This window comes from Portunus trituberculatus, chromosome 23, assembly GCF_017591435.1.
Source record: "Portunus trituberculatus isolate SZX2019 chromosome 23, ASM1759143v1, whole genome shotgun sequence".
Taxonomy (NCBI): domain Eukaryota; kingdom Metazoa; phylum Arthropoda; class Malacostraca; order Decapoda; family Portunidae; genus Portunus; species Portunus trituberculatus.
In genome coordinates this window covers 16019172-16158597 of record NC_059277.1, presented here as the reverse complement: position 1 = coordinate 16158597, position 139426 = coordinate 16019172, and the positions used below count along the sequence as shown (strand labels likewise).

The 139426-nt window shown below is 39.1% G+C and overlaps 3 protein-coding genes and 1 pseudogene across 4 annotated transcripts in view; 3 read left to right on the top strand and 1 right to left on the bottom strand.

Annotated features, from left to right (window-relative positions):
- Nucleotides 1-17799: 17799 nt before the first annotated feature.
- Nucleotides 17800-98370, top strand: LOC123507961. Of its 2 annotated transcripts, XR_006675843.1 has the most exons (4): nucleotides 17800-19586; nucleotides 31324-31411; nucleotides 96387-96465; nucleotides 97602-98370. XR_006675843.1 is itself a non-coding variant. In XM_045261325.1 (2 exons), exon 2 carries the CDS (start codon nucleotides 24813-24815, stop codon nucleotides 25410-25412), a length of 600 nt encoding a protein of 199 aa, XP_045117260.1. In that variant the 5' UTR covers nucleotides 17803-19586; nucleotides 24637-24812; the 3' UTR covers nucleotides 25413-25427. The 2 variants fall into 2 exon arrangements, 1 of the variants encoding a protein (XP_045117260.1); XM_045261325.1 differs by lacking the exons at nucleotides 31324-31411; nucleotides 96387-96465; nucleotides 97602-98370 and adding an exon at nucleotides 24637-25427 and having other exon boundaries at nucleotides 17803-19586.
- Nucleotides 25774-31353, top strand: LOC123507960 (annotated as a pseudogene).
- Nucleotides 98371-111435: 13065 nt separating the features above from the next.
- On the top strand, nucleotides 111436-112707 carry LOC123507729. The gene has a single exon (XM_045260890.1). It carries the CDS (start codon nucleotides 111436-111438, stop codon nucleotides 112705-112707), a length of 1272 nt encoding a protein of 423 aa, XP_045116825.1.
- A 23758-nt stretch (nucleotides 112708-136465) lies between these two features.
- The window catches only part of LOC123507728, a 4704-nt gene continuing 1743 nt past the window's right edge, over nucleotides 136466-139426 (bottom strand). The window contains exons 5-7 of the mRNA XM_045260889.1: nucleotides 138699-138742; nucleotides 137989-138183; nucleotides 136466-137159 (exon numbers count right to left, since the gene is read on the bottom strand). Coding sequence (XP_045116824.1) covers nucleotides 136753-137159; nucleotides 137989-138183; nucleotides 138699-138742 — 646 coding nt within the window. The 3' untranslated portion in view covers nucleotides 136466-136752. The remainder of the gene's footprint in view (nucleotides 137160-137988; nucleotides 138184-138698; nucleotides 138743-139426) is intronic.

Here is a 139426-nt window from a genome sequence, read left to right as displayed (position 1 = left end):
TTATCCATTGCTTCCATCTCTCTCCAGTTTACTTTTTTGCTGTTAAAGTCTCCAACTAAAAGTATTCTTCTATCTCTTCTTATCATGTTATCTAGGCACTTAATCGCCTCTCTTTTTGTATATCTTTATCTTCTTCAGTTCCCTATGTATTAGTCTTAGGTGGCACATATGTAACTATAATTTTTCTTTTCTTCAATTCCTCTGTTTTGATTGTTACTCCCATTACTTCCACTTTATCCTCTCCATATTGCACATCCTACACACATATATTATCACAAACCAATATTAGCACTCCTCCCCTTTATTCTTCCTGTCTCTCCTCCAGCTATTATATCCCTCCTCTTTAAAATAAACATGGATCTGCTCTCTTAGTTTTGTTTCCACAATGCACATTACATCTGGCTTTTTCTCTTTCAAATAATCCCTAACCTCCAACATGCTTGATAACAACCCACCTATATTAGTATAAGTCACTTTTAACTTCTTGCCTTCTCCACGACCTACTCTTTCTTCTGTATGTACCACTTCTTTAGTCTCGTATCCAGAACCCTCCAGTAAAGATTCTTCTTTTCTATCTTTGTCCTTTTCTCGTTTTTTTCCTTAGCTTCACATGATAGCACTTTTTCTTTTTCCTTCTCCTCTAGGTTCATATCTTTTTTTATCCATATATCCTTGTGTTCAGTATCATCGGCCAGCTTCCCTTTCCTAGCTATAGTTTCCTCTACTGCCACTTGGGATCTCATTCTCACCTACATTGGTCTCCTACCCCCTTCACTGTATCTTCCTAGCCAGATCACTTCCTCCTCCTCCTGGTCTAGTTCTTGTGTGCTGTCTTCAACTTGTTTGATAACAGTTTTGGCCATTTCTCTCTCTCCATGTTCTCTTGTGAATTTATTTGGATTTTTCTTTTCCTTCATCCCAAAAATCATGAAGCTTTTTCTCTTATCCACTGTATCCCACACCAGGTCTTCTTCTTCCTCTTTAACCCCTTCAATACGGTGACGCCTATGTGGGCGTCATGAAGCCCCAGTAGCAAATACGGTGACGCCTATGTAGGCGTCATATTTCTTTTCTGAGCTTTCTTCAGTTCAATTGTCCCGTATAGTGTGTTGGATACCAACTACACACGCCGTATGCTGTCCTTGAAATCCTAGTGCTCCTCCCACCATCCTTGTCTCCACCAATCACTAAAGATAAACTACATGCGTCCTGCCTTGTGTCTAAAATTACCCAATGGCATAGACTGTTCCCATCTCTCTCTCTCTCTCTCTCTCTCTCTCTCTCTCTCTCTCTCTCTCTCTCTCTCTCTCTCTCTCTCTCTCTCTCTCTCTCTCTCTCTCTCTCTTCTCCTCCCTCCCATCTCCCTTTCCTCCCTCCATCTACCTTCCTCCCTCTCTCTTGAAAGATAAGTTACATGTGTCCCGCCTTGCAACATTCATGAAAACACACACACACACACACACACACACACACACACACACACACAAAATGAAGAGAGGACAGAAGAAGAGAAGAAAGAGTTTTTCTGGAGAATCTTGGATATGAGACTGAGGAAGTGGTTCATAACCCAGAAAAGTACAGCAAGAAAGGACTAAAGAAACTTACATATGAGCGAAATGTAATGTATTCCAACATAAATGGAGTGATATCGGGGATTTTAGAACTCAACGATTACTTGAGGGACAAGAACCCAGATATTGTGGGTCTTACTGAAACAAAACTGAGAGAGGAGAAGACCTGATGAAGGTTGGAGAAGGAAATATAACGTTTGGAAAAGAAATAGAGTAGGTAAGATGGGAGGAGGAGTGATGTTGCTGGTTAAAAAGATATAAAGGTGGATCAAGTGAAAAAGGTATGGGAAAGGCAGAAGTGCTAAAGATCAGAGCAGAAACTAATGAAGGAAAAAGAGGCACTACATAGTGGTGTACGTACCACCTAAGACAAATGCATGGTCAGTACAGGAATATGAAGAAATGATAAGTGATACAGGAACATGTCTGGAAGAAATGTTGGGTGGCTGTGAACGAACTATAATGATGGGAGATTTTAATTGTAAAGAGGTGTGTTGGGAGGACTGGTCAATGGAAGGATCAGAGACAACATGGGAAATACACTATTGACACTGGCAATGGAAAATGTGTTAACTCAGTGGGTCAAAGAAGATACTAGGTTTGGAGGAGAGGGAGCATCGTCAAGACTGGACTTGGTCTTTAGTACAGAGCCAATGGTCATTGAGGAGATGAGGGTGGAGTGCCCTTTAGCAAAGAGTGATCATGCAGTTTTGGAGTTCAAGGTGATAGACGAAGAGAAATCTAGAAGAAATGAAGAATATAAAGTGGGAAGATGGAATTATGCCAAGACAGATTTTGGAAACCTAAAGAAATTCTTTCAAGAGACAAATTGGATGAAATTCAAGAGTGCTAAGGAGCAAATGAAAAGTGGAAGGAATTTATAAAATATACAAAGAAGGTGAGAAAAATTTGTACCAATAAGACAACATAGAGAAGTTGGAAAGCAGGACTGGTTTAACGATAGATGTGAAAAGGCTAGAACAAGAAAAGAGGATGCATGGAAGAGGTGGAGAAGGAAAAGACGGATTAAGCAGTGGAAAGTTACAAAAGAGCAAGAAATGAATATGTGTTGATTAGAAGAGAAGAAAGAAAGAAACAAGAAAAGGATATAATTGATAAATGTAAAGACCAACCAAGGCTTTTTTACAGACATGTGAACAACAACATCAAAAATAGAGAAAGTATTGAAAGTTTAGAAGTAAATGGAGTATACAGTGAAGATCCCAGGAAATGGCAGAGGCTATGAATGGATGCTTTCGGAAGGTATTCACAAAGGAGACTGCTTTTGACAAACCACTGGTAATGGAACAGAAAGGGATTATGAAGGAGTTTCAAGTAACGGTGGAGGAGATCAAGAACATGATGGGGAGTTTAGAAGTGAGAAAAGCTGTGGGACCTGATGGGGTATCAGGATGGATTTTAAGAGAATGCAGGAGCAATTGGCAGAAAAAGTTTGTGAAGTAATTGATGCCTCATTAAGGGAAGGCGTAGTGCCCCAAGACTGGAAAAGAGCTAACATTGTCCCAATCTATAAATCAGGTAACAAGAGAGACCCATTGAACTATAGACCAGTGTCACTTACAAGTGTGGTAGCTAAGATGTGTGAGAGGGTGGTGAAGACTAGATGGACAGACTTCTTGGAGAAAAATGACATACTTTGTGAGTGTCAATTTGGTTTTAGGAAAGGGCGTTCATGCACGACAAACCTGATATGTTACTATTCGAGGGTGATAGATGTAATACAGGAAAGAGATGGTTGGGCTGATGGAATATATCTGGATTTAAAAAAGGCCTTTGATAAGGTACCACACCAGAGACTGATCTGGAAACTTGAAATGGTAGGAGGAGTGCATGGCAGTTTACTAAAATGGATGGAAGACTTTTGGTAGGAAGAGAAATGAGAACAATAATTAAGGACAGACCATCAGAATGGGGATTGGTGGAGAGTGGAGTTCCACAGGGATCAGTGTTGGCACCAGTAATGTTCGCAGTCTACATAAATGACATGGTGGATGGGGTGTCCAGTTATGTGAGCCTATTTGCAGACGATGCAAAATTGTTAAGAAAAGTGAGATGTGACAAAGATTGCGAACTACTCCAGGAAGACTTGGACAGAATATGGAAATGGAGCTGTACATGGCAAATGGAGTTCAACACGACAAAATGCAAGAAAATAGAGTTTGGCAAGAGTGAAAGAAGAATCAGGAGTATGTACAAGATAGGAAATGAAGACATAAAACCAGTCATGAAGAAAAAGACCTTGGGGTGACAATTACCAATGACCTATCGCCAGAGAGACATATAAACAAAATAATTGGAGAAGTATTGAACTTATTGAGGAACATAAGAGTGGCGTTCGATATCTAGATGAAGAAATGATGAAGAAAATAATTACTGCAATGATAAGACCGAGGCTTGAATATGCAACAATACAGTGGGCTCCGAACTTAAAGAAACACATAAGGAAACTAGAGAAAGTACAGAGGGCTGCAACGAAAATGGTGCCTGACTTAAGAGATTTGACTTATGAAGACAGACTGAAAAGAATGCAACTTCCAACCCTGGAAAACAGAAGAGAAAGGGGAGACCTGATAGCAATATACAGAGTGATGATTGGCATGGAAAAATGGATAGGGAAGATCTGTGTATGTGGAATGGAAGAATGTCGAGAGGGCATGGGAAAAACTAAAATGGCCACTTATAGGAGAGATGTGAAAAATATAGCTTCCTCATAGAAGGGTGGAAGCATGGAATAGTTTAGACGTGGAAGTGGTCAACGCAAGGAATATTCATGATTTTAAGAAAAGCTGGACATTAATAGATATGGAGACGGGACAACACGAGCATAGCTCTTTTCCGTATGTTACAATTAGGTAAATACAATTAGGTAAATACACACACACACGCACGAATATGCTAAGGTGAGAAAGGAAGAAGAAAAGAACTATGAAAAGGACATTGTCGAAAAATGTAAGGAACAACCAAAATTGTTCTACAGATTTATAAATGGAAAAATAAGACAAAAAGAAACAATAGAAAGGTTAAAAGGAGAAAACGGAATGGTGGAAGACCCAAAAAGTATGGCAGAACTGTTAAATAGTAAATTTCATGAGGTCTTTACTAAGGAATCCAAATTTGAAAGACCACAGGGTAATATAGAGACTGTCTATATGAAAGAGATTAAAGTAACCAAGCCTGAAATAAAAAAGTTGATGACGGAATTGGATGAGGAAAAGGCAATGGGACCGGATGAAGTCTCAGACAGAATACTGAAAGAATGTAGGGAAGAACTAGCAAGTCCAATATACAACATCATAAAATGCTCAATAGAAAATGGAACAGTGCTAGTGGAGTGAAAAAGAGCTGAGGTGGTTCCCATATATAAGAGCGGAGAAACCTTTAAATTACAGACTGGTATCACTAACTAGTGTAATATGCAAGATGTGTGAAAAAGTAATAAAGAAGCAATGGATTGAGTTTCTTGACAACAAAATATTATCAAATAGCCAATTTGGTTTTAGAAAAGGTCGGTCATGTGTGACAAATTTATTGAATTTCTACTCTAGAATAGTTGATAAAGTACAAGAGAGAGAGGGATGGGTTGACTGTATTTATTTAGATCTAAAAAAGGCTTTTGATAAAGTGCCACATGAAAGATTACTATGGAAGTTAGAGGAGAAGGGTGGCTTAAAAGGAAGCACATTGAGATGGATGAAGAATTACTTAAGGGGGAGAGAAATAAAGACGATAGTTAAAGATATGAAGTCCAAGTGGAGAACAGTAGACAGCGGAGTGCCACAGGGGTCAGTATTGGCACCAATACTTTTTCTCGTATATATAAATGACATGCCAGAGGGGAGTGAACAGCTACATAAATCTGTTTGCGGATGATGCGAAACTGTGCAGAGTCATTAAACAAAAAGAGGATTGTGAAATACTACAGGAAGACTTAAACAAGATCTGGAAATGGAGCAAAAAATGGGAGATGGAATTCAATGTGGACAAAAGCCATGTCATGGAAATGGGAAAAGGTGAAAGACGACCTGTGGGAATCTAAGATGGGAGATGGAGTAGAACTAGAAAAAGGAAAAAAGGAAAAGGACTTGGGAGTGACAATGGAAGAAAATAATCAACCGGTAAGCCATATTGATAGAATTTTCAGAGAGACGTATAATTTGCTAAGGAATATTAGAGTAGCATTTCACTATATGGACAAGGAAATGATGAAGAAATTGATAAGTACTAAAATAAGACCTAGATTGGAATATGCAGGAGTTGTGTGGACTCCCATAAAAAGAAACACATAAGAAAATTAGAGAGACTACAAAAATGGCTACAAGAATGGTTCCAGAATTTAAAGGGATGACATATGAGGAGAGACTAAAGGCTATGGATCTACCAACCTTGGAGTAGAGAAGAGAGAGAGGGGATCTGATACAAGTTTATAAATTGATTAACGGAATGGATGAAGTGGATAATGAGAAACTGATCCTGAGAGAAGAATATGACATTAGAAGCACAAGATCGCATAGTAAGAAACTAAGGAAGGGACGATGTCTGAGAGATGTTAAAAAATTTAGTTTCCCGCAAAGATGTGTTGAGACTGGGAACAGTTTGAGTGAGGAAGTGGTGTCAGCAAAGAGTGTACATAGTTTTAAAGAAAAATTGGATAAGTGTAGATATGGAGATGGGACCACACGAGCATAAAGCCCAGGCCCTGTAAAACTACTGCTAGGTACAACTAGGTAAATACACACACACACACACACAGACGAGACGCGGCAGAGGAAGGACGTGATACCGTCGCTCCCGAGAATCAGCTGATCTTCACTACCTTTGTTTGGGTTTACAGTGGCCTGGGCGATAAGTGTGGACTCATTTTTCCTTTCATGAATACAGTGTTAAATAATAATGAGTGAGAAAGATATTCCATCTAAATGCAGGTATGTGACAAGGGAAAGAATGAAAGCTGATGATGACAATGTTGGTGAGGGAGGAGGAGAATTTGAAGGCTTTGATACGGCGCAAACTTCACTATTTGATAGAGTCTTAACTATCGAACGTAAATTAGATAAATTGATAAAGGAGAGTATGGGAATGAAAGAGAATGAAGAACAGGATAAAGAGCTCCAGAAATTGAAAGAAAGGATAAAAGAGTGGAAGAAAACGAAACTAGGCTAAGAACCGAAAATGAAGAATTAAAAGTCCAAATAGCGAACTATAAGAAATTGATGGAAGAAGGACTCGGTAAAGCCGAGAAAGAAAAAGAAAAGCTAAAAGATCTAGTTAACAAAGAAGAAGAAAGAGTACAAGACGTGATTAAAAAGAAGTACAAGCATGGAGAATCCAAGATAAGAAAGACAAGGAATCATTTCAAGAAGTATTTCAAGAACAGTTAAAAGAAAGAGATGAAAATATGACAAGCAAAATGATAGGAGTCCTCAAGAAAAAGAAAATTTAGTAAGAGAAATTGCAGAAAAAAGAAGAGTGTAATTATTTTTGGACTGAAAGAAAAAATGTTAAATATAGACCAAGAAGGGAAAAAGACGAAATGAAATCAGTAAAAGACCTACTAAAACATCTGAATGACGAGGATAGACAGAACTTAGAAGAGGAAGTAGAAGAAATCCATAGAATGGGACCATATCAAGAAGGAACAGTGAGACCAATTAAGATATTACTAAAATCACAAGCAGCAGCAGAAGAAGTACTATATAGAAAAACGAAACTCAGAGAAACAGAAGGTTGCAAAGATATATATATAAAGAAAAATAGAAACGAGGAGGAAAGGAAGAGACACAATGAACTGGTGGCAGAAGCAAGAGAAAAAAATAATGAAAGGTCAGAGGAGGAGAAGAAGGCATTTTTTTGGAGAATTATAGGAGACAGGATAAGGAAATGGTATATAAAAGAGAAAGAAGAGAAAAGAATGGAGCAAGTTTAACTAAAAATGATAAGAACAAGAGATTAAAAATGATGTATACAAACATAGATGGGATTTTATCTAGTAAATTAGAATTAAGAGATTACATAAAGAAAGAAGAACCAGATATTGTATGCCTGGTGGAAACAAAGTTAAATGAGGCAATAAAATAGACATAGATAAAAGGTATAATATATGGAGGAGAGACAGAGTGGGTAAAGGAGGAGGAGGAGTCATGATGATGTTAAGGAAGGAGATAGTGGTAAATCAAGTGGAGTTTGGGAAGGAAAATCAGAAATACTGTATGTTAAGATGCATATTAACAAAAGGAGTTAACAATCATTGGAACATATGTGCCACCAAAACAAACTCATGGACTAACCAAGAATATAGAGACATGATAGATGACACAATAAGGAGTCTTACAAGAATCATTAAGGAAAGGAGAAAAGTGATATTGGTAGGAGATTTCAACTGTAAGGAGGTAGACTGGGAAAATTATGAAAGTGGTATGGGGAAGATGCCTGGGAGATAGATTCCTGAACCTAATGATAGATAATTTGATGGTCCAAAGAGTAAAGGAAAACACAAGATTCAGAGGAAACGATGAGCCGGCAAGATTAGACCTAGTTTTACAAGGGATATACCAATTAACGATGATATAAGATACAAGTGCCCATTGGGAAAGAGTGACCATGTAATATTAGAGATGGATATAGAAGAAGGAAAGGAAGATAGAGATGAATCATACAAAGGAGACCGATTAAATTACAGAAAGGCTGATATTGAGAATCTCAAGAACTATTTTAAAACGTAAACTGGGAGGAGATGGAAAACTCATTAACGGTTCAAGAGAAATATAACTTATTTTTGGAAATATACAAAACTGGGGTCAGGAATATGTTCCGAAATATAGACCTAAAGAAGAAGGAAAGAAAGATTGGTTTAATGCAAGATGTGCTAGGGCAAAGGAGAAACGAGATGGAGCATGGAAAAGGTGGAGAAGAAACAGAAATCCAGAAAATAAGGAAAACTTCAAAACAGCAAGAAATGAATATGCTAAGGTGAGAAAGGAAGAAGAAAAGAACTATGAAAAGGACATTGTCGAAAAATGTAAGGAACAACCAAAATTGTTCTACAGATTCATAAATGGAAAAATAAGACAAAAAGAAACAATAGAAAGGTTAAAAGGAGAAAACGGAATGGTGGAAGACCCAAAAGTATGGCAGAACTGTTAAATAGTAAATTTCATGAGGTCTTTACTAAGGAATCCAAATTTGAAAGACCACAGGGTAATAGAGAGACTGTCTATATGAAAGAGATTAAAGTAACCAAGCTTGAAATAAAAAGTTGATGACGGAATTGGATGAGGAAAAGGCAATGGGACCGGATGAAGTCTCAGGCAGAATACTGAAAGAATGTAGGGAAGAACTAGCAAGTCCAATATACAACATCATAAAATGCTCAATAGAAAATGGAACAGTGCCAGTGGAGTGGAAAAGAGCTGAGGTGGTTCCCATATATAAGAGCGGAAGGAAGGAAGAACCTTTAAATTACAGGCCGGTATCACTAACTAGTGTAATATGCAAGATGTGTGAAAAAGTAATAAAGAAGCAATGGATCGAGTTTCTTGAAGACAACAAAATATTATCAAATAGCCAATTTGGTTTTAGAAAAGGTCGGTCATGTGTGACAAATTTATTGAGTTTCTACTCTAGAATAGTTGATAAAGTACAAGAGAGAGAGGATGGGTTGACTGTATTTATTTAGATCTAAAAAAGGCTTTTGATAAAGTGCCACATGAAAGATTACTATGGAAGTTAGAGGAGAAGGGTGGCTTAAAAGGAAGCACATTGAGATGGATGAAGAATTACTTAAGGGGGAGAGAAATAAGGACGATAGTTAAAGATATGAAGTCCAAGTGGAGAACAGTAGACAGCGGAGTGCCACAGGGGTCAGTATTGGCACCAATACTTTTTCTCGTATATATAAATGACATGCCAGAGGGAGTGAACAGCTACATAAATCTGTTTGCGGACGATGCGAAACTGTGCAGAGTCATTAAACAAAAGAGGATTGTGAAATACTACAGGAAGACTTAAACAAGATCTGGAAATGGAGCAAAAATGGGAGATGGAATTCAATGTGGACAAAAGCCATGTCATGGAAATGGGAAAAAGTGAAAGACGACCAGTGGGAATCTATAAGATGGGAGATGGAGTAGAACTAGAAAAAGTAAAAAGGAAAAGGACTTGGGAGTGACAATGGAAGAAAATAATCAACCGGTTAGCCATATTGATAGAATTTTCAGAGAGACGTATAATTTGCTAAGGAATATTGGAGTAGCATTTCACTATATGGACAAGGAAATGATGAAGAAATTGATAAGTACTAAAATAAGACCTAGATTGGAATATGCAGGAGTTGTGTGGACTCCCATAAAAGAAACACATAAGAAAATTAGAGACTACAAAAATGGCTACAAGAATGGTTCCAGAATTTAAAGGGATGGCATATGAGGAGAGACTAAAGGCAATGGATCTACCAACCTTGGAGCAGAGAAGAGAGAGGGATCTGATACAAGTTTATAAATTGATTAACGGAATGGATGAAGTGGATAATGAGAAACTGATCCTGAGAGAAGAATATGACTTTAGAAGCACAAGATCGCATAGTAAGAAACTAAGGAAGGGACGATGTCTGAGAGATGTTAAAAATTTAGTTTCCAAAAAGATGTGTTGAGACTTGGAACAGTTTGAGTGAGGAAGTGGTATCAGCAAAGAGTGTACATAGTTTTAAAGAAAAATTGGATAAGTGTAGATATGGAGACGGGACCACACGAGCATAAAGCCCAGGCCCTGTAAAACTACAACTAGGTAAATACACACACACAGAGACACGGTTGAGGCGGACGACTGGCGCAGTTCCGACGATCAGCTGATCTTCACTACACCTGTTGTATAGTATTTACAGTGGCCTGGGCAGGTAGTGTGGACTCATTTTTTTTTTTTCTCCATGAAATCAATTATTAAGGAATAATGAGTGAAAAAGATATTCCATCCAAATGCAGACATGAGAATAGAGAAGGGACTGATGATGACTATGTCGGTGAGGGAGAACGCGTATTCAAGGGTTCGATACGACGACAACTTCACTACTTAAGAGAGTGTCAAATATTGAATGTAAACTAGATAAACTGATAAAGGAGAAGATGGAAATGAAAGAGAATAAAGAACAGGAAATGGAGTTTATAAGACTGAGAGAAAGGATAAGAAAAGTGGAAGAAAATGAAGCTAGGCTAAGAGCGGAAAACGAAGAACTAAAAAAGGAAGTAGCTAACTACAAGAAGCAGATGGAAGAAGGACTCGGTAAAGCCGAGAAAGAAAAGGAGAAGCTGAAAGATCTAGTAAACAAGGAAGAGGAAAGAGTACAGAACGTGATTAAAAAAGAAGTACAAGCATGGAGAGTCCAAGATAAGAAAGATAAGGCCGATTTTCAGGAGGTGATTCAAGAACAACTTAAAGAAAAGAAGAAAATATGACAAACAAAATGATAGGAGTCCTCAAGACAAAAGAAAATCTAGTTAGAGAAATTGCAGAAAAAAGAAGAGTGTAGTCGTATTTGGAATAAAAGAAAAAATATAAAATATAGACCAAAAAGAGAAAAGAAGAAATGAAATCAGTCAAAGACCTACTGAAGAATCTTAATGACAAAGATAGGCAGAACTTGGAAGAGGAAGTAGAAGAAATAAACAGAATGGGACCATATCAAGAAGGAAAAATGAGAACAATTAAAATACTACTAAAATCACAAGCAGCAACAGAAGAAATATTATATAGAACAACAAAACTTAGAGAAACAGAAGGCTGTAAGGATATCTATATAAAGAAAAATAGAAATGAGGAAGAAAGGAAGAGATACAATGAACTGGCAGCAGCAGTAAGGGAAAAGAATAATGAAAGGTCAGAAGAGGAGAAGGCATTTTTTTGGAGAATTCTAGGAGACAGGATAAGGAAATGGTATATAAACGAGAAGGAAGAGAAAAAGTGGAACAAGTTTAACTAAAATGATAAAGGCAAAAGACTAAAAATGATGTATACGAACACAGACGGGGTTTTATCAAGTAAATTAGAATTAAGAGATTACATAAGGAAAGAAAATCCAGATATTGTATGCCTGGCTGAAACAAAACTAAATGAGGCAATCATAATAGATTTGGATAATAGGTATAATGTATGGAGAAGAGACAGAGTGGGTAAAGGAGGAGGAGGAGTCATGATAATGTTAAGGAAGGAGATAGTGATCAACCAAGTGGAATGTGGGAAGGAAAAGCAGAAGTATTGTATATTAAGATGCATATTAATAAAAAGAGTTAACAATCATTGTAACATATGTGCCACCAAAACAAATTCATGGACCAATCAAGAATATAAAGACATGATAGATGACACAATAAGGAGTCTAATGAGAATCGTTAAAGAAAGGAGAAAAGTGATATTAGTAGGAGATTTCAACTGTAAAGAAGTGGACTGGGAAAATTATGAAAGTGGTATGGGGGAAGAAGCCTGGGAGAAAGATTCTTGAACCTAATGATAGACAATATGATGGACCAGAGAGTAAAGGAATGCACAAGATTCAGAGGAAACGACGAGCCGGCGAGATTGGACCTAGTTTTTACAAGGGGTATACAAATGAATGACGATATAAGATATAAGTGCCCATTGGGAAAGAGTGACCATGCAATATTAGAAATAGATATAGAAGAGGAAAGGAAGATAGAGACGATTCATACAAAGGAGACCGATTAAATTACAGAAAGGCTGATATTGAGAATCTCAAGAACTATTTTAAAACGTAGACTGGGAGGAGATGGAAAACTCAGAGACAATGCAAGACAAATATAACTTATTTTTGGAAATATACAAAACAGGAGTCAGGGAATATGTCCCAAAATATAGACCAAAAGAAGAAGGAAAGAAAGATTGGTTTAATGCAAGGTGTGCTAGGGCAAAGGAGAAAAGAGATGGAGCATGGAAAAGGTGGAGGAGAAATAGGAATCCAACAAACAAGGAAAACTTCAAGGCAGCGAGAAATGAATATGTTAAGGTGAGGAAGGAAGAGGAAAAGAACTTGAAAAGATATTGTCGAAAAATGTAAGGAGCAACCAAAATTGTTCTATAGATTCATAAATGGAAAAATTAGGCAAAAGAAACAATAGAAAGGTTAAAAGGAGAGAACGGGATGGTGGAAGACCCAAAAGTATGGCAGAACTATTAAATAAAAATTCCAGGAGGTCTTTACTAAAGAATCCAAATTTGAGAGGCCACAGGGTAATAGAGAGACAATCTATATGAAAGAGATTAAAGTAACCAAGCTTGAAATAAAAGAGTTAATGAAGGAACTGGATGAAGAGAAGGCAATGGGACCGGATGAAGTCTCAGGCAGAATACTGAAAGAATGTAGGGAAGAACTAGCAAGTCCTATATACAACATCATAAAATGCTCAATAGAAAATGGAACAGTGCCAGTAGAATGGAAAAGAGCTGAGGTGGTTCCCATATATAAGAGTGGAAGGAAAGAAGAACCTTTAAATTACAGACCGGTATCACTAACTAGTGTAATATGCAAGATGTGTGAAAGAATAATAAAGAAACAATGGATCGAGTTCCTTGAAGACAACAAATTAATATCAAATAGCCAATTTGGTTTTAGAAAAGGACGGTCTTGTGTAACTAATTTATTGAGTTTCTATTCTAGAATAGTTGATAGAGTACAAGAGAGAGAGGATGGGTTGACTGCATCTATTTGGATTTAAAAAAGGCGTTTGACAAAGTGCCACATGCAAGATTACTGTGGAAGTTAGAGGAGAAGGGTGGCTTAAAAGGAAGCACATTGAGATGGATAGAAAATTATTTGAGGGGGAGAGAAATAAGGACGGTAGTTAAAGATATGAAGTCCAAGTGGAGAGCAGTAGAAAGCGGAGTGCCACAGGGGTCAGTATTGGCACCAGTACTTTTCCTCATTTATATTAACGACATGCCAGAAGGAGTGAACAGCTACATAAATTTGTTTGGGGATGATACGAAACTGTGCAGAGTTATAAAGCAAAAGGAGGATTGTGAAATACTGCAAGAAGACCTAAATAAGATCTGGGAATGGAGTAAGAAGTGGAAATGGAATTCAATGTGAACAAAAGCCATGTCATGGAAATGGGAAAGAGTGAAAGACGACCTGTGGGAATCTATAAGATGGGAGATGGAGTAGAACTGGAGAAAGTAAAAAGGAAAAGGACTTAGGAGTGACGATGGAAGAAAACAATCAACCAGTAAGCCATATTGATAGAATTTTTAGAGAAACATATAATTTGCTGAGGAATATTGGAGTAGCATTTCACTACATGGACAAAGAAATGATGAAGAAATTGATAAATACTATAATAAGACCCAGATTGGAATATGCAGGAGTAGTGTGGACCCCTCATAAAAAGAAACACATCAGGAAATTGGAGAGGCTACAAAAAATGGCTACAAGAATGGTCCCAGAACTTGAAGGGATGACATATGAGGAGAGACTAAAGGCTATGGATCTACCAACCTTGGAACAAAGAAGGGAGAGAGGAGACCTGATACAAGTCTATAAATTGATCAACGGAATGGACCATGAGAAACTGATCCTGAGAGAAGAATATGACACCCGAAGCACAAGATCGCATAGTAAAAAGCTGAGAAAGGGAAGATGTCTGAGAGATATTAAAAAATATAGTTGCCCGCAGAGATGTATTGAGACGTGGAACAGTTTAGATGAAGAAGTAGTGTCTGCAACGAGTAAATACAACTAGGTAGGTAAATACACACACACACACACAAATACAAAAACAACAAATTTTCTAACCTCTCTCTCTCTCTCTCTCTCTCTCTCTCTCTCTCTCTCTCTCTCTCTCTCTCTCTCTCTCTCTCTCTCTCTCTCTCTCCTTCTCCTTCCCTCCCTCCCTCTTCCTCTCGAAGATAAGCTACATGTCCCCGCTTGTGTCTAAAATATTAGCAAATGTCACATTCTCTCTCTCTCTCTCTCTCTCTCTCTCTCTCTCTCTCTCTCTCTCTCTCTCTCTCTCTCTCTTTTTCTCTGAAGAGAGAAGCGTCCACTTTCCTCTTCGAAGGCGATATAGTGACTAAAAAATTGCAGCATAATACACAAAGACGACAAGTATGACAAGCTTGCATGAGTTTCCCGCACTCGGGCGCGCCGCACTACCACCCGTATATCATATAGGCGGGCTTTTTTAACATCCAGCGCGAAGGGGTTAATTATTTGAATTACAGCGACTTTCATGTTTTCCTTAATTTGTTTCTTTGCAACCTCCGAAAATTTAACTTATCCTCATACTGTTCCTGCTTCCATTCATTTCGTAATTCCATCAGCTTGTTTTCACCCAATCCACCTTCTACCCTGTCCACAATCCCATCCTGCACTTTAACCTGTAAGCTCCTTAAGAGATTTTCATAGTCTTGGCATGTGGCTTTTAGTACGTCATTTTGTTTCTTTATTTTGTGTATCTCTTCTTTTAATTCCTGATTTGATTGCACTCACCTTCTCACATTCTATCAATCTCAATTTCCGCTCTTTGTTTTCCATTGTCAGTCTGTCATGTTTGTCCATTAAGCCCCCCATTCACGCTACAGTCTTTAGCAATGGTAGGGTTATGGTATGGTCAACTGCACAAACCTATGCCCGAGTGGGTAGGCCACTCACGTTACATTCTTTTGCTCAGTTTTCTCAACGTTTTGAATCAGAAAGATGTCTCTCTCTGATTGTTTTTCATCGGACGATTTAGTACATGTAGCGCTGGCACTTTTATTACAAAGAAAAAAGAAAAAAAAAGTCAAGATGGTGCAAGCCATGGCTTTTGAAGAGGGATAGCTTATCGCATGAAGGATTGTTAAATGAACTTCGTTTTGGTCTGCGTTATGGTACAGCCACAAGCCGCGAAAATATCAAACACGTTGGATATTGTTATGTTATGGTTCCGTCCAACTGCGCAAACCAAAAAAGCCCCACTCATGCTACATTAACTGCACAGTTTTACTGAACCATACTTGAACCGTAGCTATTTTACGTAGCGTGAATGGGGGGCTTTAGACTCAACATCACTTCTTTCATGTACCTTAAATCCCTTTCTATGTTGATCAACCTTCTCATACTACTTCGTTTGTCCCTGAATCCAGAAAAATCCTTGTCCATAATATCATCAGTTAGTTTCCTTAATCCAACAGGAGGAGCACAAAGATATGCAAAGAGAGATGACTAAGTGCTTAGATAATATGATAAGAGATAGAAGAATACTATTAGTAGAAGACTTTAACTGTAAAAGAATAAACTGGATAGAGAGATGGGAGTAATGGGTAACACTGGACAATGGAGCAAGGAAGTGTTACAGCTGACCATGGTAAATACAATGGATCAGTAGGTGGAAGAGTCAACAAGGTACTGGGGGAAAGAAGAATCATCATTGCTTGACCTAGTATTCACAAAGAAGCCAGAGACCCCTCCCAGCATACAATACCTTTGTCCAACAGGAAGAAGTGATCATGTGACATTAGAGTTGGAAATGCAGAAGGATGGGATAAGATACAGAGATGACTACAAAAAAGAGATTACATTATGCAAGAGCAGATTTTAAAAAATTAAGAACATTTTTTTCTGATATTGAATGGAAGAACATTATGAACGGAAGGGCAATACAAGGGAAATATGAAATATTCCTACATAAATATAACAAAGGAGTAAAGAAATACGTACTTATCTATAGAGTTAAGAAAAGCATACATGCTTGGTACAATGCCAGATTACATAAGATTGGAAGAAACTCAAAAAGCAGAGAAATGACAATAACAGATGGCAGTATAAGGATGAGACATGAATATATTAGAGTTAGGAGAGAGAAAGAAAGAAACTTTGAAAAAGATGTGGTGCAAAAAAGCAAAGATGAATCCAAGCTTTTCTACAAATTTATAAATGGTAAAATGAAGAATAAGGAAACAATAGAAAAAATTATTCAAGGATGGAAGGCATACCAAATAGCAAAGCAAATGATTGAATTAAGGAATGAAAGCTTCAAAATGTGTTCACTGAAGAAGAGGATTTTGCAGAACCAAATAGGACATTGCATTGCTGAGGATTGCAGGAAATCATAGTGCACATAGAGGATTTTAGAAGATTATTAGATAATTTGGATGTCAGAAAATCAATGGGGCTAGATGGTGTATCAGGCTGGGTGCTAAAAGAATATGTTGATAAAATTTGGGAAATGATTACAAGTTCATTAAATGAAGGGAGAGTATCACCAAAGTGGAAGAGAGCCAACATAATACTGAAATTTATTGGAGAAAAGGCAACTGAGCCATTAAATTACAGAAAGGTGACACTTACAAGTGTTGTGGGGAAGTTGTGTGAAATAGTTAACTATCTGGAAGAAGAACAAGTCATATCAAACAGACAGTTTGGGTTCAGGACAGGACAGTCATGTGTGTTGAACTTATTAAGTTTCTACTCAAGAGTAATAAAAGGACTGGGAAGCAGAGATGGATGGGTGTACACAGTATACCTGGACATAAAGGCTTTTGATAAAGTCCCTCATGGCAGACTACTTTGGTAACTAGAGAACATAGGAGGACTACGGGGAACTTTGTTAGACTGGATAAGGGATTACAGGCAAGCCCCGCTTAACGAAGGTTCACACAGCAAAATTTCGCTACAAAGAAGGTTTCATTTTACTACCGTCTGCTCGTTTAACGAACACCAAGATTGCTTTAACGAAGTTTTATCCAGGTAATTTTTTCCAAGTTTGAAAGCACCACCGTATCATGCAAGCCAACAGGCTTTTGAATACACCAGCGCCTCTCGTGGACAACACGCGCACCACTCACTCCCCCTGTTCAAAACAATAACAGTGTCAGCAGCAGCTCGTCTTTCCTTGCTCAACTTACTACCAAAACACCCTGGAACGTCGCCTAGCATTGCTAAGAAGACCAGGAAGTCTCTTACTCTCAAAGTGAAGCTGGATATTTTTTACAGACACGAGAGAGGCAAGAAAACTAATAGCACTGCTCGCCACCATCTTGACTCTATCTACTGTCTCTGCTATTTTCAAGTCAGCAGACTCTATTAAGAAGGCTGGTTAGACCGTATCTTCCTTGCAAGCTAAAAGAACCCCCTGAACTCATGATTCTACAATGGATAAAATGAAAAGCCTTGTGGAAATGTGGTACATGAGTTTTGTATGTGATACAATGATGCGCCCTTTGTTTACATTCCATAGTTTGCCGGTTAGTGTCTTTCCCACTACACTCTCCCTCCCTTCATAAATTTAAGATCATCAACATTTTAAAGTTACGTATATACGTACATAGAAGCTCAACAGAATTGTAACACGGAAGAAGTAACAAATCTGTTAAGGGGAATTAAAATGGCCTTTTCATATTTGGATGCTAATATGATGAAAAAGTTAATTAGTTCTATGATAAGACCAAGAAGACTGGAGTATGCAGCGATTGTGTGGCCCCCACATACTAAGAAGAATATTAGAAAATTGGAGAGGGTACAAAGGGCAGCCACCAAGTTAGTACTGAAGGATTTGACTTACGAGGAGCGGTTGAGAAAACTGGAATTTCCAACACTTGAAAGTAGGAGAGAAAGGGGAGACTTGACAGGTATTTATAGAATGGTGAATAACCTGGATAAAGTGGATGGAGACTTTTTAAACTTGGAAACATGGACTACAAGGGGACATGGGAAGAAATTGAAGAAGGTGCAGTGTATAAGAAACATTAAGAAGTACAGTTTCCCTCATAGAACTGTGGACACCTGGAATGGATTAGATATAGACATCGTAAATGCAGTCAGTGTTAACAGTTTCAAAGCTAAGTTGGACGAAACAAGGTATAAAGACAGGTCAATATGAGCTTACTCCCCTCCCGTAAATTATAACTAGGTAAATATATGATCTTTGTCTAAATCTGTTACCTGTATTTACCTCATATTCATGCAGATATTGCACCCAAATATTTTTGTTATAGTTTTATAGGATATTTCCAAAATGTTAGTTAATGATACTGGCCTGTAGTTTAGAAGGCCCATTTTGTTATTGCTTTTGTAAGTATGCATTACATTAGCATTACATTATTTATGGACATACTTTCTTCTTTCATTGAAATATTTATGACTTTCTAATCTAGAAACACCAGTTGATCTCTATATTCTGACACATCATCTGGTCATATTGCTTTTCTAGCATCTAAATCACAGGAGATTTTTTATATCATATTTCGCCATCTTAATTTCATTTAATCCTTCATTAGATATTCCACCTGTAGGCACTACAAAATCTGCTTTCTTTTTAAATGCAAATTTAAAATTCTCATTCATAATCTTGTTCATCTCCTTATCAGCTTCATATGTCCTTCTGCCTCTTTTTAACTTTACAATGCATACTATCTTTACATTTCTTTTTGCTATCTATGTATCTGTAGGAAAGTTTAAGTTCCTCAACTTTTTTCTCATTATATCCTCAATTTTCCTCTCTCATATTCCAAGGTATTACTGTAAATTCTGGCTTTTTAATTTTCTTTTCTACATATTTTCTTATTTTCTCTGCTTCCTCACCTTTTTCCACATGTTGTTCTTCACACACCTGGCATTATATCAACTACACTTGGTTATTTTCACTTTGTGCATTAATAAAGATTTAAATCCTCCATCATGCTGTTTATCTAATTGTTTCTTATTTTTCTATACTTCTTTGTCTTTCAACACCTTATTCCACTTTATAAGTCCTTAAATTTTTCTAGGTTCTTTAAAATTTTTCTTTCCATAGTACATATATGTGTATGTGGGTTTGTATTTGTATATCTTTCATCTTTGTAGTGTGGCAAGACTACTTTGACCAACTTCCTGAGTGAAGCAGGAGAAGTTGGGGGTGGAGGATATCGTCCAACCAAAGGATGTCGTATTGTGGAGTTTGAGATCCCCAATCTGAATGTTAATAATATGACCACCAAGGTAGAGGTTGAGTTGTGGGATGTCAGTGGAGACAGAAGGTGAGATATGGAATGGTTGTAAGTTTTGCACTAAGTTTTTGTTTCACCAATCAAGGGTCACTAAGGCCAAAATGTTGCAATGAAGTTTATTCAGTAATATTTCAACCTGTAGAGTCACACAAATACAGGCAACCTCCACTTAACAAAGCGGTTACGTTCCTAAAAAACCCTTCGTTAAGCGAATTTTCGTTAAGTGAACCAATTATAACAAGTTTAATCCTTTACTTGAGCTTCCATTGAGAGTAAGCAAAGCGAGAGTGCATCAAAGTATAGTAAAAGGTTTAATGAAAGTAAAAATTATGAAGTTAAACATTTAAGCAGTTTAATTTAAGACTAAGTCATTATAATGTACACTAATGTATGTATGTAAGTAACTTTATAATGTCAATTATCTTAGATTTATGAAGGGAGGGAGAGTGGAGCAGGAAATATGCTAGCTGACAACCTGTGGAATGTAAACAAAGGGCACATCATTGTACCGCATTCAAAACTCATGTACCACATTTTCACCAGGCTTTCCATTTTATCCATTGCAGAGTCACGAGTTCAGGTGGTTCTTTTAGCTTGCAAGGAAGATATGATCTCACCAACCTTCTTAATAGAGTCTGCTGACTTGAAAATGGTAGACAGTAGAGGGAGTCAAGCCATGGTGGGAAGCAATGCTATTAGTTTTCTCGCCTCTCTCGTGTCTGTGAATGATATCCAACTTCACTTCGAGAGTAAGAGACTTCCTGGTCTTCTTAGCAACGCTAGGTGACATTGCAGGGTGTTTTGGAGGGAAGACGAGCTGCTGCTGACGCTGTTATTGTTTTGAACTAGGTGCACGTGTTGTCCATGAGAGGCGCTGCTGTATTCAAAAAGCTTGCGTGATACGGCGAAGCTTTCAAACTCAGAAAGATTTACCTGGATAGAATTTTGTTAAAACGAGTTTGGTGTTCGTTAAATAAGCAGATGGTAGTAAAAGGAAACCTTTGTTGTGTGAACCTTCGTTAAGTGGGGATTGCTTGTAATGCCCGATACAATATAATACAGGCAAACCACGCTTAACGAAGGTTCACACAACGAAATTTCGCTACAACAAAGGTTTCATTTTACTACCATCTGCTTGTTTAACGAACACCAAATTTGCTTTGACGAAGTTTCATCCAGGTAATTTTTTCCAAGTTTGAAAGCCCCGCTGATCACGCAAGCCGACAGGCTTTAGAATACACCAGGAGCTGCCAATACTAAGGCCTGGAGAAATCCTGGGACACCTCTGGAATCAAGATCAAGATCAAGATCAAGCCTCTCGTGGACAATACGCTCACCACTCACTCCCCTGTTCAAAACATTAACAGCATCTCGTTTTCCCTCATTCAACTTACCACCAAAACGCCCTGCAATGTGGCCTAGCGTTCCTAAGAAGACCAGGAAGTCTCTTACTCTCGAAGTGAAGCTGTATATTATTCACAGACACGAGAGAGGCGAGAAAACTATAGCAATGCTCGCCACCATCTTGCCTCCATTTACTGTCTACTATTTCCAAGTCAGCAGACTCTATTAAGAAGGCTGATGAGACCGAATCTTCCTTGCAAGCTAAAACAACCACCTGAACTTGTGACTCTACAATGTATGAAATGGAAAGTCTTGTTCAAATGTGGTATATAAGTTTTGTATGTGATACAATGATACACCCTTTGTTTACATTCCACAGGTTGCTAGTTAGTGTCTTTCCCGTTTCACTCTCCCTCCCTTCATAAATTTAAGATCATCAACATTATAAAGTTACATACATACATACATTAGTGTACATTATAATGACTTAAATTAAACTGCCTAACTTCATAATTTTTACTTTCATTACATCTTTCACTGTACTATGATGCACTCTCGCTTTGTTTACTCTCAATGGAAGTTAAAGTCAGGGATTAAACTTGTTATAATCGGTTCGCTTAACGAAGTTTCGTTTAACGAAGTGTGTTTTAGATATGTAACCCCTTCGTTAAGCGGGGGTTGCCTGTACAATCAGCTATATGAATAATGTCACACTAGTAATCAGGAATTCTTAAAAAAAGCTGAAAGAATTGTTGATCAGCCCAAAAGAAAAAAAAAAATGGAAAAACAGTATGAACATATGTGAATCAATGCACCAATAGTAAATGATAATGAATTTCCTGGATGAGGGACCGAACGCTGCAGCTTCGCTGTGATTGGCTGCTTCCCTGCCTCTGTCTTTAGCGCTCCTGGAGCTGGATCCAAGATTCTTTAACGTCAGAGCAACCTCCTTCCACGAAATGGCATCCATGAACGCCTGGAGGGACAGTGATGAGGTTGCTATCAGGTTGCTCTGAGGTTGCTGGGAACCATCTCTGGAGGTGGTGTTACCATCTTATATATGCATTAATGTTCACAAAACATTTCTATTAGCTTTTTACAAACCTTGCCCCCAAGAAAGCATTGTTTTGTAATGCATAAAGTGAAATCTTACATGGAATACCAAAAAATAAAGCAGAGATAGCCCCACAGACGAGACTGAGACTCACGGCGACTCGGTCGCTTCTTCTTCTTGTGACCCTTTTACCTTGCGTGTTTTCTTTCCCCATGATATTTGTTTCCACTCCTCTACTGCCTGCTATAATGGATATCATATCTTAGTATTCATATACGCTCATGCCATGAGGATAACCTCGACTCTGTGGCAGTGAGTGATATTGAATTACTAATGAAATACTGCGGTATTTCATTAGTAATTCACTATCACTCACTGCCACAGAGGCGAGGTTATCCTCATGGCATGAACGTATATGAATACTAAGATATGATATCCATTATAGCAGGCAATAGAGGAGTGGTAACATAAATATCGTGGTGAAAGAAAACACGCAAGGTAAAAGGGCCACAAGAAGAAGAAGCCATCGAGTCTCCGTGAGTCTCCGCCTCGTCTGTGGGGCTATCTCATCTCTGCTTTATTTTTTGGTATTCCATGTCAGATTTCACTTTATGCATTACAAAACAATCCTTTCTTTGGGGCAAGGCTTGTAAAAAACTAATAGAAATGTTTTGTGAACATATATGCAGACCAGGAAGTCTCTTATTCTCGAAGTGAAGCTGGATATTATTCACAGACACAAAAGAGGCAAGAAAGCTAATAGCATTGCTCACCACCATGGCTTGATTCCATCTACTGCCTCTACTATTTTCAAGTCAGGAGACTCTATTAAGAAGGCTGGTTAGACCATATCTTCCTTGCAAGCTAAAAAAACACTCTGCAATGGATGAAATGGAAAGCCTTGTGGAAATTTGGTACATGAGTTTTGTATGCGGTACAATGATGCGCCCTTTGTTTACATTCCACAGGTTGCCAGCTAGTGTCTTTCCTGCTCCACTCTCCCTCCCTTCATAAATTTAAGATCATCAACATTATAAAGTCATGTACATACATACATTAGTGTACATTATAATGACTTAGTCGTAAATTAAACTGCTTAAATGTTTAACTTCACAATTTTTACTTTCATTAAACCTTTTATTGTACTATGATGCACTCTCACTTTGTTTGCTCTCAATGGAAGATCAAGTCAGGAGTCAAACTTGTTATAATTGGTTCGCTTAACAAAATTTGCTTAACGAACATTTTTTAGGAACATAACCAGTTCGTTAAGCGGGGTGTTGCCTGTACATAACTGTATAAAACGCATGCATAATAATACAGGTTATACTTTAATACACCAAATATTTTGTCCAATTAATATGCATTCAAGCAGGCCTATCAACAATTACATGATTGTACCTCCCTAGTACATCATCTGCATATTTGCACAGTTCAGCCAAGAACACCTTTTCACTCAAGAGTACACCTATACAGTAATACTCCGCTTAACAAACGTTCGTCTAACAAATTTGCAGTTTAACGTACTATGTAAAGTTAGACCAAAAAGTCTGCATAACGTACAACCACATCTGATTTAGCGAATTTTCTGGGTTTGAATTTGCTGGGTGAGGGACTGAACGCAGTAGCTTCGCTGTGATTGTCTGGTTCCCCACCTCTGTCTCTATCACTCCTGGAGCTGGATCCAAGATTCTTTAACAACGTCAGAGCAACCTCCTGCAGCTAAATGGCATCTATGAACGCTTGGAGGGATGGTGACAAGGTGGCTACCAGGTTGCTCTGAGATTGCTGGGAACACCACCTCTCCAGGTGGTGTTACTGTCTTATATATGCTTTTATGTTCACCAAACAATATTTCTATTAGCTTTTAACAAACCTTGCCCCCAAGAAAGGATTGTTTTGCAATGCATAAAGTGAAATCTTACATGGAATACCAAAAAATAAATTAGAGATGAGATCAGCCACAGATGAAGCGGGAGACTCTCGGCCACTCGGCCGCTTCTTCTTCCTGTGACACTTTTGCTTGCATGTTACTTTCATCATGATGTTTATGTTTTCATTCCTCTATTGCCTGCTATAATGGATATCATATCTTAGTATTCATATATGCTCATTCCATGAGGATAACCTTGACTCCATAGCACTGAGTAATAGTGAATTACTACTGGTATTTCATTAATAATTCACTATCACTCAGTGCCACAGAGTCAAGGTTATCCTCATGGTATGAGTGTATATGAATACTAAGATATGATATCCATTATTGCAAGCAATAGAGGAGTGGAAACAAATATCATGGAAAAAGACAACACGCCAAGCTGAAAGGGTCACAAGAAGAAGCGGCCGAGTCGCCGCGAGTCTCCCGCTTCATCTGTAGTTGATCTCATCTTTGCTTTATTTTTTGGTATTCCATGTAAGATTTCACTTTATGCATTACAAAACAATCCTTTCTTGGGGGCAAGGTTTGTAAAAAGCTCATAGAAATGTTGTTTTGTGAACGTAAATGCGAGAATGTGAGAGAATATGTACGTAGCTCCTCTATCTTCCAATGACTTGTATGACATCTGTGGAATGACTGGGTGTCGTTAGCTCACTACCGCTTGTTTGTCTTGAAGGCAGTTTACCCACCCCAGACTGACGTGGCGCTTGCTGGCGGCTATGAGAGGAGGCAATGTTTTCCAGGTTAACGAGCGCAGCAGCAGAGGGACACAAGCCGCCACACACAGCACTACCCTCGTTCTGCCCGGCGAAGTTCGTTTGCGAGGCCATGCAGCAGGGGAGTCACGGGCGACGGGATCGAGCACAAGGACTCTGTGTGGGCGAATTGTGGGCCCTTGCGAGTGCGTGGGACTCCCTGCATGTGTTGCCGCCTTACCAGGGGAGGAGACGGGCATGAGAAGAGGAAGACACGACGCTGCGTACGTGTGACTGCCGAGACTGTGCTGTTTGCTGCGTTGTTTGTTTTGTGCTCTGTAAATAAACTGCAACTGGAAGACCAGTGTTTCAAGTTGTGCCCTGCTACAAGCTATCTAGGCATTATGGCAGACCAGCCCTCCCTTGACCTAAGACTGATACTGGAGTATGACGGCTCAGGTGCGCTGTCAGTGGTGGAATGGATAGAAAAGCTTGAGCTCATCTGTAAACTGCGCAATGTCAGTGATGTGGCTAGTGTCATCCCTTTGCGTCTGTCTGGAGGCGCATTCGCCGTATACTTGCAGCTTGCCGAGGCAGACAGGAAGAAAGTTGAGAAGATTAAGGAGGCGCTTCTGGCCGCTTTTGTGATGGATCCATATATTGCATATGAACAGTTCATCAGCCGAAGCTACAAGCTGGTGAGAGTCCGGATGCCTTTCTGGCTGAGTTACGGCACTTGGCATCACTGTTCGGAGGAGTGTCTGAGAAGGGGCTCGCCTGTGCTTTCATCGCTGGTCTTCCTGAAAGTATCCGGCGACTACTGAGAGCGGGCTCGCGGATGGAGACACTTGACCTGCCTCAAATCCTGGCGTGGACGAGGGCAGTTGTCCATGACGATGGTGCCGGTGGTGTCCGCGAAGTATGTCTCGGCGCCAGGGGTGGGAATTCAGAAACTGGTCCGGATCAAAGGTGCTTCGCCTGTAATGGTGTGAACCACTTTGCCAGGGACTGCTTAGCTCGGCAAGAAACTTATGGCAGCAGGAGCCAGAGAAGCGCTGGGTGCACTTCAAGACATAGTGTGAGGTGCTACCACTGTGGTGTCCTGGGCCACATCGCTTTGGCATGCCCGGGAAACGACCATGGAGGGGAGGCGTCAGCACCAGCCTCCTCTCTGGACAAACAGTGATGGAGGCGCTACCAGTCGTGGAGGTGTGGCTGGATGGGAACTGGCGCAAGGTACTGGTGGACACTGGGTGCTCGCAGTGCGTGGCTCACATCTCATGCTGCAGGAAGTGGAGGAAGGAAGATGTGGCAATTCTGACCATCAGCGGTGAGGAGCAGAAATGCGAGGGTACGGGTGTCGTGCGCCTCCAACTTGACAATGGTGCCTCTGTTGATGTCAAGGTGTTTGTGGTGAGTGACAAGCCTCTGGGTTTCCCGTTCGTGTTAGGGATGAACGGTGTCGTGGCTTTGGGGGGAGTGTCTGTCAATGCGCATCGACAAGTACGGTTTGGTATCGAGGATGCACAGATCTGTGCAGCTACCGGCGCTACCGCTGACATACAAGTGGATGAGCAGGACTTCAGTGTCACCTATGATACTGTAAGTAACACCTGGATGGCGGCATGGAAGTGGTCGGGGGGAGATGAACCCGGTATCCTGCTGAACAAGGTGGAGGAGTATCCTGTACCAAGTGATATAAGAGCATGGTATGAAGAGGAGGTGGATAAGTGGATAGAAGACGGATGGTTGGTGCCGCACGACGAATACAAGCACAGTCCTGCCAAAGGACTGATTCCTCTGATGGCAGTTGTGCAGCACAAGGGAAAAGTGAGGCCTGTTCTTGACTTCAGGGAGCTGAACACCTACATACACCTACACGGCAGATTCTGACGTCTGCATCGACAGAATAAGAGAGTGGCGGAAGCAAGGTACGAATGTGCCTGTCATAGATCTAAAGCAGGCCTACTTACAAGTGCACATTCACGAGTCTCTGGCCGTATCAAACTGTTATGTATAAAAGGCGAAGGCATTGTCTCACACATTTAGGTTTTGGCCTGAACGTCGCCTCCTTGATAATGAAAGCTGTCCTCAACTCTGCGTTATCACAAGACCCCGACGTAAAACGTGGGACTTTGTCCTACATCGATGATGTCTACATTAACGAGGACATCGTCACGGCTCGTCAAGTGGTGGAGCACCTTCATCGCTACGGCCTAACCACCAAGGCTTATGAGCGCGTTGCAGAGGGTGCTCGAGTTCTTGGCCTGAGGGTCTAGGGGGAGAGTGGTATGCTGGTCTGGGGACGTGATGGCAAGGTGAGTGGTGTACCTAACCGCCTGACGCAGCGGACGGTTTTTTCTTACTGTGGCAAGTTAACCGGCCATTTTCCAGTATATGGGTGGCTAAGAGTAGCAGCGGCCTACGTGAAAAGAACGGCTAACACAGCTACGCACACCTGGGATGACGTCATCGTCAATGCTGACCTGCGAAGTATCCTGGAGGAAATTGCTGGAAAGATACTGAAGAGCGACCCTGTTCGAGGAAGATGGGATGTGGGAGGAACCGCGGCAAAAGTGTGGGTGGATGCTAGTTCGTTAGCTATGGGAGCAGCAGTCGAGGTGGAAGGGAAGATCGTCACGGACGCCTGTTGGTTGCGTCCTGATGATGCCAGCCACATCAACATGGCCGAACTTGATGTGGTCATCAAAGGACTCAACCTAGCTTTGGCATGGAAGATGAGTAAGGTTGAAGTGGTGACCGATTCCTCAACTGTCCACCACTGGATTAATGACCGCCTTACTGGACGAGCGAGGCTGAGAACAAAAGCTGCCAGCGAGATGCTGATTCGCCGACTTGAAATTGTGATGTCCCTGGTTAAGGAGTGCGGACTAGCCCTTACAGTGTCTCTGGTGCCCTCACGTGAGAACAAGGCAGATGTCCTCACCGATGTGCCACAGCGATGGTTAAAGATGTCCGCGGCCGATGTCACAAAACCACCACCAGTGTGTGTGGCAGCTATCGAAACACTTCTTGCTCAATTAGTGACAGAAATCCACCATTCCCGTGGCCCCCCTGGGGTGAGAAGAACGTTGTACTTTGTATGACGAGTAAATTCAGCAGTGACAAAGAGACAGGTGCGTGCTGTTGTCGCTTTCTGCCAGATATTCCAGTCTATTGACCCAGCACCAGTAAAGTGGAATAAAGGCAGTTTCTCAGTGGAAGGCATCTGGCAGTGGATCGGGATGGACATCACGCACTGCAGAGGGAGGTCATATCTCACGCTCATAGACTGCGGGCCTTCTCGCTTCACTATCTGGCGCCCGCTGAGGCTACAAACGAGCGATAACATCATCGAACAGTTGGAAGCAGTTTTCTGGGAGCGCGGGGCACAGGACGAGATTCTGACTGATAATGACACCGCCTTTCGCAGCAAGTTGTTCACTCAATTTGCCTTACGTTGGAACGTGAATATGTACTTCCGGGGAGCGTATTCACCATCTGGAAATGGTGTCATTGAGAGGTGCCACAGAACAGTGTAAGTCATTGCGGCCAGAAAAGGATGTTCTATAGCCGAAGCGGTGTACCTCTACAACATCACACCCGGGGATGATTGTTCGTCTACCTCTGCGCCTGCGAACATGTTGTACGGGTATTCGGTGAGAGTGCGGGGAGAAGACGCGAGCAGAAGCAACCCTGCATCAGAAAACAACCCTCACCAAGTAGGAGAGGAAGTTTGGGTGAAGCCTCCCAGCGTGCGCTGTGACGAGCAGTACAAAGAAGGCATCGTGACTGGACTAGTATCGGATCAAGTCACCGAAGTTGATGGTACACCTCGTCACGTTCGTGATCTACGACATTGCATTTCACCACCAAGTCACCGGGACAGAGTAGGCGGCACCTCAAACAGTAACAGCGAGGATTTGGTGGTTACGTTTCCTACTCAAGAGGAGCAGCGTGAGGAGGAGGATCCCAAGAGAAACGGTGAAGGTCTCGGGAGTGTGACGCTGAGACGTTCTGCTAGAATCAGACAATCCACCAGGTGTTTGATGTGTGACTAAGTACCTGTGTGAGATGTGTGACAGAGTGTCTGGGTGATTTAGATATCATGGGGGAGTGTGGAATGACTGGCTGTCATTAGCTCACTACCGCTTGTTTGTCTTGAAGGCAGTTTACCCCCCGCCCACAGACTGACGTGGCGCTTGCTGGCGGCTATGAGAGGAGGCGATGTTTTCCAGGTTAGCGAGCGCAGCAGCAGAGGGACACCAGCCGCCACACACAGCACTACCCTCGTTCTACCTAGCGAAGTCCGTAAATCCCCTGCGGCCATGCCGCAGGGGATTCACAGATGATGGGATCGAGCACAAGGACTTTGTGTGGGCAAATTGTGGGCCCTTGCGAGTGCGTGGGACTCCCTGCATGTGTTGCCGCCTTACCAGGGGAGGAGACGGGCATGAGAAGAGGAAGACACAACGCTGCGTACGTGTGACCGCCGAGACTGTGCTGTCTGCTGCGTTGTTTGTTTTGTGCTCTGTAAATAAACTGCAACTGGGAGACCAGTGTTTCAAGTTGCGCCCTGCCACAACATCATAAAAGTAGTGGGATACCGGTGGCCCAATATGCTGCCAAACGTATATATATATATATATATATATATATATATATTTTTTTTTTTTTAACCCATGTGGTATGTTGGGGACCAGCCCAGAACGCATCCCCCCATTTTCATTATTTCTTATGGGAAAATTACATCTGCTTAACGAATTTTTGCTTTACGAACAGCTTTGACACCCCTATCCTGTTCGTTAAACGGAGTATTACTATATATATATATATATATATATATATATATATATATATATATATATATATATATATATATATATATATATATATATATATATATATATATATATATATATATATATATATATATATATATATATATATGCACACACACATATATATGGTCGTGTTTATGTATGCTTGTATGTATTTGTACGTATATGTGTAAATGTATATGTATGTAGGTAAGAAAACCCACACCTCAGATAATCATTGGTAGCAGTACATTATCTCTCTCTCTCTCTCTCTCTCTCTCTCTCTCTCTCTCTCTCTCTCTCTCTCTCTCTCTCTCTCTCTCTCTCTCTCTCTCTCTCTCTCTCTCTCTCTCTCTCTCTCTCTCTCTCTCTCTCTCTCTCTCTCTCTCTCTCTCTCTCTCTCTCTCTCTCTCTCTCTCTCTCTCTCTCTCTCTCTCTCTCTCTCTCTTTGTGTGTGTGTATGTGTTTAGGTTTGGGCTGTTGCAGCTGGGAAAATTGTCTTATTAGTGTTGAATGTTAACATAGACTGGCACTCAAATAGTGATGAATGCAAATAATTGGCATATGCTTATTACTATTTTAATGTAGAAAGAGAGACAGTGAGTTATGGTGGTTGAGCTACCACATGTAGGGACTAAGCAAATCCCATGAAGATAGAAAACACAGCTTAAAGGTTCCATATATTCATGTAAAAACAAGGTACACAGAAGACCTCGATAGTTCAAGATGCTGGTTATGACTTGTTGTGTGACCCGCAAAGTGGGCAGCCTCAGGCTGAAACTAGGGTGATCATGGTAGCATTTGTAGCGACTGGGCAAGTCCCAGGAAGACAGGAAGCACCACTTGAAGGTTATCTGTATTCAAGGAAAAGCAAGATACAGTAGAATCACAAATTTGAATCGTAATTGGAACTGAAAATACTAATCAAGATTCATAATACTGATATGTGAAATTAACTTCATATGGGGATAAATGCGATTGGAATGAAAGTCGTGCCAACTAACTTATATCAACTATGTTAACTGTTTCCATACTGAAGGAAAATGCCTATGTCAGAGGGTGAGGGTGGCAGAGGAGCAAGCCATTAATTATCTAAAGTATTGTTTTTAGCATATTTTAAAACCCTCCTACTGTGTTTGGAACCTCCCAGTTTTAGAATCTGCTGCCTCTTGCTTTGTATAAATATAATTCTTTCAGCAGCTTATTGAAATTTTTGTGAACTATATGCTGAAATTTCCTTCTTGGTCTGTAATACTTGCAGAATTTTTACTAAGGTTCTGTCCTCTGTGCATATTTTCTGTCACATGTATATTTTCCCCTGAATTGTTCTCTCTCTCTCTCTCTCTCTCTCTCTCTCTCTCTCTCTCTCTCTCTCTCTCTCTCTCTCTCTCTCTCTCTCTCTCTCTCTCTCTCTCTCTCTCTCTCTCTCTCTCTCTCTCTCTCTCTCTCTCTCTCTCTCTCTCTCTCTCTTAGGTTTTCATATCAATAAAATGTAGAGTTTTGGCAGTCATCATCATTCTAAGTTGTGCCCAAGCATTCTTATAATCTTTTCTGAATCTTACAGAGTAAATGTCTATAACTTATGACATCTCACTTTTTACCTGCCATGTACTCACTGTTATGAACATGTATAATTAATGGACTGTGTACTTATAAGGTATGCGGCATCATAAATGATTACAGCAATGTTTCCATTTGTATTAATGTTTTTCTTACTAAATATGTCACTAATACACATTTCTGCTTCTCCTTATCAATAACAGCCTTTTTTTTCATTATTTTCCAATATCCACTCTTGTCTTATAGATATGAGAGTTGCTGGCCAGCTATTCAGAGAGGTTGCAATGGTGTTGTGTTTGTGTATAACCCTGGACGAGATGACCAGGCACGCACCCTTGACTCCTTGTATAATCAGTTCGCAGCACAGCAGGGTGTGAGGGAGGCACAGTGTATTGTCTTCTGCCACCACAAGCCAGGTGTCCAGGGAAAAGGAGGGAAACTATGTGAGTATTACCCACAATCTAGCTGTGTTGTAATGCAGAGTTCCATTATAGCCAAGCCATTAAAGTATAAAAGATTTATGGCAGCTTGGTATTAATTGATTAATCTCTATATAGAGAGAGTTTTGTTTTCAACTCAAATTACAGTAAACCCCAGTTAAGTTGGACTTGAATAAGCCACATATTTAATAAGTCAGACATTTTCAGTAATTTATTTATTATTTTTAAATTTTTATCTTTTATTTATTTGTTTATTTTTTTACATCCTATCTTGATAGTACTAGTTGTTATTCTTTTGCCCTTTCAATGAGTATGTTAAGTCGCTTGGTTGATATACTGGCTAAAGTACCCTTGATAGCTCATACACCGTCCATGTCACTTGAGTTGTCTGAGCTGTTAGGGATGGAAAACTACTTGTATGCCATGCTAAGATCATCGTTTACATAGCTGACAGCAACTAAGAGAGTGTCTCCCTCAGCTTTTCCTTCCATAAAAGATATAATTTTGATGCATGTTCCCGAATATAGAGTAAAAGAGAGCTAACACACATGGTATAATGCTATATGTGCAAAAGTTGAAATGTGTAAGGATGCAGCTTGGAAAAAATTAAGGAAACAATGGAATGAAGCAAATAGGAAGCATTATAGAGAGGCACAAAACAAATACAGTAAGCCCAAGCACTTGCCGAATTAATTAGTCTGGTGAAACTACTGCTAAATGCGAATTTCGCCAAACACAAGTATTTTTTATACCATATAAATTGCCTAAAAATGCCTCAATCAATCTTTGGTCGTTGCCAAAGTCCCTCTTTTGATCCCTAAAATACCATCTTTCGAGCTGAAATAAAATTGTTTGCCTTAACATATTAGAACACATGTACAAAACAGACCAATAAACAATGAAAAAAACTAATAAGACATGCTATAAAGGGTGTAACTCCTGTTTCCCTCATCCACTTTCATCCTTGCCGCCACCACCATTATCCTTACCCCCACAGGTACCACTTGTTGCACTGGTAGAGGCCATGTTAGTGGTAAATCGCCAGAATTCGTTCCCACGCTAGCAGAACAGAGGGTAGCACAAACAAAATGGCTGAAGGAGACTCTCACACTGCATTCTGATAGGTTTAGAGAGAGGTCTGATGTCACCTTGGAGCCGCGTGGTTCACTGTGTAGTTGCCAGGGGACTGCCAAGTTTGAATTTAAATCGCCAAGCGTGCACTCGGTGATTTGTGGCCATCTTACTGCCAAAAGTGATTTTCGCCAAGCTGAGATTCACCAAGTGCGGGGCCATACTGTACAGGATAAGAAGGAAGAAAAAATTTTGAAAAGGATGTAATGAAGAGATGTGAAAAGGAATCCCAGCCTTTTTATAAATGGAAAACTGACAAACAGAGAGACCATCACACTAAATTAATTAAGGGAAATAGGATATATGAAACAATGGAAGAAATGAGTGAACTTATGAATTAGAGCTTTAAATCAGTATTTTTTGAAGAGGGTGAGTTCATGATGTATTTGTCGTCTTGGGTGACTTTAATGCTATCACAGGCACTGAGAGAGCCAGCTACGAGTCATGTTTTGGTCCCCACAGCTCTGGTACCACGAACAACAACAGATCTTTCCTTCTGAATCTTGCAAGATCCAGAAGGTTGAGAATTACAGGTTCTTGGTATCAGAGACAAGCGCTGCACCACTGGACTTGGTATAGCTATGCTGGAGGAGTAGTGAAGGAGATCGACCATATCCTTGTTAGTACTCATTGGAGGATCCTCCAGAACTGAAGGGTGTTTTGGAGTGCCGAGTTCTTTGCGACTGATCACAGGCTTGTTGTTGCTACATTCAAGCTGCATGTCAAGTCCAGAAAGCCTCCAAGATGTGACCACACTGTTTCATCTTAAGAAATTGAAGGACTTGATATGTGCCCAGGAGTATGCAGTGACAATCTCCAATACTGGAAAAAGGGGTTGGTCATCCCTATTGAAATAGGAAAGGGGACTGTCAGGACTGCAACAACTATTGGCGGTATAACACTGCTGAGTGTACCAGGTAAGGTGCTTGCCCATTTACTGTTGATGCGTATCTGCAGTCGCCTGCTGAAACACCAGAGACCTGAACAGTCTGGGTTCACGCACAGTAAGTCAACAACTGATCGTATCCTAGCTCTTCACGTACTGGTGGAGTGCCAACATAAGTTTCAACAAGGGATGCTTGCAGCCTATGTCGATCTGAAGAAGGCATTTGATTCAGTGCATCAAGAGACACTGGGATCTTTTGAGTCTCCATGGGATTTCTGCAAGGATTATTGGTCTATTAACTGGCCTCTACTCCAGGACTGTGAATGCTGTGAAGTGTGGAGAGGGGGTGACCAGCTTCTTTCCTGTGAATATGGGAGTGAGGCAGGGATGCGTGCTTGCTCCATCACTTTTCAACACTTGCATGGACTTGATACTAGGAAGAGTTGTAGACCAGAGTCATTGTGGAACATCTGTCAGCAATACTGAGATTACAAATCTTGGTTTTGCCAATGATGGAGTAATCTTTGCTGAGTCACTGGAGGTTCTGGTAAAGGCTCTAGAGGCACTGCATGAGGAGGCAAAGCCCTTGGTACAAAAGGTTTCCAGGCCCAAGACTAAAGTTTAGGTGTTCGGAAGCTGACTGGATGAAACAGTACAGTCCATCCATGTGTGTGGTGAGGACATTGAGATCTCGGAGAATTTCTCATACCTTGGTAGTGTAGTGCGTAATGACAGTGGGTTGAGCCAGTCAGTTGTATGGTGGATTGGCCTGGCCCATGGCATTATAGACTTGCTCAACATGAGTATTTGGCGTTTTCGGTACCTGTGTAGATGGACGAAGATTTAGATCCTCAAGTCACTGGTAATTCCTGTCTTACTCTATGGTTGTGAGACATGGACACTGAACACCGATCTGAAGAGGTGAATTGATGTCTTTGGTACTAGATGTCTTCACAAGATCATGGGGTACCGCTGGTATGATTTTATGTCAAATCAGCGATTGCTTCATGAGACTTATTCAAGGCCAATTACCAACATAGTCCGTCAATGCCAACTGCGACTATATGGGCATGTGGCACACTACCCAGAAGCTGATCCCGCACATCGGATTGTCTCCAAAAGGGATAATCCAGCATGTAGGAGGCCAAGGGGAGGTCCACATAACTCATGGCTTGCTGGGAGTTACTTGGCATGGGTAGGGAGCCTACATGGAGACTCATGAGGCGTGACCGCCTGGAGTGGCATCATAGGGTAGTTGAGGTGACGTGCTCCCTGGCATATGCCGCCCCCCCTTGTAACTGATTGATTGAGAGGAAACAGTGAAGGTTAATATTGAAATTAGGTCTACACTAGAAAGAATAAAAAAAAAAAAAACAAAGCCCTAAAGGAGAAGCGTAAGAACTATTGAAAGGGCTTAGGGAGAAGGTTGAGGCAAGGAAGGAAGTGATGAGTGAAGAAAAATTAGATGAGTAGAAAAAAGCACGGAAAAAGATCAAGAAAATGAAATAAGTGAACTTTGCAGAAGTGGTTAAACAACAAATACAAAAAAAAAAATCAAAGGACACAGTGATACAGGTGATTAAGGAAAACAAAGAAGTAGTGAGAAACACAGTATGTAAAAGAATTGTATGCTTATGTAAATATATATATATATATATATATATATATATATATATATATATATATATATATATATATATATATATATATATATATATATAAAGTTCTGCGCCAAAAGGCACCAACACAATAACTGTAAGCGGCATCAAACAGTACATTAACAATAATATAATGGGTACTTACAAATGGTTAGTATTTCAATGGTCTTCCTTTCTTCTTCAGGCACTCTTTGAGACATTTAGGTACAGAATCAGCTAAGTTTTTTAGATGTTCTGCGTCGATATTCCTCCACGCCTGCTGCACTGCCTCAATCAGCTGCGGGATGGTGCATGTGTCGTGCTGCCCTTTTAATGATGGCCCACAGGTTTTCGATAGCATTTAAATCTGGAGAATATCCTGGCCAGTCTACAATAAAGCCTACCTGACATCCTTTTAGCCACTGCTGTACATCACGGGCAGTATGACATGGCACCCCGTCCTGCATAAAAATGTCAGTCTGGCAAGCCTCAAAACACTCAGGCAGGTGGTAACCCAAAAGCTCCCGGTAGGTGTTTTTATTGAGGTTTTCATTCCTCGGCAGCACAACTAATTGTCCCTGGCCATGGTACCCAAAAGCACCCCACACCATAACACTGTCAGGGAATTTTTCAGTCAGGTGTGTGTAGCGTGGGTCAAGCGGGTCGCTGCCACTGCGACGGTACACATTCCCACCTCTGTTCCCAGCCACAGAAAAATGTAATTCATCACTTCACAGGACCCGCTGCCACTTTGCTGCATCCCACTTTAAATATTTCCAGCAGAAAGCAATCCTGTTCTTCACTTGCTGCTGAGTGAGACGAGGCTTGCGGCAAGGGAGACAGCTGCGGTATCGTAGCCTGTCGTGGAGGGTATTCTGCACCGTCCTCTTGGAGACATCAGCCAGCAGGAGTGGGTTATTTTCCTTTATTTCACTTGCTGAAATCTGTGGGTTACCCTCGACTTGCTGCCTGATTATATTAGCAGTCCGTTGTATAACTTTTAATGCCCTCCCAGAGCGGTGTCCATGCTCCGGTAAATCCATGTGCCACCATCCTTGTAGCGCTTGACCCACTTTTGAACAGTTCGTTCTGCCAATCATACAATTTTAGAAATATCCTTCACAGACTGCCCTGACCTGTAGAGGGACACAGTGCTTGCCAGCTGCTCCTTTGTAGAGTGCCTGGGATTTTCCATGTACTCCGTGTACGGAACAATGAGACTGTGGACACCTTACTCACAGACCGTTTGAAAAAAAAACTGCCAGCTTGGAGCCAGTGAAACATACCCCAAGGCGGTTACAGTAGCAAAGCGTTGCACTGACACTGCCTGATGTACGATGTCATTATCAGCTGGCTATGAGAGAGACTCGACACACTGTCTCTATCAGTGAATTATGTTACCATAAAACGTAATTCACGGATAAAGGGCTATTTCAGCTGTCCATTAACCTTCGTTATTATAATGAGAACAGACGTATCTATCTATCTATCTTTCGTCTGTCATAAGTTTGAAAAATGCCATCTTAGTGAGTCATGTTCGATCAATCAATATATGCATAAAGTTGGGTATGACGATCATAATCATCCGTGGTCCTCACCATTGCCTCGTCACGCGATACCGGGCGATACATTGCGTAGAGTATCGTTCACTAATATAGAGAAAACAGAGAAGCCATATTATAGGGAAAATTTCTGTAAGATTGCTGGACAGTTAAAGGATGCCTCTATGACACAAAAAAAGTTCAATGTTTTATGCTTGTTGCGTCGGAGCCACACAAACTTTTGGCGTGGACTGTATATATATATATATATATATATATATATATATATATATATATATATATATATATATATATATATATATATATTGTGATGGGCACCGTCTTAATCCCCTTTAATTTATTATATTATTATATGTGAAGCCTATGGCCACCCATCGCGGGCCCCTCGGGCTGTTCTACTGAGCAGACAACCCCCCTCCTTCTTCTCGCTTCTCGTTGCAAGCGGGAGTCAGTACAGAGGTAGCCTTCAGCGGAGATAGACACGCACTCTCGTCGGTCTGGCACAGTGTTAGGGAGATTCGTGTTGCTGGGCTTCTCTTGTTACTTGCTAGTCATTGGTCTGGGAGTTGTGCCCTCCTGTTGAGTAGCTGGCTTGCTACTGGGTAGACCGTGGCTGTGTAGGACAACGGGCTTGTTGTCCTGAGGAAAGTGTAGCCGGTTGGGGCTGCATTTCCTATTGTGTGTTCGTCCACTCGGGTGTGGCGACGCGGAGGGACGCGTTATTGTTTCATCCCGTTGTTGCTGTTGGTGGCTGTGGTCACCAGTGTGTTTTGTTGGGTGGCTGTGTACCCCCACCATCTTTTGTATAGTTTCAGTAGTAAACTGTATTGTAGTGGTAGTAGCCACGCACACCATTGAAGGCTGAGAGGCTTCATGTCGGCCAGTAGTGCGTAGTTGTTCGTCAGACTTGTCTGCGACGAGTATTTGGACTCGTGTATAGATGGTGTCTGGGCTTGTGTGTACATCACCGGATGTGCTGTACACATCATATATTGCAGTAGTAGTAGGCCAGGGATGTCAGTCTAACAGGTGTTAGTAAGAAATTGTTGTAGTAGAATAGTATAGTTATATAATATACCGCGCGCGTTGTTCCGCTCTGTGAGTTATCACAGTCTGTGGACAAGGCGGGTGGAGAGGCATTAATACTCCATAGAGAAGTGGGTGGAATTGTCCTTGTGGGCAGTTTCTCTAGGGGGTATTAAGGCCTCGCCCTGTTGCACATAGCATCTACCATTTATAAATTCTACTTGGTTGGGTACAGGAGGAGAAGGAGTTGCTGAGGAGATTCCCTTACAGTGGGGGAAATTATACACTGTTGGCGACCTTGAAAGAACCTGAGGGTTACGTCGGCTGCGAGTTATAGTAATGGGGACTCTGTGGAGTGTTTTATAATCCCCACTGTACTGACCGTAACCAGTATAACAGTCTAGTGAGCTGTAGCAGCTGACTGCAGCCAGGTGAACCGTAACAATATATATATATATATATATATATATATATATATATATATATATATATATATATATATATATATATATATATATATATATATATATATATATATATATATATATATATATATATATATATATATATATATATATTTTTTTTTTTTTTTTTTTTTTTTAATTCATTTATTTTTTTAAGGGAAGAGAGCCAGCCAAGGGCAGAAAAAAAGAAAAGATAAGAAAAAAAGGCCCACTTGAGTGCTGGTTCCCTACAAAGAGAAAAACGTCAGCCAAAATTAGGGAGCAAATTCCTCAGTATCTCCCTCTGAAAAGAAGACAAGTCATAGAAATTCGGAAACACAAATGCAGGGATGGAGTTCCATAGTTTACCAGTGAAAGGTATGAATGATTGAGAGTACTGGTTAACTCTTGTATTAGAAAGTTGGACAGAATAGGGATGAGAGGAAGAAGAAAGCCTTGTGCAGCGAGGCTGCAGGAGGATGGGAGGCATGCAGTTAGCAAGATCAGTAGAACAGTTAGCATGAAAATAGTGATAAAAGATAGGAAGAGATGCAACGTTTCACCAGTGAGAAAGAGGCTGAAGACAGTCAGTGGAGGGGAGTTGATGAGATGAAAAGCTTTTGATTCCACTCTACCTAGTAAAACTATGTGACTGGAACCCCCCCAAACATGCGAAGAGTACTCCATAAAGGGGCGGATAAGGCCCTTATATAGAGTAGGCAGTTGGAGGGGCAAGAAAAACTGGCAGAGACGCCTCAGAATGCCTAACCTCATAGAAGCTGTTTTGGCTAGAGATGAGATGTGAAGTTTCCAGTTAAGATTTTGAGTAAAGGACAGACTGAGGATATTCATCGTGGAAGAGGGAGACAGTTGAGTGTCACTGAAGAAAAGGAGATAGTTGTCTGGAAGATTGTGTCAAGTTGATAGATGGAGGAATTGAGTTTTGAGGCATTGAAAACTACTAGATTTTTTCTGCCCCAATCGGAAATCTTAGAAAGATTGGAAGTCAGGTGTTCTGTGGCGTCCCTGCGTGATCTGTTGACTTCCTGAAGGGATGGTCATCTTAGAAAGGACATGGAAAGGTATAGGGTGATATCATCAGCATAGGAGTGGATAGGGCAAGAAGTTTGGTTAAGAAGGTCATTAATGAATAATAGAAAGAGAGTGGGTGACAGGACAGAACCCTGAGGAACACCACTATTAATAGATTTAGGAGAACAGTGGCCGTCTACCACGGCAGCAATAGAACGGTCAGAAAGGAAACTTAAGATAAAGTTGCAGAGAGAAGAATAGAAGCTGTAGGAGGGCAGTTTTGAAATCAAAGCTTTTTGCCAGACTCTATCAAAAGCTTTTGATGTATGTATATATATATATATATATATATATATATATATATATATATATATATATATATATATATATATATATATATACAGTATGAACGGTCATCTCGCGTAATATAGTCTCGCGAATTTAGCATCTCGTGCCTATTTCAAATTTCCCGCCTTCTGCCATCTAGTGGTGGTAAATGAACATCTCGTGCATGTCCATAGGCTGGCGCGCCAGTTTAATGGTTGGCTTGGGTCGGTCACATCAGGGCAGAAGCTGGGTCAACAACAATTTTGCGATTTTGTTGTGTTGTGGGGCATATTTACTTTTGTTGTTAAAGTGAAAACATTCTAGTGGCAGTACAATAACTTGAAATAACAAGGAACATGAGTTCTGTGAGTGGTAGTGGCGGAAATCGTGGTGGAAACTCTGGTGAAAAGCGTGGTGGACGTGAGAAGCGTGAATATCGAAAGGGAGTGAAGCTCAGAAAATATACTCTCCAGAAAAAGAAAGAAATGGTTCAGATGATGAACAATGGTGCAAGAACATGTGACATAATGCGTAAGTTTAACTGTCCTGAATCAACAGTACGATCAGTGCCCAAAAATAAAGAAAACTTGGCTGCTTCCGTGAAGGTGTTTTCTTGGTTTCTCTCAGCACGCACACTGGCTGATACTTCACAGCGCAACAGATTGCTTGCAATCATGGAACATTACCTAAATGAATGGGTAATCAGAAGGGATCAAGAGAAGGGTGATCTTTCTGGCCCTGCAATAAGATCACAAGCACGGCTGTACTTTGATTCAGTGTGCCGTAAGAAAAATGTTAACCCTCCACCCCATTTTGCGGCTTCTGTGGGCTGGCTAGCAGCATTTAAGAAAAGATATGAAGTTAAGTATGCCCTGAAGCATGGTGAAAGCAGATCAGCAGATGAGGAAGCAGCCAGAACTTACCCAGAGATTTTTCAACGTCTTGTGACTGAAGGCGGTTACAGCCGTGACCAGATTTTTAACTGTGATGAAACTGGGATTTACTGGAAGCGGGCACCAAAATCAACCCTCATCGCTAAGAATGAAAGACAAGCTAGGGGTGTGAAGCCTTCCAAGGACCGCATTACTGTTTTATTCACAGCTAATGCAAGTGGCGACTGTTTGATGAAGCCCCAAGTCATCTATCGCTCTGCTAAGCCTAGAGCATACAGGAATTGCAATATGAACCAGCTTAATGTTTATTGGGCCAGTAATAAGAAGGCTTGGGTCACGTCAGCACTGTGCACTGACTGGTTCGACAATCATTTTGTCCCTGATGCCCAGAGTTATTGCAAGAGGAAGAATTTAGATTTCAAGGTGCTGCTATGTATGGATAATGCTCCGGGGCATGGTAAATTCCTAATAGGGCGTCATCCTAATGTAGAAGTTGTCTTCCTCCCGCCTAATACAACATCACTTCTACAGCCTCTTGATAAAGAGTTCATCTGCAACATCAAGCTCTTTTATTATCAGTCTCTCTATGATATGTCTGTCAAGACTGACTCGCTGGAAGAACTAGAGAGGATTGAGGCTGAGCTAAGTGTACGTGACCAGGATGAGCCCGATGAACCGATCGCCAGCACCAGTTCAGACCCACCACCATCTCAGACCCGAGAAGTGTTAACTGTGAACCAGTTTTGGAAAAACTACAACATTAAGGATGCTGTTGACTGCATTGTGAAGGCCTGGCAGAAAATAAACAAAGCTACAGTGTTACACGCTTAGAAGTTTTTGTTAGGTGAGGTCGGAACAGCTGTGCGTGAGCGCCAGCAGGAAGCCACCACACTCTCACAGACTGTAGAAGCTGCACGTCTGATCCCTGCACCTGGCTTTTTGGCTGTGGAGGCCAGTGACTTGGAAGAAATTATTGGTATCCATCAAGAGGAGGCTACTATTGAGGAGATGCTTGAGGAAGATGAAGCTCAAGATGATCCTGAAGAGGATGGACAGCAGGAGCAAAATGTTCAGCCAGGCGAACCGACAACTGGGCAACTGACGGAGATTCTCACCACCTTCTCACAGCTGACTGAACAACTGGAGGTATATGACAGGCGCCCATATCCACGCAGCATATTACAGCCATCTCTTGATCAAGTGATGAACATTTATAAAGACCTCTACATGTCTCGTGTTAATGCTCACCACCAGTCACTGATCACAGGATACTTCAGTCAATCACAGGCTGCCAATGCTCTGGCTAACGTAACAGCTGAACCAGGTGAAGATGAAGAGGATGTCAACGACCTGCTGGGCCTTTTACAGGAAGATGACATCGCTCTGGATTTTGATGGCTTTGAAGCTGAAGTTGCACTCAGTGCTGGGGGTGATGCACAAACAGTGGAGGAGGGAGCAAGTAGCCAGTAGTCATGGCTCCCCACCACTACCACGCCAGGCCACTCAAGCCAGTCACAGACTCTCGTAACGTAAGTAGAAAAATATTCTAACCTTTATTATTATGTTGAAAAGTGTTAAATATTGTTTATTAACATACAGATTATGCATAACCTCGTTTATGTGAATAATTTTCAGCAAAATATTTTGTATTTTTGGACGGTTATTTTGAGTTATAGGATGATCATGTACCATACCTAAGAACCAATTATGCTATTTACATGTATTTCAATATCGCTCATCTCGCAATTTTTCATCTCGCGGCCGATAGTCCAGTACCAATTTACCTCGAGATGACCAATCTTACTGTATATGTATATATATATATATATATATATATATATATATATATATATATATATACATACAGTAAAAGTCCTTAAATCCAGAACCTTATAATCCGGAAATCCTTATAATCCGGAAAATTTTAAAGGCTGAGTTAAATATGTAAAAAGTAAAAAATTATAGTAGTAAATATATATTATAATAGCCGAAACCAAACATGTCATCACCGACATTGAGTTTGACACAAACTCGTAAGAGAATAATGTTTGAAGGAACACTCGACCCTCGAAACAATGGACAAATGCGTGCACGACCCTGTCCGTAGATTGCAAAAGTACGTAAAAAACTGTATAAAATGTACGTAAAATACTGTATAATCATTAAGAAATCATTCAAACAGTATTACAAAGCATTAAATACAACAAATAACCTAAAATAGATGACATGAGCATGGTCAGTTTAATAAGTATTAACCCCTCCTACTCGGGAACATCGATAGACGTTCATCACGCAAGACTCGCGGCACGTCGATTGACATTTTGGAGTTTTGGGCTATATTTTGGCTATTTTCTTCCTGTTTTCTTTGCTTGTGAGTTGGCAACACTCATTGGGATTAAACATGTGCTATAGGTCAGTGTGTCACCAACTTCCACGATGGATGGTGAGAGCGAAAGTTATTCCACGGTGTCCGATTCCGTCACCTCTCCCGCGCGCCTTACTTCTACACCTTGAGTCTCTCGTCATGTTGCGGGGTGACAACTTTTGAATGAGAGTGGTATCGAAAGGGCATTGGAATTAACAGTTTCTTCAATAATAGATAGTGAAGATAGCGATGTTCTTGGCTCTGATACAGATATAGGAGGTTCAACCACCGAGGGGGAGGACATTCTACCACCATCACCAGAGAGAGAGAGAGAGAGAGAGAGGGAGGGATACAAGAGGCCTGTTATCTATCACTGTAGCCAAGGCCACTGGCGCCGATCGGATGCAAGGCTACGTACACCAATTATACCACCTCATTCAACATGTGATATTTTGGTAACCATAGCATCTAGAGACATCTGTTTTTTTGCATTGCAAAGAGAAAGAGTTGCTTAGGGCAGAACACCATATGTACTCACTCGTTTCTTGAATTTCCAATTGTAATCAGTATGTAAATAGAGGCTATTTTGTGCGGCTGACATTATCTCCACACCATGCACATTAATCCTCACAGATCGTTCCTGCACGTACCATTTCATTACCGCGGCATCTAACCTAGTTTCTCTTGCAGTCTTCATATGTTTCCTAGGTAATCCTTTGCCACTCTTACTAGCTGTGGCATCGACACAATACTGGGCAGCATATTCCATTTATTTAGGCTTGGCTTTCTTGATGTCTGAAACAGTCTGTTTTGGCCACCCCATACTCCTCACTCAGCTTCCCAACACTTGTTCCTTTTTCTAATTTTTGTATTAGTTCAAGCTTAGCAGCCACTGGAAGAGCCTTTCAATTATGCTTCACTGGTTTACTAGATTTAGGAGGCATTTTGGATAGGTTAAGCACTCGTGGGAAGGGTACAAATGCATAAAAAAGCTGTGGTAAGCACTGGACAATGTTCACTGTTGGTTGAAAACGCACGGGCTGAAGATAAAACATGGCGGCCAACAGCTGATGACGCGACCGACTTGCCACCTACCGGACAATAATTTGCCGGGAACGGAGAATTGCTCGCATATTAATATTCGTCCGTAGATTAAACCGGACTCCAGAATTTGTCCGTAGTTTCCGAAATCCGTTGATGGGAGGTCCGTTGTTTCGAGGGTCGAGTGTATTATAAGTGGTGTTTTATGTTTCTGTAGGTGATGTGTGTCCGTGTGTGCATGTGTGTGTGTGTGTGCATGTGTATTTACCTAATTGTATTTACCTAATTGTAACATACGGGAAAAGAGCTATGCTCGTGTTGTCCCGTCTCCATATCTAATAATGTCCAGCTTTTTCTTAAAATCATGAATATTCCTTGCGTTGACCACTTCCACGTCTAAACTATTCCATGCTTCCACCCTTCTATGAGGGAAGCTATATTTTTCACATCTCTCCTATAAGTGGCCATTTTAGTTTTTCCCATGCCCTCTCGACATTCTTCCATTCCACATACACAGATCTTCCCTATCCATTTTTTCCATGCCAATCATCACTCTGTATATTGCTATCAGGTCTCCCTTTCTCTTCTGTTTTCCAGGGTTGGAAGTTGCATTCTTTTCAGTCTGTCTTCATAAGTCAAATCTCTTAAGTCAGGCACCATTTTCGTTGCAGCCCTCTGTACTTTCTCTAGTTTCCTTATGTGTTTCTTTAAGTTCGAGCCCACTGTATTGTTGCATATTCAAGCCTCGGTCTTATCATTGCAGTAATTATTTTCTTCATCATTTCTTCATCTAGATATACGAACGCCACTCTTATGTTCCTCAATAAGTTCAATACTTCTCCAATTATTTTGTTTATATGTCTCTCTGGCGATAGGTCATTGGTAATTGTCACCCCAAGGTCTTTTTCTTCATGACTGGTTTTATGTCTTCATTTCCTATCTTGTACATACTCCTGATTCTTCTTTCACTCTTGCCAAACTCTATTTTCTTGCATTTTGTCGTGTTGAACTCCATTTGCCATGTACAGCTCCATTTCCATATTCTGTCCAAGTCTTCCTGGAGTAGTTCGCAATCTTTGTCACATCTCACTTTTCGTAACAATTTTGCATCGTCTGCAAATAGGCTCACATAACTGGACACCCCATCCACCATGTCATTTATGTAGACTGCGAACATTACTGGTGCCAACACTGATCCCTGTGGAACTCCACTCTCCACCAATCCCCATTCTGATGGTCTGTCCTTAATTATTGTTCTCATTTCTCTTCCTACCAAAAGTCTTCCATCCATTTTAGTAAACTGCCATGCACTCCTCCTACCATTTCAAGTTTCCAGATCAGTCTCTGGTGTGGTACCTTATCAAAGGCCTTTTTTAAATCCAGATATATTCCATCAGCCCAACCATCTCTTTCCTGTATTACATCTATCACCCTCGAATAGTAACATATCAGGTTTGTCGTGCATGAACGCCCTTTCCTAAAACCAAATTGACACTCACAAAGTATGTCATTTTTCTCCAAGAAGTCTGTCCATCTAGTCTTCACCACCCTCTCACACATCTTAGCTACCACACTTGTAAGTGACACTGGTCTATAGTTCAATGGGTCTCTCTTGTTACCTGATTTATAGATTGGGACAATGTTAGCTCTTTTCCAGTCTTGGGGCACTACACCTTCCCTTAATGAGGCATCAATTACTTCACAAACTTTTTCTGCCAATTGCTCCCTGCATTCTCTTAAAATCCATCCTGATACCCCATCAGGTCCCACAGCTTTTCTCACTTCTAAACTCCCCATCATGTTCTTGATCTCCTCCACCGTTACTTGAAACTCCTTCATAATCCCTTTCTGTTCCATTACCAGTGGTTTGTCAAAAGCAGTCTCCTTTGTGAATACCTTCCGAAAGCATCCATTCATAGCCTCTGCCATTTCCTGGGATCTTCACTGCATACTCCATTTACTTCTAAACTTTCAATACTTTCTCTATTTTTGATGTTGTTGTTCACATGTCTGTAAAAAGCCTTGGTTGGTCTTTACATTTATCAATTATATCCTTTTCTTGTTTCTTTCTTTCTTCTCTTCTAATCAACACATATTCATTTCTTGCTCTTTTGTAACTTTCCCACTGCTTAATCCGTCTTTTCCTTCTCCACCTCTTCCATGCATCCTCTTTTCTTGTTCTAGCCTTTTCACATCTATCGTTAAACCAGTCCTGCTTTCCAACTTCTCTATGTTGTCTTATTGGTACAAATTTTTCTCACCTTCTTTGTATATTTTTATAAATTCCTTCCACTTTTCATTTGCTCCTTAGCACTCTTGAATTTCATCCAATTTGTCTCTTGAAAGAATTTCTTTAGGTTTCCAAAATCTGTCTTGGCATAATTCCATCTTCCCACTTTATATTCTTCATTTCTTCTAGATTTCTCTTCGTCTATCACCTTGAACTCCAAAACTGCATGATCACTCTTTGCTAAAGGGCACTCCACCCTCATCTCCTCAATGACCATTGGCTCTGTACTAAAGACCAAGTCCAGTCTTGACGATGCTCCCTCTCCTCCAAACCTAGTATCTTCTTTGACCCACTGAGTTAACACATTTTCCATTGCCAGTGTCAATAGTGTATTTCCCCATGTTGTCTCTGATCCTTCCATTGACCAGTCCTCCCAACACACCTCTTTACAATTAAAATCTCCCATCATTATAGTTCGTTCACAGCCACCCAACATTTCTTCCAGACATGTTCCTGTATCACTTATCATTTCTTCATATTCCTGTACTGACCATGCATTTGTCTTAGGTGGTACGTACACCACTATGTAGTGCCTCTTTTTCCTTCATTAGTTTCTGCTCTGATCTTTAGCACTTCTGCCTTTCCCATACCTTCTTTCACTTGATCCACCTTTATATCTTTTTTAACCAGCAACATCACTCCTCCTCCCATCTTACCTACTCTATTTCTTTTCCAAACGTTATATTTCCCTTCTCCAACCTTCATCAGGTCTTCTCCTCTCTCAGTTTTGTTTCAGTAAGACCCACAATATCTGGGTTCTTGTCCCTCAAGTAATCGTTGAGTTCTAAAATCCCCGATATCACTCCATTTATGTTGGAATACATTACATTTCGCTCATATGTAAGTTTCTTTAGTCCTTTCTTGCTGTACTTTTCTGGGTTATGAACCACTTCCTCAGTCTCATATCCAAGATTCTCCAGAAAAACTCTTTCTTCTCCTCTTCTGTCCTCTCTTCATTTTTTTTCAAAGCCTCCTTTCTCAACTCATTTAGCATTTCTCTTTCCTTTTCACCGAGATCTCTTCTCAACCAAATCTTGCATGTGTGTGTGTGTATTTACCTAGTTGTAGTTTTACAGGGCCTGGGCCCCGTCTCCATATCTACACTTATCCAATCTTACTTTAAAAGTATGCACACTCGTTGCAGACACCACTTCATTTAAACTGTTCCATGTATCAATACATCTTTGCGGGAAACTATATTTTTTAACATCTCCCAGACATCTTCCTTTTCTCAGCTTTTTACTATGCGATCTTGTGCTTCGGATGTCATATTCTTCTCTCAGGATCAGTTTCTCATTATCCACTTGGTTCCGTTGATCAATTTAAAAACTTGTATCAGGTCTCCTCTCTCCCTTCTTTGTTCCAGGGTTGGTAGATCCATAGCCTTTAGTCTCTCCTCATATGTCATCCCTTCAAATTCTGGAACCATTCTTGTAGCCATTTTTTGTAGTCTCTCCAATTTCCTTATGTGTTTCTTTTATGAGGGTCCACACTACTCCTGCATATTCCAATCTAGGTCTTATTATAGTACTTATCAATTTTTTCATCATTTCTTTGTCCATGTAGTGAAATGCTACTCCAATATTCCTTAGCAAATTATGTTTCTCTAAAATTCTATCAATATGGCTTACTGGTTGATTGTTTTCTTCCATCGTCACTCCTAAGTCCTTTTCCTTTTTACTTTCTCCAGTTCTACTCCATCTCCCATCTTATAGATTCCCACTGGTCGTCTTTCACTCTTTCCCATTTCCATGACATGGCTTTTGTTCACATTGAATTCCATTTCCCACTTTTGCTCCATTCCCAGATCTTATTTAGGTCTTCTTGCAGTATTTCACAATCCTCTTTTGCTTTATAACTCTGCACAGTTTCGTATCATCTGCAAACAGATTTATGTAGCTGTTCACTCCTTCTGACATATCGTTAATATAAATAAGGAAAAGTATAGGTGCCAATACTGACCCCTGTGGCACTCTGCTTTCTACTGCTCTCCACTTGGACTTCATATCTTTAACAACTGTCCTTATTTCTCTCCCCCTCAAATAATTTTCTATCCATTTCAATGTGCTTCCTTTTAAGCCACCCTTCTTCTCTAACTTCCATAGTAATCTTGCATGTGGCACTTTGTCAAACACCTTTTTTAAATCCAAATAAATACAGTCAACCCATCCCTCTCTCTCTTGTACTCTATCAACTATTCTAGAATAGAAACTCAATAAATTAGTTACACACAACCGTCTTTTCCTAAAACCAAATTGGCTATTTGATATCAATTTGTTGTCTTCAAGGAACTCGATCCATTGTTTCTTTATTATTCTTTCACACATCTTGCATATTACACTAGTTAGTGATACCGGTCTGTAATTTAAAGGTTCTTCCTTCCTTCCGCTCTTATATATGGGAACCACCTCAGCTCTTTTCCATTCTACTGGTACTGTTCCATTTTCTATTGAGCATTTTATGATGTTGTATATAGGACTTGCTAGTTCTTCCCTACATTCTTTCAGTATTCTGCCTGAGACTTCATCTGGTCCCATTGCCTTCTCTTCATCCAGTTCCTTCATTAATTCTTTTATTTCAAGCTTGGTTACTTTAATCTCTTTCATATAGACTGTCTCTATTACCCTGTGGCCTTTCAAATTTGGATTCCTTAGTAAAGACCTCCTGGAATTTATTATTTAATAGTTCTGCCATACTTTTTGGGTCTTCCACCATCCTGTTCTCTCCTTTTAACCTTTCTATTGTTTCTCTTTGCCTAATTTTTCCATTTATGAATCTATAGAACAATTTTGGTTGCTCCTTACATTTTTCGACAATGTCCTTTTCAAAGTTCTTTTCCTCTTCCTTCCTCACCTTAACATATTCATTTCTGCTGCCTTGAAGTTTTCCTTATTTGCTGGATTTCTATTTCTCCTCCACCTTTTCCATGCTCCATCTCTTTTCTCCTTTGCCCTAGCACACCTTGCATTAAACCAATCTTTCTTTCCTTCTTCTTTAGGTCTATATTTCAGGACATATTCCCGACTCCTGTTTTGTATATTTCCAAAAATAAGTTATACTTCTCTTGCATCGTCTCTGAGTTTTCCATCTCCTCCCAGTTTACATTTTTAAAATAGTTCTTGAGATTCTCAATATCAGCCTTTCTGTAATTTAATCGGTCTCCTTTGTATGAATCGTCTCTATCTTCCTTTCCCTCTTCTATATCTATTTCTAATATTACATGGTCACTCTTTCCCAATGGGCACTTATATCTTATATCATCATTCATTTGTATACCCTTGTAAAACTAGGTCCAATCTCGCTGCTCGTCGTTTCCTCTGAATCTTGTGCATTCCTTTACTCTCTGGTCCATCATATTGTCTATCATTAGTTTCAAGAATCTTTCTCCCCAGGCTTCTTCCTCCATATGACTTTCATAATTTTCCCAGTCCACTTCTTTACAGTTGAAATCTCCTACTAATATAACTTTTTTCCTTTCTTTAATGATTCTCGTTAGACTCCTTATTGTGTCATCTATCATGTCTTTATATTCTTGATTGGTCCATGAATTTGTTTTTGGTGGCACATATGTTACAATGATTGTTAACTCTTTTTTTATTAATATGCATCTTAACATACAATACTTCTGCTTTTCCTTCCCCATATTCCACTTGTTTATCACTATCTCCTTCCTTAACAATATCATGACTCCTCCTCCTCCTATACCCTCTCTGTCTCTTCTCCATACATTATACCTATTATCCAAGTCTATTTTGATTGCCTCATTTAGTTTTGTTTCAGCCAGGCATACAATATTTGGATTTTCTTTCTTTATGTAATCTCTTAATTCTAATTTACTTGATAAAACCCCGCCTATGTTCGTATATATAATTTTTAGTCTCTTGCCTTTATCATTTTTAGTTAAACTTGTTCCACTTTTTTCTCTTCCTTCTCGTTTATATACCATTTCCTTATCCTGTCTCCTAGAATTCTCCCAAAAAATGCCTTTTTTTCCTCTTCTGACCTTTCATTATTTTTTTCCCTTACTGCTGCTGCCAGTTCATTGTATCTCTTCCTTTCTTCCTCATTTCTATTTTTCTTTATATATATATACATATATATATATATATATATATATATATATATATATATATATATATATATATATATATATATAGATAGATAGATAGATAGATAGATAGATAGATAGATAGATAGATAGATAGATAGATATCCTTGCAGCCTTCTGTTTCTCTAAGTTTTGTTGTTCTATATAATATTTCTTCTGTTGCTACTTGTGATTTTAGTAATATTTTAATTGGTATCGTTTTTCCTTGATATGGTCCCATTCTGTTTATTTCTTCTACTTCATCTTCCAAGTTCTGCCTATCTTCGTCATTTAGATTCTTCAGTAGGTCTTTGACTGATTTCATTTCTTCTTTTTCTCTTTTTGGTCTATATTTTATATTTTTTCTTTTATTCCAAATACGACTACACTCTTCTTTTTTTCTGCAATTTCTCTAACTAGATTTTCTTTTGTCTTGAGGACTCCTATCATTTTGTTTTTCATATTTTCTTCTTTTTCTTTAAGTTGTTCTTGAATCACCTGAAAATCTGCCTTATCTTTCTTATCTTGTACTCTCCATGCTTGTACTTCTTTTTTAATCACTAGATCTTTCAACTTCTCTTTTTCTTTCTCGGCTTTACCGAGTCCTTCTTCCATCTGCTTTTTGTAGTTAGCTACTTTTTTTTAGTTCTTTGTTTTCCACTCTTAGCCTAGCTTCATTTTCTTCCACTTTTTTTTATCCTTTCTCTCAGTCTTATAAACTCCTTTTCCCGTTCTTCATTCTCTTTCATTTCCATATTTTCCTTTATCAGTTTATCTAGTTTACATTCAATATTCAACACTCTCTTGAGTAGTGAAGTATTCGTCGTATCGAAGCCTTCGAATACGCGCTCTCCCTCCCCAACATAGTCATCATCAGCCCCTTCTCTATTCTCATGTCTGCATTTTGATGGAATCTCTTTTTCACTCATCATTCCTTAATAATTGATTTCATGAAAAAAAAAAAAATGAGTCCACACTACCTGCCCAGGCCACTGTAAATAGTGTACAACAGGTATGTGGTGAAGATCAGCTGATCGTCGGAACCGCGCCACTGCGTCCTTCCTCGACCGTGTCTCTCTCTCGTGTGTGTGTGTATTTACCTAGTTGTATTTACCTAGTTGTAGTTTTACAGGGCCTGGGCTTTATGCTCGTGTGGCCCCGTCTCCATATGTGTGTGTGTTGCGGAGTCTTGTTATCTGTGTGGGTGGTCCAGTTAGTGTACGCTCGACGCCGGTGTAGCGTAGAATCGTGCTCCTCGTGAAATCTTGCACCAACCCTACTGCGCATGTGCCACTCAGGGGAAAAATGTCGTACCTACCCGGGGCAGCGTAGAATCATGTTCCTAGTGAGCAGTGCGCTTGGAAATGTTGCAATGGGGGGATATTAGTCTGTCTTCTCTCTCTCTCTCTCTCTCTCTCTCTCTCTCTCTCTCTCTCTCTCTCTCTCTCTCTCTCTCTCTCTCTCTCTCTCTCTCTCTCTCTCTCGTAATTTAATTAATATCATAGGGCAATGCATTGTAGAGAAAGTTTATTCAGAAAGTGGGATGAATATCGTAAAAATTGAGATAATAGCACACTTTCTTTGTTTTTTTAAATGTACAATTCAAGTGCATAAATGCATATATTTTCTGAACATCTATTGATTAACTTATGTTTATACTTTAACGAAATTGTGCTGGGAAAGGTATAGGTACATACATACATAAATTATTTTTTTATTTGTTTTTTCTTCTAACTCAGATGCATAGGTAGTATATACATGTATATTTCTTGAATATGTAGTATCACTTGTTTACAATTGATGAAATTGTTCTAGCAAAGATATAGGTACAGTATGAACATGCATACATAAATGTTAGTTTTTTTTTTTTTTTTTTTTGTATATATATATATATATATATATATATATATATATATATATATATATATATATATATATATATATATATATATATATATATATGAATATTTGAATACATACATAGGTACGTGTATATTTCTTGAATATCTATTGATCATCATTTCTTTATAATTATATATATATATATATATATATATATATATATATATATATATATATATATATATATATATATATATATATATATATATATATATATATATATATATATATATATATATATATATATATATATATATATATATATATATATATATATATATATATATATATATATATATATATATATATATATATATATATATATATATATATATATATATATATATATATATATATATATATATATATATATATATTATAGGTGGTCCTATATGTATTCATGTCTAATTAGGCTTAACCTGGTAGACAGCAGTTTGTTGTAACACTTTCACTATAAATTGGAATGCCTACTTACCATGAATTTTGGATATCATTAGACAATTCTATTTACATCATGACCTGTCTATGGAGGTCAAAAAGGTTAACAACCATGCAGGAGTCTTCACTATTTTAATCATCACACAAGTTTCAGAGACTGTATAACATAGCTAGATAGTAACCAAAATCAATATGAAAATGCCTCCTTGTACTGAAGGAGTTAAATTCAGATTTTCCCCTTCTACTTAACCCTTAAATGCAGGAGCCCCTTAAATCATTCCTATACTGCTAGGGGCCACTGCACCTCACTGAGTCTTTTATTTGTTGCCCTTGGCTTGGTTTATCTCATAATTACATATTATATATATATATATATATATATATATATATATATATATATATATATATATATATATATATATCTTATCTTATCTTATCTTATCGATGTGCTGTGCCCCTGCAGACATTGGCGCCCATGGACTGCCACATTTCTCTGTCTCTTGTCATTTGCAATATTTGTGCAGCTTTCTTTCCATCTCCAACTGTTCTTGTTATTCCATCCATGTATTTCTCCCTTTTGTCTGTCTCTTGCTCTACAACCTGGGATTCTCCCTGTTAAGCTTAGGTCTTCTATCTTTCCTCTTCTCATAACATGTCCTACGAACCTCATCTGTTTTGCTCTTATCTTTACCATTATTTCTCTATCACAACCCAATCTTCTTAATACTTCTTCATTCGATATTCTCTCTGTCCAAGATATTTTCAAGAGCCTTCTCCAACACCACATTTCAAATGCTTCTATCTCCTTCTCCATCCTTTCATTCAGTGTCCAGGCTTCTGATCCATACAGTAACACTAACCACATATATGTTTTAACTGGTCTTTGTCTTGTTTTTGCTGATATGTGGCAGTTAGTAAGAATATTTCTGATTTTCTGAAAAGCATTCTTTGCCTTACATATTCTTCTTTTGATTTCTTCTACAAATCTTCCACCTTCTGTAATAAAGCTTCCCAGGTAGCAGAATCTTCTCACCTGTTTTATGATCTTCTCATTCACTCTTACACTACACCTTGGAACCTGTATCTTCTTACTGATAACCATCACCTCTGTTTTATTTATATTAATTGTTAGACCTTTTTCTTCATTTGCCTCTTTCACTCTTGTTAAAATATCCTGTAGTTTCTCCTGTGAGTCTGCAATCAGAACTGTATCATCTGCATATCTTAAATTATTTATATTTCTTCCACCAATAGCAAAACCTTCTTAATCTTCTATTGATCTCATTATCATCTCACTGTATAGAGAAAACAGATCTGGAGAAAGAACACACCCCTGTCTTACTCCTCTTCTAATTTAATGTCCATCCAATCACTTTGGTCTGTTCCCACTCTTACAGCCACCTTCTGGTTCCAATTTAGTTTGTATATCATCCTTAGATCTTTTCCATCTACTCCTATTCCCTTTAATATTTCCATAAGATCTTCATGTTTAACTCTGTCAAATGCTTTCTCATAATCTATGAAACATAAATACATATTTTTTTGCATCTCTATACTTCTTTCACTTAACATTCTTAGTATGAAGATCGCGTTTCTCATTCTTTTTCCTTCCACAAAGCCATATTGTTCTTCAGCTACCTCCCTTTTTATCTTACTTCTTATTCTTTCTAGCACAATTCTTAAAATTAATCTTAATACTTGACTCATTATACTTATAGTTCTATGTTTATTGTACTCTAAAGTTCCAGGTTTCTTTGGTATGGTTATAAATACTGATTGGTACATATCCTCACTGAGTTCGCCACTTTTGTATATTTTATTTGCAATTCTTGTGATGTTTTTCGTACTAAAATTATCGAGAGCATGCAACATCTCTATTGCCACACCATCTTCCCCAACTGCCTTTCCTCCCTTCATTCTTCCCATTGCCTTCTCCACTTCATCTTCCCTGATATCCGGTCCAGTCATTTCTACACCCAGCTCTAACTGCTCTGGCCTCTCATCCCAGAACAATTCCTGTATGTACTCTTGCCATCTTTGAAGTACTTTCTGTTTTTCCATTGCCATCTCGCCACTCTTCATTATTACCTTCCCCGTATGCAACCTTCTTTTTCCAGTGAGTTCTTTCACTCTTTCATACATCATCTGAGTATCCCGATTTGCTAGCTCTTCTATTTCATCGCACTGTGCATTTATCCATCGCTCTTTTTCAGCAGAACATCTGATCTTTATTTCTCTGTTTATTTCTCTATATCTTAATATATTTCTATGTTTGAACTTCCTTCTTTCTTCCATTAAATCCAGAATATCATCTGTCATCCATTTTTGTCTTGCACGCCTTTCTTTCTTTGGTATTATTTCCTTAGCCACTTCTAGATATGCTTTTTGTAAACAAGTCCATTTCCTTTCCAAGTCATCACCGTCCATGTCACTTTCATCTACAAGTTCTTCATATCTATTCTTTACTGCTACATTATAACGTTTTCTTATGTCATCTTTTCTCAATTCATTTAAATTCATTATTGGTTCCCTTTTTCTTTTCTTTATGTTTTTCAGTCTTAAATTAACTATTGCCACCACTGGGTTATGGTCACTTTCACAATCTGCTCCAGGGTATGTTTTAGCATACTGAATCGCATTTCTGAATCTCTTATTTATAGTTATATAATCTATTGGATTCCTATAATTATCTCCTGGACTCTTCCATGTGTATAATTTCCTTAGATGTAAACGGAACCATGTGTTTGCAATCATCTGATCGTTTTCTTCACACCATTCAATCCATAGGTCACCTCTTTCATTTCTATCCCCCAATCCAAAAGGGCCAACTGTATCTCCTTCTCTTTCTCTTCCTACCTTGGCATTCAAGTCTCCCATTATCATTATTATCTCATGATTCTTACATTGTTGTTTTGCTGTGTTCAAGTTGTCATAGAACTGGTTTATTTCTTCATCATTGCTTTCAGTAGTAGGTGCATACAATTGTATGATATTTATATTAATTGGTTCTCCTTTCAATTTCACCAGCAATACTCGATCTGATATCGCCCAGTATCCAATTAAACTTGAGGGGATCTTTCAGCAGTGTGTCCGCCTGAATGTATAAAACATCCCCCGTCTGTATCCAATCTATTCACTCGTGGCCATCTTACTTCACTGACTACAATTATATCTATTTTTATCCGTAACATTTCTTACTTTAAATTCTCAAATTTTCCAGCCTGATAAAGAGTTCTTACATTCCATGTGGCACATTTTAACTTTGGGTTTCTTTGCTTTCTTTGATATATATATATATATATATATATATATATATATATATATATATATATATATATATATATATATATATATATATATATATATATATATATATATATATATATATATATATATATATATATATATATATATATATATATATATATATATATATATATATATATATATATATATATATATATATATATATATATATATATATATATATATATATATATATATATATATATATATATATATATATGCATGCCATACATACAAAACCATCTATAGTTTTGAAGAGTGTAGAGTCACACCAACATTACACTGATCCAAGCTCAGCTCTAGCCCAGGACAGAAAACTGATAAAATACATCTCCTGCCAAGCAGGTTAATTATGTCTATTTGGACAAAGGTTAGTTGAAAGAAAACTCTATTAAAATCTAGGGATTTTAATGCAATTATCAATAAGCTGTTCTCCTAAAAATAATAATAAATAAATAAAATAAATAAATAGAACAAAAAAACTGCCTTAGTATGTATAAATACATATATACAAAAAAATTTCCTGTCATAGTCAATTTCATTATTTAAATTAAAGTGAAACATGAATTCCTGCAAATTAGCAAATAAATAAGTATACAAAATAAAAATAAATAATATGTATCCGTACACATAGTCACAAACAAAAATTATGCATAAAAAATAATCACACACACACACAGTTCAAGGTGATAGATGAAGAGAAATCTAGAAGAAATGAAGAATATAAAGTGGGAAGATGGAATTATGCCAAGACAGATTTTGGAAACCTAAAGAAATTCTTTCAAGAGACAAATTGGATGAAATTCAAGAGTGCTAAGGGAGCAAATGAAAAGTGGAAGGAATTTATAAAAATATACAAAGAAGGTGAGAAAAAATTTGTACCAATAAGACAGCATAGAGAAGTTGGAAAGCAGGACTGGTTTAACGATAGATGTGAAAAGGCTAGAACAAGAAAAGAGGATGCATGGAAGAGGTGGAGAAGGAAAAGACGGATTAAGTAGTGGGAAAGTTACAAAAGAGCAAGAAATGAATATGTGTTGATTAGAAGAGAAGAAAGAAAGAAACAAGAAAAGGATATAATTGATAAATGTAAAGACCAACCAAGGCTTTTTTACAGACATGTGAACAACAACATCAAAAATAGAGAAAGTATTGAAAGTTTAGAAGTAAATGGAGTATGCAGTGAGGATCCCAGGAAATGGCAGAGGCTATGAATGGATGCTTTCGGAAGGTATTCACAAAGGAGACTGCTTTTGACAAACCACTGGTAATGGAACAGAAAGGGATTATGAAGGAGTTTCAAGTAACTGTGGAGGAGATCAAGAATATGATGGGGAGTTTAGAAGTGAGAAAAGCTGTGGGACCTGATGGGGTATCAGGATGGATTTTAAGAGAATGCAGGGAGCAACTGGCAGAAAAAGTTTGTGAAGTAATTGATGCCTCATTAAGGGAAGGTGTAGTGCCCCAAGACTGGAAAAGAGCTAACATTGTCCCAATTTATAAATCAGGTAACAAGAGACCCATTGAACTATAGACCAGTGTCACTTACAAGTGTGGTAGCTAAGATGTGTGAGAGGGTGGTGAAGAATAGATGGACAGACTTCTTGGAGAAAATGACATACTTTGTGAGTGTCAATTTGGTTTTAGAAAAGGGCGTTCATGCACGACAAACCTGATATGTTACTATTCGAGGGTGATAGATGTAATACAGGAAAGAGATGGTTGGGCTGATGGAATATATCTGGATTTAAAAAAGGCCTTTGATAAGGTACCACACCGGAGACTGATCTGGAAACTTGAAATGGTAGGAGGAGTGCATGGCAGTTTACTAAAATGGATGGAAGACTTTTGGTAGGAAGAGAAATGAGAACAATAATTAAGGACAGACCATCAGAATGGGGCTTGGTGGAGAGTGGAGTTCCACAGGGATCAGTGTTGGCACCAGTAATGTTTGCAGTCTACATAAATGACATGGTGGATGGGGTGTCCAGTTATGTGAGCCTATTTGCAGACGATGCAAAATTGTTAAGAAAAGTGAGATGTGACAAAGATTGCGAACTACTCCAGGAAGACTTGGACAGAATATGGAAATGGAGCTGTACATGGCAAATGGAGTTCAACACGACAAAATGCAAGAAATTAGAGTTTGGCAAGAGTGAAAGAAGAATCAGGAGTATGTACAAGATAGGAAATGAAGACATAAAACCAGTCATGAAGAAAAGACCTTGGGTGACAATTACCAATGACCTATCGCCAGAGAGACATATAAACAAAATAATTGGAGAAGTATTGAACTTATTGAGGAACATAAGAGTGGCGTTCGTATATTTAGATGAAGAAATGATGAAGAAAATAATTACTGCAATGATAAGACCAAGGCTTGAATATGCAACAATACAGTGGGCTCGAACTTAAAGAAACACATAAGGAAACTAGAGAAAGTACAGAGGGCTGCAACAAAATGGTGCCTGACTTAAGAGATTTGACTTATGAAGACAGACTGAACAGAATGCAACTTCCGACCCTGGAAAACAGAAGAGAAAGGGAGACCTGATAGCAATATACAGAGTGATGATTGGCATGGAAAAAATGGATAGGGAAGATCTGTGTATGTGGAATGAAAGAATGTCGAGAGGGCATGGGAAAAACTAAAATGGCCACTTATAGGAGAGATGTGAAAAAATATAGCTTCCCTCATAGAAGGGTGGAAGCATGGAATAGTTTAGACGTGGAAGTGGTCAACGCAAGGAATATTCATGATTTTAAGAAAAAGCTGGACATTAGTAGATATGGAGACGGGACAGTACGAGCATAGCTCTTTTCCCGTATGTTACAATTTGGTAAATACAATTAGGTAAATACACTCCGCGCTCCGTGGAGAGCGGACGTGCCTCCTGCGCAAGAGCGACATCTAACTAACACTCCACACGCTAAGCAATGTGCTTGAGTGAGAATAGTTATTGCTATTGAGGGGCGAGTGAACGAGTGTACAGAGTGAACGTAGCCTGGTGGCGTGTACATGGGAGTGATCGGAGGTGAGAGAACCTCCACACTCCAAACGACAGAGCGGGAACCCACAAAGGCCAGCCTTAGCAGCCGCCAACGCATCCAACCACACACATAACTACCAGGCCTGGCCCCCAGTGACCACACACCCACATGTTCCCAGGAAGAGTAAGAAAGAATGGATAGACCGGTAAGGAATAAATTACCAAATTCAAAATATGTTGATGAGGCCCAGGGAGCAAAGCCGAAAGTGGCCAGTCAAAGAATGAGTCAAGCTTCAACAGGGGCAACATTGCAAGGTAGATTGGTGATGTTGGAGAAGAGATTTGAGGAGTTAGTGAAGGAATTAAAAGTTCAGAGGAGTGAGGAGGGGCAGGATAGAGAATTCGCAAGGCTTTGAAGGAAAGAGTTAAGAGACTGGAGGAAAATGAAAACGATTGGTGGATGAGAATGCACTTGAAAGTGGAGGTTGAAAATACAAGAGACGGTTGGAGGAGAAAATGGATAGAGTAGTAAAGGAGAAAGATGTCTTTAAGGAAATGATTAGTGAGCAGAATGAAAGGCTTGAAAGGAATGGGAACTGAAGAAAACACAATGGATTGAGTCGAGGAAGCAGAGATGGTTGGATTACAAGAAATAATTAAAGATCAGTTGAAGGAAGACAAAAAAGAAAGGTCCAAGGAACTGGTTAATGTAATGAAGAATAAGGAAACATTGATAAGGAAATAGCAGAAAAGAAGAAGAGTGTGTTAATATTTGGGATGAAAGAACAAAATATAACATATAAGCCTAAGAGAATTAAGGAAGAATTGAAAACGGTAAGAGATCTGTTCAAAAATCTAAATGATGATGAAAAAAGACCTACAAGAAGAAGTGGAAGAGATCCATAGACTGGGTCCGTATAAGGAGGAGTGAGCAGACCGATTAAAGTAGTACTGAAGTCACAACAATCTGGAGGATGTCCTATATAGAACATCAAAGTTAAGAGATAGAAGGTTGTAAAGAGGTGTTTGTGAGAAAGAATAGAAATGAGGAAGAGAGAGAAGATATAAGGAATTGGTGGAAGAGGCGAGAAGGAAAAATGATGAGCGGTCTGAGGAGGAAAGAGAAAAGTTTTTTTGGAGAGTTATAGGAGAGAGAGTCAGAAAGTGGTATGTGGAAAGAAGGAATACGGAGGAACCCCTAGAGGGAGCAGTGGGTGGACCGTAATGTATACTAATATAGATGGGATACTGTCAAGTAGATTGGAATTGCAAGACTATATGATAGTGGAGAAGCCTGATATAGTGTGTTTGACTGAGACAAAATTGCATGAAAAACAAAGATAAATTTGGATAATAAATATAATATATGGAGAAAGGATAGGGAGAGTAAAGGTGGAGGAGGAGTTATGATTATGACGAAGAAAGAAAGAAATGTGGATAAGGTTTGGTATGGGAAGAACAACAGAAGTGATAAGCATAAGGATAAAAGTGATGGAAAAGAATTAATAATCATGGTGACCTATGTACCTCCTAAAACAAATTCTTGGACATTAAGGAATACGACAATATGATCAAGGATACTTTACAGAGTTTGGAAAGTGTATTATCTGGAAAAAGAAAGGTGATACTAGTAGGAGATTTTAATTGTAAGGAGGTGGATTGGGAAAATCTAGTAAGTGGTGTTGAGAGGAAGCATGGGAGAGATTTCTTAATCTAATGATGGAAAATATGATGGAACAGAGGGTGAAGGAAAATACTAGATATAGAGGAGATGATGAACCAGCTAGACTGGATTTGGTGTTAACAAGAGAAGTGTACCTATGTGGAGATATACAATACAAGTGTCCTTTGGGAAAGAGTGATCATGTGGTTATGGAAATGCAGATAGCAACAACACAGCGAAGGAAGGACGAGACATACAGGAGTGGTAGATTGAATTATAGAAAGATGGACACAGAAAGTTTGAAAAATTATTTCAGAAAATTAGATTGGGAGGAGATGTTACAAATCAGAGAAGTGCAAAAGAAATATGAGATTTTTATGAAATATTATAAAGAAGGAGTTATGAAATTTGTACCAAAGTATAAACCGAGAGAGGAAGGAAGAAAGGATTGGTTTAATGCAACTTGTGTTAAGGCTAAGGAAAAGAGAGATGTGGCTTGGAAAAGATGGAAAAGAGCAGGAATATACTAAATAAGGAGAATTATAGAGTGGCGAGAAATGAGTATGTGAGGGTAAGGAGGAGGAAGAAAGAAAATTTGAAAAGATATTGTAGACAAGAGTAAGGAACATCCAAAATTGTTTTACAGGTTCATAAATGGTAAACTTAAAAGAGAGAGTCCATTGAAAGATTAAAAGGAGAGCAAGGGATAGTAGATGACCCTAAGAATATAGCGGAATTGCTAAATAATAGGTTTCAGCAAGTATTTACTGAAGAAACAATGTTTGTAAAGCCACAGAATGTACAAGGAAATGTGCACATGGAGGACATTAAGATACCTAAAAGGAGTTATATAAAATGTTGGAGGAACTTAAAGATGATAAAGCGATGGGACCAGATGAAGTTTCAGGAAAATTATTGAAGGAGTGTAGAGAAGAATTGATTGATCCATTATATGATATTATAAGGTGTTCATTAGAAACAGGGAAGTACCAGTAGAGTGGAAGAGAGCTGAAGTGGTGCCCATTTATAAGGGAGGCAGTAAGGAAGAGCCTCTTAACTATAGACCTGTGTCTCTAACAAGTGTGGTCGGTAAGATTTGTGAGAGGGTGATAAAGAAATATTGGATACGGTTCCTGGAGGATCATAAGTTATTATCGGATCATCAATTTGGCTTCAGGAAAGGGAGGTCATGTGTAACAAATCTACTGAGCTTTTATTCAAGAGTGGTTGACAAAATACAGGAGAGAGGGGATGGATGGACTGTGTATATTTGGATTTAAAGAAAGCTTTTGACAAGGTACCTCACAGAGACTGTTATGGAAAGTAGAGATTTATGGAGGACTGAAAGGAAAAGTGTTAAAGTGGATGGAAAACTACTTGAGATGGAGGGAGATGAGAACGGTAATAAGGGATGCAAAGTCGGACTGGTTGGTGGTGGAGAGTGGAGTCCCACAAGGCTCAGTGCTGGCACCAATACTTTTCCTGGTATATATTAATGACATGCCAGAGGAGTAAACAGTTATATTAATTTGTTTGCGGATGATGCGAAGTTGTGTAGGTGTGTGAAGAGTGAAGAAGATTGTGAAATTTTACAGGCAGACCTGGATAAGATTTGGGAGTGGAGCAAGAGGTGGCAAATGGAATTTAATCTGAGCAAAAGTCATGTGATGGAGATGGGAAAGAGTGGAAGACGGCCAAGAGGGTCACATAAGATGGGTGAAGAAGTAGTGTTGAAAAAGGTGGAAAAGGAAAAGGATTTGGGAGTGATAATACAAGACCATGGGCAGTTTGAGGCTCATATTGATAAGATGTTTGGAGAAACGTATAATTTGAAAAAAAATATTGGATTAGCCTTCCATTATATGGATAAAGATATGATGAAGAAATTAATTAGTATGGTAATTAGACCAAGATTGGAATATGCTGGAGTGGTTTGGTCCCTTATAAAAGAAGCATATAAGGAAGTTGGAGAGATTGCAGAGAATGGCAACAAAAATGGTTCCGGAATTGGCAGAAATGACCTATGAGGAGAGATTAAAAGAAATGAATTTGCCTACCTTGGAACAAAGAAGAGAAAGAGGAGATTTAATACAGGTTTATAAACTGTTGAATGGACTGGATGAAGTGGATAATGAGCAAATGATGTTGAGAGAGGAAAACTTAAGTAGAACTACAAGATCGCATAGTAAAAAGATAGCCAAGGGAATATGCTTGAAGGATGTGAAAAAATATAGTTTCCCACAAAGATGTGTGGAGGTGTGGAATGGTTTGAGTGAGGAGGTGGTGTCAGCAAGGAGTGTGCATAGTTTTAAAGGAAAGTTGGATGTGTGTAGATATGGAGACGGGGCCACACAAGTATGATACCCAGGCCCTGTAAAATTACAACTAGGTGAATACACACACACACACTCGTTAGCCACCGCCGAAGCAGGAGGTCTGAGGACGGCTCGTCTCCGACTGTGGATGGGGAAGAGGAGAAAATACCTATAGTGTTTATAGGGCCCGGGTATCTCTGTGTTAATGTCCTATTAATGTCCTACTGTTGCAAAGTGCAAAAAGTGGACCATTTTCAAGCAGGATATGGAGGGTGGTCCCTGAGCGGAGATTGTCCACGGTGTTTGTTTTGACAAGACCAGCTGGCGATAAAATACCACGATGTCCACTCCAGCCAGGGACTTTGAAGGTTTTGTTACCACTCCAAGAGGGCTTGAAAAATTCGACATGGATGCAAGAATTCAGGCATTAGAAAGTAAGTTTCTAAGCATTAGTTCCATAGAAGAAAAACTGATAGAGTCATAGCGGAAAACGAGTCCTTCAAAAAAGAAATCTATTTGTTAACGATAGAGAACAAAGAGTTGTTGAGGGAAAAAGTGGAAATGGAGAAAGAAAACAAACAGCTAAGGAAACAATGTGACGAGATGAAGGCTAAACTCCTCGAAATGGAGAAGAAAATATCTGAAGGGGACCTGGGGAAGGAGGAATGCCTTAACCTAATAGATGCTAAGATAAAAGAAGTGAAGCAAGAACACCAGGAAGTACAGAAGTCCTTTAGGGAGATAGTGAAAAAGCAGGAAGAAGAAAATAAAGTGATTACACAGTGAAATGGTAAAGGCATTAAAGGAAAATGAGTATGTAGTGAGAGACATTGCTGAAAAAAAAATGCGTGATCATAACAGGATTGAGGGAGGAAACAAACAGGAACTGGCAAGATAGGAGAGATAAGGAAAATTACAGGATTAAGTCTTTACTGAATAAGATCTCAGAAGAGGAAGAGTGCCTATATGCTGAGGTAGAAGAAAGTGTTAGACTAGGAGCTTTTGAGGAAGGCAAAAGTAGACCATTGAAATTGAAATTAAAGTCTCAGGTGGCAGCTGAGGCCTTGCTGAGGAGGGCTTGGAAACTTAAGGACTCTGAGGAGACCAAAACAATTTACATTAGAAGAAATATATCACAGGACGAACGGATGAAAATGAAAGAGCTTGTAACTGAGGTGAGGGAGAGGAATGATGTAAGAACCGAGGAGGAAAAGACACACACACACACATGTTTTTATTCAAGAGTGACTGACATACTACAACACAGAGAGGGATGGGTGGATGCTATCTACCTGGACTTGAGAAAGGCCTTTGATAAAGTACCACACAATAGACTGACGTGGAAACTAAAGAAGATTGGAGGAGTAAATGATAAACTAGCAAAATGGATGGAAAATTACTTAATGGGAAGAGAAATGAGAACAGTGGTGATAGGAAGGAAGTCCGAGTGGAAGAAGGTAACCAGTGGAGTTCCACAAGGGTCAGTGCTTGGTCCCATCATGTTTTTGATTTATGTTAATGATATGCTAGTAGGAATTGACAGTTACATGAACATGTTTGCGGACGATACTAAAATTATGAGGAGAGTAAGGAATGTGGAAGATTGTAACAAGTTACAGGAAGATCTTGATAAAATATATGAGTGGAGTAAGGAGTGGCAGATGGAATTTAATATAGACAAGACCCATGTTATGAAAATGGGAAGAAGTAGATACAGACCAAACTGGGATTACAGGCTGGGTGATGAGAAAATTAAAGAGACCAATGAGGAGAAAGACTTAGGAGTAACCGTGCAAAACACTTTGCTACCGGAGAAACACATTAACAAGATTTTTTGGAAAACATATAACATGCTTCAAAATACTGGCCTTGCGTTCCACTACCTAGATGAAGGAATGATAAAGAAGATATTATGTACCTTGATAAGACCCCAGTTAGAATATGCAGCTTGTGTCTGGTTACCGCATATGAAGAAAAATGTGAAGAAGGTAGAAAGTGTACAGAGGCTGGCAACAAGGATGGTACCAGGACTCAGGGAGTTAGACTATGAGGAAAGACTGAGGAAGCTGGGGCTGACCACATTAGAAGAGAGAAGAACAAGAGGAGACATGATAACTATGTATAAATTGGTGAACAAGATTGACATACTGGACAGAGAGTTGATAAAGGTGACCACAAGTAATCAGCTCCGAGGACATGGAAAAAAGCTAATAAAAGACATCTGTCTAAATGACGTAAGAAAATACAGTTTCCCGCATCGTAGCATTGATAAGTGGAATAAACTGAGCAGTGATGTCGTTGACGCGGTGTGTGTCAATCAGATGAAAAAAGACATCTGTCTAAATGACGTGAGAAAATACATTTTCCTGCATTGTAGCATTGATAAGTGGAATAAACTGAGCAGTGATGTCGTTGACGCGGTGTGTGTCAATCAGATGAAAGAGAGATATGACGGGAATGGACAAGGAGACAGGACACAGAGAGCTTAGCTCAGGCCCTCTAATACACAAATAGGTAAATACATACATACACACAGGATAAGGAAATGGTATATAAAAGAGAAAGAAGAGAAAAGAATGGAGCAAGTTTAACTAAAAATGATAAGAACAAGAGATTAAAAATGATGTATACAAACATAGATGGGATTTTATCTAGTAAATTAGAATTAAGAGATTACATAAAGAAAGAAGAACCAGATATTGTATGCCTGGTGGAAACAAAGTTAAATGAGGCAATAGAAATAGACATAGATAAAAGGTATAATATATGGAGGAGAGACAGAGTGGGTACAGGAGGAGGAGGAGTCATGATGATGTTAAGGAAGGAGATAGTGGTAAATCAAGTGGAGTTTGGGGAAGGAAAATCAGAAATACTGTATGTTAAGATACATATTAACAAAAAGGAGTTAACAATCATTGGAACATATGTGCCACCAAAAACAAACTCATGGACTAACCAAGAATATAGAGACATGATAGATGACATAATAAGGAGTCTTACAAGAATCATTAAGGAGAGGAGAAAAGTTATATTAGTAGGAGATTTCAACTGTAAGGAGGTAGACTGGGAAAATTATGAAAGTGGTATGGGGGGAAGATGCCTGGGGAGATAGATTCCTGAACCTAATGATAGATAATTTGATGGTCCAAAGAGTAAAGGAAAACACAAGATTCAGAGGAAACGATGAGCCGGCAAGATTAGACCTAGTTTTTTACAAGGGATATACCAATTAACGATGATATAAGATACAAGTGCCCATTGGGAAAGAGTGACCATGTAATATTAGAGATGGATATAGAAGAAGGAAAGGAAGATAGAGATGAATCATACAAAGGAGACCGATTAAATTACAGAAAGGCTGATATTGAGAATCTCAAGAACTATTTTAAAAATGTAAACTGGGAGGAGATGGAAAACTCATTAACGGTTCAAGAGAAATATAACTTATTTTGGAAATATACAAAACTGGGGTCAGGAATATGTTCCAAATATAGACCTAAAGAAGAAGGAAAGAAAGATTGGTTTAATGCAAGATGTGCTAGGGCAAAGGAGAAACGAGATGGAGCATGGAAAAGGTGGAGAAGAAACAGAAATCCAGAAAATAAGGAAAACTTCAAAACAGCAAGAAATGAATATGCTAAGGTGAGAAAGGAAGAAGAAAAGAACTATGAAAAGGACATTGTCGAAAAATGTAAGGAACAACCAAAATTGTTCTACAGATTCATAAATGGAAAAATAAGACAAAAAGAAACAATAGAAAGGTTAAAAGGAGAGAACGGAATGGTGGAAGACCCAAAAAGTATGGCAGAACTGTTAAATAGTAAATTTCATGAGGTCTTTACTAAGGAATCCAAATTTGAAAGACCACAGGGTAATAGAGACTGTCTATATGAAAGAGATTAAAGTAACCAAGCTTGAAATAAAAAAAGTTGATGACGGAATTGGATGAGGAAAAGGCAATGGGACCGGATGAAGTCTCAGGCAGAATACTAAAAGAATGTAGGGAAGAACTAGCAAGTCCAATATACAACATCATAAAATGCTCAATAGAAAATGGAACAGTGCCAGTGGAGTGGAAAAGAGCTGAGGTGGTTCCCATATATAAGAGCGGAAGGAAGGAAGAACCTTTAAATTACAGGCCGGTATCACTAACTAGTGTAATATGCAAGATGTGTGAAAAAGTAATAAAGAAGCAATGGATCGAGTTTCTTGAAGACAACAAAATATTATCAAATAGCCAATTTGGTTTTAGAAAAGGTCGGTCATGTGTGACAAATTTATTGAGTTTCTACTCTAGAATAGTTGATAAAGTACAAGAGAGAGAGGATGGATTGACTGTATTTATTTAGATCTAAAAAAGGCTTTTGATAAAGTGCCACATGAAAGATTACTATGGAAGTTAGAGGAGAAGGGTGGCTTAAAAGGAAGCACATTGAGATGGATGAAGAATTACTTAAGGGGGAGAGAAATAAGGACGATAGTTAAAGATATGAAGTCCAAGTGGAGAACAGTAGACAGCGGAGTGCCACAGGGGTCAGTATTGGCACCAATACTTTTTCTCGTATATATAAATGACATGCCAGAGGGAGTGAACAGCTACATAAATCTGTTTGCGGACGATGCAAAACCTTGCAGAGTCATTAAACAAAGAGGATTGTGAAATACTACAGGAAGACTTAAACAAGATCTGGAAATGGAGCAAAAAATGGGAGATGGAATTCAATGTGGACAAAAGCCATGTCATGGAAATGGGAAAAAGTGAAAGACGACCAGTGGGAATCTATAAGATGGGAGATGGAGTAGAACTAGAAAAAGTAAAAAGGAAAAGGACTTGGGAGTGACAATGGAAGAAAATAATCAACCGGTTAGCCATATTGATAGAATTTTCAGAGACGTATAATTTGCTAAGGAATATTGGAGTAGCATTTCACTATATGGACAAGGAAATGATGAAGAAATTGATAAGTACTAAAATAAGACCTAGATTGGAATATGCAGGAGTTGTGTGGACTCCCATAAAAGAAACACATAAGAAAATTAGAGAGACTACAAAAATGGCTACAAGAATGGTTCCAGAATTTAAAGGGATGGCATATGAGGAGAGACTAAAGGCAATGGATCTACCAACCTTGGAGCAGAGAAGAGAGAGGGATCTGATACAAGTTTATAAATTGATTAACGGAATGGATGAAGTGGATAATGAGAAACTGATCCTGAGAGAAGAATATGACTTTAGAAGCACAAGATCGCATAGTAAGAAACTAAGGAAGGGACGATGTCTGAGAGATGTTAAAAATTTAGTTTCCAAAAGATGTGTTGAGACTTGGAACAGTTTGAGTGAGGAAGTGGTATCAGCAAAGAATGTACATAGTTTTAAAGAAAAATTGGATAAGTGTAGATATGGAGACGGGACCACACGAGCATAAAGCCCAGGCCCTGTAAAACTACAACTAGGTAAATACAACTAGGTAAATACACACAGTGTGTAATTATTTTTGGACTGAAAGAAAAAAATTTTAAATATAGACCAAGAAGGGAAAAAGACGAAATGAAATCAGTAAAAGACCTACTAAAACATTTGAATGACGAGGATAGACAGAACTTAGAAGAGGAAGTAGAAGAAATCCATAGAATGGGACCATATCAAGAAGGAACAGTGAGACCAATTAAGATATTACTAAAATCACAAGCAGCAGCAGAAGAAGTACTATATAGAAAAACGAAACTCAGAGAAACAGAAGGTTGCAAAGATATATATATATAAGAAAAATAGAAACGAGGAGGAAAGGAAGACACACAATGAACTGGTGGCAGAAGCAAGAGAAAAAAATAATGAAAGGTCAGAGGAGGAGAAGAAGGCATTTTTTTGGAGAATTATAGGAGACAGGATAAGGAAATGGTATATAAAAGAGAAAGAAGAGAAAGAATGGAGCAAGTTTAACTAAAATGATAAGAACAAGAGATTAAAATGATGTATACAAACATAGATGGGATTTTATCTAGTAAATTAGAATTAAGAGATTACATAAAGAAAGAAGAACCAGATATTGTATGCCTGGTGGAAACAAAGTTAAATGAGGCAATAAAAATAGACATAGATAAAAGGTATAATATATGGAGGAGAGAGAGAGTGGGTAAAGGAGGAGGAGGAGTCATGATGATGTTAAGGAAGGAGATAGTGGTAAATCAAGTGGAGTTTGGGGAAGGAAAATCAGAAATACTGTATGTTAAGATGCATATTAACAAAAAGGAGTTAACAATCATTGTAACATATGTGCCACCAAAAACAAACTCATGGACTAACCAAGAATATAGAGACATGATAGATGACATAATAAGGAGTCTTACAAGAATTATTAAGGAAAGGAGAAAAGTGATATTGATAGGAGATTTCAACTGTAAGGAGGTAGACTGGGAAAATTATGAAAGTGGTATGGGGGAAGATGCCTGGGGAGATAGATTCCTGAACCTAATGATAGATAATTTGATGGTCCAAAGAGTAAAGGAAAACACAAGATTCAGAGGAAACGATGAGCCGGCAAGATTAGACCTAGTTTTACAAGGGATATACCAATTAACGATGATATAAGATACAAGTGCCCATTGGGAAAGAGTGACCATGTAATATTAGAGATGGATATAGAAGAAGGAAAGGAAGATAGAGATGAATCATACAAAGGAGACCAATTAAATTACAGAAAGGCTGATATTGAGAATCTCAAGAACTATTTTAAAAACGTAAACTGGGAGGAGATGGAAAACTCATTAACGGTTCAAGAGAAATATAACTTATTTTTGGAAATATACAAAACTGGGGTCAGGAATATGTTCCAAATATAGACCTAAAGAAGAAGGAAAGAAAGATTGGTTTAATGCAAGATGTGCTAGGGCAAAGGAGAAACGAGATGGAGCATGGAAAAGGTGGAGAAGAAACAGAAATCCAGAAAATAAGGAAAACTTCAAAACAGCAAGAAATTAATATGCTAAGGTGAGAAAGGAAGAAGAAAAGAACTATAAAAAGGACATTGTCGAAAAATGTAAGGAACAACCAAAATTGTTCTACAGATTCATAAATGGAAAAATAAGACAAAAAGAAACAATAGAAAAGTTAAAAGGAGAAAACGGAATGGTGGAAGACCCAAAAAGTATGGCAGAACTGTTAAATAGTAAATTTCGTGAGTTCTTTAAGGAATCCAAATTTGAAAGACCACAGGGTAATAGAGAGACTGTCTATATGAAAGAGATTAAATTAACCAAGCTTGAAATAAAAAAGTTGATGACAATTGGATGAGGAAAAGGCAATGGGACCGGATGAAGTCTCAGGCAGAATACTGAAAGAATGTAGGGAAGAACTAGCAAGTCCAATATACAACATCATAAAATGCTCAATAGAAAATGGAACAGTCCCAGTGGAGTGGAAAAGAGCTGAGGTGGTTCCCATATATAAGAGCGGAAGGAAGGAAGAACCTTTAAATTACAGGCCGGTATCACTAACTAGTGTAATATGCAAGATGTGTGAAAAAGTAATAAAGAAACAATGGATCGAGTTTCTTGAAGACAACAAAATATTATCAAATAGCCAATTTGGTTTTAGAAAAGGTCGGTCATGTGTGACAAATTTATTGAGTTTCTACTCTAGAATAGTTGATAAAGTACAAGAAAGAGAGGGATGGGTTGACTGTATTTATTTAGATCTAAAAAAGGCTTTTGATAAAGTGCCACATGAAAGATTACTATGGAAGTTAGAGGAGAAGGGTGGCTTAAAAGGAAGCACATTGAGATGGATGAAGAATTACTTAAGGGGGAGAGAAATAAGGACGATAGTTAAAGATATGAAGTCCAAGTGGAGAACAGTAGACAGCGGAGTGCCACAGGGGTCAGTATTGGCACCAATACTTTTCTCGTATATATAAATGACATGCCAGAGGAGTGAACAGCTACATAAATCTGTTTGCAGACGATGCGAAACTGTGCAGAGTCATTAAACAAAAGAGGATTGTGAAATACTACAGGAAGACTTAAACAAGATCTGGAAATGGAGCAAAAAATGGGAGATGGAATTCAATGTGGACAAAAGCCATGTCATGGAAATGGGAAAAAGTGAAAGACGACCAGTGGGAATCTATAAGATGGGAGATGGAGTAGAACTAGAAAAAGTAAAAAAAGGAAAAGGACTTGGGAGTGACAATGGAAGAAAATAATCAACCGGTTAGCCATATTGATAGAATTTTCAGAGAGCGTATAATTTGCTAAGGAATATTGGAGTAGCATTTCACTATATGGACAAGGAAATGATGAAAAAATTGATAAGTACTAAAATAAGACCTAGATTGGAATATGCAGGAGTTGTGTGGACTCCCATAAAAAGAAACACATAAGAAAATTAGAGACTACAAAAATGGCTACAAGAATGGTTCCAGAATTTAAAGGGATGGCATATGAGGAGAGACTAAAGGCAATGGATCTACCAACCTTGGAGCAGAGAAGAGAGAGGGATCTGATACAAGTTTATAAATTGATTAACGGAATGGATGAAGTGGATAATGAGAAACTGATCCTGAGAGAAGAATATGACTTTAGAAGCACAAGATCGCATAGTAAGAAACTAAGGAAGGGACAATGTCTGAGAGATGTTAAAAAATTTAGTTTCCAGCAAAGATGTGTTGAGACTTGGAACAGTTTGAGTGAGGAAGTGGTATCAGCAAAGAGTGTACATAGTTTTAAAGAAAAATTGGATAAGTGTAGATATGGAGACGGGACCACACGAGCATAAAGCCCAGGCCCTGTAAAACTACAACTAGGTAAATACAACTAGGTAAATACACACACACACACACATTCAAGAGACACGGTTGAGGGCGGACGCACTGGTGCAGTTCCGACGATCAGCTGATCTTCACTACACCTGTTGTATAGTATTTACAGTGGCCTGGGCAAGTAGTGTGGACTCATTTTTTTTTTTTTCTCATGAAATCAATTATTAAAGAATAATGAGTGAAAAAGATATTCCATCCAAATGCAGACATGAGAATAGAGAAGGGGCTGATGATGACTATGACGGTGAGGGAGAACAGCGTATTCAAGGGTTCGATATGACGACAACTTCACTACTTAAGAGAGTGTCAAATATTGAATGTAAACTAGATAAACTGATAAAGGAGAAGATGGAAATGAAAGAGAATAAAGAACAGGAAATGGAGTTTATAAGACTGAGAGAAAGGATAAGAAAAGTGGAAGAAAATGAAGCTAGGCTAAGAGCGGAAAACAAAGAACTAAAAAAGGAAGTAGCTAACTACAAGAAGCAGATGGAAGAAGGACTCGGTAAAGCCGAGAAAGAAAAGGAGAAGCTGAAAGATCTAGTAAACAAGGAAGAGGAAAGAGTACAGAACGTGATTAAAAAAGAAGTACAAGCATGGAGAGTCCAAGATAAGAAAGATAAGGCCGATTTTCAGGAGGTGATTCAAGAACAACTTAAAGAAAAAGAAGAAAATATGACAAACAAAATGATAGGAGTCCTCAAGACAAAAGAAAATATAGTTAGAGAAATTGCAGAAAAAAGAAGAGTGTAGTCGTATTTGGAATAAAAGAAAAAATATAAAATATAGACCAAAAAGAGAAAAAGAAGAAATGAAATCAGTCAAAGACCTACTGAAGAATCTTAATGACGAAGATAGGCAGAACTTGGAAGAGGAAGTAGAAGAAATAAACAGAATGGGACCATATCAAGAAGGAAAAACGAGACCAATTAAAATATTACTAAAATCACAAGCAGCAACAGAAGAAATATTATATAGAACAACAAAACTTAGAGAAACAGAAGGCTGCAAGGATATCTATATAAAGAAAAATAGAAATGAGGAAGAAAGGAAGAGATACAATGAACTGGCAGCAGCAGTAAGGAAAAGAATAATGAAAGGTCAGAAGAGGAGAAGAAGGCATTTTTGGAGAATTCTAGGAGACAGGATAAGGAAATGGTATATAAACGAGAAGGAAGAGAAAAAGTGGAACAAGTTTAACTAAAATGATAAAGGCAAAAGACTAAAAATGATGTATACGAACATAGACGGGTTTTATCAAGTAAATTAGAATTAAGAGATTACATAGGGAAAGAAAATCCAGATATTGTATGCCTGGCTGAAACAAAACTAAATGAGGAAATCAAAATAGTCTTGGATAATAGGTATAATGTATGGAGAAGAGACAGAGAGGGTAAAGGAGGAGGAGGAGTCATGATGATGTTAAGGAAGGAGATAGTGATCAATCAAGTGGAATGTGGGGAAGGAAAAGCAGAAGTATTGTATATTAAGATGCATATTAATAAAAAAAAGATAACAATCATTGTAACATATGTGCCACTAAAAACAAATTCATAACATAACATAACATAACATAAATAATAGGATAACAAAGGGCCACCAGGGCCCATCTAGGTTATCCTGTATCCGTCGCACAGCGACCTCGTCATCAGTACTTAAAGATACACTTACAAGTACACAATACATTATATACTAATTCTAAATATTTGGCCCATTAACAGGGCTAAGTCCTGCAGCGAAATCCTCTACAATTTGTGGTCCCCATACATGGAGATCATGTCTTATTTAACTATAGTAAATTTCTTATAAAAACTATCATGCAGTGCTATACATAATTATAAATCTAATAAATTTAAGTGCTTATCTAATCTGTTTTTAAACATTGTCAAACTAGTGCTATTTACAACCGTCTCTGGCAATGCATTCCAGAAGTCTACCACTCTATGACTAAAGAAATATTTTCTTATATCTAACCTGCAGCCTTGCTTTCTAATCTTCCTGCCATGATTTCTAGTCCTATTTCCCTCCTCTAAGGTAAAGAAAGATCTCACATCTATGTAGTTTGTATCTGAGAACATTTTAAATAACTCTATCATATCCCCTCTTATACATCTCCTCTCAAATGAAAACATGTTTAATTCCTTTAATCTATTTCTATACTCCAGGCGATTTAATGCTGGTATCATCCTAGTTGCTCTTCTCTGAACTGCTTCTAACATGTTGATATCCTGCCTATAGTGGGGTGACCAGGCCTGTATGCAATACTCTAAATGGGGTCTAACATAGGAATTATATAAGCTACGCACCACTTCCTTACTTTTATAACTAACATTTCTATTTATAAAACCCAGGATCCTATTTGCCCTATTTCTTGCTTCTAAACATTGCTTTGAAAATTTCATAGTCCTGTCTATCACTACTCCTAAATCCTTTCCTTCCTCTACTGCCTCTAGCCAACATCCCTCCATCTCATAGTTAAAGTTTGTGTTGTCTTTACCTAAATGCATAACCTGACACTTATCAGAATTAAACTCCATCTGCCACCTGTCTGCCCATGCTATCAGCCTGTCCAGGTCTCGTTGTATTCTGTAATTGTCCTTTTCACCCTGTACTGCACATGCTATCTTAGTATCATCTGCAAACTTTGATACTTTGCTACTAATTCCTATATCTAAATCGTTAATGTACACCAAGAAAAGAAGAGGTCCTAGCACTGATCCTTGGGGTACCCCACTAACCACTTCCTTCCACTCAGACATTGCCCCATTTAATACTACTCTCTGTTTCCTATCAGAAAGCCATTCACTAATCCAATCAACTAACTATCCCATGTAGTCTCAATTTGTACACTAGCCTCCTATGCGGTACCTTATCAAACGCCTTGCTAAAATCTAGATATATAACATCTATGCTATTTCCATCATCTAACTCCTTGGTAATATATTCTAAGATATCGAGCAAATTTGAAGACAGGACCTCCCTGATCTAAAGCCATGTTGGGTATCTCTAATTAATCTATTCTCATTTAAATGCTCCCAAATACTACCCTTAATGATTTTCCCTAGTATCTTACATACTATACTAGTTAAACTGATCGGTCTATAATTATTCGCATCATCCTTCCTACCTTTTTTAAATATTGGAGTAACATTAGCTAACTTCCAGTCCTGAGGTATCTCAGCAAACCTAAGTGATCTTTCAAAGATTAACTTAAGTGCTTCAGAAATACTGTCTACACCCTCCCTAAGTACTCTGGCATGTAGCTCATCAGGACCACTGGCTTTCCTATCGTCTAGTTCAAGAATAAATTTCCTAATAATTCCCGGTTTTATATCAATATTTTCTAAAGCTCTTAAACTACTGTTGCACTGTTTGTAACAGGATTTCCTATTCTTTCCTAGTAAATACTGAAGAAAATTGTTCATTCAATAATTCTACTATGTCTTCATTTTGATCCACTACTACACCATCTTTTCTGAGTGGTCCAATCCTATCCTTATTTCTTTTATCACTGACCTTGTAATAACTATATAATTTTTGGGATCTTTACTCCCAGCTCTAGCTAGTTTTATCTCTGCCTGCCTTTTACTTTTTTATAACCTTACTCAAATCATCCCTGACCTGTCTGTACCTAATCAAATCTACATCTTCCCACTTTTCTGCAACTCTCTGTATGCCCTCTTCTTCTCTCTGATCTGGCTACCTATCTCATGAGTCCACCATAATGGCTTCCTGTTTCTCTGCCTTATATCTTTGTAAGGGATACACTGCATCACTATACCCTTTACTACAACCTTAAAAATATCCCACATCTCCTGTGCAGTTTTATTTCCAAAACTATCTTCCCAGTTTACCTCTCCTAATAACTGACGTAACCTACCATAATTGCCTTTCTGATAGTTTGGGACTCTAGTCTTATTCACTATATTATTCCTACTGGAATTAATGATAAATCTAATTATATGATGGTCACTGTTTGCTAAAGTCTCTCCTACCTCAACTTCCTTTAAACAATGCTCAATATGTGTTAGTACTATGTCTAAAACCTTCCTCCCCCTTGTAGGTTTATCTACCATCTGCACTAAATAGTTATCCTGAAAACTTTCCATAAACTTATTTTCACTAGCATCTCCTACCATCCTCTCCCAGTTTACTGACTTAAAGATTAAAATCCCCTAAGATAATTGTCTGACTAGTACACCCCTATTTATCTCATCTACCATAAGGTTGTCTACATCTGCTGACTGGTTAGGTGGCCTATAAAAGCTCCTACTCTAATAACCTTACTTTTGTTTACTCTAACATCCAGCCATAAGGACTCTACTCTGTTATCTACCTTAATACCATTAACCTGACTGGAAGTGAAGGATTTTTTTACATAAATAACTACTCCTCCGCCTATCCTACCAATTCTCTGGTGTAAATACATAATGTATCCATCTACTTCATATTCTTTCCTATTTTCCCTAAACTTTTCCTCATTTACCCATGCCTCTGTGACACATACAACATCTAGGTCCTCCTCAACTATATAACTAGATAACTCGTCCTTCTTGTTCCTAAGACTCCTGGCATTTACATAAAAACATTTAAGTCCTGCTACCTTCCTAGATGCTGTCTCCTTATTTGGAATCATAATCTTATTCTCCTATTTGCACCTGGAAATCTTTCCTAATCTTTTCACTATCTCTGTTTATCCTATCTAATTTATGTCTAGCATCTTTCTTCTGGAATGCATTTGCTACCTCACCCCCTACACTCCATCCCAACTCCTCCCTCCAGACATCTACTCAGCACATCCACACCCTTCCTACTCAGATGCACACCATCCCTAGCATACAAATCACTTCGCCCATAGAACCTATCCCATACATCCACAAAGCTGACACCCACATCCTTACACATCCCTTTTACCCGAATATTCACACCAATGGCTCTAGACAACCATTCCCTGCTAACATACACATGAGGCAAGATTCCTGACACTACACACCTCCTATCACTCTCCCTTATCTTACCTAACATTTCCCGAAATCTTGCCACTTACTCCTCCGACCCACCTGCTCTGACATCGTTCCCACCTACGTGCAAAACTACTACACCTCCTCTCCATCCCCCAACCCTCTTCTGCACCTCCTCACTCACTGCCTTCACACCTGCACCAGGCATACACACGTTCGTCCTCCTATCCCTGTCTTTCCCACAGAAAGTGCTATCTAAATACCTAACCTGAGAGTCACCCACCACACACACCTGAGGTGTGCTAGGCACAACCATCCTCCTCCTCTCCTCTACCCCTTCTTTCTCCTTTCACTCACCACAACCACTTCATTCACTCCTCTCACTCTCCCCTCCAACAAACCGAACCTATTTTCACACTCAACAGGTTTAGTCCTATCCTCCCTAACTGTCTCCGCTTTCCTTCCCTCGCAACCTGCCATCTCTGCCTATCCTGACTACTATCTTTCCCAGTCTGGCTCGCCTGCTCCCTCTTCCCACTCTGCTCTTCCCGACAGAGGCCAAGCCACCCTGTCGCCCTCAGAAGGTCCAACCTTCGGCCTAACACTGATCTCCTGCCTAATTTTTCCACTGCCTCCCAAGCCTCTTAACCTCCTCCTTCAATTCAAAGATGAGAACTTGTTGCACTTTTCCCCTCACTTAGCTTTCTGATTTCCTCTGAATTCTCGGTGCTCAAGAGAAAGAACTAAATTCTCGCTCTTGAGCCTACACACCATACACTCAGAAAAGTCAACGACCTTCCTGTCGTGCCCACACATCTCACACACAACAAACTCTCCCAATCCCACCTCAACACTCAATCACACTCTGATATACCTCAGTAGCTACCGCCATACTAATTTACAATATGTTAACTCACAAACAAATAAAAATACTAGGTGACGGTGGGGTGGGGAACCTGGTGGTGGGAGGGCCTAAGTGAGGTCAACTAATCCTCTTTCAAGGTCAACTTGACGGTTACAAGCCTAGTCTCCTCGCTCTACAAAAATACTTTTAACTCACAAACACTGATTCTAACCACTATTTCACTCTAATCTAACACTTGCAGTACACACTTTCACTTCACTAACACTCAAAAGCACCACACACAGACACCAAGCACAAACACCACTCGCTAACTATAAAAACCACAGCCAGAAACGGAGCGCACACACAACACGTCCACTCGCCACCACAGCTACTCGCAGTGCATGAACCAATCAAGAATATAAAGACATGATAGATGACACAATAAGGAGTCTAATGAGAATCGTTAAAGAAAGGAGAAAAGTGATATTAGTAGGAGATTTCAACTGTAAAGAAGTGGACTGGGAAAATTATGTAAGTGGTATGGGGGAAGAAGCCTGGGGAGAAAGATTCTTAAACCTAATGATAGACAATATGATGGACCAGAGAGTAAAGGAATACACAAGATTCAGAGGAAACGACGAGCCGGCGAGATATAAGATATAAGTGCCCATTGGGAAAGAGTGACCATGCAATATTAGAAATAGATATAGAAGAAGGAAGGGAAGATAGAGATGATTCATACAAAGGAGACCGATTAAATTACAGAAAGGCTGATATTGAGAATCTCAAGAACTATTTTAAAAACGTAGACTGGGAAGAGATGGAAAACTCAGAGACAATGCAAGACAAATATAACTTATTTTTGGAAATATACAAAACAGGAGTCAGGGAATATGTCCCAAAATATAGACCAAAGAAGAAGGAAAGAAAGATTGGTTTAATGCAAGGTGTGCTAGGGCAAAGGAGAAAAGAGATGGAGCATGGAAAAGGTGGAGGAGAAATAGGAATCCAACAAACAAGGAAAACTTCAAGGCAGCGAGAAATGAATATGTTAAGGTGAGGAAGGAAGAGGAAAAGAACTTCGAAAAAGATATTGTCGAAAAATGTAAGGAGCAACCAAAATTGTTCTATAGATTCATAAATGGAAAAATTAGGCAAAAAGAAACAATAGAAAGGTTAAAAGGAGAGAACGGGATGGTGGAAGACCCAAAAAGTATGGCAGAACTATTAAATAAAAAATTCCAGGAGGTCTTTACTAAAGAATCCAAATTTGAGAGGCCACAGGGTAATAGAGAGACAATCTATATGAAAGAGATTAAAGTAACCAAGCTTGAAATAAAAGAGTTAATGAAGGAACGGGATGAAGAGAAAGGCAATGGGACCGGATGAAGTCTCAGGCAGAATACTGAAAGAATGTAGGGAAGAACTAGCAAGTCCTATATACAACATCATAAAATGCTCAATAGAAAATGGAACAGTACCAGTAGAATGGAAAAGAGCTGAGGTGGTTCCCATATATAAGAGCGGAAGGAAGGAAGAACCTTTAAATTACAGACCGTTATCACTAACTAGTGTAATATGCAAGATGTGTGAAAGAATAATAAAGAAACAATGGATCGAGTTCCTTGAAGACAACAAATTAATATCAAATAGCCAATTTGGTTTTAGAAAAGGACGGTCTTGTGTAACTAATTTATTGAGTTTCTATTCTAGAATAGTTGATAGAGTACAAGAGAGAGAGGGATGGGTTGACTGCATCTACTTGGATTTAAAAAAGGCGTTTGACAAAGTGCCACACGCAAGATTACTGTGGAAGTTAGAGGAGAAGGGTGGCTTAAAAGGAAGCACATTGAGATGGATAGAAAATTATTTGAGGGGGAGAGAAATAAGGACGGTAGTTAAAGATATGAAGTCCAAGTGGAGAGCAGTAGAAAGCGGAGTGCCACAGGGGTCAGTATTGGCACCAATACTTTTCCTCATTTATATTAACGACATGCCAGAAGGAGTGAACAGCTACATAAATTTGTTTGCGGATGATACAAAACTGTGCAGAGTTATAAAGCAAAAGGAGGATTGTGAAATACTGCAAGAAGACCTAAATAAGATCTGGGAATGGAGTAAGAAGTGGGAAATGGAATTCAATGTGAACAAAAGCCATGTCATGGAAATGGGAAAGAGTGAAAGACGACCTGTGGGAATCTATAAGATGGGAGATGGTGTAGAACTGGAGAAAGTCAAAAAGGAAAAGGACTTAGGAGTGACGATGGAAGAAAACAATCAACCAGTAAGCCATATTGATAGAATTTTTAGAGAAACATATAATTTGCTGAGGAATATTGGAGTAGCATTTCACTACATGGACAAAGAAATGATGAAGAAATTGATACATACTATAATAAGACCTAGATTGGAATATGCAGGAGTAGTGGGGACCCCTCATAAAAAGAAACACATAGGAAATTGGAGAGGCTACAAAAAATGGCTACAAGAATGGTCCCAGAACTTGAAGGGATGACATATGAGGAGAGACTAAAGGCTATGGATCTACCAACCTTGGAACAAAGAAGGGAGAGAGGAGACCTGATACAAGTCTATAAATTGATCAACGGAATGGACCAAGTGGATAATGAGAAACTGATCTTGAGAGAAGAATATGACATCCGAAGCACAAGATCGCATAGTAAAAAGCTGAGAAAGGGAAGATGTCTGAGAGATATTAAAAAATATAGTTTCCCGCAGAGATGTATCGAGATGTGGAACAGTTTAGACTTTAGATGAAGAAGTAGTGTCTGCAAAGAGTGTGCACACTTTTAAAGTAAGATTGGATAAGTGTAGATATGGAGACGGGGCCACACGAGCATAAAGCCTGTAAAACTACAATTAGGTAAATACAACTAGGTGAATACACACACAGCCAAAGAAAGAAACATCATTAGTGCAAGAAACAAATAAATTGCTACACATTCTTGCACAAAAAGATTCACAAATACAAAGAATAAATGTATAAATAGCACACAAACACATTTACATCATAAAGCCTTGCAAACTCCTCTGGAGGGGAGATCCCTTTAGGATCACATTGACCTCGGTTTCTTGAAAAAGAAAGAAACGGTCAGGCGACGACAGCTTAGTCTCGGGCAGGAAAGGTTCGAGTCCCGTTCCAATTCTCAAGGATGCTGGGATCGCAAGAGAATGCCCTGGAGTATTCAAACCGTGGCCTCACCCAAAATATTTGCCTTATTCTCAACTTTACACAAGTAATACATTCACCTGCAGAAAAATCTGCAATCACAGTATCATCTTTTAACATAAAACAGTAAAAAGAACATCATTCCTGGAAAAAAAAAATTCTTGCACAAAAATATTCACAAATACAAAAAGCAAATGCATAAATAATATACACACCCACATATTCATTTTCTAAACTGTGACAATGACTAGATTAGATTTCCTCACATTCCCACGGTAATCTCATTAGACCATGCTGTCACCTTCCATGTATGAGATCCTGTAATGACAAAAAAAAACCATCAAAGGCAATAGCACATACATTGCTCATATATTAGCAGATATCATGAGATGGCATGAGGAAATTTTAGGCACTACCCATATCCTTTCCAGGTCTGAGAGTTTACCAGAGAAAGGTATGAATGTTTGAAAGTACTGGTTAACTTTTGTATTAGAGAATTGGACAGATAAAGGGTGAAGGGAAGAAGGAGGCTTTGTGCAGCAAGGTTGAGGGGGGGGACGGGAGACATACATTTAGCAAGATCAGCAGAGCAGTTAGTAAGAGATGTAACTTTGCAGTGGTAAGAAACAGGCTATAGACCAGTCAAAGGAGGGAAGTTGGTAACATAAAAAGCTTTAGATTCCACCCTACCTAACTGTTAGTGAACACCATCCCCCTCTCCTTCCCCCCCAAAAAAAAAATGCAAAGGGTACTCCATACATGGGTGGATAAGGCCCTTGTACTGAGTTGGTGTTGGGGAGGATGAGTAAACCTGGCAGAAATGCCTCAGAATGCCTAACTTCATAGATGCCATTTCTTTCAGCAAGAGATGAGAAGTAAAATATTCACTGCAGAAGAGGGGGACAGTTGAATATAACTGAAGAAGAGGGAACAGTTGTCTGGATGGTTGTGTCAAGTTAATAGATAAATTGAGTTTTGAGTCATTTAATACTAAGTACTAAGTTTTTTCTACCCAAATAAGAAATCTTAGAAAGATCAGAAGACGCATTCTGTGGTGCTCCTGTTGGAGCTATTGACTTCCTGAAGGGTTGGTAGTCTCTGAAAAGATGTGGAAAGGTGAAGGGTAGTATCATCAGCATAAGTGACATCACAGATCTCTACACAACATCTACATATCTACTTTACATCTTGCACATATGAAAAGGTTTACATCTGTCTCCTTTTCACAGTGCAAATGATAGAAGCTTTTACACACCATGCAATCCAGCAATGTATTACCATCATGCTTTGGCAGTCTACATTTACTACATAAGGTAATTTCATAAAACATACTACTACTCTCACTCTGTAAAGGAGCTATTTCTACAGGGAAAGGTGTCATTTGACCAGCCATAAAACAATTTGCCAGGTGGGTTCTCATTTCATCTTGAATAAACCTCTGAGTGTCTGGACACAAACCAAAGAAAAGACCAGTGGCACAAGCAATAGCAAATGGGCCACAATCATCAGATCCTCTTTGTTGTTTAATATTTACATATTCTACTCTAATAGAAGAGGTCTGGCAATTCAACAAGATAGCCACCTGGCAACGAAACTGATCAGAGGCTTCCAGTGTAGTGCTCCTTTTACTCTCATAAATTTTGAATGTGTTACCGTTGCAATGAATATTACTTCTTGCTATCCAGTGACAATCTCGTACATTCAGGATCTGAACAAAACAAGTCTGGGGGAGTTTTAATATGAGCAAGGTTGTTACTTGTAAAAACAACACAAGACTGAAAACCTGAGGCAGACGTAAAAGTACTACCCAGTAAATGTTTCGCATGTTTGGAGGGGTTCCAGTCACACAGCTTTGCTTGATAGGGTGGAATCGAAAGCTCTTCGTCTCATCAACTCCCCTCCTCTCACTAACTGTCTTCAGTCTATTTCTCACCGCTGAAATGTTGCATCCCTTTCTATCTTTTATCACTATTTTCATGGTAACTGTTCTACTGATCTTGCTAACTGCGTACCTCCCCTCGTCCTGCGGCCTCGCTGCACAAGGCTTTCTTCTTCCTCTCATCCCTATTCTGTCCAACTCTCTAATGCAAGAGTTAACCAGTACTAGTACTTCAATCATTCATCCCTTTCACTGGTAAACTCTGGAACTCCCTCCCTGCATCTGTATTTCCGAATTCCTACAACTAGTCTTCTTTTAAGAGGGAGGTATCAAGGCATTTGCTCCCCTAATTCTGGCTGACAGTTTTGGCACTTTTTGCACTTTTCAGAGAGCCAGCACTCAAATGGGCTTTTTTTAACTTTCTTTTTTTTTTTTTTTTTTTTTTTTTTTTTTTTTTGCCCTTGGCTGGCCCTCTATCCTAAGTTAAAAAAAATAATAATAAATAAATAAATAAATAAAAAAAATACTGGGCATGGTCTATTGCTACATTACTTAGCCATTTCCCAGGATCTAATATGTCCACTGCTGCAAGGCAGGGATCATTGGTGGCAGGTGCCAGAAAGGTCTCCTTTGGCTGTTCCTTCATTATTGGCTGCTTCATCTCAACTCCATCATTGCTCAATCTAAAAAAAATAATATAATGTGGTAAGTTTTTTGCTTTTTTCTTTTATTTTACAAAGCAAATTAAATTAATATAAAACCTTGAGTGCAACCCTCCCATTATTTTTTTTCCATGATGAGAACAAAAATGGATCTTTGAAACAGATAGGAAACAATCCTGTAGTACAATGTCTATAGTCTTCGTTAAACTTTTTTCCATGATATAAGTACGTACATACATACATACATATATCCTGACTGTCTCCTCCAAGAAAAGGGAAAGCTAAGACAAAGCACAATAAGTTTTTTTCATTTTGTGGAGGGAAAAAAAAAAAAAAGCCCAGTGGAACCACAGCCCCTTAAAATATCAGAAGGAATTAGCCAAAAGCCTGGGACAAATGTCTTACCACCTCTCTCTTCAAAGAAGTAAGTTGTAGGAAGATGGAAATACACAAGCGGATAGGGAGTTCTAGAGTCTACCAGTGAAAAATATGAATGATTGAGAATACTGGTTAACATTTGAATTAAATGGTTGGAGAGAATATGGATGAGAGGAAGAAGAAAGCCTTGTGCAACAAGGCCACAGGAGGAGGGGGGGCATGCAGTTAGCAAGATCAATAGAGCAGTTAGCATGAAATCAATGATAAAAGATAGAGAGGGATGCAACATTTTGTCAGTGAGAAAGAGGCTGAAGACAGTAAGTCAGACATTTACACCTATGTACTTTGGTTCTATTAACTCATGCAGGGCAAATGTTATTATTACCACATCATACTGGTACATGGCAGCAAAGTGATATCATATAGAAAAGATTGGTGGGGGCCAAACACTAATGATACAAACCTTGAATCATTGAGCCTCTTCAGATATGGCCTTAACTGACCATAGGGAACCTGGGAAGCAATTTTCTTGCCACTCTGTTCAGATTCCTGGGTTACTCGCCTGGATGAATCTATGTCAAGAACTCTGCAAAAAAAAAAGAAAAAAAAAAGATAATTATAAATAAATAAATAAATAAAAATTAATTGATTAATCAATAAAAAAAAGTTATATTTTCTCAATTTATTTCTTTACTTTTTTTATTTTTACTTTTCATTTTTACGCTAAGGCCTGTAGCGCCTGTAGGTATACTTGAAGAGTATGTATAAGAAGCGCGGTTCAGCTTCCACCCATTAGTCGCACAGGCAATTTTATTTTTAGTGGTGGGCAAATTAAGGCCCACATCACCACCCAGGCACATTTTTGGTGTAATCACCCAAAACCTGGGTATCATGGTGACATGTGGCTAACTAAACCACTCGACAAATGGCATAGCTTCAAAGTGATATGTGGTGGGATCGATTATACGTGCGGACATCTGCCCAATCGCACACTCACCACCTTATCCACTACACCACCACCTCCACCTACATCACCTCTGTGCTTCCCTGCATGCCTGGAGTGACACTATAGGGTAGGCGAGGCGATGCACCCCCCCCTGGTGTATGCCCCCCCCTTGATTGACTGACTTATTGAGGTGAATGTGGAAAGAGCAGTAAAGATGACAGTGGCCATAGCAGAGAGAAATGACTAGCCTATCTGTCCCTCTGAGAAGTAGAGCAAGGGTGCATGAGGCCTGCATAAGGTCTGTTTTACAGTATGGGTGCTAAGTGAGACAACTTGTAACTGTAAAAAAAACTATAAGGCTGGTGTCAGATAGCAAAGTGGGTGAAAAGTGAGTTGATGGAGAGGTGCAGAAATGTAAAACAAAAAAGAAGAATGTGCAAGACTCACGTGATGCATCCCACTGGAATTTTGTTGCTTTTCTCCGGATGAACTTTTTATTTGAATTTGTCTCACCACAGACAAAATCGCCGCTCTGTAAGAAAATGATTATTTTCTGGTCCATCTCAAACTTCTTGCGCCTACTATCATACTCCTCCACAGAGAAGTTGGGTCTGTAAAAGAAAGAATAACAAATTATATAACTAAGTACGTATATATATATATATATATATATATATATATATATATATATATATATATATATATATATATATATATATATATATCAGATATGGGCATGATTGTGAAAAGTTATTATGATTAGATTTTGATTATGGTCTGCAATCTTTTTTTTCATATTGATTAAATTGTGATTATTATTTTTTTTTTTTTAATTGTTCTAATTATGATTACTGGAGTTTTGCTGCTTTTAACTGATTTATTTATTTATTTTATTTTATTTATTTATTATTATTTTTTTGTATTTATTTTTTTTTTTGTGCATGATTATGACTAGATTATGGTTATAATCACATTTCACTGATTATTTATAAAAAAGCAATGATTAAGACGTACAGTACAGTTCAGTACCAGCACCAATCATGTTTGCTGTTCATGTTAAAGACACGCTGGAAGGAGTAACTGACTACATAAGTGTCTTTAGTGATGATGTGAGAATCATAAGGGGAGCCTCAATCAGGAGAACTGTGAAGTACTAAATCAAAAATTAAAATAAATGAAGCCAAAGAAATAGAACATGGAGTTTAATGCTAGGAAATGTAGCGTGATGGAATTTGGAAGGAGTGCTAGAACAAAAAGTACTTATTACCTGGGAAACGAAGAAATTAATAAAATGACAGAAAACAAGCATCTGGAAGTAACTATTTCTAACAGCATGTTGCTTGAAAAGCATATTAACGAGATCACACAGGATACCTATGATTTACTTGGAAATATCAGAGCAGCACTGACATACATACATCGATGAAGACATGATAACAACAATGATATGTATGTAATTGGAGTATGCAGCATTAGTGTGGTCACTAAATAAAAAAGAAAATACATCAGGAAGCTGAAAAGAATCCAGAAAGCTGCAATAAAAATCCCTACAAATCTAAGTGAATATAGTTATGAAGAGAGGTTGGAAAAACTGGGACTAACTACACTGGAAGAAAGGAGGGAGAGAGGTGATATGATAGCATTATACAGGACATTGGAAGGGATAGAGAAGGTGGACAGAGATGATTTCATCAAACTTGATGTGAGGAGCACCAGAAGACTTGGAAGGAAACTGAAAATGAGTGACTGCAGAGGTGACAAAGAAATACAGCTTTCCTGTAGAGCAGCATGGATCAAACTTTATGATGAAATTTTTTTTTTTTTTTTTTTTTTTTTTCGGTAAGGCCTATAGCGCCTGTAGGCACACTTGAAGAGTGTATGGGAAGCGCTGTTCAGCTTCCGCCCATTAGTGGCGCAGGCAATTTTATTTATAGTGGTACCCATATTAGGACCCATATCACCGCCCAAGCTCATCTTGAGTGTAACCACCTAGAACCTGGGTATCATGGTGATATGTAGGTAACTTTAAACCACTCGATAAATGGCAAAGTGTTTTAAGGCTGTACGTGGTGGGATTCGAACCTATGCGTGGACGTCTGCCCGATCCCACGCTCACCACCTTATCCACTATGCCATACAGAAATTTAAGCAAATTTTTTATAGAAACAGATCAGGAGGCAGAACAGCATGAACCTAGTGTGGGTCTTTTCCTGTATCTCACAACTGGGTAAACAAATTAAGTAAATACAAAAGTTGCAGCAGGCAACACGTATAAATAATGTTATGTAGCCCTGTGGCCAGGCTTTCTCCTTTCTCACACCAGCCTTCATCATATTTGCAATATTACCAGTGTTCTTTAGAGATTATCACAACTACAAAGGCATCTAAATATCAAGTGTTTGAAAATTCTCAACTTAGATCCCTTCAGTTATGTTGTTACTGAAAGATATTGTACATACTTACTGTTTGAAATTTTTAATCATTAGTTTTGATGGGAGAGCAAGTGGTCCATTTTGCACCACTGGTCCAACACACCCCACCTTCCTCTATATCATGACAGACAAGCAAGCCATAACAGGAGACAGGGCCAATGCTTTCAAAACCTACTTTGACTTGAAAGCAAAGTGGTTCATGGAATTTACAAATAAACAATCACATTTAAATAAATGATTATTATCAAGAAAAACTTATGACTAAACAAAGTTTATTCTTTTTGATTATGATTTACTGATTAGTAATCAAAATCATGCCCATATCTGATTATATATATATATATATATATATATATATATATATATATATATATATATATATATATATATATATATATATATATATATATATATATATATATATATATATATATATATATATATATATATATATATATATATATATATATATATATATATATATATATATATATATATATATATATATATATATATATATATATATATATATATATATATATATATATATATATATATATATATATATATATATATATATATATATATATATATATATATATATATATATATATATATATATATATATATATATATATATATATATATATATATATATATATATATATATATATATATATATATATATATATATATATATATAGTACACACACACACATACAAGAGCAAGTCACCAAAGCTTCAGGATTTGCCAGTAACTTAAGATACTTACATTAACTTGGGGGCTGCTGTCTGTGGATCCTCTCAAGGGACATTAAATTACCCAACCAAACCTAATAAAATCTTGACTTGCACAGCATTCCCAACCTAGCCAGCAGTTTGTAGCCATAATTATGTCTTGCTTTCAAGGATACTTTCAGTATTAAACCCCAACTCGCTGTTACACTTTCAGCAGATTTCATGAGCCAGAGATTGTCACTGTGGTTATTTTGAACCTCACATATATGCATCACAAACTAATTACAAATATGTATATACCTATATATTTGTTAATTCTAAACCTTTCACCTGATAATACCATCAGACCATGGTATGTCAAGTACTACAAATACAACATACTCCTTGTCTTGTGTCCCTGTGAAGGTCCAGAGTCCCGAGGGCCACAGCCCCCAACTAGGTTGGCTTTTGGTTAATTTAGTGTCACCTAGTTGGCTACCCTTGGACACTGTGGTACTGTATTACAGTAGCTGGCTATTTTATGGAACTAGGGTATGTAGGTTAGCACGGATCTGCAGATCTACAATTCTCAGTGAAGGATGTCTTTGGTGGAAACAGCCCATGCGGGGCTGTGGACTCTGTTGTTGGGAGAAACGCGGGACTATGGGGTTATTCGGCGGGGAGAAAATTAAGTGGATAAATGCTGTAAATCCACTTTCAATAGAAGAAAACAAGATTCATAAGTACTCACGACTTGAAAGCATCCATAATGATCTTCTGGAAGAAGATAAACAGCAGTACAATCAGATTACTTAAGTTGAACAACGAGCTCTCACGAGAATGACAGCCCACCCCTTGAAATCAAGAGAGCAACTGGAGTATGAGTGAGGCTGCGAGTCGGTCTGAAAGAGTCGTGCGTCTGGCAGCGCAGTAGGGCTTGGCGCTGATTTCACGAGGAGCACGATTCCACGCTACACCGGTGACGTGATTGGCTGGCGTATGATGTTGGAGGCCTTCCTTTCTTTTGTTTCCCTTTATCAGACATCAGTAAATGTTTTATCTTATGAAATGTGTTTTGTATTATACTTAAGATTATTTTATAAAGTGTGACATAAGTATTGTGGACTGTATACTTATTATGTGGGGTACAGTACAGTACAATCACTCAAACTTCTCAGTGTATGTGGATGGTGGAATAGCCTACACAAAATAGTGACATCACCTACACAAATACAAGTTGACAAGTAAGAAAAGAGCAATAATCACATATAGGCCGCCATAATGGCTGGAAAGGCCCATATATATATATATATATATATATATATATATATATATATATATATATATATATATATATATATATATATATATATATATATATATATACAGGCAACCCCCATTTAACGAAGGGGTTACATTCCTAAAAAACACTTCGTTAAGCGAAACTTCGTTAAGAGAACTGATTATAACAAGTTTAACCCCTGATTTGAACTTTCATTGAGAGTAAACAAAGCGAGAGTGCATCATAGTACAGTAAAAGGTTTAATGAAAGTAAATATTATGAAGTTAAACATTTAGGTAGTTTAATTTAAGTCATTATAATGTACACTAATGTATGTATGTACGTAAATTTATAATGTTGATGATCTTAACTTTATGAAGGGAGGGAGAGTGAAACGAGAAATACACTAACCGGCAACCTGTGGAATGTAAACAAATTGCGCATCATGGTACCGCATACAAAACTTATGTACCACATTTCCACAAGGCTTTCCATTTTATCTTTTGTAGAGTCACGAGTTCTGGTGGTTCTTTTAGCTTGCAAGGAAGATAAGGTCTCACTAGCCTTCTTAATAGTCTCTTGACTTGAAAATAGTAGACAGTAGATGGAGTCAAGCCATGGTGGGAAGCACCTCTCCGTTGGGCTCCTCCGACCACAATCTAATTTCCGTTACCAGTTCTATCACTCCAGTGCAGCCTCAGGACCCGCCTAAGCGGAGGTGCTTCTGGCATTTTAACTCTGCTAAGTGGAAGGAACTAAGGCAGTACTATTCTGATTTCCCTTGGGATGATTATTGTTTTCATGTCAGAGATCCTTCTCTTTGTGCCGAGCGCATAACAGAGGTGATTATCTCTGGCATGGAGCTATACATTCCTCATACTTTCTCTAACCCTAAAGCTAAAAAGCCTTGGTTTAACTCTGCTTGTTCTCGTGCTGTCAATGATAGAGAGGCGGCTCACAAACGGTTCCGTAGCCATCCAACTGCTGAAACTCATGCCCTATATATTTCTGCCCGTAATCATGCCAAATCTATTCTCCAACTTACTAAAACTCTTTCATCAATAGAAAATGTCAAAGTCTTTCCAATTCTAACTCCTCTCGAGATTTCTGGCATCTAGCCAATAATATCTCTAACAACTTTACTTCTTCGTCTTTCCCTCCTTTACTTCATCCAGATGGCTCTACAGCTGTCTCTTCTTTTCTAAAGCTGAACTCTTCGCTCAAACCTTTGCTACCAACTCAACTTTGGATGATTCTGGGCATATTCCTCCTACTCCTCCACCCTCTGACTACTTCATCCCTAAAATTAAAATTCTTTATAAAGACGTTTTCCTGGCCCTCTCTGGCCTTGATTCTCGGAAGGCTTACGGTCCGGATGGAGTCCCTCCTGTTGTTCTCAAAAACTGTGCTTCCGAACTCGCTCACTGCCTGGTCAAACTCTTTCATCTGTGTCTCTCTACTTCTATTTATCCTTCTTGCTGGAAGTTTGCTCACATTCAACCTGTCCCTAAAAAAGGTGACCACTCCAATCCTTCTAACTACCGCCCTATAGCTTTGATTTCCTGCCTTTCTAAAGCCTTTGAGTCTATCCTTAATAGGAAGATAATGAGGCATCTATCAGCTCACAACCTTCTCTCTGATTGCCAGTATGGTTTCCGTAAAGGCAGATCTACTGGTGATCTTCTTACTTTCCTAACTGAATCTTGGTCATCCTCTTTTAGGGACTTCGGTGAAACCTTTGCTGTCGGCCTTGACATATCGAAAGCCTTCGATAGAGTCTGGCACAAATCTTTAATTTCTAAACTACCCTCCTACGGATTCTATCCTTCTCTCTGTACCTTCATCTCCAGTTTCCTTTCCGATCGTTCTATTGCTGCTGTAGTAGACGGTCACTGTTCTTCCCTAAAACTATCAACAGTGGTGTTCCACAGGGTTCTGTCCTATCACCCACTCTCTTTCTATTATTCATCAATGATCTCCTAAATCTGACTCAATGCCCTATCCACTCCTATGCTGATGATACCACCCTGCATTATTCAACAGCGTTCAACAGACGCCCAACCCAACAACAATTAAATGACTCAAGGCGAGATGCTATAGGACGCCTAACTTCTGATCTTTCACTTGTTTCTGATTGGGGCAGAGAAAACCTGGTTTTGTTCAATGCCTCAAAACTCAATTTCTACAACTATCTACTCGACATAACCTTCCAGACAACTATCCTCTCTTCTTCAATAACACTCAACTTCCCTCTCCTCTACATTAAACACACTCGGTCTATCCTTCACTAAAAATCTAAACTGGAAATTTCACATCTCTACTCTTGCTAAATCAGCTTCCAAGAAGTTAGGTGTCCTATGGCGTCTTCGTCCATTTTCTCTCCCTCCCAGCTGCTTGCTCTGTACAAGGGCCTTATCCGCCCGTGTATGGAGTATGGCTCTCATGTCTGGGGGATCCACACACAGCTTTACTAAACAAGGTGGAATCTAAAGCTTTTCGTCTTATCAACTCTTCTCCTCTAACTGACTGTCTTGATTCTTTAAGTCACCGCCGCAATGTTGCATCTTTATCTGTCTTCTACCGCTGTTTTCATGCTGTCTGCTCTTCTGAACTTGCTAACTGCATGCCTTCCCCCTCCTGCGGCCTCGCTGCACAAGACTCTCTACTTCTTCTCATCCCTATTCTGTCCATCTTCCTAATGCAAGAGTTAACCAGTATCTTCACTCCTTCATTCCCTACACTGGTAAACTCTGGAACTCTCTACCTGTGTCTGTATTTCCACCTGCCTATGACTTAAACTCTTTCAAAAGAGGAGTGTCAAGACACCTCTTACGTTAACTGGACCCTCCTTTTAGATTTTTTTTGTTTTTTCTCTTTCTACTTTCTTCTTAACAGGGCCTGGCAACCAGCGGGATTTTTTTTTTCCAACACTTTGTTTGCCCTTGGCCAGTGCCCTTGTAATGTAAAAAAAAAAAAAAAAAAAAAAATATTAGTTTTCTGGCCTTTCTCTTGTCTGTGAATAATATCCAGCTTCACTTTGAGAGTAAGACATTTCCTGGTCTTCTTAGGAACGTTAGGCCACATTGCAGGGCGTTTTGGTGGTAAGTTGAACTAAGGAAGATGAGCTGCTGGTGACGCTGTTATGTTTTGGCTGGGCAGTGAGTGGTGCGTGTGATCTTGATCTTGATTTTAATGCTACAGGTGACACAATTTTTTCTGAGTCAGGCCTTTGTATCGGCAGAGCCTGTGTTGTCCACGAGAGGCTTGATCTTTATTCTACAGGTGTCTCAGGATTTCTCCTGAGGCAGGCCTTAGTACCAGCAGCTCCTGATGTATTCAAAAGCCTGTCAGCTTGCATGATACGGTAGGGCTTTCAAATTTGGAAAAAAAATTATCTGGATAAAACTTCGTTAAAGCAAGTTTTGTGTTCGTTAAACGAGCAGATGGTAGTAAAATTAAACTTTCGTTATAGCGAAATTTCGTTGTGTGAACCTTCGTTAAACGGGGGTTGCTTGTATATATATATATACAGTAAGCCCCCGAATTTAGCGAGATCCAGCTTAGCGAAACCCTTATTTAGTGAGTGTCTGGAAAAAGGCCAAGCCCTCAAGTTTAGCGATTTTCTCTCATATTTAGCGAATGTACCGAGCTACACTGTCCCGCTTCCCGCTCGCTCTGAGCCAAATGTCCTGCCTTCCGCTCACTCTGAGCCAATTACGTGTCTGTTTGGCCATGACGTCAGCCCCACAGTGCCTCCGGCATTCCAGCTCGACACTTGAGCTATTAATCCAGTGTGTGAACTCAATTTTGTGCTCCCATCCTCGCTGTTTAGCGAGTTTCGCTATCACCATGGTCTCCACTAACCCCTCCTACTCGGGAACGTCGATAGACGTTCATCACGCAAGACTCGGGGCACGTCGATCGACGTTTGGGCGTTTTGGGCTATAATTTGGCAATTTTCTTCCCGTTTTCTTTGCTTGTGAGTTGGCAACACTCATCGGGAGTAAACATGTGCTATAGCCTATAGGTCAGTGTGTCACCAACTTCCACGATGGATGGTGAGAGCGAAAGTGATTCCACGGTGTCCGATTCCGTCACCTCTCCCGCGCGCCTTACTTCTACACCTCGGGTCTCTCGTCATGTTGCGATGTTGCGAGGAGACGACTTTTGAATGAGAGTGGTATCAAAAAGGCATTGGAATTAACAGTTTCTACAATAATAGAAAGCGAAGATAGCGATATTCTTGGCTCTGATACGGATATAGGAGGTTCAACCACTGAGGGGGGTGACATTCTACCACCATCACCAGAGAGAGAGAGAGGATACAAGGGGCTCGTTTTCTATCGCTGTAGCCAAGGCCGCTGGTGCCAATTGGACGCAAGGCCACGTACACTTATTATACCACCTCATTCAAACTGTGATATTTGGTAACCATAGCATCTAGAGACTTCTGGTTTTTTGCATTGCAAAGAGAAAGAGTTGCTTGTGGACAGAACACCATTTGTACTCACTCATTTCTTGACTTTCCAATTGTAATCAGTATGTAAATAAAGGCTATTTTGTGCGTTTCTCGCCAAACTTCCTGAGTTAGCGCGAGCGAAAAATCAAACGTCCATGAATTTTAGGAGCTAGTGGTTTGGGGGATGCTGATTCTCATGAAGGTGGCGATGTTGCAGCTGTAAATTGGGCCTCAAAATGGGGATTTTGGGCAGACAAAAGACTGATTGGTATTTTTCCCTATTTAAAGTAGTGTTCAAATTTGGCGAAATTCCAATTTAGCGATGGTTTTGACAGACTAATAGGATCGCTAAATGTTGGGGCTTACTATATATATATATATATATATATATATATATATATATATATATATATATATATATATATATATATATATATATATATATATATATATATATATATATATATATATATATATATATATATATATATATATATATATATATATATAGAAGAAGAGAGAATAATGAAGAACATTGTGCTCAAGAACGTCAAGCCAACTAACGCAGAAAGGAAAATTAAACTTCAAATATATTACAGAAATAAGAAAACAAGCCAACTCTTACTATGTAATAGCCCGATCAGAAGAAGAAAATAACGCAGAAGTCACATGTTGTGTAGGAGTTCTCTTGCAAGTGAAGAAACTGTGCAGTCCTCAACTCAACTTATATCAGCATGACGACAACTAAGTTATCACGACATCTGACATTTCACCTAGTAGCCGGAGCCCCAAGGAAACACCTGTGTGAAGAACATGGAGCAACACTACCGAGAAGCACCTTGGAAGAAAATACAGAAATCTTAAACACCTGCAAGGATCCTTGAAGATTAAATATAATTGATCAAAGAAATGGCACCCACGCTAAACATACAGGCAGACAATCTCTTAGCTCTTCCCAGCTTGCGCCCCAACATGAGAGGAACCCAGCCAACACCTAGAGATGCCAGCCAATCAGCTACCAGCAGTGAGTCGGAGTATCGGACAGTGAGGACCAATCAGATGCTCGCATGCACCTACTACCTGCCTGGCTTGGAGATATAAGCGCTCCTGCGTGGCCAGCTCAGCACATTCTCACCTACACTCTGAGAAGTTATGCTACAGAAAAAGGCTCTAGGAGCCGAAATCCTGGATCTAGCAGAGGAAATTACTTCCTGTGGAGAGGTCATAAACAGGCTTTCTAAAGAGAATAAGACTCTCTTAAGGAACAAAGAGAATATCCTCAAAAAAATAGTGAATGCTGAATTAGCCATCACTTTTAACAATACATGTATAAGAGAAAACCTCCTGCCCATTTATACCCTCAATATATATATATATATATATATATATATATATATATATATATATATATATATATATATATATATATATATATATATACACACAGTAAGCCCCCGAATTTAACGAAATCCAGCTTAGCAAAGCCCTTATTTAGCGAGTGTCTGGAAAAAGGCCAAGCCCTCAAGTTTAGCGATTTTCTCATATTTAGCGAATGTACCGAGCTACACTGTCCCGCCTCCCGCTTGCTCTGAGCCAATTGTCCCGTCTCCCGCTCACTCTGAGCCAATTGTATGTGTGTTTGGCTGTGGCGTCAGCCCCACAGTGCCTCCGGCATTCCCGCTCGACACTTGAGCTATTAATCTAGTGTGTGAACTCAATTTTTGTGCTCCCATCCTCGCTGTTTAGCGAGTTTCACTATCACCATGGCTTCCACTAACCCCTCCTACTCGGGAATGTCGATAGATGTTCATCACGCAAGACTCGGGGCACGTCGATCGACGTTTGGGCGTTTTGGGCTATAATTTGGCAATTTTCTTCCCGTTTTCTTTGCTTGTGAGTTGGCAACACTCATCGGGAGTAAACATGTGCTATAGGTCTAAGGTCAGTGTGTCACCAACTTCCACGATGGATGGTGAGAGCGAAAGTGATTCCATGGTGTCCGATTCCGTCACCTCTCCCGCGTGCCTTACTTCTACACCTCGGGTCTTTCGTCATGTATCGGGGAGACAACTTGAGAGTGGTATCGAAACGGCATTGAAATTAACAGTTTCTACAATAATAGAAAGCGAAGATAGCGATGTTCTTGGCTCTGATACAGATATAGGAGGTTCAGCCACCGAGGGGGAGGACATTCTACCACCATCACCAGAGAGAGAGAGAGAGAGAGAGAGACAGAGGATACAAGGGGCCCGTTTTCTATCGCTGTAGCCAAGGCTGCTTGTGCCGATCGGACGCAAGGCCACGTACACCGATTATACCACCTCATTCAACCTGTGATATTTTGGTAACCATAGCATCTAGAGACTTCTGTTTTTTTGCATTACAAAGAGAAAGAGTTGTTTGTGGGCAAAACACCATTTGTACTCACTCGTTTCTTGAATTTCCAATTGTAATCAGTATGTAAATAGAGGCTATTTTGTGCGTTTCTCACCAAACTTCCCAGGTTAGCGCGAGTGAAAAAACAAACATCCCCGAGTTTTAGGGGCTAGGGGTTTGGGGGGTGCTGATTCTTGTGAAGGTGGCGATGTTGCAGCTGTAAATGGGGACTCAAAATGGGGACTTTGGGCAGACGAAAGACTGATTGGTATTTTTCCCTATTTAAAGTAGTATTCAAATTTGGCGAAATTCCAATATAGCGATGGTTTCAGCAGTCTAATAGGATCGCTAAATGTGGGGGCTTACTATATATATATAAATATATAATATATATATATATATATATATATATATATATATATATATATATATATATATATATATATATATATATATATATATATATATATATATATATATATACATATGTGTGATAGGCACCTTAATCTTGTCCAATTTAATCTAACGTAATCTTTATCACAAATGAAGCTATTTTGGGTGATCTAAAAATGTCATTTAAATAGTCTAATCAAGTCAAAACTTGCTTTTTGGTAATATAGTTTCAATATACCTCTTAATGTAAAATAGTAGAACTTCAATTGCACTAAGACCTGATTATATTAATGCCTTTGTTTTCAGCTAATGCATTCAGCAAGATTCCTCTGATCGACACACAGCTAGAGGAGGACAGCGGAAGTGTTCGCAGGGACTTCAATAGGTTTGTTGCATGTATTTTGACACACATATCAGCTGTTGCTGAAATGCAAGAAAACTCTATTCTGATGTAATTATTAATTTTTAAACTTGACACAAAAATGAAAATTTCTTATTACATGTGATGTTTACTGTTAAATTTTCTTACTAGCTTTAAAGGTTCATTGTAATAAGTTGAGACAAATAACTATTATACAAGTTAAGAAACTAATAACAATCATGAATGAGGAAATGGCAAGCCAGTAGAGATAAATCACTGATTTAATGAAAAAAAGGAAGAAAAAAATCCCAAATTAAAACTAGGAAATTGGAATGCACTATAGATTTTTTTTTTTTTTCAATATTCTTTAAAAGTTTCTATTCATGTGGACAAAAGATAAAATTATTTAATATATAATTTACTGGTGGATTTGTATATGTATATAGTGGGATTTTATGTACATAATTTAAAAGGAAATAAATAAAATACATATATGAATCCCTTCACAAATGTGTTTTCACAAATTTGGTTATGTCCTGTAATTGTGCTTTGTTTGTCGAATTCTGGTTAAAGTTCATGTACCTTGAGATTAAAGAAAAAGAGATTAATCTTGTTTTTGTCTAAAAACACTGACACTTCTTGGTAAAGATTAGAGATATTAATGGTGTTTTGGTTTCTTGTATACATACTTATAACTTTATTTTATCTTGTTCATTTATTTACATATTTGTTTATTTATTTATTTTTGTATATATTTAATATTTACCTACTTACTAGTTTATCTGTTTTTTTCTGTTTATTTATTCTCTATGTATTTATTTATATATTTATTTATATATTTATTTATTTATTCATTTTATTTTATTGATTAATTTTTACTAGTTTTCATTTATATATATATATATATATATATATATATATATATATATATATATATATATATATATATATATATATATATATATATATATATATATATATATATATATATATATATATATATATATATATATATATATATATATATATATATATATATATATATATATATATATATATATATATATATATATATATATATATATATATATATGTGTGTGTGTATATATTATTTATTTATTTACTTATTTATTGTATGTGTGTGTATGATATTCTTACAGTGATCTGCAAGCCTGCAATTCACTGCAGTAGCCCTAGACAACCACTCCACAAACACCAAGACACACCACACACCACCAAGATCCTCATCCTTGTTCAAATAAGCTCAAAAACACTCAAATTACATATTTTTTATAATGTTGTTCATTTATATTATTATTTTTTTTTTTTTTTTTTTTCTTATTTATTTATTTTTTTTTTTACCATAAAAAGCTGGAAAACACTAAAATGGCATATTTCTACTGATGTCTTTTTGTTCCTTTGTATTAACTGATTTTCATTAATTTTAGCATTTTATTATGTAACAAAGTAAAAGATTTTTTTTTTTTTTTTTTTTCTTTTAAGAAATGTATTGTTTCCCAACATTAGATTTTTTTTACGAGAAATATAATTTTCTCATTAATCAATCTAAGAAAACCCAAATTTGTTTTTATTTGTGATGTTTATATAGTGCATTTGGAAGCATTTTATTTAGTTTTGGTGCATAAAAAAGTTTGGAAATGCCCACAAAACACCTTTTTGCTGGTGTGATTTTGTTTAGGTGTACTGGCTGTTTTTCATTAACTTTGTCATTTTGATACATAACCAAATAAAAGGATTCAATAAATCAATTCCATAATGTATCATTTATGTGAAATACCAGTATTTTCACAAAACAATCTAGGAAATACTCAAATTACACAATTCTAGTAATGTCTATGTAATACATTTTGTCTTCATATCTGGATTTTGGTGCATAATAAGCAGAAAACACTAAAAAGACACATTTCAGCTAATATCTTTTCATTACCCTGTACTTGATATTTCTTGATTTATGCGAGAGTTATGTTCATGAAGGGATCGCATTATGTAAAAATTCATATAAAGTAAACATGATTATTGAACCAAACTGTGCAGTATATACCAAGTCTGGAACATTGCATTCAGCTGACATTCTTATCTGCCTCTAGACACCACCAGCGGCTGGACAAGACCTTGTTTTGCTGGTAGCAGCTCCATCTGCTAAGCACCAAAACTACCCAATTTCTTTAGTGGGTAGCATTGTTGCATGTATATAGACATGTGTGAACCTGACTTAAGTTGGAGGATATGAGTTGTGAAATATGCACGATATGTTGAACAAGATTTTAAGAAAGGAGAGCGGAAAGAGACATCAACACTAACAGTGCAGTGTGTGTGTAACAATGTAAGATTTGAAATATTTTTATTATCTTATATAAATGTATACAGTGGAGACTCAATACTCAAACTTAATTAGTTCAAATGGCCGTTCGAGTATTAAAATGTTCAGCTATTGATACCTATAAATCAGGTAATTTGTTCTAGCCATTGCCAAACCCAAGGTTAGAAAAAAAGCAGCAGTTTAATTTAATCACCAGCCATCTGCCTTTGGTTTATCCAATCAACAATTTTTCCATTTCTTCCACTGCCACAGGTCGCTTAATTTACCTTTTCACACCAATTGCCACATCAGCTCTTTTAATGAGCTCTGTCTTCTTCAGTATTGTGGCTACTGTAGATTTAGCCAGACAGTAATCAGCTGCAAGATCGGTTATTCTTCGTCTTTTCTCGTATTTATCAATAATCTCCTTTTTCCTTTTGATGGTTGTCATTCTTTCTTGTAGGCTTATTCTCATCACTAATAAGCCTTTTTGCTGTCATTATAAGCTTCTAAATGCAAAAAAAGAAAAAAAAATGCAGAGAGAAAGCACAGGACAGTGTTATTCTTACGACAGCAAAGGATCAACTGGCTGCGGTGGACCGTTGGGGCGCATGGGGTGGCAGGAAGGGAGAGACCCTTTGTTTACAGCCAAGTAGACGAATGTATGACTAGTTATTTTTTTTAGTATTAGTCAAACTTTTGCGTTCGACTATTGAAAAGTTTTACTATTCAGACGTTCAAATATTGAGTCTCCACTGTATAGTAATTACAAAATACGAGTACTCATTATTATTTTAGGGGGCCCATTTAAAAGCCAAGCTTTTTTGGGTACCGCACAAAGTGGCAGCGTGTTGGCTGGGGGAACACTTGTCTCATTTTCTTAAACTTTTAGAAGTTTGTTTAGTAGATCAACATACTACTGTGTTGTGCTAGTATCCAAAAGTTATTATCATTTCTTAAACACCAACACATCCAGCAGTATGTTGTTAGGTAGACAATGACAGTGGCTGCATTCCATTCCACATCCTTAAAACTCCTTCACTACCATAGCAAATGTTTCTATTCACTCACATTTATGTTTCAATAACCTTTAATGGTTTGGAAGCAAATTGTTTGGTAAAGAGAGGCATATGGGTTTCTGCTGAAAAAAAAAAAAATGGTAAAATGATTCACTGGCTATAAGATAGGAAGCAATAAAAATACACTTTCTCATTTTATTACTTCTGATGGTACGCACATGTGTTGTCCCTCAGTACCGTCAGATGGACAATCACCTGGGTTTATTTTCCTCAAGCATAGTGATCGAACACTTCCAACTTCTTTTCAGAAGTTACAGTCTTCCCTGATTTCTTAGAGTTACTTTCCTGTGAGGAGGTTGAAGGACACTTGGATGCCAGAGTATAGGAAACTAGGTGAAAACACAAGAGAGATTATCCATTCACAGTTCCAGACTGAGGAGTAAGGACTGTGAGAAGGAACAGCAGAGCATCTATAAATTGTCACTCAGTGTCATGGAGTCAAGATGACCCTCATGGTATGATCATATATGAATATAAAGATATGACATAGAAAACTTGGAGGGAAGGGGTACTAAAGCAATAAATTATACTCTAAGATAGTATTCAAAGAAGCAGTTACATACCGCGTAGTGTAGTGGTTAGCACGCTCGACTCACACTCGAGAGGGTCCGGGTTCGAATCCCGGAGGTGGCGAGGCAAATGGGCAAGCCTCTTAATGTGTAGCCCCTGTTCACCTAGCAGTAAATAGGTACGGGATGTAACTCGAGGAGTTGTGGCCTCGCTTTCCCAGTGTGTGGAGTGTGTTGTGGTCTCAGTCCTAACCGAAGATCAGTCTATGAGCACTGAGCTCGCTCCGTAATGGGAAGACTGGCTGGGTGACCAGCAGACGACCAAGGAGGTGAATACATTCTTAGCAGCTAATAGCTCTACCCTGGATGATTCTGGGTCTCTCTTTCTGACTATTTCATGCCATCAATTAAAATTCCTTGTAATGATGTTTTCCATGCCCTTGCTGGCCCAAAAAACCCTTGGAAGGCTTATGGACCTGATGGAGTTCCTCCTATCATTCTCAAAAATTGTGCCTCTGTGCTTGCACCTTGCCTGGCCAAACTTTTTCAACTATGTCTATTGACTCCTACCTTTCCTTTCTGCTGGAAGCTTGCCTATTATTTTATTTTATTTTATTTACTTATTTCATTTATTTAGTATGTTTTGATTTTTTTCTTATTAATGTTATGGCTTACAGCACCTGTAAGTATACTTGAAGAATATGTATGGGAACTGCTGTTCAGCTTCCACCCATTAGTGGTGCAGGCAATTTTATTTATAGTGGTACCCGTATTAGGGCTCATATCCCTACCCAAGTGTATCTTTGGTGTAACCACCTAGAACCTGGCTATTGTGGTGACATGTAGGTAGCTTTAAACCACTCAACAACTGGCAAAGTTTCAAGGTGGTAGATGGTGAGATTCGAACCAACGTGTGGATGTCTGCCCGATCCCATGCTCACCACTTTATCCACTACACCACTGCCTACATTCAACATGTTCCTTAAAAGGGTGACTGTTCTAATTCCTCAAACTGCTGCCCTATAGCTTTAATCTCTTGCTTTTCTATTTTTTTTTAATATATCCTCAATAAGGAGGATTCTTAAACATATGTCACTTCACAATTTTCATCTGGCTTTTCTTACCAAGTCTTGGCCATCCTCTTTTAGAGATTTCAGTGAAACTTTTGCTGTTGTATTAACAGGCAAACAGGACACTGCATGCTGCACCTCTAAGGAAATCACAAAAATGTCTGGTAGTATCTGATACTATTCACAATTTGGGAAGCAAAATCAACTTGTGGTGCATACACAGTCGAACTCTTGCATTTTCCAGTGCAGTGATGATAGAACTAAAAAAAAACCTGAACTCACAAATCGAGCGGTACGAGTCCATGGTGAAAGCAACTTATCAACTGGTAGAAGCTGACATGTTTCACCTTTTCTCTCAAGAAACAAATACAATACAACATATGTAACTTTTAATATGGCAGGCTTTCATTGGATGTCCTATAGATGATGGTCTTTGATTGGTTTTGCTCTGATTCGTGATTTAACTAACTTCCGGCATGGCGGGCTTTCACTTGATGCCTGTGACACGTTATTGACAGGACGACTGAGGCATTTAACCAGGTGTGGGAGGAGGAGAGGAGGCCAAGTATGTGGAATGAATGCAGGGTGACTGTTGTATAAGGGAGGATACAAAATAAAGAAAGTTGAAAAAAATTATAGGCTGATTGCATTAATAAATACAATAGGTAAAGTGTTCAGTGCAGTGTTGGATGAGAGATTGTGTAAATGGATTGAGCACGTTAGAGTGTTAGGGGAAGAATAAAATGGTTTCTGTGTGAACAGGAGGGCTGAGGATAATTTGTTTGTAGTGAATTAAATGATTTAGAAGAAAAGAAAGCAGGGAGGTAAACTGTATTTAAATTTTTTGGATATAGAAAAAAACATACAATAGGGTGGAAAGAGAAATGTTAGGCAGAGTCTTAGGAAAGATTGGGTGGAATGAAAAAATAATCAACATAGTGCGTATCATGTATGTTGACACCAGAACTAAATACAGACTAGGAGACAGAAACAGACTGAGTGAAGAGTGAGACAGGAGTTATAGGCAAGGATGTATTTTGTCACCAACCCTTTTATGTTTTGTATACAGACAAGTTAGTAGCCAGACTGAGAAGAATGAATGTAGGAATAAGAGTGGTGTATGATGTGTGTGCTTCTTTATGCAGATGATGTAATGGTCATGAGTGAGTCAGCAAATGAGTTGCAGAGTCTGTTGAATGTTGTGGATGGATATGGAAGAGACTTCAGAGTTAGGGTTAGAAGTGAAAAGAATAAGGTAATAATAGTGAATAGATCTGAGGATGAAAGCAATACAGTATGTAGTATTGGAGAGAATGAGGTGAATCAGACACAAGAATATAAGCACTTGAAGATGTGAGTGAATCCAAGTGGGTTTGAAAAGGCAGGCTTAGTGAACCAGTGGGTAGAACAATTGAGGAGTGCAGCTAGAATGTGAGCAAGAAAATATGATGTGCTGAGAGAATGTGAGAGAATGTGGAAGAGTGTGGCTGTGCCCCGTATAATGTATAGTATATATGTGCTTGCATGGAATGAAAGTGAAATTGACAAGCTAGAAGTGGGACAGAATAGAATAGGTAGAATGGCACCGAATGGACTGAAGTACACAGCGGTAGAAGCTTTGATAGGTGATATGGGATGGAGCACTTCTAGGGAAAGACTAGTAAAAAGCCATACTTAGGTTCAAGATTAGGTTGGAGAGAATGGATGAAGAAAAAATAGAGAGAAAGGTGTATCTGCAGAATGAAAGTGGGAGCAAATGAAGGAAGAGTTGCATGAAAATTACAGGAAGGAGTGGATTACAAGTTGCATGGGTGATGAGAATGGCTGGGAGGAATCAAAATGAGCATACAAGATTAGATAATGACAAGAGGAGGCAGAGTAGTAACTGAATGGGATGCAAGGAAATGGAAGAGTGACATAGACAGAGAGGTGAAGTGGGTGGGACTGAATATATGGAAGAATGAGATGGAAAGAAAGAGTACTGTGGAATGGTACAAGGAAAAGGAAGCCCTGATGTATGAAAGATGGTACGATGGCAGCCTGAGTGATGATCTTCTCTTCCGAGCTAGGGCACAGTGTATGGATGGGAATGCAAGGAACTACAGGTGGTCTAAGTCCCTCAGCAAAGTGTGCCAGATGTGTGACATTGGGAAAGAAGAGATGGTGCAGCATGTCATGCTGGAGTGTGAGAAGCATGAGAGAGACAGGAGGGGGATGATGAGAAAGGGATTTTGACTGAATTAGGGCATAATAGCAATGAAAGAGTGAAGAACACAGGATGGGAATGGATGGTGTTGCTGCTGGGACTGTGTAAGGAGATGAGTGGAAGGATAATTGAGTCTGTGAAGGAGTTTCTGGAGAGAATGTGGCCAGTGAGGTGTAGGGATGACTAATGAATAGAATACTGTCCTTTTTTCTTCTGCTTGTCTTTTCTTTTTTGTTGTCTACAGGAGTTGCCATGGAGGTTATTTTAAAGAAGACAGCAAGCGCCTATCACGCTGTACTAAAAAAGTTAATTCAGTGGGCAGAGCTTACGATCGCAACTTACACCTAAAACATTGTCCTCCCATGTTAAGCAATGGGAAATTGCCACTTTCTTTTTCATTACTAGAGGAAAACTAAGAAAGAAATGATGGTTTGCCTTATGTAAACCACATTATAGTTTCCTAAATATGTAATGTAGACCTCTTATTAACAGTGTTAATATGAAATAGCTGTAATACTGAAAGAAATATAGCAAGCCATTTCCAGAAGTTATGGCAAAAAATTTCTCTGATAATTCATTACATGGCAAAAAAAAAAAAAAAAAAAAAAAAAAAAAAAAGATGAAGTAATATTTCAGTGAGTGATTCTTTTTTTCCAATGCCCTGCAGTGACATGAAATCACACATCATTCTAAATAAAACCTAGAGAGAGAGAGAGTATTTGATGTTAAATAATCGCTATACTAAGAAAAATCAACCTTCAGTCCAAATTTCACCTGATATACAGTTTATTTATCCTTTATTCAAATGCACACACACAGTAAGTCCTCATTACATATATGGTATATGTGCTTTCCTGAAAACCTTACTGCAAATTTAAATTAGCATATACGGAAGCCATTATAACATGTAATAATAGGGGATGTGTTCTAGCAAGTCAAAAATCACCCCTACAGACATGAAAATACATGAAAATAGTCATATGAAAAAATGTAAAGTACTATGAAAAAAAAATAAACAAAATGTTTTTATTTACCTTTCACTTGCATTTATTCTATCAGATGATGTCCATCCCAATGTTAAGGGACATTATTGATTTCAACCCTTACTCACAATATCCACAAAAAACACGCTGTAAGGATTTCACTTGTGTTCAGTGGGAAACGCTTCTTCTTCTTCTTGGGGCTGTGTATCACAGCCTCTAGTGCCCCAAAGGTCCGGGATGCAGAGGTGATGTAGTCAGGCTATATGCGGTGAAGTTGATTTGTTTTGTGTAGGAATGTCCTGGTGAGGTTGAGTGTCTTGAAAGCCTGATAGGAATTTATGCAGCCACCCAGGAGGTCAGTCAGTGTTGGCCTGTGTGGGTGAATGTACATATACATGTGCAGCAGCAGGTATTCTGGGGTGTCAGGCTGGGTAGGGCACCAGGGGCAGTGGGGAGAGTCAGTTATGCCCAGCCTGTGTAGGTGGGCATTGAGGCGGGTGTGGCCGATTCGGAGTCTTGTGATGGCCGTGTCCAGTGCCCGGTTGGGGGAGTAGGTCCACCAGTGGTGTCTTATGTCCTGTCTAATGTGTCCCAGTGAGGTGTACTGTAAAGCGTCAGTCAATGTTGTGTCCCAGTGTCACCAGCAGGCTGTCTTGAGGTCAGTCAGGAAGTCTGTCTGGTCAGTAGCTAAGTCAATAGGGGAGGGGTGGGTGTGTGCCTCTGCTGCTGCTTTGTCGGCCACGGTGTTACCTATGACACCAACATGGGAGGGCACCCACTGAAGGTGGATGGTGTGTCCCAGGGAGGTCAGGTGGAGGATGAGGTGGTGAATTATAAGGGTGAGGTGATGGTGGGAGTGTGGGCGGTGGGATTTTACAATCTGGAGGGCAGAAAGTGAGTCTGAGAAGAGAGCTATTGAGCAAGGGGTAGCAAGGGTGGTGGCAAATTGAAGGCCCTCTTTTATGGCAAACAGTTCTGCCGTGGTGATGGAGGCAGTGGCCGGTAACCCCCAGGCAGTGGCAAGGGACCTGGAGGGGATGAATATGGCTGCGCCGACAGATGGAGGGGTGGTGAGGCGGGAGCCGTCGGTGTAGATGTGGAAGTGGGTGTGGTACTGAGAGTGGAGGAGTGAGGTGAATAGAGTTCTGCCCTGTACTGGGCAGCTGGATTTGAACCATTGTGTGGGTGTATGAAGGGATAGTGAGACTGAGGAAGAGAGAGGGTACCAAGGGCCCAGAGGAGAAGTTTCTTCGAGGATGAGGAAAGGTGGGGGAGTCACCCGGAGAGTTGCAAAGAAGGAGAGGGCTCTATCTACAAAGGGTGTGTGGGCTTGATAGGGCAAGGGGCCATGAAGTGGCTCCCTGCCGTGCCGCAGGAGGAGGGAGTGGAGGGCATGACATCTAGGGGAGGAGGCAAGCTTGGTGTAGGTCCGGACAAGGAAGGTGGAGCGTCTGTGTGACAGGGAGGAGGAAGCCTCTGCTTGAAGGGCACAGACTGGGAGGACTTAAAGGCTCCCAGTGCAATACGAAGGGCTGAATTTTGTATGATATCCAATTTAGTATGTTAGCATGTCCTTTGTTTTTCCCATACTCCCTTTCTGTCTGACGTCACGTCCTTCCCTCAGTCCTCGCTCGCCGCCGCCTGAGGCGACACGCTACGCCTCCTGCCTCTCGTTTCGCTCGGTTTACACTTGTTGTGTATTGTGCTACCGTAAATACACTTTCATAATGGACTCAGGTGTCTCCATGCTACCCCTGTTTTACGACAACTACCACATAATTGGTAGCAGCGGTGAAGGCCAGTGATATGCGAGTGACTCATGAGGACTGTGCCGGTGACGCCATGGTGTAGAGTGGAGACAAGATGGCCGCTCCTGCCTTGTCTCGCCCGTTGTTGTGCCTAGTGGCTGTTGTCTCTGCCTGCTGTTTTACGTAGGCTTCTCAACGTTTGGATCTTCCTACAGCTACGGGAATGTCAGCTGTTTCTTGCTGTATTGTGCCTTGCTGTCTCCAGCCTCCTGCAGCTCTGCCTTGTCTGCTGTATTTTAGCCTGCCACTGCCTGCTGTCTCACGTGGGCTTCTCGACGCTTGGATCTTCCTACCTACAGCTTCGTTCGCAAGTTTTTGCCTGCAGCTTCCTCCTGCTGTCTGCCTGATAGACTGCTGTGCTCTTAAGTAGTCTTGTGAAGCCACGTGCACCTTGCTGCGTATCAAATCGCCACGTGTAGCAAGCCGACACACACTCCTTCGCTCTCTCGTGAGCTGTGCTTCAAGTCGCCACCTGTCAGCCCCTCCGCCACCCCTCCAGCTTCTGCCGTCTTTTGTATAAGTATAACATATACTTTTGTGCTTGCTGTGAGTTTTTTTTTTTTTTTTAGGCGATTACAGTGTGTTTTCCCGCCAAGGTCCGTCCTGGCGCCATCTTATGCTTCTCAGCTACTCCACACCTCATCTGACGCTCCCTTCTACACCCTTCTACACAGATACGTTGGGTTAGTTCCTTCAGGGTAAGTCAGTGAGTTTATCTTGTGGTGTTTATTGCATTTTAATCTGCTTTTTCTCGCCTTGGCGCCATTAATTCTAGCGTCTTCCTGTGTCTCTTAATGTTTGAATGTTTCAGCTTCTCCCATTGGCTGTGGGACGCTGCTACCTGTATCTTGTGCTCTGATTGGCTCCTGTCTGGCCGCCATCTTGATATTTTCCCGGGCTCTTCGGTGATTCGTTACGGCACCTTGCCCTTGTCTCAGATTGGCTATCACAGCCGCGGATGCTTTAAATGTCTTTGTAGCCTAGTACCATATGTTTTTCCTGTGTGTAGGCCTGCTTTTTTATTATATTACCCTTGCAGCCTCATAAGCTCAATTATTTGATGCATTTTCTTTAATTTGCTAGTGCTACAGTGTTATTTACAAGTGCAACAGTGTTTTTTTTTTAGTGCATTGTTATTTTATTACTGTTTCTCCTTGAGTGACCTTGAAATTTTTGTTTCTTGTTTGTTTCTTGCTTTCTTCTATTGCTTTCTGCTTATACTTCATTGTTTTCTCTGCATTTTCTGTCTGCCCATGCTGTTGGCTAGTTATTTTATTTTCAGTATTATTTTCCTTACACTACCTATAATTATTTTCCTGTGAATTTTTTTTTCCTTTTGATTTTTTTTTTTTTTTGTTTAGGTGTGATTTTCAATATATTTTTGTATGTTCATGCCTGGAATTTCATCGGAGACTGAGACTACTACTGCATCTGATTATGAAATGTCTGTCTGATGTGTTTTCATTGCTGCTGATACTCCAGCCAGTGTATGGTGTATGGTAATGTATGTCATTGTGTTCCATTGAATACTTATCGAGTGTTTCAGTATAACCACTCTAGTGAATTATTTCTGAGTATCTCGTGCTTGATTTGCATCTTGTCCCAAGTGTTATATTTATTTTTATAATTGTATTATCTCTAATTTTTTTTATTCAGTATTGAAATCACTGCATAAAGTTTTCTCAGCAGTACTTCCATGTACTTTTGATACCAATAGCAATACCTGGTGTATTATGAAAAACTAATATTTTTGCCCGTCCTAGCTTGACTGTGCTGTGCTCTGTACTCCACTTGGTGCTACGAGATGTACTGCCCAAGTGTGTGTTTTTGAGTGAGCCCTGGACGTAGTTACTTCCATTTTGCTTCAGAGTGTAACTATAACACCTTACTTTATTGCTGTTTTACTTATTTTATTTTTTATGTTGCTACGCTGTGGTAAGCTTTATTCTTGCACCATGTCTTCTCATGATAATAACACTACTACTACCACAGTTGCTACTGTCACTACTATGACTACTACTCTTACTACAACTACTACTACTACTTCTACCCTTACTACATCTACTACTACAACTCCTACTACTACTGCCCCTCCTGTTCCTTCTACATTGTTTCAAAGCCCTGTGCTTGCTCCAACTTTTAAACTCTTACACCATGATCCTTCAATCCAGAAGTTTGGTGGTGATAACATCTCTCAGTATTCTCCTTTACAATTCTTGCAACAATGTGAAGACAGTATTTGCAACTCTAACATCACTTCAGGTGTTGATAAAAACCCTGAATTGTGATTATAATGCTTTCAGAGCAAATTTCTTACAAGCATTTGGTATGCCCCAACAGCCAGATTCATTCCAGTGGGTCTTTGACGGAACAGATACAATGACTAACAATTTTGGTGTCCTCAATTGCTTAAGAGCTCTTCCTCGCTCTGCTGAATTAGCTTCTGCTGCTGTTGATTCACTTAAAGCTTCAAATTGGATTACTAATGGTACAATGTCTGAGCAGCGATTTCATGATATAATTGAATTTCTCTATTACATTAACTTTTTGAACCCTAGTGAGCGCAGAATTGCGTCTACACTTACATACACTCAGACAGATAATCTACTTGATTTCTCATCTAAAATTGCTTCTAAATTAAAAGAACATCCAGCTCACGTGCACGTTGTAGCTTCCACTACTGCTACTTCACCTTTAAATTCTGCTAACCAGACTTCACAACCTAGTGCACCAGCTTCTGATAAGCAACATGCTGTGTATGCCTGTACTTACTGTCACAAACAGGGACATACCATTAAACGTTTTTTGCGACAGCATCATGAAAGAAATGCAGCGCGTTCTCCCTCAGCTCAGCGTCTTTCTCGCTATGAGTCTCTTCAAGACTTCTGTCATGTCACACGCTCTGTGCCCAGTCGCCCGAGATTGTCTTCTCGGCAGGGACGTCCTGCGTCGCGTCCAATTCCTGAAAGACCACCTAAGTCTTGCCTTATTCATGGTCCAGGTAATCATTCTTCTGAAGAATGCTTTAAAATTCAACGCCTTCAGCGTCAGCAACATGTTACTGTGTCTTCACCACAGTCAAATTTTTACCAGCGCCAGCATTCTCCTCCCATAATGTAGATATGAGGTTCTTGGGGATGGCTGGTTTCTACAGAAGATTCTGTAGGAACTTCTCCACCCTGGCCGCCCCCCTGACGGACCTTATCAGCACTTCCGTCCCCTTCCACTGGACCCCGACCTGTGACCAAGCCTTAAGTTGGGTTCTTTATTATTGTATTTATTACTGTGTTATATGTATATGTGTATGTCATTTTCCTGTGTTTCATGTTATATATCTGTGTTTCATGTTTCATGTTATATCTATGTGTGTCAGTTTCATTATGGGTTATTAAAATAGCTTTTTAAAGTGCCCCCTTTTGCATTTCCTCACCAGTTGAACCTGCAGTGTTTTTTTTTTTCTTTTATTGTTATTGTTCACCGGCTCCCCGATGCCAATCTTACCCGTTTAACCGGTGAACGTAACAGTAGGTGGAGGTTGTCCCAGTGACTCTGCCACAGGAGTTTTGCTGATGATTTAACAACTGAGAGACATGACTGCAGATCCCGACGGAGGTTCCACGCTCCCTCGAGCTCTGCAGCAGACCAAGCTAGCATGTCAGCCTGTTCATTCCCGCGTAGACTGGAATGTCTAGGCACCCAAATCAGTGAGAAGGATTTATGACATGAATTCAGCTTATTAATGATGTTGCCCTGAATTTCATTTGTATCCGTGCGGCCGGACTCTATTGCCTGAAGGGCTGACATAGAGTCCGTAAAAATTATGATTGAATTATGAGGTGAATTTAAACCATAGTCTATGGCTTTATCAATTGCAAAAAATTCAGCAGAAAACACCGATGTATGAGTAGGCAGTTGGAACCTGAGGGCACATTCACATGACCACACACTTGCACCCACACATTCATCTGTCTTGGAGCCATCAGTGTAAAGATGTAGGGATGGAGGGAGGCCAGCAACGAGGGCCCGGAAGTGTTGGTGGAGCTCCGCCTCGGCAACAACAGCCTTCTTCCCCGGCAACCAATTGTAGATAAAGGTGGTGGGATGTTGCTTCCATGGGGGAAGAGTGGTCAGCATGAGGAGGTCCGCATCGTCCAGTCTCACACCCTTTTGCTGGCAGAGCGTATGTAGTCTGACTGAGACTGGATGGCAAACCGCGTTGTGGAGGTGGTGGTGCTGCCAGACGATCTTGTTTGCTGTGTTACCAAGGGGAGCCTTCCGGGCTGCCTTTATCCCATAGGATAAAAGTAAGGCGTCGCGTCGTATTTGCAGCAGTGGTACGTTGGCCTCAACCTCCATCCGCGACACACGAGTGCAGCGCAGGGCTCCAAGACACATTCACACACATTCATTCTGCAGTACATTCAGCCTCCTCAGTGTTGGTTCCGACGCAGACCCATACACCGGTGAGCCATAGTCTAAATGAGAATGAATTAAGGACTTGTACACCATTAATAAAGATTTCCTGTCTGCTCCCCATGAATTACCAGAAACAAAAGGAGTTCCTCAACCTCAAGAGCAAGCCCAAACCCCTCGCCAAATGCATAGAACTGGAAATCCTCCTCGACGACATCCAGCGACTTAAGAAGAATAAGAAAGTCACCACTTCCCCTGACCTACATGCCGAGTTTATTCGAGAAGCTAACACGACAAGAGGCCACCACCGCAGCTCACTCCTCACTCCGGAGCTAAAAGAAGCAGCCAAGCAGCTCAGAGAAAACAAGGACATCATCATCAGAAAAGCAGACAAATCTTCAATATTCGTATGGCAACGTAAAAACTCACAAGCGCAACTCTCCAATTCAACCGATTATCAGCCAGATACCTACAGTCACTTACACCCTGGCAAAGCGGCTAAACGAACTGCTCTCCCCGTTCACCCCCTCGTCGCACAGTCTCAAGTCATCAGAAGAGTTCCTCGACCTGATTAAAGGCTCACGCCCTTTAGGCATTATCGCCTCCATGGACGTTGAATCATTATTTACCAACGTCCCAGTAGATGAAACCATCAACATCATCTGTGACAAGCTGTATCGCTCCGACGACGCCCCATTCGCCATCGCAGAAGATTGTCTCTGTCATCTACTACGTGCCTGCACCAAAGAAGTCCCTTTTTACGGCCCTGATGGAAACATGTACACCCAGATTGATGGCGTCGCCATGGGCTCACCACTAGGCGTCCTCTTCACCAACTTCTACATGGGAACCCTAGAAGAAAAAGTCTTTTCACTGCATCCAGAACTCAAGCCGCCGATCTACGCAAGATATATAGACGACATTTTCATCAACACCAACAGCGAAGCAAACGTCCTCCAACTCATACAAACCTTCAGGAATCACACGTCGCTCAACTTTACCCACAAACTAGAAAACAACAAGCAGCTCCCCTTCCTTGACATCTTAGTTCAACGCAGTACCACCAGCTTCACTACCGAGGTCTACGTCAAATCCACAAATTTAGGATTCTGCCTCAATGCCGCCAGCGAATGCCCAGAGAAATACCGCCGCAGTGTTATCAACTCTTTCGTCAAGCAGGCCTTCACACACAGCTCATCATGGCCTACAGTCCACAAAGAACTCACAAGAGTGTCCCAAATGCTAGCCAACAATGGATATAAGAAAGAAGAAATAGACGAAATTATCCGGCGACACATGAATTACCACTTCCGCGCAGATGAAAAGCAAGACCCCCAGCAAGAAATACACCTCTACAATAAGAACTTCATGACATCAGCCTACAGCATGGAAGAAACAGCACTTAAGAAAATAATTCACAACAACGTCAAGACCGTGGATCCCAACTTTCAAATCAAACTCATAATCTACTACAAGTCTAAGCGCACGTCCAGCCTCGTACTAAAAAACAACTGCCACCCACCAACAACAGCGCTTCAAGAGGTGAATGTGGTGTACCAATACACATGCAACCATGGTGACTGCAGTCGCCGACCCTCTACGTATATTGGCTCCACTATCACCACCTTGTCCAAGCGCATTACAGCTCACCTGCAAGACAGCGCCATCAAGAAACACCACGTCACCAACCACGCAGATATTAACTTCACCCGGAAGATAGTAGAAGAGAATACAGTCACCCTTCATAAAGAACCAAACAAAGCTCGCCTTCGAATGACAGAAGCAGTGTACATACACACCAAGACTCCCAGCATCAACATCCAGCTCATTCACGAGTCTTCCCTCCCATCGTCAAGGAGGCAGAATGACACGCGCTGATAGGCTGCTCCCACACACCAGCCACCCACGCACGCGCCAAGCAGATATATACTGGCACACCCAGCTACCCGCTTCATTCCTTTCTTGAAGATGGTCTATGAAGGCCGAAAGGTACCTCGAAAGAGCAAAAAACAACAAACACCCCAGCTGATTAAGAAAAAAAAATGGACATAGGAAATCTATTACGATTCCTTGACGAGAACACTCGCTCACTAGCAAGAAGTATTGAAAAGACTTCCTATAAAATCAACAATGCAGTTACTGCTGTAGACTTTACCAAAACCTGTATATATATATATATATATATATATATATATATATATATATATATATATATATATATATATATATATATATATATATATATATATATAGGTGCACCTATCTAACATTTTGTAATGAAATTATTTTTTGGAGGATGGAAGGTCTTTCTTCTATTTTCTTAATGACCCCAAACATGTAAAACATTGATTTGCAGTGAAAATGGTTACCAGATTCATTCAAAACACATCAAAATTATCAAAATAAAAATTCTCACTTATGACAGTAGCAAAAAATAAATAAATAAACCATACTTGGCTATGCCTAACTTAACTAAACCTAACCTAACCCATCTTAACAAATTGACATGAAATTAACTAAACCTTACCTAGCACTGATGACAAGTTTGGTATGAAAATAAATTAAACCTAATGTAACCAAACTAAACATAACTGAATGTACCTTAACAATGAACAGAAATAAATCTAATCAAAACAACTATATACTTCCCTAATCTAAACTAACTTAACTAAACGTAACCTGATTTACCTTAATGATAAATTTGGTAAAACTAATATCTTAGGAGCTAACAATTTCCTGTGGTAAAGATATGTACCACTGTATTATAATGTGAGCAAGTAGTTTGCTGAGAACTTTTCCTTTATGCCATGAGATGTAATAGCACCCTAATCTAACTGATTAAACTCATTGAGAGTAAAGTGACAATTGTGAAAATTAACCAAAAACATTGAATAGTATATGTGCAATATGGAATTAATGAAACAAACTGTCTAATATGAAAAATATTAATGTTGCAAAACTTACCTATTGTAGTTGGAGTGTGGGCCAGGCAGAGGTTGAAGATATAGTGTCAGAAGCCACTTTTTACTGGGGTAACCACTGTCACCCTCAAGGTGGCACCCAGCTGTCACTGTCTCGCTCTCACATCCCTGCTAGAGTTCACATTCCCTAGGAATCCTTGCCTGTCAGCCTCATATATTTTGGCTGCATGCTCTAACTGATACCACTTATCAGTTCTGAGTCACTTAGATCAGCCAACATGTCTCTACGATCACGAAAACTTCTCAGGTGGCATCGTCGCTGTCCCACTGCCTCCGCCATGTTGACTTTAAGGCCTGATTCACACTATAGCTCCGGTCTCGCTCCGCTCTCACTCCGGTCAAGGTCCTGGTGCATTCACATGTCCAGTCCGCTCTCGCTCTGCTATCAGTCCCATCCCTTCCTCTCCTTCAACACTAAGACTTGATTCACAATATCAATTTGATCTCGCTCCGCTCTCACTTCGGTCAAGGTCCTGGTGCATTTAAATGTCCGATCCGCTCTTGCTCCGCTATCGGTCCCATCTCTTCCTCTCCTTCAACACTAGTGGAAGTTATATCACCAGTGGCGGAGGATGTGTGACTTTTCTCCATCCAATTTGGCAGTGATCGCCATTGCACTTAACGAAGAAGAAGAAAGAAAGCAAAAAATGAGATTGTGGGTTCATCCTATGCTGAAAGATAGAAAGAGTGAAGGAGAGTTCCATACTTTATATTCTAATAATATTGATAATGAGACTAAATTTTTCAACTACTTATGAACATTGGAACATTTGAAAAAAATATTCTAAAAATTGAGGATGAAAACCACAAGATGTAATTAACTTTTGCAAATTTTTTTTCCAGTGTACTTATATATATATATATATATATATATATATATATATATATATATATATATATATATATATATATATATATATATATGGGCTAACTGTAAAAAATTGTCTTTATATCAGTGATAAATAAATTTTATTCTCTATTTAATTATTTACCTACCTTTTGCATGATCCCATTGTAGTGTTTTATTCTGATCCTCCATGTTTCATAGGATGAAAGGCAGAAACATTTCCCCTTACAAAGGCTGAATCACGACTGGAGCGGACTGTTGCTAGTTCACACTGGCTGCAACTGTCCAGTCTCTCTCTGCTCTTGCTCCAGTCAAAATATCTTGAATGTATTGCGACCAGAGCGAGAGCAGAGCGAGAGCGAACCGTTACTGCCAGTGTGAATGCTTACATTAAAATGCATTAAACATTATTGGACTGGACCGAGACTGGAGCAAGAGCGGAGAGCGATCAAACCATGGTGTGAATCAACCCTTATGATTCGACATAGCGATGCTATTCTTGCTCCTACCCAAACATAATGGGACCGCGAGTTTATGATGACTTAACGTGAGACATAAGACATGTTTCGTGTAAGTCATGATGTCTGCCATCTTGTGGACTTATGTTTCCCTTATGTCGAATCATAGTTTTATAAATACGGCCCCTGGTCTATACTATGATAGTGCCATTTTCTGTTAGTTTCTCCATAACTTCACTCCTTTCCAAAACACTGACAATTTTAACCCAGCCATCACTTCATTTCTTAATCTTGATCTTAATGCTACAGTTGACTCGGGATCGCTCCTGAGCCCAGCGGGGGCCGTATTTATAAAACTTTTGTAAGTGACCCATAAGTCATGAGATAAGCGATCATAGCTATGACGCGACATAGGCAGCAAAGTTATGGCTCAGTAATCCCTTATCATTAGCTTGACTTAGTACAGGGATGCCAACCGCAACATAGTGGTAAAACTTATGGACTGAAACTAATCCAGTTACAATGATTTAAACATATTAACATGTCTGAGGCTTTTTTGTATTAATAAGATTAACAATATATGAAATTTAGGTATATATGAAGGTGAACATAATAAATAATAGTGTCTCTGTCTACTGACTCCACTTCACCCGATGTAAACAAACAGCATGACGGGGCCCACTCTCTCTTAAACGTCAAGCGAAAAATGAGAGGTATCTCCCAGGCACTTTTCGCCCACCAAATCCTGCACCAAAACCACACTCACCCTCCAAACCAGGACACCCTCAACCTCCTCCCCCTACACCTCACTCACCCTCACACACCTAAAACCCCCACCTCTGCCCCCACCCTTGCTTCTCACCCTACACCCATCCAGGCTTCCTTCCCAGCTCCCACTCCTGCTCCCATCAAGCCCCTGAGCCCCATTATTAGTGTGGTACCGCTAACTGCCCAGCCACCCTCACCCAAGGCCCAACGGAGTCGCCACCACCACAAACCGCACCACAAAGTCACACCACGACACACCACCTTCATCCCCGAGGGCCCCTACCGAACTTACTTGCCAGATACTGGGGAACTTGTACCCCCAACCCCTCTACACCAATGCCACCCACCAAAGGTTCCCCAGCCAAAAGCCCCACAGCCAGCAGACCAGCAGTCCTTGCCCTTACTTGGTAGTGCAGGCTTTGTACCATCCTCTTCCTCGCTTCCGGCCCAGCATGCTTCGGGTTTTGCATGGCCTGCTTTTCTTAAGGGATTAGCATCAATAGCACTCAATTTCTTTAACTTCCTGCTTTCAGGGCTTAGCTTCAGCGAGAGACTCCGACGCCTGCCAGGTTCCTCTCCTTCATCACATCACTCATGCAGTGAGTGATCCACTTGCCTCCCAGTTCATTTTCTGGAATGCCCGGTCTTTGTACAGGAAACTTCCAACTTTTAAAACCACGTTCTCCTCATACTCTCCTCTCGTTGTCGGTGTCTGTGAGATGTGGCTCACAGACCCATTCTCTTCTTCCTTTCCAAACTATACTTCATACAGGAAGGACAGGGAGACCGGCGAAGTAGGAGGCAGGCTACTTCTACTGATCCACCAGTCCCTTCCTTCTAGCCTTCTCTCTATCCCTTCTTTCACAGGTGGTGGATTGGAGCATCTGCGAGTGATTGTCACCTTTGACTCAGGCCCATTAAACATTGTTAATCTACAATCCATGTCTTGATATCTTTATGAATTTCAACATTTGTTTTTTCAAATTCCCTCCCCAGCATTAATCATGGGTGACTTTAATGCCCATCCTGACTTCTGGGAACCGGCCCTCTCCAGAAGCCGGAGAAACCATCCTAGTGCGTCACTCGAGTTTTCTGGCAGATAGTGATTCCCTCTCCCTTCTCACACCTCCTGGCCTCCCTACCAGGATTTCATGCAACCCTTCCACTATAGACCTATGCCTGAGGAATGGCCCACTTCTCACCACTATAAGTACCAGCCCTTACATGGGGAGTGACCATCTTCCTGTGATTATTGCTTTCCCATCATTGCCACCACCCCCTCCCACTTCACGCAGACCACGTTGGTCATTCAACAAGGGAGACCTGGTATCTTTTCAGACAGAGTTAAAATCAATCATCCCACCCACGACCCTCCCATCAGATGACAAAATTCACTTCCTTACAGAAGTCTTAGTGACTGTGGGATCCCACCACTTTCACCTTGTGACTTCCTCCCCTTCCCGTTCATTTTGAGTCCCCTGGTGGTCTCGTAAGTGTGCAGTGGTCCTTCTGGCCAAGCGTCATGCCTTTGCAGCATGGTGAAGGAACCCAATCCCTCCACTCTGCCAACGTTTTCATTACCTAGAGGCCCAGTGCAAGCGTGTTATTCTTGATGAGAAACGCTCAGCGTGGGCCTCCTTTTGTGCTTCCCTGTCCTTTTCCACCTCAGTCTCCTGAGCCTGGTCTTTCCTCAGGAAGATGGTCCACCCACAACCCCCTCTAACTTTCCCGTTAACTAGTAACGGTGTCTTCCTCACCACTGATGCCCAAAAAGCTGAGTGTCTTGCCACCCACATCCACACAACACTCGGCTCTCCAGATTCTGTTCCCCCACCTGTGCTACCCTCTTCCTTACACTCCAGCCATGAAATTAGCACTGCTATAACTCCCCAGGAACTCACCTCAACCTTACTTTCACTATGCTAAGAAGGCCACGGAACCGGATGATGTGCCAAACGAGTTTCTTCGATGCCTCCCAGATGGTCTGCTGCAACTCCTTCTGGACATCCTCAACAACAGCTGGTTGTGGGGTACGTTCCCTTCAGCGTGGTGTCTTACCACCACTATTCCTATTTCTAAGCCTGGCAAGGACCAGACGGTGGCCTCCTCTTATAGACCTATTAGCCTCCTGTCTAACATTAGGAAGGTTTTTGGGCATGTCATTCAAAATAGACTAACCTGGTGGTTGGAATGCAAACACCTTCTACCACCCAACATGTTCGGTTTTCGCCCTCACTGGGGCACCCTTGATGCCCTGCTGTTGCTGGAGCATCATATTCAGGAAGGATTTAACCACAAAAACTTCACTTTAGTAGCTTTTTTAGATCTTAAGGGTGCTTTTGACTCCGCCTCACACAACTCAATTCTCGAGGAACTTGCCCACCTTGGACTCTTTGGTTCACCACTAAGTTGGGATCAGTCCTTCCTGACAAATAGATCCTTCTCCCTGGCAACTGGTAACACCTACTCTAGGTCATATCCAATCACTAGGGGTTCTCCACCAGTGTCTTACTTTCTGACTTTCTGACTTTCTCTCCTCTCCTGGCACACATGCACTTATTTATGTTGATGACATTTCCCTCCTTTGTTCTGCTTCCACTATCCAAGAGACTTAACTTTCACTCCAGCGTGGGCTTGACCACCTTGTCCACTCTTGGACTGCCCGTTGGGGCCTGACAGTGAGCGCCCAGAAGTCTAGCCTTCTGAGCTTCACCAGAAGGCGAATACCAAACGTTCCAGTGGTCACCATCAACGGTTCCCCGATCCCTTTCAAATCAAATCACAAATTCCTTGGCCTACTGTTGGATAGCCCCTGCCTAACCTGGGGCTGCCACATACAGTACCTGGTGACCTCATGCCTTAAAAGGCTAAACTTAATGAAATCCCTAGCTGGTGTCAAGTGGGGTGCGGACAGGCATACTCTCCTCCATTTTTATTGTACTTATATCCGGAGTCGCTTGGACTACGGATGTGAGGTTTATGGAGCGGCCTCACAATCACTTCTCCATAAATTGGATATCATACAAAATTCAGCCCTTCGTATTGCACTGGGAGCCTTTAAGTCCTCCCCAGTCTGTGCCCTTCAGGCAGAGGCTTCCCTCCCATCCCTGTCACACAGACGCTCCACCTTCCTTGTCCGGACCTACACCAAGCTTGCCTCCTCCCCTAGATGTCATGCCCTCCACTCCCTCCTCCTGCGGCACGGCAGGGAGCCACTTCATGGCCCCTTGCCCTATCAAGCCCACACACCCTTTGTAGATAGAGCCCTCTCCTTCTTTGCAACTCTCCGGGTGACTCCCCCCCTTTCCTCATCCTCGAAAAAACTTCTCCTCTGGGCCCTTGGTACCCTCTCTCTTCCTCAGTCTCACTGTCCCTTCATACACCCACACAATGGTCCAAAGCCGGCTGCCCAGTGCAGGGCAGAACTCTATCCACCTCACTCCTCCTCTCTCAGTACCACACCCACTTCCACATCTACACCGACGGCTCCCGCCTCACTACCCTCCATCCATCGGTGCAGCCATTTACATCCCCTCCAGATCCCTCGCCACTGCCTGGAGGTTACCGGCCACTGCTTCCATCACCATGGCAGAACTGTTTGCCATAAAAGAGGGCCTTCAATTTGCCACCACCCTTGCTGCCCCTTGCTCAATATCCCTCTTTTCTGACTCCCTCTCTGCCCTCTATACACTCAACCCTCGATTTGCCGGACTAAAAGGGGGGAAGGCTTGTCCGGGAATGGCAAATGTCCGGCAATGGAAAATGTCCGGGGGTCTACCCCCTTGCCGGACTTTACCCTATACAGGTTGAACCCCGCTTTAACGGCACGCGATTTACCGGAATCCCGTGTTTAACGGCAAAAATTTCCGGTGGGAACATAGTGTTGTCTTTAACGGCATTTCGGCACCTGCACCAGCTGTACCAGGAAGTTGGAAAATAAATCAGACGTTTTTTGTTCAGAAAAACAAAACTGAGGAGAAGAAAGAGACTTTGCACCAGATGTGGAAGACAAGAGAAAGAAAAATAAAAGAAAGGCAGGATCAGGAAGAATAGAAGTAACAGGAGGTGCCGAGGCAAAGGCAAAACCTCCGACGACCATCATCATCATCATCATCATCATCTCACCACGTGGGGCCGTAACACATGCCAATGCCGCCGACACGTAAGCACAACACTCGTGTGACGCGGCAGACTTGTTTACAGTCCAGTACTAGACGTGTATGTCCGCCCGCGCTGCCATCTATAGTGCCCGATTTGCGAACTTTGTCTGGCGCGGTAGTTTGAAATCGACTTGTCCCGGACTTTTTTTTTTTTTTTTTTTTTTTTTCCCACAGACTCTTGTCCGGCAAATCCGAAATCCGGCAAATGGAGGTCCGGCAAATCGAGGGTTGAGTGTATTGTAAAATCCCACCGCCCACACTCCCACCACCACCTCACCCTTATAATTCACCACCTCATCCTCCACCTGACCTCCCTGGGACAAACCATCCACCTTCAGTGGGTGCCCTCCCATGTTGGTGTCATGGGGAACACCTTGGCTGACAGGGCAGTAGCAGAGGCACACACCCACCCCTCCCCTATTGAATTAGCTACTGACCAGACAGACTTCCTGACTGATTTCAAGCCAGCCTGCTGGCGACAGTGGGACACAACATTGACTGAAGCTTTACAGTACACCTCACTGGGACACATTAGGCAGGACACAAGACATCACTGGTGGACCTATTCCCCCAACCAGGCACTGGACACGGCAATCACCAGACTCAGGATTGGCCACACCTGCCTCAATGCCCACCTACACAGGCTGGGCATAACTGACTCTCCCCACTGCCCCTGGTGCCCTACCCAGCTTGACATCCCAGAACACCTGCTGCTGCACTGCCCCTGTCACCACTCACACCCAGTAGCTTAGCTCAGTGGTTAGAGTGCTGGTTTCACAAGCCAGAGGACCAGGGTTCAATTCCCCGGCCAGGTGGAGATATTTGGGTGTGTCTCCTTTCACGTGTAGCCCCTGTTCACCTAGCAGTGAGTAGGTATGGGATGTAAATCATGAAGTTGTGACCTTGTTGTCCCGGTGTGTGGTGTGTGCCTGGTCTCAGGCTTATCCGAAGATCGGAAATAATGAGCTCTGAACTCGTTCCGTAGGGTACTGTCTGGCTGTCTCGTCAGAGACTGCAGCAGATCAAACAGTGAAACACACCGTGTGGCCCTCCTCCACTCACTGTCTGCAATTCACCCTCACAGGCCAACACTGACTGACCTCTTGGGTGGCTGCACAAATACCAATCAGACTTTCAAGACACTCAACCTCACCAAGACCTTCCTACAGAAGACAAATCAGCTCTACCGCACATAGCCTGAACTTATCACCTCCACATCCCAGACCTTTGGAGCACGGCCCCAACAAACCCCCAAGAAGAAGAAGAAGACACGTGTAGTTGCATATACTAATATGATCGGTTTGTTGTTGGTAGTTACTGCCATGATGGATGTACCACAGCCACAACAGAAAAGGAAATGTAGCAGCAACTGTTGTGTCGGCAAACAATTTGCATTGTTAACTTCAACCTAGCAACCTTAGTGACCTAACTTATCCTAAACTAACAATGTCAGTTAAGATACATTAATTTGAAGAATAATTTCCAATGACGTAACTTATCCTTAATTAACAATGTCACTTAAGATATGTACATTGATATGAAGAATAATTTCCAGTGTTGATATTCAAGTAAGGAAGTGCGTGTGTCTAGTGATGGAAATATTCACAGTGATAAGGTGTAACAAACCTGTAATGGCACTTGTAAAACTGGCTTTTTTTAAGGTACTTAAGCAAAAGAGATATTTAGGCAACCACAATAAGGTAGCAGTGATAATTAATAAACTAAGCCTGCAAGGCATTATTTTTTTTTTTTCCATTTTTGGATAGGAAAGCCTATATTGCTATGCTTTATGAAACCAGTAGTGAAGCACTGAAAATTAGTGGCTACTTTAATAATGGGTCTATTTGATGTAGGAGGTGGTCCACCTCTTAAGCCCCTTGAAGACATAGACAAGAATTTGAGTGAGTAAATCATTCTATACACATATGGATTATCTTGGTTTCGAAAAGTATTAACCAATCCATCCTTGTATATCTATATCCTCCCACAGCCTAGGTGACCCTTTTTTTCCACTTGTTTGCTTTTCTCCTTTGCCACACACTACACCACTTCTGTTATACCCTCCTATACCTCACATTCACTCTCCCTCCAACACTCAGTAATGCCCACCTGCCTTCTTTTATAAACACCCTCCTTAGGTTTGGAGAAACACAGGCAACAAACTAATCCATTTATTGTATTCAATGCTTCCAGATGTAAAGAAAACTTCTGCCACCTTACACATAACTAACTTTAACCCTAAACTAACAGAGTATTACTTCAGTAACTTAACCTAATCAAATTGATGGGTCTCATTGATTTGAAGAATTTCTGATGATATTCAATTATGAAAGGTGTATATATGGTTGGAAATGGCAATTCACAAGGAATGCATCCACACATTAATGTGTCTTAATGACAAGTGCACTCTGTACCTGTCTTCAAAACAATAACAATACCTTACTATCCTGCTGAAAATATCAATAAGAACATACAAAATATCTTTGAAACTGAAGTTTAGGGACATTAACTATCTATCTATGTATAGACAAAGCCAGCACCCTCCTTCAAAAGGAGAACAGCAAAAATTAGGCAACCACACACACACATCATATACACTTACACTGTGTATGAGGAGTATGGGGGCAGGAAGAGGGACAGGTGCCTTGTCTTAGATACTTCCTCCTTGAGAGGATTGTTCACCTCTTATATAAATAGTGCGATAGATCTGTAATAAATATGCTTGTGATGGTTTAACTAACATTTGTTGTCATTGGTCATAACAGTACAGATGGAAATGCTACCGCAGCACTTCCAACGCCTAACACACCTGAACCTCCTGCTGGTGCCAAGACATCCACCCTCTCGGTGGATGATGCAGCAACGGGTTGTAGAGGTTGAGCACCATCTCTGAGAGAAATTAAGTTAATAAATAAAGAAAACAAGTAAAATAATATATATATATATATATATATATATATATATATATATATATATATATATATATATATATATGTATGTATGTATTTATATATACAGTAATACTCCACTTAACGAACAGGATAGGGAGTGTCAAAGCTGTTCGTAGAGCGAAAATTCGTTAAGCAGACGTACTTTTCCCATAGGAAATAATGGAAATAGGGGGGGATGCGTTCTGGGCTGGTCCCCAACATACCACATGGGTTAAAAAAAATAATAATAATTATATATACGTTTGGCAGCACATTGGGTCACCGGTGTACCACTACTTTTATAATGTCATATGAGTCATTGGAAGTTAGAGAAGCTACGTACAAATTCTCTCACATTCTCGCATTTATGTTCACAAAACAACATTTCTGTTAGCTTTTTATAAACCTAGCCCCAAAGAAAGGATTGTTTTGTAATGCATAAAGTGAAATCTTACATGGAATACCAAGAAATAAAGCAGAGATGAGATGAGCCACAGACAAATTGGGAGACTCGTAGCGACTCAGCCGCTTCTTCTTCTTCTTGTAACCCTTTTAGCCTGCGTGTTGTCTTTCCCCATGATATTTGTTTCCACTCCTCTATTGCCTGCTATAATGGTTATCATATCTTAGTATTCATATACGCTCATGCCACAAGGATAACCTTGACTCCGTGGCACTGAGTGATAGTGAATTATTAATGAAATACCGTGGTATTTCATTAATAGTGAAAACATAAACATCATGATGAAAGTAACACGCAAGCAAAGGGGTCACAAGAATAAGAAGCGGCCGAGTGGTGGCGAGTCTCCCGCTTCGTCTGTGGCTCATCTCATCTCTGCTTTATTTTTTGGTATTACATGTAAGATTTCACTTTATGCATTACAAAACAATGCTTTCTTGGGGGCAAGGTTCGCAAAAAGCTAATAGAAATGTTTTGTGAAAATAAATGCATTATATAAGACAGTAACACCACCTGGAGAGGTGGTATTCTCAGCAACCCCAGAGCAACCTGATAGTAACCTTGTCACCATCCCTCCACGCATTCATGGATGCCATTTCGCTGCAAGAGGTTGCTCTGACGTTGTTAAAGAATCTTGGATCCAGTTCCAGGAGCGCTAGAGACAGAGGCGGGGAGCCAGCCAATCACAGTGAAACTACCGCGTTCGGTCCCTCACCCGGCAAATTCAAACCCAGAAAATTCGCTAAAACTGATGTGGTTGTACATTATGCGGATTTTTGGTCTAACTTTATATAGTATGTTAAACCGGAAATTTGTTAAATGAACGTTCATTAAGCGGAGTATTACTGTACAGGCAAGCCCCGCTTAACGAATGGGTTATGTTCCTAAAAACACTTCGTTAAGCGAAATTTCGTTAAGCAAACCAATTATAACAAGTTTAACCTCTGACTTGAACTTCCATTGAGAGTAAACAAAGTGAGAGTGCATCTTAGTACAGTGAAAGGTTTAATGAAAGTAAAAATTATGAAGTTAAACATTTAGGCAGTTTAATCAAAGTCATTATAATGTACACTAATGTATGTATGTACATAACTTTATAATGATGATCTTAAATTTCATGAAGGGAGGGAGAGTGAAATGGGAAAGATACTAACCGGCAACCTGTGGAATATAAACAAAGGGAGCATCATTGTGCCACATGCAAAACTTATGTACCACATTTCCATAATTGGCTTTCCATTTTATCCATTGGAGAGTCACGAGTTCAGGTGGTTCTTTTAGCTTGCAAGGAAGATATGGTCTTACCAGCCTTCTTAATAGAGTCTGCTGACTTGAAAATAGTTGATACAGTAGATGGAGTCAAGATGTTGGCGAGCAATGCTATATAATATAGTTTTGTCGCCTCTCTCGTGTCTGTGAAAAATATTCACCTTCACTTCGAGAGTAAATGGGGGTTTACATGGTCGAATGGCTCATCGAGCCCGGTTCGACAACTGAAGTGATGTTCAAGCGTGTGAATGGGGTATTTGGTTGTCGAGCGCGCTCGTCGAACAGCTCGATGAAAGTCAGGCTCATCTTGACGTTAGTGGGCGGGGTTTCATTGTCCAACGAACAGTTTGAGTGTGTGAACAGGTGTCGAGCATCGAACCTCAGTTGTGCTCCAAACCTACTAGAGGAAACATTAGCGAAAGAAGGAATAATGGCTGCCATTAATGAAAAGAGGAATGAGAAGGAAGTCATACTTGAATTCATACATACATATCGGGATCATCCTGTGTTATGGAAATTTAAATCAAAAGACTATTCGAATATAGTAGCCAGAGACAAAGGGCTAGCAGCTCTGCAGGAAATATTGGAAGAACTCGAGCCTGACTGCACACGTGACGCCGTGATAAAAAAAAAATCAACTTCTTATGAGCATGTTTTAGGAGAGAGTACAAGAAAATTGAAAACTTGAAGAAGTCTGGGACCTCAGCAGATGATATATATATATATATATATATATATATATATATATATATATATATATATATATATATATATATATATATATATATACGTCTTTGGTATTATGAGGAGATGATGTTTGTTTTAAATCAGGACGTTCCGCGAGACAGCTGCTCTAATCTGGTGGATATTGACAACATGAATGATGAGGTAAGTGACAAAGAACTCAAATACTTTATATTTTATTTACAGAAAGTGGGTCAGTGCAATTCATTTACCTTCATTTTAATAGTTTTATAATGTCTTTACAAAAAACAATAGCCTATGCCTACACTTTATTATTTTATTTACACAAAGTTTTTTTGCCATGGTACTGCACTCTCATTATTGAAGCATTCTTTAAATTTCACACGTATGTCTCTAGCAATTTGGGAATAGTTTCGTATTCCTTGACCTTGCGCTAAACTTGCAACAGAATTAGGATCAACTGATAACCCTGGCACAGTTATTCTGTTTGAAATACCATCCCTATAGAAGCATTCTGCAGGAGAATATTTTGAAAGGCAAGTCATTCTTAAATAATTGTGAAAGACAACACATGCCATAACAATCTTTTCAATACTGGATAATATCAAATTTATTGAAGTATAGAAAACTCTAAATCTAGAAGCCATTATCCCCAAAACATTTTCAACCACTCTTCTTGCTCTAGACAGTCTGTAGTTAAAAATCCTATTCTCTGCATTCAAATCCTTTTGAAGATAAAGTTTCATAAAATAAGGTCTCAGTGCAAATACTTCATCTCCTACAAAAACCTAAGGCAAATTACAATTAGAATTAACAGGGGGTAGCATCGTCTGGAAGATTAAAGTCTCCCATTTGAAATTCATTTTCCAAACACGTCCGTTTGTTCCTATGTCAGCCATAGTGAATTCATAGTTCGCATTAACTACTCCCAGTAAAACAAGGTTGTTGTACCCTTTGTAGTTCCAAAAGTATGATCCACAATCTGGTGGTGGCGTGATCCGTACATGTTTGCCATCAACAGCCCCGACACAGTTCAGAAAGTTCCATTTTGACTCAAACTCTTGTCCAATAATTTGCCACTCAGTCACTAAGGTAAGAAACTGAAATAAAAGAAAATTAATTATATATATATATATATATATATATATATATATATATATATATATATATATATATATATATATATATATATATATATATATATATATATATATATATATATATATATATATATATATATATATATATATATATATATATATATATATATATATATATATATATATATATATATATATATATATATATATATATATATATATATATATATATATATATATATATATATATATATATATATATATATATATATATATATATATATATACTACTACTTTAATTTTAGGTACAGGGTGACCCAAAATGAGTGCAACCCATATCATAGCGAATAAAATCGTGAAAAGTAATCCAATTCGTTTTATGTTGCAGATTCCACTAGAAGAGAGGATAACAAGGGAAAATAACAGCTAGTACTAAAAATGCTTTGGACAAGTGAACAAAAAATATTTTGTGTTGAGACTTATTTTGAGACAGAATCGTTCAAATCAGTGCAGGCAAGATTCCGAAGGGAGTTTAACTTTAACGATTATCCTGATAAAAGTCAGATTTACCAATGGGTGAATAAGTTCAGGAGATCGGGAAGTGTGCAAAAACTGAGCTCTAAAGCTAGAGAAGTGAGAACGACGACATTTGAGTGCAAGGGCCTCTGAAAATGTTGCTGCTGTCAGGGACTCTGTTGGTCGCAGCCCGAAGAAGTCTGTCCGACGTAGGAGCCAAGAGCTAGGCATTGCATGGGAATCAGTTAGGCGGATACTGAAAAAGGACCTTCACCTGTATGCATACATAATTCAGATCAAACAGAAGTTGACGCAGGCGGATAAGGACAAAAGAGTCGTTATGTGTCAATGGTTTTGTGACAAAATTGATGTGGATCCTGACTTTCTTGATGATGTGTAGTTCTCAGAGGAGGCACATTTTTTTCTGTCTGGCCACGTGAACAGTAAAAACTGTATTTTCTGGGGCACAGCACTACCAGTGGATGTTCTTGAGCGTCCATTACACTCAGTTAAATGTACTGCCTGAGTAGCCATGTCAAAGCATGGCATCATTGGTCTTTTTTGGTTTGAGGACGAACAGGAAAGGTCTGTCACGGTCAACACAGACCGTTGCATCGTTTTTTTCTGGGACACAGCACCACCAGAGGATGTTCTTGAGTGTCCATTACACTCAGTTAAATGTACTGCCTGGGTGGCCATGTCAAAACATGGCATCATTGGCCCTTTTTGGTTTGAGGACGAACAGGAAAGGTCTGTCACGGTCAACACAGACCATTACATCGAGATACTGAGGAAGTTCTGAACAAGACTCGGGAGATGTGCTCGACTCATTCATGCAGAGCAGTGGTTCCAGAATTATAAGAATCTGTACATAAAGATATGTCTGGTATTGATCACTTCGGGAGCTATATCACACGTAGGATACTTCAAATGGACCAGCGCACTGCAATGATAACTAGAAAGCTCTACAATTGATAAAATGTAAAGCCTTGTGGAAATGTGGTACATAAGTTTTGTATGTAATACAATGATGCGCCCTTTGTTTACATACCACAGGTTGCTGGTTAGTGTCTTTCCCATTTCACTCTCCCTTTCTTCATAAATTTAAGACCATCAACATTATAAAGTTGCGTACATACATGCATTAGTGTACATTATAATGACTTAATTAAACTGCCTAAATGTTTAATTTCATAATTTTTATTTTCATTAAACATTTCACTGTACTATGATGCACTTACGCTTTGTTTACTCTCAATGGAAATTCAAAGCAGGGGTTAAACTTGTTATAATCCGTTCGCTTAACGAAGTTTCGCTTAACGAAGGGTTTTTTAAGAACATGACCACTTCGTTAAGAGGGGGTTGCCTGTATTTTAATTTCTGTAGGGGTGACTTTTGATGTGCTGGAATGTATTCCACATTTTGTGGCAGGAGGTTGCTCTGATGTTAAAAAATCTTGGATCTAGCTCCTGCTCTTTTCATGCCTCATGTGCAGTCTGCCAGTACTGAGTACAGACGAAATGTCTTCAATCTGCCTATAATTCACCAAGATGGCCCCAAAACATCCTTCATCTTCTGCATGTGGGGTTATTTTTGATAAGTGGATTTTTTATAAAGTGGTAAAGTTCACAGGAAGATGGTGACTGACTGGTGTGAGTGGTGAAGGCAGTGACGCAGTAAGTGTTGTGTTAACGTTTTCTTTGTTTTGTTGTTTTCTCTTATTATTTTTTGCTTTCTCTTATTATTTCTTGCTTTTCCCTTTACTTTAAATACACTTCTAGTATTTAGAATGGTAAATAATAAACATTTAATAATAAACATTTAATAAACATTAATTTAGCCAAATAAATAGAGTATTTTGCACAAATATTTTTTGGACCACATCCCACATCCCCCCTATTATCTGTTGTTTCTTATGAGAATTACATGTTTGTTTTATGCGAATTTTGATATACGTGATGCCTCTTGGAATGCATCTATCGTGTATATCAAGAGTTACCTGTATACACACACACACACACACACACATATATATATATATATATATATATATATATATATATATATATATATATATATATATATATATATATATATATATATATATATATACACAGGTAACTCTTGATTTATACAATAGATGTGTGTATATATATATATATATATATATATATATATATATATATATATATATATATATATATATATATATATGCACCTATCTAACATTTTGTAATGAAACTACTTTTGGGGGGGGAGGAAGATCTTTTTTCTATTTTCATAATCACCCCAAACATGTAAAACATTGATTTGTAATGAAAATTGTTACTAGATTCATTCAAAGCTCATCAGAATTATCAAAATAAAAATTCTCACGCATGACAATAACAAAAAACAAACAAATAAATAAACCAAACTTGGCTATACCTAACTTAACTAAACCTAACATAACTCATCTAAACAAATTTGACAGGAAATTAACTAAACCTTACCCAGCACTGATGACAAGTTTGGTAAGAAAATAAATTAAACCTAATGTAACCAAACTAAACAGAACTAAATCTGCCTTAACAATGAACTAAATCTAATCAAACCAATTATATACTTCCCTAATCTAACTTAACTAAACCTAACCTGATTTACCTTAATGATATAAATTTGGTAAAACTAATATCTTAGGAGTTAACAATTTCCAGTAGTAAAGATATGTACCACTGTATTATAATGTGAGCAAGTAGTTTGCTGAAAACTTTTTCTTTATGCCATGAGATGTAATAGCACCCTAATCTAACCCATTAACCTCAATGACAGGAAAGTGATAATTGTGAAAATTAACCAAAAAACAATGTATAGTATAAGTATGTGAAATACAAACACTTGAAACACTTTATTATGCTTTGTAGGTAGTATAAATAAAATATTACATTTTCTTTATTTCTTTCTTTCTTTTTTTTTTTTTTATTAACAAAGCAGCCCATATAAAGCCGAGGCTTTTGGGGCAACATTACTGACAAGATAAACAATATTTTCCCTATCAACCCCATTCCATATGTTGGCAGTAGTGCAGGCATAATCTTATAGTCTGTTACATCTTTATATACATAAATGTATATATTAACTTAATATAGTTCATACACACATGTATACAAGTATAGCGCATACAAGCATGCATCCATCCATACATACACACATGCAAACATATATATATATATATATATATATATATATATATATATATATATATATATATATATATATATATACACAATATTTTTATTGCAATATATGTGACACCAGTGACATATCTATTTATTTGATTTTATTTTAATTTGTGTTGCTTGATTGATTGAATGTCGACGAGTGAAGTTTGATTGTCGGTTTAGTATGTGGAAATTATATGTTTCTTAAGTTGTTTTTTAAATTAATGTATTGTGGGTAATAATCTAATGTGCTCTGGGATCGAATTGCATGTTTTTGGGCCAGTAAAGGATAATGAATGTTGAAATATTGTTAGATGGTGAAGTGGTATGGCGAGGTTGTCTCGAGTATGTGTAGGATAGTTATGTTCATGTCTTATAGCTGTATTGTTTTTGTCTTTAATTTGTTTGTACATCTGAATTCCAATTTGCACTTTGTTAATGTCAAATAACTTTAATATATTTGTCTCTTTAAAAAGTGGTTGTGTATGAGCAAAATAGTCGCTGAATGTTATGATTCTAATGATTTTTTTCTGCAATCTGAAGATTGGTATCAGGTGTGTTGGATAAGTGTTGCACCAGATAGGTATGCAGTACTGTAAGTGTGGTAAAATGTGTGCATTGTATAGAATTATAAGTACATATTGTGGAACTAGATCTTTAATCTGGTACAGGAGGGATACTATCCTGGATAATTTCAGCATGATATTTGATATATGCGGTTTAAAAGTCATGTTTCCATCATAGGTTATTCCTAGTAAGTTATGGTGATTAGTTCTATTAATAAAATTTCATGTCTGACTGTATCAAATGCTTTTGAGAAATCAACATATATACTTAATAGAGAATTTTGCTCATCTAGTGATGAGTATATTTGTTCATTGAAAGTGTTCAGAGCATTAAAAGTATTTAGGCCTTGTTGGAATCCAAATTGTTAAGTATTTCGTATATTTCTAGTTTGTAGGAAGCTATTGAGATGCTTTTTCATTAATTTTTCAAAGAATTTAGAAAAGATATTTAATAGGGAGATAGGTCTGTAGTTTCCAATGTCATCTTTGGGGCCTTTTTTGTAAATAGGGATAACTGTTGCATGTTTGAGGCATTGTGGAAACTTTCCAGAATGAATAGATTGGTTAAAAAGGATAGATAATGGAATTGCAAATTTAGCTTTGTTTCCTTTAATTATTGAAAGTGGGATTTCATTTGGATTACTTTATTTTGTTTTTTATTGAGTTTATGATCTCAATAACTTCTTGCGGGTAGACTGGAGGCACCACCATAGATGTAGGATAATTAACTTGGAGAAAGTTTAAAGGATCAACAGTGGATGATGGCAGGATTTGATCTAAGGTAGGGGCAATGTTAATGTAAAATTTATTGAAGGCTTCACTTATTTGTACTGGATCAGTTAATCTAATATTATTTTGAGAGATGTAGTCTGTATTGCTGTGTTTGTGTTTCTTATATAAACTATTTATGGTTTCCCATATATTTTAGGTGTTATTTTTAAAATTCGCAAATATATTTAAGTAATATGATGACTTTGTTTAATCAAACGGTTTAATGTGTTGCAATAACGTTTAAACTCTTAATTCTGTAATGGCTCCGATTTTGAAGTCCTTGTACATATTATTTTTTCTTTTTATTGAGTTTATTATTGCTTGTGTGATCCACGGATTACAAAGTCTTTTTTCTGTTACATATTAGTTTTGTTGGAGTGGGAAACATACATTAAAGATTTCTTTAGTTTTGTTTACAAAATACGTACAATTGTAGTTTATGTCATTGGGAGACAGAAGAGTATGCCAGTCAAGGGTATTTAGCGTGTGTGAAAATTTTCTTTATTTGAATTGGATAAATTTCTAAATTCTACTTTATGTAATTTATTTGCATTAGGCGAATTGGGGAGGTCAAGAAAAACTGGCAAGTGATTTGAAACAGGAAAATGTATTATTTCAGCTGTAAAGTTATTGGAGGAGGAGGTGGAAAGAAACACAGGTTTAAGGAGTTGAGTTTATTCCTGACTAGTTTTGCTTGTGGCTTCTTCAGGGGCTGACTGAGGAAGGTTTTTGCTTTTTTTTTTTTTTAAAGGGGGGTGAAGGAAGAAAAGCTAGCTAAGAAAAAGTGGGTGGGAAGAGAAGTGGTGAAATAAAGTAAGAGAATGACAGGCTGTGGGCTTGACCACAGTGCTAATTTTCTTTTGAATATTATCATTTTTATTATTATATATATATTTTTATTTATATATTTTATTTATTTATTTTTTTTTTTTTTGAGGAAGCTATGCTTGCAACCCAGTATTTATACCTGGGGTGCTGATCGTGTGTGCGTTGGTGAAACCCATACTGCTTGTTGATTGGCCTGAATCTACGCGGTCGTCCTCTGTCCCTTGGAGTGCAAATTAGCGCTGCAGCCGTCACCCAGATCACGTCACCTGTGCGCTTGTTGATGTTGTTGGTGGAGATGAACAGCGATCAACATCAACAAGTGCACGGGTGACGTGATCTGGGGCCGTACTTATAAAACTCCACAAAGATGCCGTCTTAGTTAGGAAAAGTACTTAACCTACGGGACTTAAGCGCTAAGAATCTTTCCTAGCAGGATGCTTTGTTAAGTAACCGTCTTTAGGCGCTTACATCGCTAACTGCTAACATGAGCAGACGTTATGTAAGGTTTTTTGAGGAATTTAGCAAGAAACGGGTGAAAATACGTAAAAATTATAATCTAAATAAAAAACATATTTATCTAGTTAGTTTTCAACAATCACCTCTTCATTTTAACCTTGATAATTGAAGGTATAAATTTACCACCACTGTTGTCATCTTGTCAAAACAACAATCATTTGGCGCTAACTTCGACTGCACACCATGGCTACTCAAGAGACTCAAGACAAGAAAAGAAACAGGAAGACAAACTGGACGCCTTCATCTAGCCCACCTATACAAAATTCTCGCAAAAATACTCCGGAGCGACTTCTCCACAGCTGGCTGCTCTAAGGAAGCCAGAAATGCTGCTTGGAGGAGCAATAGTGCGAAGGTGTCTGCCGTGTCAAACATTCTCCGCACTGAGGAGTGCCAGAAACATTGGCATGTTATAAAATCTGAGGCAAGACGGAACACCCGCAAGCAGAGAGAAGCCATGACTGCCACAGGTAAGAGTTATTAATTTGGGAGCTAATTTTTGTTATATTTGTGTGTGAGTTGCAGCAAGATTTTCATGATTTTCATATTTTTGAGCTTGATAGAAATTTCAGTTTTACCCTAACAAAAGATATGATTTATCTTATTATTCCTTTTAAGCACTGAATAGGTAAGGCAATTTCACTTAAAGAAAAGTATTTATTTATGGTTATTTATTTTTTGCAAGAAAGGTTACTAGTATTTGAGTAAATACTAAGTTTCAGCAGGTCTACTGTTAAGGTCACTTGAGATTTAGATCATGGAACCTAACCACTTTAAGGAATAAATTTCAGTAAAGTGTTCCTGTTTTAAGTTTGGAAGCAACAACATTGAAAGTTTTGTACTAGTGATTAATATATTAAAGTGCCAGCCATTTCCTGCATTTTTTTTTTTTTTTTTTTTTTGTGAAGTGGATGCATTTATTGCACACACTAATTATGATGCAGTGTCTACCTCTGACAAATAATATTACTCCAACCACACATCTGAGTTACGTATGTTATGTGAAAACACGTTCTTTATAAATTATTTGTATTTGCAATTCATTAGCAATAAGATTATATTATTCTTTCCAGATGGTGGACCTCCTGCCAACCCTCCTCTCTCCCAGCACAATGAGTTAATCTTTGAGATTTTGGACCCTATTCAAGGGTGTACCAATAAGGCAAGCATCATTGAATGCACCTTCCTTAACAAAGGATAAGCCACTTGTAGATATAGCAATATTAGGCCATAATGTTGTCTCAAATGTCTGCAATCCAAAATACTCGTTCCCATTTAGTTTACAACTTAGAGTTAAACACAATGGTAAATTTGTTATCTAGTGTCGAGAAAATTTCATTTTTATTTTCTTTAACCAAACAGCTAAAACAGTAATAAGAAAAGAAAAAAAAACTAATAAAGTTAACTTAATTCCTATCCCTTCTTCCCCCTCATAAATATGGTGTTGTAGTGGGTGAATGTGTTAATGATAACAAGTCTTAGGGATTTACAGTTTCTTAGACATGGGCTTCCTTCAAACAGAATAGGATTTAAGTCAAACACATTGTACCCTTAAGGCGGTGTCACACTAGCACTTTTTCCGTCGACTAATGCGATTTCCGTCGATTTTTCACCGTTCCGCATGAACTTATCGCATGAATTTGTCAGACAATAGGGATCGTTTCCGTCGGCAAATTTTCTGCCTTTGTTTACATACCAAGACCAAGACCACAAGACTTGCCGCGTCTCCTCAACCTGCTGCTACGTGCATTGGTTCTACCACTACACTTTAGTAGTTTAGAATGGAGGGAAAACAGCATCCAAGATGGACACGTCTTTCAGAGGAGTTCCTTGTGGAGAACATAAGGAGCCATAAGTGTCTGTGGGACCACACGGACAACTCGTACCTGAAGAAAACCCTGAAAAGAGCGGCATACAATACTATCACGTGTGCCCTCCAAGACAGCTTCCCAGAACTTAGCAACATTACAGCAGGTAATGAGAACGATCAATTTCCTCTTTCCTTGTAGGCTGATTAACCATAGATAGAAAACAACCACCAACAAACTAACCATAAAATATAACTACGAAAAAAATTCCAACTTAACCTCAACCTAACCACCTTCCTCCACCTTGTCAGGGTTTAAAAGATTGCTAATGGCACACCTTGGTGATAAGCTTTATGAATACTGCCATGTACGCCATGGACAATTCACACAAAATTCTAATTACACATCTTGTAATTGTAGTGATCCCCTACACTGTGGCATGTTGGCTATTTTTTCTGGGCCAAATATCCTTTTTCATTTTTAGATAGTATTTTCCCCAGAAACTACAGAGTATTTGTTATAAAATTTGAAAGTCAACCTAACCCAATCGATGTAGACTAACTAAGATGGGACACAGGAGGCGTCCATTGCATCCCCCAGCAGCTCCTCAACTCCTCATCAACACCTCATCGGCATCTCCCTGTACTACTTCATTACCTTCACCGTTGTGTTTAGGTAATACAGCTGAAGTAGAGGCACCTTCACCAGTGGCAGGCAGTGCATTGCTGTCAACAGGAATGACACCTGTTCACTCTTCTGGCACTACCCCATCAAGCAAATGCAAGAGGAGGAGACATGACGTAAGCCACATTGAGGAAGAGTGCAGAGAAGCCCTACAAAACCTAAATGAGGCAAATAAAGAAAAAGATGATTTCAGTTTCAGTTTTGGCAGGATGGTGACGCACTGGATGCGTGACCTGCCCTCTGCTGAAAGGATGTCAGCAGCCTTTCAGCTATTGGGAGTGATGAAAAATTATAATTCAAGGCAAAATATATAAAGTTGTCTCAAATCAAGCATGTTTTATTTCATCACAGAAGCACAATTTTTCAAAACAGTAAAAATTAAAATATGATGCCTCTCTCAGGAAATACAGTTAATATTTATGTCTGTTATTTTAATGCAAAAAAAAGTTTGTTGTTACTAATAATGATATTTAAAAGGTAGCAGAGAAAGTATGAAGGCATGTAAACTTATACAAGGGTAACACTCCCTTATTCATGATCAATACCAGAAAAGAAAAAGGAAAAAAAAATAGCAAACTGTAATTCATCTTATTAATGGAAATAACATTCATGCCAACTGTTATAGTTATAACCATAGCAAGTAAACTTCATCCATTTTAAATGACTCCCCATATCACAAATAAACATAATCCACATTATAAAACTTACTACAATATAATATTAATCCAACCTATACAACTTAGTACAAAAACACTTTATCCAGACTATAGAACATGCAGCAAAAAAACTTAATCCTGACCAATATTACATATATAAGAATATATACAATTGAAACATTTATTCATAGCAGAATTAGTGCATGAGCATTCTCTCTGCTTGCCAAGGGACACTTCCTTCATTATTGAAGTATTCTTCAAATGTTTCCCGCACCACCTTAGCATCATTACTGTGACCTCGGCCAATGGGTGGTAGTCTCTGAAATGCTTCCTGGAGGACGTCTTCCACTTCTTCATGCCTATGCTCTCCATGTGTGTTGTGTGATGCTGCATGCTTTTTCCAGAATTTACCGTAGATAATTGTGGAGTACTACAGTGGCAAGAACTATATCTTTAACATTCTCAGGAGATGTGTTGATAGGTTTTTTGTAAATCTGAAATCTACCAGCCATTATTCCAAAAGCATTTTCAGATGTACGCCTTGCACGTGACAGACGATAGTTGAAAACTAGCTTTTCATTGGGTAGGTCTTTCCCAGGATATGGCTTCATGAGGTACGTTTTGAGAGGAAAGGCATCATCACCAACTATTACAAAAGGACACTGCCTCCTGGTGAATGGAATAGAGGTAGAAGATGGAATATTTATTTTTTTTCCCTCAATAGCATCTCTGAGGCCACATCTCTCCACACTCCAGCATCACTAGCTCGACCACTAGCACCTACGTCAACATACATGAATTTGTAGTCTGCATCTACAAGTGCCATCATGATGAGACTAAAATGGCCCTTGTAGTCATAATATTCAGACCCAGAACATGGTGGCTTAGAAATTAGTACCCTCTTGCCATCTAGAACCCCAATGCACATAGGAAAATTCCACCTTGCATAGTACTGGCTTGCAACATGCTGCCACTCACTTTGGTTTCTTGGTAGGTAAAGGTACTGTGGCTGCAGAACTTGGTAGATGGCTCTACATACTGAAGGTATTATTGAAGAGATGAGGTTGTGGCTGATGCAAAACTGGTAGGCAAGTGAAACTTGAGATTCCCCTGAAATTATGAATGGCGTAAGTCATGGTGTATGATAAATATTTGCTTGCATACAATATTCTAAAGTCAACTGGGGTGATTCAGATCTAGCTTTGATAAACACTTATCTAGTTTCCATTTACTCTTCTGTATTGTTGTATAACATTATCAAGGTCAAACAATATTTGTAATACCAATATAACTGAACCATGAAAGCTTTAAGTAAAAAGTTTTACCTGTCTCAATGGCAAGAACTAATCAAGCTGAACCATTAGAAACCCTGACATACATACTACGAATTTATAATAACAGCACCACAGATTTCTTAAATTTTTTTTTTACTATGTTAGGTTAGGTTATTTTTCTACAAGTTAGATGAGATTAGGAAAAATAGTAAGTGGTTCTGAAAGTGAGTGGGTGCACTTGCAAAATATATATATCAGTAAATTTACAGTAGTTAACTTTTTTCCTGGCATTTCTTAGGCTAACTTAACATCAGTCAGTTACAAAAATATGCACTCTTAAAAAGTGACGGTCCCGCATGGCTCAGTTGCTAGGAGCAGGCCAAAGCTGTCAGTTATGCATTTTCTGCTGCAGTGTTACCATGCTGCTCCCCTACATACTGTCAGCGAGCTATGTCACACACTGATACACTCTCGAACTCTCAACCACACTATTGTGTGTATGTGTGGGATAATTTTTATGTCGGGAGACAAGCATCGTGTGTGCGTAACCACAGCAGATAGTGCTTACCTGGCAACTTGGGCCCGTGCCTAGCAGCTGAGTCAGGTGGGACCGTCATTCTTCAGGTGTGCCCAAAAATATACCTCTACTTATCATTGAGACTAACCTGTGGCTAAGTAACGAAGTGTCAGTGTCAAACGCTCTCCTGCAGTGACAGCTTTCCTCATCTTAGTGTCACTTTTGGCGATGAGAGGTGTTACTAACTCAAGAAGTCTGTGGTACTGGTCCTTGTCCAGCCTGGTCCAGTTCTCGTCTCGTGATCCTCTAAACTCAGCTCTTTCAACAGCCTGTGGTACACACTTTCACTTTTCCGACGAGCTAACCATGAACGCATCCATGCGCGCTTTTTGGCTTGTTTAGCTCGTCTAAGTTTCGTAATACACAGTATTACTTTCAGAGCAGCGTATCTTTGCCGCGACGTGGCCTCCATGTTTGTTTACATTATCGTCTGTGTTGGCGGGAAGTGACGACGGAAAGTGACGACGAAACACAGTTTGTGTGTGACAGGCTGCAGCCAAAATATTGTCGATTTTCTGAAAAACGACGGAAAAAGTCGACGGAAAAAGTGCTAGTGTGACACCGCCTTTAGCTAGATTTACTGGTTTCTGTTACTTTTGTCCTTAGCAATAAAACCAAAAACATTATCACCTTAGTTTCTGAAGTTAGAACTAATGATGCCAGCAGTGTGCAGGCAGCAGATGATGCTGGGGAAGTGGCAGAGGCAGCCCAACAGAGAGAAGTGGTGACCGAGGCAGTAGGTGTTGAGGAGGAGGCACCTGCCACACCACTTGCAGCACCAACAGGGGCTAGACTTGCCTGGTATATCACTGGTGTTTGTGGATGAGGAGGACATCATCCACCTGCAGGAGAAAAGGAAGCTTGAGCTTGCACTCCTTGAAGAATCTATAATGGCTCAGGAAAGGAAGCAAGAAGCAGAACAGGCTAAGTACATGTACTACACACAAAAACTAGAGTACCTGAAACAAACAAATAAAAAATAGTAATAAAGATATAAATAATGTACTATTTGTTTTTGTTTGTAACCACTCAACCAAATATTAGTGTTAACACAAAATTAACTGCAGTTTCTATATGCTCAACCTACAATCTACTTACTTCAGGTATGGGAAAAAAAAAAAAAACTACTTACATGAGAATAACACCAATCTCAGCAGTCATGACACTGGTGTCTCATCACTCATCAATGCTGTAAAAGAAAGACATTGATTTACTGCTTGATGTTGTATCACACATTATATATATATATATATATATATATATATATATATATATATATATATATATATATATATATATATATATATATATATATATATATATATATATATATATATATATATATATATATATATATAAAACTACAGAACAATTGATAATGTAGTCAATGCCACACTCATAAAAATCAGTGAAAAAATAATTAAGAAAGAATCATTTAAGTTAGTTGTGAAAGTGTGTTAATTATTTTTAGATGTTGCTGAGATACACATTCATCATAACCCATTTAAATATTGTAAGGCTGAACA

Coding starts and splice junctions, on each gene's coding strand:
- LOC123507729 (XM_045260890.1), top strand. CDS start 111,436: ATGGACGTTGAATCATTATTTACCAACGTCCCAGTAGATGAAACCATC.
- LOC123507961 (XM_045261325.1), top strand. CDS start 24,813: ATGTGTTGCCGCCTTACCAGGGGAGGAGACGGGCATGAGAAGAGGAAG.